This window comes from Trachypithecus francoisi, unplaced genomic scaffold (genome assembly GCF_009764315.1).
Source record: "Trachypithecus francoisi isolate TF-2019V2 unplaced genomic scaffold, Tfra_2.0 Contig01705, whole genome shotgun sequence".
Lineage (NCBI taxonomy): Eukaryota > Metazoa > Chordata > Mammalia > Primates > Cercopithecidae > Trachypithecus > Trachypithecus francoisi.
Window position 1 is genome coordinate 1056400 of NW_022681450.1, and position 121896 is coordinate 1178295.

At 49.5% G+C, this 121896-nt stretch overlaps 6 protein-coding genes across 40 annotated transcripts; 3 read left to right on the forward strand and 3 right to left on the reverse strand.

The window, feature by feature from the left end:
* Window positions 1-44612: 44612 nt before the first annotated feature.
* On the reverse strand, window positions 44613-46494 carry ERICH4 (glutamate rich 4). The gene is made up of 2 exons (XM_033198845.1): window positions 46061-46494; window positions 44613-45374 (listed from the first exon to the last, which is right to left on the reverse strand). Exons 1-2 carry the CDS (start codon window positions 46232-46234, stop codon window positions 45156-45158), a joined length of 393 nt encoding a protein of 130 aa, XP_033054736.1. The 5' UTR covers window positions 46235-46494; the 3' UTR covers window positions 44613-45155.
* Window positions 46495-50732: 4238 nt separating this feature from the next.
* DMAC2 (distal membrane arm assembly complex 2) lies at window positions 50733-60495 on the forward strand. Of its 16 annotated transcripts, none has more exons than XM_033198705.1 (7): window positions 50733-50807; window positions 52587-52780; window positions 55778-55858; window positions 58256-58401; window positions 58495-58657; window positions 59077-59827; window positions 60147-60495. In XM_033198705.1, exons 1-6 carry the CDS (start codon window positions 50790-50792, stop codon window positions 59252-59254), a joined length of 780 nt encoding a protein of 259 aa, XP_033054596.1. In that variant the 5' UTR covers window positions 50733-50789; the 3' UTR covers window positions 59255-59827; window positions 60147-60495. The 16 variants fall into 16 exon arrangements, with proteins under 16 accessions (XP_033054596.1, XP_033054605.1, XP_033054631.1 ...); XM_033198714.1 differs by having other exon boundaries at window positions 58256-58392; XM_033198687.1 differs by lacking the exon at window positions 50733-50807 and adding an exon at window positions 50824-51203 and having other exon boundaries at window positions 59077-59309; window positions 60135-60495.
* Window positions 60496-63367: 2872 nt separating this feature from the next.
* On the forward strand, window positions 63368-66454 carry B3GNT8 (UDP-GlcNAc:betaGal beta-1,3-N-acetylglucosaminyltransferase 8). Its single transcript, XM_033198553.1, has 2 exons — window positions 63368-64520; window positions 64991-66454. The coding sequence occupies exon 2, from the start codon at window positions 65022-65024 to the stop codon at window positions 66213-66215; it is 1194 nt and encodes a 397-aa protein (XP_033054444.1). The 5' UTR covers window positions 63368-64520; window positions 64991-65021; the 3' UTR covers window positions 66216-66454.
* Window positions 66455-66802: 348 nt separating this feature from the next.
* On the reverse strand, window positions 66803-97883 carry BCKDHA (branched chain keto acid dehydrogenase E1 subunit alpha). 3 transcript variants are annotated; one of them, XM_033198525.1, is made up of 9 exons: window positions 97415-97883; window positions 83764-83943; window positions 83571-83657; window positions 77854-77962; window positions 72770-72931; window positions 69447-69653; window positions 69058-69199; window positions 68659-68830; window positions 66806-67371 (listed from the first exon to the last, which is right to left on the reverse strand). In XM_033198525.1, exons 1-9 carry the CDS (start codon window positions 97520-97522, stop codon window positions 67201-67203), a joined length of 1338 nt encoding a protein of 445 aa, XP_033054416.1. In that variant the 5' UTR covers window positions 97523-97883; the 3' UTR covers window positions 66806-67200. The 3 variants fall into 3 exon arrangements, with proteins under 3 accessions (XP_033054426.1, XP_033054433.1, XP_033054416.1); XM_033198535.1 differs by lacking the exon at window positions 72770-72931 and having other exon boundaries at window positions 66803-67371; XM_033198542.1 differs by lacking the exons at window positions 83571-83657; window positions 83764-83943 and having other exon boundaries at window positions 66803-67371; window positions 97415-97550.
* On the forward strand, window positions 97881-110498 carry EXOSC5 (exosome component 5). Of its 3 annotated transcripts, none has more exons than XM_033198818.1 (6): window positions 97881-98167; window positions 102967-103080; window positions 104621-104742; window positions 106677-106817; window positions 109324-109413; window positions 110171-110498. In XM_033198818.1, the coding sequence occupies exons 1-6, from the start codon at window positions 97945-97947 to the stop codon at window positions 110261-110263; spliced, it is 783 nt and encodes a 260-aa protein (XP_033054709.1). In that variant the 5' UTR covers window positions 97881-97944; the 3' UTR covers window positions 110264-110498. The 3 variants fall into 3 exon arrangements, with proteins under 3 accessions (XP_033054709.1, XP_033054716.1, XP_033054725.1); XM_033198834.1 differs by lacking the exons at window positions 109324-109413; window positions 110171-110498 and adding exons at window positions 107700-107770; window positions 108086-109022 and having other exon boundaries at window positions 97929-98167; XM_033198825.1 differs by lacking the exon at window positions 102967-103080 and having other exon boundaries at window positions 97921-98167.
* A 1574-nt stretch (window positions 110499-112072) lies between these two features.
* TMEM91 (transmembrane protein 91) lies at window positions 112073-121612 on the reverse strand. 16 transcript variants are annotated; one of them, XR_004434159.1, is made up of 5 exons: window positions 119013-119647; window positions 113866-114015; window positions 113200-113271; window positions 112783-112958; window positions 112073-112399 (listed from the first exon to the last, which is right to left on the reverse strand). XR_004434159.1 is itself a non-coding variant. In XM_033198645.1 (5 exons), exons 2-5 carry the CDS (start codon window positions 119220-119222, stop codon window positions 112935-112937), a joined length of 456 nt encoding a protein of 151 aa, XP_033054536.1. In that variant the 5' UTR covers window positions 119223-119251; window positions 120984-121365; the 3' UTR covers window positions 112750-112934. The 16 variants fall into 16 exon arrangements, 13 of the variants coding, with proteins under 13 accessions (XP_033054469.1, XP_033054455.1, XP_033054461.1 ...); XR_004434161.1 differs by having other exon boundaries at window positions 112783-112946; window positions 119013-119646; XM_033198645.1 differs by lacking the exon at window positions 112073-112399 and adding an exon at window positions 120984-121365 and having other exon boundaries at window positions 112750-112958; window positions 119013-119251.
* Window positions 121613-121896: the final 284 nt, after the last annotated feature.

Genomic DNA, 121896 nt, shown 5'->3' on the forward strand with positions numbered 1-121896 from the left:
GGGACACCTCCATGGGGTCTGGGGGGCTGAGGATGAGGAGCTGGACTGGGTCTAGGGAAGGAGGAGGTTTCAGAGGGTGAAATTCAGTAAGTAAATTCTGGGGGTGTTTGAGAACTTCCTCCCTCAGAAGGAGAAGATTCAGGGAGGAATAAGGACAAACCGTGGGTGCCTTGAGGGGCATTTACTAATTTGAGAGGACTCTATCAGGAAGCAGAGTGACAATGGCCTCCTTGAGGACTGAGACCCCTGAATAAATGAGGCCCAGATCCAGTCCATGGGGGATGAGACCTTCAAGGGACATATTTTGGTTGGGACAGAGGAAAAGTGCAGCTCTGCAGCTGTAGAGGAAGCCCTGGCAGTGTGAAAGCGGCCTTGGAAGGGCCCTGTGCACTGTGAATGCTTCTGAGCCCCCATCCCCTGTCCCCGCCTCTTTTTCTGGATTTTTCGGGCTCCGCCATCTCCGCCATCTTCTGAGCACTCCACGCTGCCACCTTCACGTTTCTCTACTGGCCTCCAAGTACTCCAAAATCTTTCGGATCTGTGCCCCTACCCCTGTTTTTAGCATGTTTGGGGACTCCAGGTCCCTGAAGGTTTCTGGCCTGAAATCCACCTCCCCAGCCTCATGGATTCTGCTCTAGAGACCCCCCACTCCGCAGGGTTCCCAGGCCCCGAGGGACAAAAAAGTGATCTGTGCACTTCAGGGCTCCACATTCGGCAAGGCCTTTCAAGCCCTCAGGGTCCCCTCCTCAGTTTTCTTCACATTTCTGGGCTGTAGTCACTCCATAAATGCCGGGATCTGATCCCCACCCCAGTGATTTTTTTTAGTTCCATGAGTGATGCTGACTGAATAGTCATCCTAAGAGTGATGAGAGCTTTTGAATTTGCGGCAAGTTTTAGAGTAGTGTGAGTGGCTTGAGATCGCGAAATTGGGGCTAGCGTTGGATGTGAGGTTAGGCTGGTGGAAAAATGTGCCCAGAACCAAAGGAGTGTGGCTCACTGCGTGTGGTTAGGATCAGAACAGAATTGCACGGATGTATAGCTTTGGGGTAAAGAATAACATGGTTCAGAAGTGCATGTGTTAGTCTGTTCACGCATCGCTATAGTTACCTGAGACTGGGTAATTATTTATAAAAACTCAGGTTTAATTGGCTCATGGTTCCACAGGCTGTACAAAAATCATGATGCTGGCCATCACCTCAACTTCTGGGGAGGCATCAGAAAACTTAGAGTAATGGCAAAAAGTACAAGGGAATCAGGCTCATCTTCCATGGCCTGAGCTGGAGAAAGTGGTAGGAAAGGTGCTACACACTTTCAAACAACCAGATATTTTTAGAACTCTATCGCCAGGCAGCACCTACAGTATGGTGCTAAATTATTCATGAAATATCCACCCCCATGATCCTCTCAATTCTCACCAGTCCAACCAGCCCCACCTCCACCATTGGGGATTACAGTTTCACATGAGGTGTGACTGGGGACACAGATCCTAACTCGATCAGTGGCATCCTGGATTGCCTTCTATATCTTCTAGTATAGAAGAAGAACCAGGAGCTGACTATGATCCTTAAGACTACCCACAATGGCCAGGCAGGGTGGCTCATGCCTATAATTCCAGCACTTTGGGAATCCAAAGTGGGTGGATCACCTGAGGTCAGGAGTTTGAGACCAGCCTGGCCAACATAGTGAAACCCTGTCTCTACTAAAAATCCAAAAAAAAAAAAAAAAAAAAAAGACAACTGTTGTACCAGATGCCTGTAATCACAACTACTCCGGAGACTGAGGCAGGAGAATCACTTGAACTTGGGAGGTGGAGGTGGCAGTGAGCCCCAATCGCACTACTAAACTCCAGCATGGGCAATAATACCAAAACATCATCTAAAAAAAAAAAAAAAAAAACTGCCTATGACCAGTGAGAGGGACACCAGCATGGCTGAGATGCAAGTGCTGGACATTCTTCATAGGTCAGAGCTTAAAGCAGGCCACGCTGTTACAGAGATGGGCTCCATTCATAGCGCCGAAGTGGTGAGAAGATGTGGGAATGGCAGAGGCCAGCACTTTGCCATCAATGCAAGGTGGGTATAAGAAGCTGGCACCAGTGCTAGAGTGCATCGGGGAGGACTGCTTTGCAATATCTAGCACTTACCTCTTAGAATATGTTTCATTAGGGACAACAGATACAAATGGCAGACAACTATGTCCCTTCACTAACAGGAAATAGAAGTCATCAAGATGAACAGAAAGCAGATGTCAGCAGCCCTCATATAAAGTCATCATACTTCATCCAGTTAAAACCTGAGACCGTTCTCACACAAGAAGGCCTAACTCAAAGAGACTGGGTTCTCATGAGGCAGGTTCATGCAAAACCAAGGGAAGCTTACAACTTTGGGATTCTCCAGTTTCCCTTGGAAAAGACCTACAATCATTTGCTTAAGTAAATGAGCACTGGACAAAGGTGAGTATTGTTATCTTTCAGAAGCTCTTGGCCATGAAGGTCTTGTTGGCATAAACCCATGGTTTGGAAACATCACCATGACCCCTGTTAGAGTAATGGCCTAGGGCGATGGTCAGGAAACTGATGTATTCCTTGCCAACTTCTGCCTCTAAGTGAGTGCACTCTGTTCATGAACCTCTCTCCTCTATAGTTATGTTCCCAGGATCTCATGTACAATCAGGAGTCATAGACTTAGAAAAGGCAAAAATACAGTGTTTCTGTGGCCTGTGAGATATGACTTATAATTCTAGGAAAAAAACAATTGCAGATGGGAAGCCTAAATCTGTCAATGCTCACCCAAGACAATATAATCAATAAAAATCAGTATCAACTCCCAAGGCAAATTATTTCCTGTATATAGATGGCAGAGATGATCACCACCATCAAAAACTCAAGGACCAGTGCTGTTGGTCTGGTCATCTCTTTCATGGAATTCACCAGTCTGGTATCTTCAAAATCCAGAAGGATGATGGCAGATGACAGGAAACTAATGCGAACACCATCAGTTGTACCTCCACTGTAGCAGCAGTAATGGATGTTATCTCTTCATTATAATATCCAGGGAGAGGGAGAGGATGATATTATTCCCAATACTCTAAACACCCTGAGTGTACAGCCTCTGTGATATTTTTTATAATATCTGGGAGGGGGAGAATTGTATTACTCCTAATATCTCAGGGGACGTGCCCCTCTGTGATAATGTTCCTAATACACAGGAGAGGAGATGATATTACTCTTAATATCACAGGGAGTGTACACCCCACTGTAATATTGTTTATAATATCCGGGGAGGGGGAAAGAATGATATTACTCCCAGTATCACAGAGTGCACACCAACCTGTGATATTATTTGTAATATCCGTAAGGGGAAGAATAATATTACTCTCAATGTCACAGGAAGTGTACACCCTTCTGTGATATTGCTCAAAAGATCCAGTTATGGAGAGGATGATATTACTCTCAATATCTTAAACACCCTGTATGTAAACCCTCTGGGATGTTCCTCATAATATCCAGAGGGAGAGAGGATGATATTACTCCCAATATCGCATGAGGTGTACACCCTTCCTGTTATATTGTTTCTGATATCTAGGAAGGGAGAGGATGATATTACTTCCAATATCACAGGGGATTTACACCCCACCTGTGATGTTGTTCCTAATATCCTGGATGGGAGAGGATGATATTACTCCTAGTGTCACAGGGGATGTACACCTTCCCTGTAATATTGTTCGTAATATCTAGAAAAGGAGAGGATAATATTATTTTCAACATCACAGTAGGTGTACATCTTCCTTGTTACATTGTGGCTAATATCTAGGGAAAAAGATGATATTACTACCACTATTGCAGAAGGTGTACACCTGCCCCCGTGATATTGTTCCTAATATCCAGAAAAGGAGAGAATGATATTACTCCCAATATTGCAAGGGGTGTACATTCACCCTGTGATATTGTTCCTAATATCCAGGAAGAAACAGAATGATATTACCTTTAATATCAAAGGGAACGTCTCCCGCCCGTGATATTGTTTCTAATATCCAGGAAATGGAAGGATGATATTACTCCCAATATCGCAGGGGTTGTACACCCTCCTCTTGTGATATTGTTCCTAACATCCGGGGGAGGTGAAATAGTATTATTCCCAGTATCACAGGAGGTGTACACAACTCATGATATTGTTCCTAATTCCCATGGGGGAAAGGATGATATTACTCTCAATATATCAGGGGGATGTACACCCTCCCTGTGATATTGTTCCTAATATCCAGGGTGGGAGAGGATGATATTACTCCCAAAATCACAAAGGGCATACACCCCTCTTGTGATGTTGTTCCTAATATCCAGGGGGAAGCGGATAATATTACTCCCAATATCACAGGGGATTTACACCCCCCTTGTGATATTGTTCCTAATATCCAGGAAATGAAATGATGATATTACTGTGAATATTCCAGGGGGTGTCCTCCCTTCTGTGATATTGTTCCTAATATCCAGGTTGGGGAGATGATGATATTTCTCCAAATATCGCAAGGGGTGTACACCAACCCTATGATATTGTTCCTAATGCCCATGGGGGGAGAGGATGATATTACTCCCAGTATCAAAGGGGGTGTACACCACCTTTGTGATATTGTTCCTAATATCCATGAAAAAAGAGGATGATATTACTTTCAATATCGCAGGGGATGTACACGCTTCCTGTTATGTGGCTCCTAATATTCAGGGGAAAAGAGGATGATATTACTCCCAATTTCAAATGGTATGTACACCCACCCTGTGATTTTTTTTTTTTTTTGAGACGGAGTCTTGATCTGTCACCCAGGCTGGAGTTCAATGGCACAATCTCGGCTCACTGCAGCCTTTGCCTCCCAGGTTCGCGCAATTCTCCTGCCTCACCCTCTGGAGTAGATGGGATTACAAGCCCCTGTCACCACGCCCGGCTAATTTTTGTATTTTTAGTAGAGACACGGTTTCACCATGTTGGTCGGGCTGGTCTTGAATTTCTGACTTCAAATAATCCACCCGCCTCGGCCTCCCAAAGTCCTGGGATTACAGGCATAACTTTCCCTGTGATATTCTTCCTAATATTCCGGAAAAAAGAGGATGATATTACTCCCAATATCGCAGGAGGTGTACACTCCCCCTGTGATATTGTTCCTAATATTCAGAGGGGGAGAGGATGATATTATTTTCTGTATCACAGAAGTTGTACACCTCCCCCGTGATGTTTTTCCTAATACCCAGTGGGGGAGAGATTATTAGTCGCAAAATCACAGAAGGTGGAAACCCCCATTTGATATTGTTCCTAATATTGGGGGGTGGGGAGAGAATGATATTACTCCTAGTATCGCAGGGCATGTACACCCCCACTGGGATATCATTCCTAATATCCAGAACGGGAGGGAATGATATTACTCCTAATATCACAAAGGGTGTACACCCCTGCTGTGATATCGTAAATATTCTGTGTGTACACCCCCCTGTGTTATGGTTTGTAATATCCAGGGGGGAGAGGGTGATATTTACCCCCATATTGCGGGGGATGTACACCCTTCTGTGATATGGTTCGTTATATCCAGGGAAGAAAAAGGTAATATTGCTCCCCATACTGCAGACAGCATACACCCCCATGTAATATGGTTTGTAATATCCAGGAGTGGAGAGGATGATATTGCTCCTTATATTAAGGAAGGTGTACACCTTATTGTTATACGGTTTGAAATATCCAGGGGAGGAGAAAGTGATATTGCTCCCTATATCACAGAGGGTGTAAACCCCCTGTGATGTGATTGGTAATATCCAGGAAAGAAAAGGGTGAAATTGCTCCCAATATCGCGGGGGGTATACTCCCTTCTTTGATATGGCTCATAATATCCAAGAGGGGAGACGGTGATATAGCTTGCCCTATCGGGGAGGGTGTTCACCCTCCTGTGATATTTTTTGTAATATCCAGGGAAAGAGAGGATTATATTACTCCCAATATCAAAGAAGGTTTACACCATTCTGTGATATTGTTCATAATATCCAGGGAAGGAGAAGATGATATTACTACCAATATCGCAGGGAGTGTAGAACTCCTGTGATATTTTTTGTAATATCCAGGAAAGGAGAGGATGATATTACTCTAATATTGCAGAAGGTTTACACCCCTATGTGATATTGTTCATAATAACCAAGGAAAAAGAGAATGATATTACTCCCTATATCACAAAGGGTGTATAACCATTTGTGATATTGTTCATAATATCCAGGGGAAGAGAGGATAATATTACTCCCAATATCGCAAGGGGTGAAAACTCCCCTGTGACATTGTTCATAATATTTAGGGAAAGAGAGGGTGATACTATTCCAAATATCACAGTGGGTGTACACCCCCCTATGATATTGTTCCTAATATCCAGAAGGGGAGAGGATGATATTATTACCAATATCGCAGAAGGTGTACACCGTCCTCTGATATTCTTCGTAATATCCAGATGGGGAGAGGATGATATTACTCCTAATATGGCAGGGGGTGTACACCCCCTTATTTTATTGTTTGTAATATTCAGGGGAAGGGACGATTATATTATTCCCAATATCGCAGGTTGTGTACATCACTCTGTGATGCTGTTCATAATATCCAGGGGAGAAGAGGAAGTGTACACCCCCCCGGTGATATTGTTTGTAATATCAAAAAATATTTTGATATTACAGGAGTAGAGAGGATGATATTACTCCCAATATTGCAGGGGGTGTACACCTTTTTGTGATATTGTCGTAATATTAAGAAGAGGAGAGGATGATGATACTACCAATATCACAAAAACTGTACAATCCCTGTGATATTGTTCGTAATATCCAGAAGAAGAGAGGATATTACCCTCAATCTCACAGAAGATATACACCACCCTGTGATATGGTTCATAATATCCTAGGGGAAAGAGGATGACATAACTCTCAATATCGCAGTTCCCTCTGGCATTGTTCATAATATTCAGAGGGGAAAAGGATAATATTACTTTCAATATCACAGGCGGTGTACACATTCCTGTGATATTATTTATAATATCCAGAGTGAGAGAAAATATTGCTCCCAATATCACAGGAGGTGTACACTCCCCCGTGACATTGTTTGTAATATCCAGGGAGGGGAGAGGATACTATTACTCCCAATATCTCAGGGGATGTATACCCCCCTTTGATATTGTTCCTAATATTCAGAAGAGGAGAGGATGATATTACTTCCAAAATCGCAGGGGGTGTACACTCCCTCTGTAATATTGTTTCTAATATTCATGAGTGGAAAGAAAGATATTACTCCCAATATTACAGGGGGTGTATACCACACTGTGATATTGTTCACAATATTCGGGAAGGGAGAGAATGATATTACTCCCAATATCAAAGTAGGCCTACATCACCCTATGATATTGATCATAATATCCAGAAGTAAAGACGATAACATTACTTCTACGATCACAGGGGATGTACACCTTTGAATATTGTTCATAATATTAAGGGGGGGAGGGGATGACATCTCTCCCAATACTGCAAAGTGTGTACACCACCTGTGACATAGTTCCAAATACCCAGAGGAAAAAAAGGATGTTATTACTCTTAATATCTCAGGGAGTGTACACCCTCCTGTGATATTGTTTGTAACATCCAGAAGAAAGAGGCTGATGTTACTCTTAATATCGCATGGGGTGTATGTCCCCCCGGATATTATTCATAATATCTGGGGGGAAGTGGATGATATTAATTTCAATATTGCAGGGAATGTACACCCCCTTGTAATATTGTTTGTGATATTCAGAATGGGAGAGGATGATATTACTTGCAATATCAGAGTGGGTGTACATTGTTCATAATATTTAGGGAGAGGGTGGAGTATACACCCCACTGTGATATTGTTCGTAATATCCGGGAAAGGAGAAAATGACATTCCTCCCAATATGGCAGGGGGTGTACACCACCTATCATATTGTTCAAAATATCCAGGAGGAATCCCAGCTACTCGGGAGGCTGAGGCAGGAGAACGGCGTAAACCCGGGAGGCGGAGCTTGCAGTGAGCTGAGATCCGGCCACTGCACTCCAGCCTGGGCGACAGAGCGAGACTCCGTCTCAAAAAAAAAAAAAAAAAAAAATCCAGGAGGGGAGAGAATATGTCTCCAAGTATCACAAGGGGTGTACACCCCGCTGTAATATTGTTCCTAATATCCAGGGGGTAAGAAGATAATATTACTCCCAATATTGCAGGGCATGTACACTCCCCTCATGATATTGTTCTTAAAACTCACGGGAAGAAAGAATATTACTCCTAATATCACAGGGGGTGCACATCCACCCTGTGACATTGTTGCCAATATCCAGCAATGGAGAGGATGATATTACTCCCAATATTGCAGGGGGTGTACACCTCACTGGGATATTGTTTCCAATATCAAGGAGGAAAAAGGATGATATTACTCCCAATGTTGCAGGGTGTGTACATCCCCTTTGTGATATTGTTCCTAATACCCAGGAGAGAAGAGGGTGACATTCCTTCCAAAATTGAAGGGGGTGTACACACCCATTGAGATATTGTCTCTAATATCCAGACCGAAAGAGGATGATACTATTTCCAATATTGCAAGGGGGTACACCCCCTCTGTGATATTGTTTCTAATATCCAGGAGGAGAAAGAAAAATGTTAATCCCAATATCACAGAGGGTGTACATTCGCCCTGTAATATTGTTCCTAAAGTTCAGGAAGTGAGAGGATGATACTATTTCCAGTATCACAGGGCATGTACACCCCCTTGTGATATTGTTCCTAATATCCAGGAAAAGAGAGGATCATATTACTGTCAACATTGCAAGGCGAATTCACTGGTTCTGTGATATTGTTTCTGATATCCAGGGGAGAAAATGGTATTACTTCCAATATTCCAGTGGGTGTACACCCGTTCTATGATATTATTTCTAATATCCGGAGGAGAGAGGATGATACTACTGTCAGTATCACAGAGGATCTACAGATTCCCTGTGACATTGTTTCTAATATTCAGAGGGAGAGAGGGGTATATTACTCCCGGTATTGCAGGGGGTGTACACTCCCCCTGTGAAGTTGTTCCTAATATCCAGGGGTTGAGAGAATGATATTACTCCCAATATCACAGGCGGTGTAACCCCTGTGTGATATTGTTCCTAACATCCAGAGGAAAAGATGATGATGTTATTTTCAATATCACAGGGGTTTACACATCACTGTGATATTGTTTCTAATATCCAGGGGAGGAGAGGATGATATTATTGTTAATATCACAGGAGGTGTACCCCACCCTGTGATATTGTTCCTAATATCCAGGGTGGAAGAGGATAATATTACTTCCAATATCGCAAAGGGTGTATAACCTTCCTGAGATACTGGTACTAACATTCAGGGAGGGAGAGGATGATATTACTTTCAATATCACAGGGGGTGTACACACTCTCTGTGATATTGTTCCTAATATCCAGTGGAAGAGAGGATGATATAACTTTCAATATCACAGGGGTGTACAATCCCGCAGTGACATTGTTCTTAATATCCAGTGAGGGTTATGATAATACTATTTTCAATATTACTGCATATGTACAGCCTCCCAGTGATATTGTTTCTAATATCCAGGAGGGGAGAAAATAATATTACTCCCAATATCTTAGAAGATGTACACCCTCCCCATAATATTGTTTCTAATACCCAGGGGTTAGAGGATGATTTTACTTTCAATATCACAGAGGGAGTAAACCTTCCCGGTGATATTGTTTTTAATATTTAAAAGGAGAGAAGATAAAATTACTCCCAATATACAGGGGGTGTACACCTCCCTCTGATATTCTTTTTAATATCCAGACAGAAAGAGGATGATATTTACTTTCAATATTGCACGGGATGTATAAATCCCCTGTGTTATTGTTCTGAATATACATGTGGGGAGAGTATGATATTACTCCAAATATCGCAGGTGGTTTACATTCCCCCTGTGATACTGTTTCTAACATCCAGGGAGGGAGAGGATATTAGTCTTAATATTGCAGGGGGTGTACCCATGCCTATGATATTGTTCCTAATATCCATAGGGGGAGAGGATGATATTACTCAGAATATGGCAGGGAGTGTACACACGCCCTGTGATGTGGTTCCTAATATACAGCAGAGAAGGGGATAATATTACTCTCAATATTGCAGGGGGTGTACAACCCCCTATGATATTGTTCCTAATATACAGAAGGGGACAGTATTATATTGTTCCTAATATCGCAGGAGGTGTACAATGCCCTGTGATATTGTTCCTAATATCCAGGGCGGGAGAGGATGATATTACCCCCAGTATCGCAGGGGGTGTGCACTTTAATATATTGTTGCTATGATGGGGGGGAGAAATGACATTAGTCCTGATATAGCAGGGTGTGCACACCGCCCCTCCGTGATATTGTTCCTAATATCAAGGGGGAGAGAGGAGGATATTACTCCCAGTATCACAAGGGATGTACATCCTCCATGTGATATTGTTCGTAATATTCAGGATGAGAGAGGATGACATTACTCTCAATATCACAGAAAGTGTACACTCACTCTGTGATATTCTTCATAATATCCAGGGAAGGAGACGATTATATGACTTTCAATATCGCTGAGAGTGTACATCCCTTTTGTGATATTGTTTCTAATATCCAGGAAGGGAGAAGATTATATTACTCCCAGTATTGCAGGCAGTGTACACCTTTTTTGAGATATTGTTCCTAATATCCAGAAAGGGAAAGGATGTTATTACTCCCAATATTGCAGGTGGTGGGCACCCCCCTGTGATATTGTTCCTTATATCAAAGAAAAGAAAGACTATTACTCACAATATCGAAGAGAGTATACACCCGTCCTGTGATACTGTATTTAATATTCATGGGGAAAGAGGATGATGTTACTCCCAATATCGCAGGGGGTTTACACCCACACTGTGATATTGTTCCTAAAATCCAGTGGAGGAGAAAATGATATTGTTCCCAATATTGCAGGGTGTATGCACCCCCCATTATATTGTTCCTAATATCCAGCGGTGGAGAGGATATTACTTTCAATATCACAGGGAGTGTATACCCGCCTGTGACATTTTTCTAATATCAAGTAAGGGAAAGGATGACATTACTCCATTACTCCCAATATGGCAGGAGGTGTACACGCCCTGTGATATTGTTCCTAATATCCAGGGAGGGAGAGGATGATATTACTTTCAACACTGCAGAGGCTGTACACCCTCTGTGATCTTGTTCTTAATATTTAGGTTGGAAGAAAATGATATTAGTCCAAATATCACAGAAGGTGTACACACTTCCAATAATATTGTTCTTAATATCCAGGGGGAGAGGGTGATGTTACTCCCAAAATCTCTGGGGGTGTACACCTCCTTGTGATATTTTTCCTAATATCCAGGGAAGGAAACGATGATATTACTGTAAATATTCCAGGGCGTGTACACCTTCCTAATATCCTAATATTGTTCCTAATATCCAGGGGTGGGAGAGGATTATATTACACCCAATATCGCAGTGGGTGTACACCTCTCCTGTGATATTGTTTCTAATATCCAAGCGAGGAGAAAATAATGTCAATACTACAGAGGGTGTACACCTTCCCCATGATATTGCTCCTAAAATTCAGAAGGAAAGAAGATGATATAACTTTCAATATCGCAGAGGTTGTACACAACCCCTGTGATATTTCTCCTAATACCCAGGAAGAAAGAGGATGATGTTACTCCCATTATAGCAGACGGTATACACCTCCCTGTAATATTGTTTCTAATATCAAGGCTGGGAGAGGATGATATCACTCCCAGTATCACAGGGGGTGTACACCACACCCCGTGATATTGTTACTAATATCCAGGGGGAAGAAGATAATATTATTTTCAATATTGCAAGGGCTGTACACCCCCTGTGATATTGTTGTCAATATTTAGGTTGGGAGAAAATGATATTAGTCCAAATATCGCAGAGAGGGTACACATTTCTGATAATATTGTTCTTAATATCCAGGGGGAAGAGGATATTACATCCAATACCTCAGGAGTGTATTCTCCCCTTGTGATATTGTTCCTAACATCCAGGGAAGAAAATGATTATGTTACTGTGAATATTCCAGGGGGTGTACATCCCCTTTGTAATATTGTTCCTCATATCCAGAATGTGGAAAGGATGATATTACTCCCAATATCGCAGGGGGTGCACGCTGCCCCTGTGATATTGTTTTTAATATCCAGGAGGGGAGAAGATGACATTAATCTCAATACGGCAGGGGGTGAACACTCCCTGGGATATTGCACTTAATAGTTAGGTTGGGAGAAAGTGATATTAGTCTCAATATCGCAGGGGATGTGCCCTCCCCTTGGTGATATTGCTTTTAATATCAAGGAGGGAGAAAATGGCATTACTCCCAATATCACAGGAGGTGTACACCCCTCCTGTGATATTGTTCCTAATATCCAGGCTGGGAGAATGTAATATTACTCCCAATATCTCCCAAGGTGTACACTCCTCCTGTGATATGTTTCCTAATATCCATGGGGGGAGAGGATTATATTACTCCCAATATCGCAGGGGGTGTACATCCATCCTGTGATATTGTTCCTAGTATCAAAAAGGGAAGAGGATGATACTATTCCCAATGTCACAGGGGGGTGTACACCACTCTTGTGATATTGTTCCTAATATCCAGGGAAGAAAATGATGATATTATTGTGAATATTACAGGGGGTGTACACACCCCCTGTGATATTGTTTTTAATATACAGGATGGGAGAGGATGATGTTACTCCCAATATCACAGAAGGTGTACACCCCACTGTGATATTATTCTTAATATTTTGGTGGGGAGAAAATGATAGTAGTCTCCATATCACAAGAGGTGTACACTCCTCAGGTGATATTGTTTTTAAAATCAAGGGGGGGAGGGGATAATATTACTTTCAACATCACAGGGGGGTGTACACCCCTCCTATGATATTGTTCCTTATATCCAGGTGAGGGGAAAATAATATTACTCCCAATATCGCAGGGGGTGTACACACCCCCTGTGATATTGTTCCTAATATTCAGGGGGAAAGATGATAATATTACTTTCAATATCATAGGGTTTGTACACCTTTCCTGTGATATAGTTTTTAATATTCAGAGGGAAAGAGCATGATATTACTCCCATTGTAGCAAGGGGTGTACACCCCCCCTGTGATACTGTTCCTAATATCCAGAAGTGGTGAGGATGACATTACTCCCAATATAGCAGGGAGTATGCACCCCACCTATGATATTGTTTCCAATATCCAGGGGAAAAGAGTATGATATTATGCCCAATGTCGCAGAGGGTGTATACTTTTCCTGTGATATTGTTTCTAATATTCAGGCAGGGAGAAGGTGATATTACTCTCAATACCACAGAAATTGTACACTCCAGCAGTGATATTCTTCATAATAATCGGGGAAAAAGAGGATGATATTACTACTAATATTGCAGGGGGGTTACACTTCCTCTATGGTAGTGTTCCTAATATCCAGGAAGAAAGAGGATGATATTAATCCCATTAACCAGAAAGTGTACACCCACCCTGTCATGTTCCTAATATCCAGCAGGAAAGAGGATGATATTACTCTCAATATCGGAGAGGGTGTACACTCCCCCTTGATATTGGTTCTAATATCCAGGGGAGTGGGAAACGATGATATTACTCCCAATATCACAGGGTATGTACACCACCCTGATATTGTTCCTAATATCCAAAGGAAATATGAAAATATTACTCCCAATATCTCAGGGTGTGTACATCTCTCCTGTGATATTATTCCTAACATCCACAGGAAGAGAGAATATTACTCTCAATATCGCAGTGGGTGTACACCTCCCTGTGATATTGTTCCTGATATTCATGGTGGGGAGGATGATATCACTCTCAATGTTGCAGGAAGTGTACACATCTCTTGTTATGTTTTTCTTAATATCCAGGAGGGGAGAGGATGATATTACTCCCAATATCGCAGGGTATGTCCACCCCCCCTTTTATATTGTTCCTAATACCCAGTGGAAAAGAGGATGACATTACTCCCAATATCGCAGAAGATGTACAATGCCCCTGTAATATTGTTCCTAATATTTTGGGGAAAGAGAGGATGATATAACTTACAATATCGCAGGGGGTGTACACCACCCCTGTGCTATTGTTCCTAATATCCTTGATAGGAGAGGATGATATTACTCCCGATATCTCAGGGGGTGCATATTCCCCCTGTTATATTGTTTTTAATATCCAGGGGAAGAGAGTGTGATATTACACCCAATATCACAGGGTGCGTATACTCTCTCTGAGATATTGTCCTTTTTTTTTTTTTTTTTTTTTGAGACAGAGTCTTGCTCTGTTGCCCAGGCTGGAGTGCAGTGGCCGGATCTCAGCTCACTGCAAGCTCCGCCTCCCGGGTTTATGCCGTTCTCCTGTCTCAGCCTCCTGAGTAGCTGGGACTACAGGTGCATGCTACTACACCTGGCTAATTTTCTGGATATTAGGACACAATCACAAGGGTGTACATTCTTTGCTATATTGAGAGATTGGGGTGTACACCCTTTGCGATATTGAAAGTAATATCATCTCTCCCCCTCTGGATATTTGGAACAATATTACAGGGGAGGTGCACCCCACGACGATATTAAGAGTAATATTATCCTCTCCCTTCCTGGATATTAGGAAAAATATCACAAGGGGGTGTACACCCTCCTGAGATATTAGAAGTAATATTATCCTCTTCATCCCTTCATATTAGGAGCAATATCTTGGGGAAGGGTGTAAAGTCCCTGCGATATTGAGAGTAATATCATTCTTTTTCCACCTATGTATTGGGAACAATATCACAGGGAGTGTGCACACCCCTTGTGGTATTGCAAGTAATATCGTCCTCTCCCAACCTGGATATCAAAAACAATATTACAGAGGGATGTACATGCCCTGCCATATTGGGAGTAATATCATCCTTCCCCCTTCCCACCCCGAATATTAGGAACAATATTACAGAGGGAGTGTACGCCCACTACGATATTAAGAGTAATATTGGCCAGGAGCAGTGACTCACGCTTGTAATCCTAGCACTTTGGGAGGCCGAGGCTGACTGATTGCCTGAGCTCAGGAGTTCAAGACCAGCCTGGGTGACACGGTGAAACCCCATCACTACTAAAATATGAAAAATTAGCCGGTCATGGCGGCATGCGCCTGTAATCCCAGCTACTCAGGAGGCTGAGGCAGGAGAATTGCTTGAACCTGGGAGACTGGAGGCTGTAGTGAGCTGAGATCGCACCAGTGTACTCCAGCCTGGGAAACAGAGTGAGACTCCATGTTTAAATATATATATATATTTACATGACAATATTACAGGGGTAGTGTACACCCATTATCATATTAAAAGTAATATTATCCTCTCCCTTTCTGGATATTAGGAACAATATCACAGAGGGACTATACACCCCCTGTGATATTGGGAGTAAAATCATCCTTCTTCTGGTTATTAGGAACAATATCACGGGGGGGTGTACACCTTCTGCGATATTGGGAGTAATATCATTCCATCCCCCTCTGCATATTAAAAACAATACTACATGGGCGGTGTACACCTTCTGCAATATTGGGAATAATATCACCCTCTCCCCCTGTGAATATCAGGACCAATATTACAGGGCCAGTGTACACCCCCTGTGATTCTGGGAATGATATCATCTCCCCCATTAATATTGGGAAAAATATTACAGGGGCGTTTTACATCCCCTGCAATATTTGAAGTAATATCATCGTCTCTCCCCTTAAATATTAGGAACGATATCACAAGGCAGTGTACACCCTTTGCAATATTTGGAGTAACATCATCCTCTCCCCCTTGTATATTAGGAACAATATTATATAGGGGGTGTACACTCATGCGATATTGGGAGTAATATCATTTTCATCCACCCTGGATATTTAACACACTATTACAGGGGGGTGTATGACCCCTGCAATATTGGGAGTGATATAATCGTCTCTTCTTCTGTATATTAAGAACTATATCACAGGCGGGGTGTACACCCTGTTTGGAAAAGCTGTGTTTGGAGAAGCTGAGGCAGGGCTTCCATCTCTGACATAATATAAAAAAGTCTTGGAACATGTCTGGGGTCCAGGGTCTAAAACCCCTTGTGGTCTTTGGAACACCAAGCTCTGTGCTAAAGGGTGGAAGGCTACCCTGATGCACCAAAATCTAAACCCAGGGCATAAAACCACTTGTGGTTTGGATAGAATCCAGGGCTCATGGCTCTGGAATAGCCTTACTGGCTCCTTGCTCCTTGCTCTCCCAGGATTGATTGTATCTTGAGTTGAAAGAACCTGCTCTCTAGGCCGGGCGCGGTGGCTCAAGCCTGTAATCCCAGCACTTTGGGAGGCCGAGACGGGCGGATCACGAGGTCAGGAGATTGAGACCATCCTGGCTAACACGGTGAAACCCTGTCTCTACTAAAAAATACAAAAATCTAGCCGGGCGAGATGGTGGGCGCCTGTAGTCCCAGCTACTTGGGAGGCTGAGGCAGGAGAATGGTGTAAACCCAGGAGGCGGAGCTTGCAGTGAGCTGAGATCTGGCCAGTGCACTCCAGCCCGGGGAACAGAGCGAGACTCTGTCTCAAAAAAAAAAAAAAAAAAAAAACCTGGAAAAAAAAAAAAAAACCTGCTCTCCATTATCTCCTGTGCAGAACATATGCTAAACTGTCACAACTGTCAATCATGTGCTTAATGCAAGGTGCCCTTTTGACCTCAACCTTCTCACCACCTGTTTCTTTGTTTGATCACCAACAAATAGTCTGGGCTTCCAGAGCTCAGAGCCTTTGCAGTCTCCACACTCGCGATGGCCCTCTGGACCCGCTTTCCCTCCCAAACTTTTGTCATTCCTTTAACTTCACTAGACTTCATCACCCCCACGACCTGTTGTTGGGTCCGATCACCCCAACATTCCTGACACCCAACGTGGGGCGACAAAGACCCCAGTGAAGGAACGCTACAGTGTGTGAAAGCGGAGGACACATTGTTAAAGGACACCCATGGATGACTAAAAGAAGTTCAGCAGGAAAGCTGAGCACTCAGAAGAACCAGGGTGACGATGGGACAAAGTGAAAGCAGTCTGCTTATTTAAATTTCTTTAGGCATTTATTACTAAGGGGGAGTCAAAGTTAGTACTCAGAATTTGTTATCACTCTTTAGCACAGCAAAGCAGTTTTCCCTTGGTTCCCAGAACAAGGGACTATGGAGTTGGATGAATGGGACAGAATTGGCAGAGATTTTTTTAAAAGGTGTATAAAGATGGAGCAAAAATTTCAGTTTCCATTTGGTCAGTGTGGGTGCTAATAAAGGCAGCTCTTGAGCCATTTCAAACAGATGATGAAGCAGATTCAGATGAGGAAGAAGATTCTACAGATTCTGAATGTGAGGAACAGAAACCGGAGGAAATAAAAGAAAGAGAAACGGAAAAAAGTATGTTTTATTAGCCCGTCGGCTCCACCTGCTGAATTAAGTGAATGGCCACCTCCTCTCTCTCTCTTTAATGGGCAAGAAAATGAATTAGCTGAAAAACTTACCTCTCCTGTAGTTACAACATTAAAACCTGGAGCAATTGGTGGTGCTATACAAAATTATATTCAAAAGGCTAGAGTCGAGGGAGACCTTGAAGCATGGCAATTTCCAGTTATAGGACAACCTCTTTTGGGAAATGTGAAGAGGGGCCTGCCTCTGGCCCCTAAACAAACCGAGGCATATCTGGCACAGCCAATGCCCTTACAAATGTACAACAATTGTCCCCTGCCACAGCACTGCTACCGTAGACCTCTGCAGCACAATTTCCATCTCCTTACTTCCTGTGGAGCCACCAAAAAAGGTACCTACAGGAGTTAGGGGACCCTTACCCTCAGGAACAGATGGTCTATTACTTGGAATGTGTAGTCTAAACTTGAAAGGTGTCACTGTGCGTATGGGAATAATTGACTCTGATTATACCAGAGAAATTCAATTAGTTATTAGTTCCTCAGTGACATGGTCTGCCTCCCCAGGAGAAAGAATTGCTCAGTTGTTGCTGTTACCTTACATAAAACTAGGAAGCAGCACAGTGAAAAGAACAGAAGGCTTTGGTATTACTAATCCAGCAGGAAAGGCTGTATATTGGGTTAATCAAGTGTCTGACAAAAGACCTGTTTGCACAGTAACTGTTCAAGGAAAAGACTCTGAAGGACTGGAGCTGATGTCTCTATTATTGCCATATATCAATGGCCCTGGCACTGGCCTAAGCAAAAGGCATCCATTGGTATTGTTGGAGTAGGAGCTGCTTCGGAAATTTTTCAAAAGTTCCTTGATTTCACCATGTCGAGGGCTGGATGACCAGCAAGGGACAATCTGACCTATTACACCTATTCCTGTCAATTTATGGGGTAGAGACTTATTGCAACAATGAGGTGCCCACCAAATATCTGAAGATCTATCATGAGCCACAGCATCTAGTGGACCCACTTGTACAGTGCAAATTGAAGGTTTAAGAAGCCTTGTTTTGCTTTCTCTGTGCCTTCTGTTAGAAGGGACCTGTTTTTCATTATCAGTGGAAAGTTTTACCTCATGATAAGTAGCCAAAGAGTAACTCAGAAGCTGAGCTAACAAATGTTTCAGCAATGGCATGCCTCCTGGCTACAACCACTAAAGTTTTTGCTTCTGTTTCACTAGATTTACTAACGTGGGGCCGAGGGTATGCTTGTGTTTTTGCAGGAGATGAATGAACCGTGTGGGTGAAACCCCCATAACATGGGGACAGATCAAGAAAACTGCACAGGAAGCTGAGAAACTGCTGGAGCGCCAGGGTTTTACCTATAGATGCTTAACAGACCAGGGCTTTCTAACTGAGCTCCTCTCCACCCTGAACACAAGAGACCCTAATAGTTAGGCAGGAGTATCATTGCCCCATTCAGCTTGAAGAAGTTACAGAAGACAGACCTTCATCCTTCTGCAACCTCTAGGATTAAGCGTCCTCTTTTAAAGGGAAAGGAGAGATATGTGAGAAGCATTCAAACCAGAACAACTCCATTTTGAATAAGAGCTAAGTAGAGATAAAATAAGTAGAGATAAGTAACTAGAGCTGAATAAGTAGAGCTAAGTGAGCTAAGTAAGTGGACTAAGGAAGTAGAGCTAGAGATAAATAGAGATAGAGATAAACAGGGATAGATGAATACTAGCAATATAAGGTCAGTGCCCTGAAGAGGTACTGATCAGTGTCCTAAAGAGCTTCAAAGGCAAAGACTAGCAATATAAGGTCAGTGCCCTAAAGAGGTACTGGTCAGTGACCTAAAGAGGTGCAAAAGTAGAGACTAGCAAAGACTAGCAGAGATTTGCAGGGACAGACAGGAACATTCTGAATTATGGAAATTAGCTATGGCTCAAAGTCCAATCAAAATCTGAGAGGGCAAATACAAAAGGAATAGAGGGGAGGGAGGTAAGGATGAAAATGCTCTTTCTTATCTCTCCAACAGGAACTTTTGGATTCAAAGTTGTGCTAGCAACAGGAAATGTTACTCTTGATATAAATACATACTTTATTACATGCCCCGAATGTCACCTGTTTACCTGCATTAATTCAACCTTTGATAAAAATCAAACTATCTTGATAATTAAAGACAGGGAAGGAGTTTGAATCCCTGTATCTCTAAATGGACAATGGACAATGGAAGACATCACCATCTATGTATATTATAACTGAGATCCTTAAAAGACTCTTATCCCATTCCAATAGATTTATAGTTGAAGGCCATTGGATGCTCTACATTTGTGGATTTTGTTCTGGTGGTTGTGTGCTTGTGCTGTCCCCTTTCAGTCTGCGAATGCGGAAGCCACCTCTGAAGAGGAAGCCGCCGCCAAGAACAAGCAATGATAGCTGTGGTGGTTTTACAAAAAAGAAAATGGGGACATGTTGGGAAAAGCTGAGTGTTGGGAGAAGCTGAGGCAGGGCTTGTATGTCTGTTATAATGTAAGAGTCTTGGAACATGTCCAGGGTTCAGGGTCTAAAACCCCCTGTAGCCTTTGGAACACCAAGCTCTGTGCTAAAGGGTGGAAGGCTACCCTGATACACCATAACCTAAGCCCAGGGCATAAAACCCCTTGTGGCTTGGATAGAATCCAGGGCTCATGGCTCTGGAATAGTCTTGCTGGCTCCTTGCTCCTTGCTCTCCTAGGATCGATTGTATCTTGAGTTAAAAGAACCTGCTCTCCAGTATCTCACGTGCAGAGCATATGCTAAATTGTTACAGCTGTCAATTATGTGCTTAATGCAACGTGCCCTTTTGACCCCCACCTTCTCACCACCTGTTTCTTTGTTTGATCATGAATAAATAGCCTGGGCTTCCAGAGCTCAGGGCCTTCACAGCCTCCACACTCGTGATGGCCCCCTGGACCTACTTTCCCTCCCAAACTGTCTTTTCTCATTCCTTTGACTCCGCCAGACTTCCGTCACCCCCACGACCTGGTGTTGGGTCTGATCACCCCCACACACACCCTGCAATATTGGGAGTAATATCATTCTCTCCCCCCCCGAATATTAGGAATAATATCACAGGGGTGGTGTACACCCTCTGCAAAACGGAGTAATATCATTCTTTCCCCCCTCAATACTAAAAACAGTATCACAAGGGGGTGTACACCCTGTGCGATATTTGGGTTATTGCCATCCTCTTTTCCCCTGGATATTAGGAACAATATCACAGAGTGGGTGTACACTCTCTGTGATACTGAAAGCTGTATCATCCTCTTCTCCCCTGGATATTATGAACAATATCACATGGGAGTATACACCCCCTGCAATATTGTGAGTAATATCCATCCTCTCCTCCTCTGAATATTAGGAACAATATCACAGAAAGGGTGTACACCCCCTGTGATACTGGGAATAATATCCTCTTCCCTTCTGGATATTAGAAACAATATCACATTGACAGTGTACATCCCCTGCAATATTGGAAGTAATATCATCCTTTTTCCCTCTGGATATTAGGAACAAGATCATGGCAGGGGGGTGTATGCCCCTTCGATATTGGGATTCATATCATTTATTCCTCCCCTGAATATTAGGAACACTATCATATGAAGGGTGTACACCCCCTGTGATATTGGGAGTGATATCATCCTTTCCTCCCCTGGATATTAGCAACAATATCAAAGGGGGGTTGTACACTCCCTGGGATATCGAGAGTAATACCACACTTTCCCCCTATGAACAATATCACAGGAAGGGTGTACACCCTCTGAGATATTGGGAGTAATATCATCCTCTCCAGCCTCTGTATATTAGGAATAATATCACAGAGGTAGTGTACACCCCCTGTGATATTGGGGGTAATATCATCCTCTCCACCCCTGGACATTAGGAACTATATTACGGGGGGGGGTGTAAACCCCCTGCGAGTAATATCATTGTGAGTAGTATCATTTTCTTTTCTTTTTTTTTTTGAGATGGAGTCTCGCTCTGTCTCCCAGACTAGAGTGCAGTGGCCTGATCTTGGCTCACTGCAACCTCCACCTCCCAAGCTCAGGAGATTCTCCTGCCTCAGCCTCCTTAGTAGCTGGGACTACAGGTTCATGCCGCCAGGTCCGGCTAATTTTTTGTATTTTTAGTACAAACGGGATTTTGTTATGTTAGCCAGGATGGTCTCGATCTCCTGACCTCATGATCCACCTGCCTCAGCCTCCCAAAGTGCTGGGATTACAGGCATGAGCTACTGCATCCCGCGAGTAGTATCATTTATTTTCTACCCCCCGGATATTAGAAACAATATCAGAGGGGGGTGTACAGCTCCTGTGACATTGGGAGTAATATTATCTTCTCTTCCCCTGGATGTTAGGAACAATATCACAGGGTGTGTACACCCCCTACGATATTGAAAGTAATATCATCATCTCCTTCATTGGAAATTAGGAACAATATCACAGGGGGTGTCTAAACCTTCTGCAATATTGGTAGTAATATCCTCTCCCCCGCTGGATATTAAAAACAATATCACAGGAAAGCTGTACATCTGCTGTGGTATGGAGAATAATATCATCCATCCTCTCTTCCCTTGGATATTATGAACAATATCACAGAAGAATGTACACCCCTTGCAATATTGGGAGTAATATCATCCTCTCCCCTACTGGATATTAGAAAAACAGCACAGATGTGCACACCCCCTATGACTTTGGGAGTAATATCATCCAATTCCTTCTGGATATTAGGAACAATATCACAGGGTGGGGGGTGTAGGCCCCCTGCTATATCGGGAATAACATCATCCTCTTCTCCCGTGGATATTAGAAACAATATCACATGGGCTGTGTAGACCCTCTGTGATACTGGGAGTAATATAATCATCTTCCCACCTGGATATTAGGAACAATATCATAATGGGGGTGTATACCCTTTGCGACATTGGGAGTAGTATCATCCTCTCCCCCCCAGATATTAGGAACAATATTATGGGGGTGGTGTACATCCACTCTGATATTAAGAGTAATCGGCCGGGCGTGGTGGCTCACACCTGTAATCCTAGCACCTGGGGAGGCTGAGGTAGGCAGATTGCCTGAGCTCAGGAGTTTGAGACCAGCCTGGGCAACATCGTGAAACCCTGTCTCTACTAAAATACAAAAAATTAGCCGGTCATGGCGACGTGCGCTTGTAATCCCAGCTACTCAGGAGGCTGAGGCAGGAGAATTGCTTGAACCTGGGAGACGGAAGTTGCAGTGAAGCGAGATCATGCCACTGCACTTCAGCCTGGGAAACAAAGCGAGACTCTGTCTCTTAAAATATAAAAAATTATTTAAAAAAAAAAAAAAGGCTGGGCACGGTGGCTCACGCCTGTAATCCTAGCACTTTGGGAGGCCAAGGCGAGCGGATCATGAGGTCAGAAGATCGAGACCATCCTGGCTAACACGGTGAAATGCCATCTCTATTAAAAATACAAAAAATTGGCCGGGCGCGGTGGCTCAAGCCTGTAATCCCAGCACTTTGGGAGGCCGAGACGGGCGGATCACAAGGTCAGGAGATCGAGACCATCCTGGCTAACACGGTGAAACCCCGTCTCTACCAAAAAATACAAAAAAACTAGCCGGGCGCGGTCGCAGGCGCCTGTAGTCCCAGCTACTTGGGAGGCTGAGGCAGGAGAATGGCATGAACCCGGGAGGCGGTGCTTGCAGTGAGCTGAGATCTGGCCAGTGCACTCCAGCTTGGGTGACAGAGCGAGACTCCGTCTCAAAAAAAAAAAAATACAAAAAATTAACTGGGCGTTGTGGTGGGCACCTGTAGTCCCAGCTACTCAGGAGGCTGAGGCAGGAGAATGGCGTGAACCTGTGAGGTGGAGGTTGCAGTGAGCCAAGACTGTGCCACTGCTCTCCAGACAGGGCCACACAGCAAGACTCTGTCTCAAAAAAAAAAAGAAAAGAGTAATATAATCTTCTCCCTTTCTGGATATTAGGAACGATATCACAGGAGGAGTATAGTACACCCCCTGGGATATTGGGAGTAGTATCATCCTCTTCACCCCTGGATATTAGGAACAACATCACAGGGGGTGTACACTCCCTGCAATATTGGGAGTAATATCATCCTTCTCCTTCTGGTTATTAGGAACAATATCAAGGGGGGGGTGTACACGTTCTGCGATATTGGGAGCAATATTATCTCATCCCCCTCTGGATATTAGAAACAATACCGCATGTATACACCCCCTGTGATATTGGGATAATATCATTATCTCCCCCCATGAATATTAGGAACAATATTATAGCGGTGTTGTACACCCCCTGCGATATTGGAAGTAATATCGTTTCCCCCCCCTAAATATTAGGAACAATATCACAAGGGGGTGTACACCCTTTGTGATATTTGGAGTAATATCAACCCCCCTGGATATTAGGAACAATATTACAAAGGGGGTGTACACTCCCTGCAATATTGGGAGTAATATCATCTTCACCCACCCTGGATATTTAACACACTATTACGGAGCGGGGGAGGTTGTACACCCCCAGCAATATTGGGAATAATATCATTCACTCCCCCCTCCTGAATATTAGGAATAATATCACAGGGATGGTGTACACCACCTGAGATATTGGGAGTAATATCATCCTCTTCCCCCTAGATATTGAAAACAATATCACAGCAGGGTTTACACTCCTACGATATTGGTAGCAATATCATCCTCTCTTCCACCTGATTCTCTGTAGGACATGCACAGGGACTTTGTGAGAACAACAAAGAAAGCCAAGAGGTGAGAACACAAATGTCTGCCTTTAGGAGGATGCCCAGGCTGGTGCTGGGGCTGGCAGCCTAGGAAGGCCATTTGGGTTGACAGCAGCCAGGATCTGTGTGTCCAGTAGAGGGCGACCCTTCACACTGCTGGCTTTGGAAAGACTCCTTCCATTTTACAAAAGTGTAATTAAAACAAGGCTGCCGTTAGGGGTTGCTAAGGTGATGAGCTCTCGCCTCTTCTGGCTTGTGGAGGCTATGACATTCCTTGTCTCATGCCCACATATCGCATTGCCCTTTCTCCCCAAATTCAGGCTCACATCACCTTCTTGTGAACTTAATCTCTCTCTGCCTCCCCTCTTATAAAGACACTTGTAGGCCAGGCGCAGTGGCTCATGCCTGTAATCTCAACACTTTGGGAGGCTGAGGCGGGTAGATCACCTGAGGTCAGGAGTTCAAGACCAGCCTGGCCAACATGGTGAAACCCCATCTCTACTAAAAATACAAAAAATGTAGCTAGATGTGGTGGCAGACGCCTGTAATCCCAGCTACTCAGGAGCCTGAGGCAAGAGAATCACTTGAACCCAGGAGGCAGAGGTTGCAGTGAGCCGAGATGCACCATTGCACTCTAGCCTGGGCAACAAAAGCGAAACTCCATCTCAAAAAATAAATAAATAAATAAATATTTTATAAAAGGACATTTGTGATTCCATTAGGGTCTAGCCAGATAATCCAGGAGAACCTCCCAACCCTGAGATATTTAACCTAGCCAGGCATGGTGTTGCAATCCCAGCACTTTGGGAGGCTGAGCTGGGAAGATCTACTGAGTTCAGTTCAAGATCAGCCTGGGCAACATGGTGATACCCTGTCTCTACTAAAAATACAAAAATTAGCCAGGCATGGTGGCATGAACCTGTAGTCCCAGCTACTCAGGGGGCTGAGGCACAAGAATCGCTTGAACCCGGAAGGTAGAGGTTGCGAGTGGAAATCACCCCACTGCACTCCAACCTGAGCAACAGAGCCAGACTCCATCTCAAAAAACAAAACAAAACCAAAAAAAGGTATTTAACCTTATCACATATGTGAAAGCCCTTTTGTCATAGAAAGTCACTTTCACAGGTCACAAGCTATAATTCCATTTATGTGGGGGCCCTTATTCAGCCCACCGCACAACAGAAACTTCAGAATACTCAGTCTTCATACACAGAAGCATTTGTATAAAAGCCTCCATTTCCTGCCCTGCATACTAGAGCATGGTAAAGTCTTTTCCTCTTAGTCATACCTCCTGCTGCCCCGGAAGTAGATGGGGTTCCTTGCCTCTCCCCAGCTCTGACGTCTGACATTGGTGCCATTTTACCACATCGTACACTCATCGACAGGCCACTGTCAATGTTTACTGTCAGATCGACGTAAATCCCACGTGACTTCTCTTCACGGGTTAATCATAACGTAACTTGGTGTGAAACCAACAGAACCGCTTATTATGTTTTCCATGGATTCATGTATGTCATATATAAAGAACAGGATCATGGAAAGTTTAGCAGAGTTGGGAGCTGATTATTTCACCCAAGAGATAGGAAAATTGCTAGAAGATAAATTAATGGCATATGGAATGATCAAGGCAACTATCTTAAGGCTGATGTTTATGTTTCCAGTCAAGAAGATACTGGTATGTGTACTAAGGAAAACAGCTTCATTGACATGCAACCTGTTGTACATGAGAAAGCATTCTAAAGATGACATACATTTCTTCAAAAAGATTATGGGACACCAACCAAAACAAGTAAGTGTTGCTTAATTTCTATTTATAAATCTAGGATGATCTCTGCATTATAGTAGGGAAATCTTAAAAAACAACATCACATACTAATGGTAAAAAGATGATGCGACATGAAAAAGTAACAGCATGAATACGTCCAATTGCTATTTGTGAATTGAAAAACTAAATTTTAAAACAATTAGCAGATTGTGAATGCATCACTAATGATAAATTCTGTATTTTTTTTTTTTTTTCTGAGACAGAGTCTTGCTCTGTCACCCAGGCTGGAATGCAGTGGCACAATCTCAGCTCACGGCAACCTCTACCTCCCAGGTTCAATCAATTCTCCTACCTCAGCCTCCTGAGTAGCTGAGACTACAGTCATACACCAACAGGCCTGGCTAATTTTTGTATTTTTAGTAGAAACAGGGTTTCACCATATTGTTCAGGCTGGTCTCAAACTCCCGACGTCTGGTGATCCACCCATCTCGGCCTCCCAAAGTGCTGGGATTACAGGCATGAGCCACCGTGCCCAGCCAAATTCTGCAATTCATACCCATCTTTCTGAGACTACATTAAAGTTTTTCTTCCTGAATTGACGATGTTTCTGTGGTCTTACATATCACCGCAGAGCAATTTACATCTATGACTATTACTTTCATCTCACTAACTCCTCCTCCAGTCAAAAAAAAAAAAAAAAAATTGTCTTTAAGCTATGGAAATGAAGTGTTGCTTAGCTGGAGTGATGTTATGTTGTGTTTCTGGGGTGACTTCCTGCTCATGTTGGGGTGAGACTGTGGGCTGTGGGCTGTGGGCTGTGTGCTGAGGAGGAAGTCTCTCAATCTGGAGAGAACCCATTGTTGGGGAGACCTCCACGGGGCTGAGGGGCCATGAGCCTGCCTGGGTTTAGAGCACAGGATTCTGGGGTTGAATCCTAGGAATATTTAAGAACTTCTCGCCTCAGGAGGGGAATATCCCTGGAGAATAAAGACAAACTCTGGGTGTCTTGAGGGGCATATCCTAATTTGAGAGGAATCAAACCAAGGATGGAGTAGCTATGGCCTCCTTAAAGACTGAGGTTGGGGAATAAACAGGATTCACAATGAGTTCATTGAGGAAGAAGCCATGAAGGGACAATTTTTGGTTGGGACAGAGGAAAGCTGAAGCTCTGCAGCTGGGGAGAAAGCCCTGGCAGGGAGAAAGTGACGCTGGAGGGGTCCTGCACACTCTGAGATGCTGGAACTTCTAACCCACTCCAGCACACCCATTTTCTGCAACCTTCTGCATTCTGAGCATTTGAACCCTCATTCCTCACTCCCCTTTTCTTGATTCTTCTGGGCAGCGCATACTCCAAGGTCTTCCAGGCCCTCAATTCCCGACCCCCGCTTCTGCAGTCATGGGGGACTCCAGGCACTGCAAGAATTTGAGTGGGAGCCTTGTTGCCTCTGATTGATTTATTGGATTTTTGGAGCTCCCCACTGTCAAAGTTTAGGGTCCTGGATGCCCGTCCTCCCAAACCTGTCCTTTCCATTCTTGGGGCTAAGCCCTCTCCCACACCTCCTATGCCGTCAGGGCCCTGGATTCCCTCCTCCTTCCCGTCCCCATGCCCAGGCTCCTATTTAGCCTCTTGCTGGGATGTGGTATTTTCATGAACCACCAACTCACTTGGAGTCCTACTAAGGGGCAAGCAGGACTGAAGGAGGTCTTAGAGAGTGATAGTGGAGATTTTGTTTTTCCACAGCACCCCTTATCCACCCCCACGATGCTGCCACGGCCCCACCCAGACCCCTTTTTCAGAGCAAACTGCCCAAATCGCTCCCAGGTCATTGTCGGACAAAGGAAAAGACCAGCCTTCACTTTGGAAACCTCTTTCCCCCATGTCTAATTCCCACCCACGTCGCCCTGCATCTTCCTCCCTTCCCCCAACCCGATGTTCATAACCTTCCTCTGCTCAGACACCACCTCCCACCCTCCTGCTCTCGAACTCCCTTCCTCTTTTGCAGGTTTCCTGCCTTCAGCTCCACTGCTGCCTCTGCAATATATGCGTGCCCTCCACTTCCTCCTCATTCTCACAATATTCTGCCCCTGTGGGATTCTAACCTCCCTCTCCACTGTGTGCCAGCTCATCCGCTGTCCCTGATCTAACCCTTAGATGCTTGAGCCCCAAGATATTTCTGTCTAGAAATCTATGAGCCTGGCTCCCTAAAAAGACAGACAGGGCCGGGCATGGTGATGCACACTTGGAAGGTCGAGGTCAAAGAATCACTTGAGCCCTGGAGGTCAAGGCTGTGATTGTGCCACTGCACTTCAGTCTGGGCAACAGAATAAAACCTTGTCTCAAAAAAAATTTTTTTTAATAAATAAAAATTTTAAAAATAAAGCTCCAGGCCTTCTTCCCATGGCTCTGAGTAGGCTTACAGGGGCCCTCCTTAAAGCCACTTCCTTCTCAGCTGGACCTGGGGAATCCTCCTTTCCCTTAATGAACTCATTTTCACAGGCACTGTGCTCCAGAGCTCTTACTGTCTCCAATCTCCCCTCTGCCCAGCACCCTTTCTCTCCTTGCCCCCACTCTCCACCTCTAACTTGCCACATCCCAGAGACTCTTTGCAGGCTAAAGCAACTCCATCTTGGGTGCTGACCCACCATGTTCACTTTTTTTTTTTTTTTTTGAGACAGAGTCTCACTCTGTTACCCAAACTGGAGTGCAGGGGTGTGATCTCAGCTCACTGCAACCTCTGCCTAACAAGTTCAAGTGTTTCTTCTGCCGCAGCTTCCTGAGTAGCTGGGACTACAGGCACACATCACCACACCCAGCTAAATTTTTTTGTTCTTGTATTTTTAGTAGAGATGGGGTTTCACCATATTAGCCAGGCTGCTCTCGAACTCCTGACCTCATGATCCGCCTGCCTCAGCCTCCCAAAGTGCTGGCATTACAGGCATGAGCCACTGCGCCCAGCCAAGAAGAGGATGCTCTATAGATTTCCCCCACAAGAGATGGCCTTGCAGGGCCATTCCAAAATATGTCAAAGAAATACATTTGGGGATAAAATACTTAGGGCATGTTATCTATTATGTGATGCCATACCAGAGTCAGGTTGGAGTCAGTTATCTTATTGCTACAAAGAGTCTGTTCCGTCAGTCTTGGGATCTCTATTATTCCTTCTTATTTCTTGAGACAAAGGTCTCACTCTGTCACCCAGTCTGGAGTGCAGTGGTGCAATGTCCATTCACTGAAACCTCTGCCTCCTCTGTTCAGGCGATTCTCGTGCCTCAGCCCCCTGAGTAGCTGGGATTACATGTGTGCGCCACCATACCCAGCTAATTTTTGTATTTTTAGTAGAGACAGGGTTTTGCCATGTTGGCCAGGCTGGTCTTGAACTCCTGGCCTCATGTCATCTGCCCACCTCGGCCTCCCAAAGTGCTGGGATTGCAAATGTGAACTACTGTGCCCAGCCAGGAGCTCTGTTTTAATGTTAATGCTGGTCACTTGTGCCTGAACTCCAAAGGGAAGAAATATAATGAGGTGTGTCTGACCTCCTCCCTTCTCATCATGACCTGAATTCGTTTTTCAGGTTTAGGTGGGATCCCCTTGGACAAGAGGGGCTCTATTCGGTTGGTTGGGGGGCTTAGAATTTTACTTTTTGTTTACAATATTTCTCCTGAAAGAGTTAGGGGCTCACAAGGAATTTCCTTGTGAACAACTTATGAGGAAAGCCATCTGGGAAGATATGTGGCCTTCTGTCACTGGGGTATTCTGCTTGACCCCAATGATAAGGCAATGACACAGGGTTGTGAAATTACAGCTATGTGTTTGAGGGGGAAAGGAAAGCAGTATTATGGGACTACGTTCTCAAACTTCACTTGCCCTTAGCCATAGTGAGTTTGGGGCCGGGAGATTCTGTTTTCTTTCACAATGAATAGATACAATTAAATGTATAGAAAGCAAAAAAATAAAAAGATGGGGAATGAGGAAACTCTGATTCCTGGGTGGCCACGTAGTTACCCATGGCACAGAGCTGCAGTTACTGAAGGCAAAGTTTGCAGTGGAATTTAGAAATGGATCCAAATCTTGGAGGAGTCAGTTTACTGGATGCCTAAGAAAACACAAACAAAATAAGAAAAAAGGGTCATATTCAATCCTTATTGTTACCTATCATAGCTAAAGTAAAATTAAAACAGAGTGCTGGCTTCAATCTTGAAGCTACACTAAGCTTAGATTTCAGTGAATGTAAGTCTCAGCCACTAACTCAGAGCCACCTCCCAAGAATGAAATCATGTAGTGACAATAGAAAGTACTTCTGAGAATTGTGGTTACCAAAAACCTAGTAACTGTGGGGGAGGAGCAAAACAAAGTAGAGAAACCAGAGGGTACAGTCTGAAGGAGACTGCTATCATCAGCTTCCAGAGGAGCCTTTACTAAAATGGATGATGAGAGTAACGATGAGAGTAAGTAACTGGGGAGCAGGACTTTTGGTTTCCTTTTCTCTTTTTTTTTTTTTTTGTTCTTTTTTTTTTTGTTTTTTTTTTTTGAGCGGAAGTGTCACTCTTGTCGCCCAGGCTGGAGTGTAATGGCGAGATCTCGCCTCACTGCAACCTCCACCTCCCGGGTTCAAACAATTCTCCTGCCTCAGCCTCCCAAGTAGCTGGGACTATGAGCGCACAACACCACGCCCGGCTAATTTTTGTATTTTTAATATTTTCTGGTGGGGGTCCAGGTTTCTGAAAACAACTCAGAGACATATGTTAAGATGTTATCTTTCTTTAGTTTTCGTAGGAAACCAAATACATTAGGACTCTAATTTCCTTGGCTGTTGTTTTAAGCTACCATTACCTTCTTGTTGATCAAGTTGCTCATATACTTCTCAAGGCTAGCTAGATGCCTGGAATTTCCCTTGAAGGAAGTCAAGATTTTCCTTTATCTCCATACTGGCTGATGGGGACCAAGTAAGCCCGTAAGAGGGGTCCCTGCTCCATCTTAAGGAGCTGCTGGACTCTACAAGTGCCTAATAAACAGCTCTCGCCTGACCGACAAAGAGCTGCTTGCTTTCTGCATGGCAATTCCAAAGTGAACAGACAATATCCTGTTTGGAAGACTGCCACTCTGTTAGAAGCAGCATCAGGAAAACCTTTCTTTTGAGCTATTTATAACTAACAACAATTGACCAAGTATACTTTTGTGAGTGAAATTGACCTTTCTCCCGACAAGAATTCTCCAACATTTGGAAACTATTTGTGAGTATTTTCACTTATGGCAATATAATTATTGGCACAAGCTCAATCAGATTCGGTTTTCTTTCGTAACAGGAACCATTGGAGATGCTCGTTACTCTTTGAAGGCTTACAGCGGAATGAATTCAAATACGACTTATTTGAGGAATTGAAGTTGACTTTATGGAGCTGATAAGAATCTTCTTGGAAAAAAAAAAAGACTGGGTATATTTTCTTTATTTATTTATTTATTTATTTATTTTTATTATACTTTAAGTTCTAGGGTACATGTGCATAATGTGCAGGTTTGTTACATATGTATACTTGTGCCTTGTTGGTGTGCTGCACCCATGGCCAAGAGTAAGCAAGGGCAGAGGGCCTGAGGCCAGACATGAGATGAAGTTAGCCATGCTGGACTTCTCTCATATTCATAATCTTTGCAACAGCAATTTCACCTGTATGAACTGGGTGAATTCCCCCATCCTCCTGAGATCCCCACATAACTTGAGGTTCCTGGGCCTGTCAGAAAGTGACATTCTTTACTTTCCTCAACCCAGTCTTTACTCAAGACTGGGTATATTTTCCATACACTTTCCTTTTAAGGTCCCTTATCTGTGGAAAGTAAAGAATGTCACTTTCTGACAGGCCCAGGAACCTCAAGTTATGTGGGGATCTCAGGAAGATGGGGGAATTCACCCAGTTCATACAGGTGAAATTGCTGTTGCAAAGATTATGAATATGAGAGAAGTCCAGCATGGCTGACTTCATCTCATGTCTGGCCTCAGGCCGGCTGCCCTTGCTTACTCTTGGCCATAGGCCAAGCTAGCCGTGGGAGGAATTTAGTTTATAGTTTAACTTTGAAGCAAGGATGATAATACTGTCTCCCTAAAATGAACCCCTTCCTTGCTCAGGGACTGAAACTACCTTTGTAAGACAAATGAAAGCCCACAAGATTAGGATTATGAGAGGGGCCTGAATTATGCTAAAATGCAGGTGTAGCTGACTGATAACCAGTATTGTCCCACAGCTTGCCTTTCTATAATCTCTTGCTCCTCAGGAGTCACATGGCCAGAGGTCCTGAGATTTCTGGTCCTGTGACCCCCACCCAGAGATGGACTTAGTGCATGAGGACCATTTTCCGCACCCCTATGATTTCATCCTCAAACAATCAGCAGCACCCATTCCCTAGCCCCCTGCCTGCCAAACTATCCATAAAAATCCTGGCCCCTGAGTTATTAGGGAGATTGATTAATAATCCCAGCCCTACCCCTTGGATTGCTCTGATTTAATGAAACCTCTACTGCAATACCATGGACTCAGTGAATTGGTTTTGTCTGTGCAATGGGCAAGAAGAACCCGTTGGGTGGTTATACAGGTACTACAAGCACAGTCTGATGGCAAATTATTGGTTTTGCTTCCTGCCCTTGGTGTTTCTAAACATCTAGTCCAAAATTACTCGTGAAATGTCCAGCAAAGCCAATTTTAAAAGAGGCTATATGGCCAATCACTATTCTTTCTGCACATCATTGCAAATAATCAGGTTACGGCTGGGCACGGTGGCTCACGCCTGCAATCCCAGCACTTTGGGAGGCTGAGGCAGGTGGATCACCTGAGATCAAGAGTTTGAGACCAGCCTGGGCAACATGGTAAAACCCTATCTCTACTAAAAATACAAAATTAACCGGGCATGGTGGCATGCACCTGTAATCCCAGCTACTTGGGAGGCTAAGGGAGGAGAATCACTTGAACCTGGGAGGCAGAGATTGCAGCGAGTTGAGATCACACCACTGCACTCCAGCCTGGGCAGTAGAGTGAGACTCTGTCTCAAACAATAATAATGAGACCAAGTATAATGAGATTAAAATTTATTTTGCAAATAAACTGGTCCTACTATAATTTATCTTTTGTAGACATGTGGAAACTGAAGATAAAAAAATTAGGTTTCAGAAGAAAACTCTAGTACACCTGTTATTAGATTCTAGCCCTAAACATTGTTTTTGAGGTTTTTATTATTTACCTGCAATTTGGACTAAATTCTGAATTATTTCCTGACTACAAGTATCCAAAGAATAAATGGGTTTTCATTTTCTTTATGATAGTTTTAGTTGGCTTCTAATGCAACAACAATTTTTATTGTATCCTATGTGCATTCTATTCCTACTGTTCAAATGATTAACGTTATAGATCTTTCATTGTAGTACTTCTGAATTAACCAAAATCACAGTATTCTGAAGATGATTCTACAAAGCCTGCTGTTTTCCACAAAGCCTGCTGATGATTTCTACAAAGCCTGCTGTATTGTTGCTGTGGCCTCTGCTTTAAAAAGTAGAAAACATATTGATGCAACATGTTCACCCCAGCCTCCTCCCTAAAGGCTCAGGGACCATCGCGGAAGAGGAAGGCGCGTGAGATTGTAAGAGCCAAATTAGGGGGATGGAGTGCGGAGGATAAGGACACTTCATCTTGGTTACTTACCTGCCAAATTGACCTCTGATGAAAGCCAGCTCCAGAAATGTGCCTACAGTTTCTACTTTCACCTAAACCCTGCCCTTAGTCAAATCCTTCTCTTCTTCTAAGCAATCAACTTCAATTCCTTATATAACCCACAGTATAAAAGGGCTTTTATACCATTCTCTCCTATTGCATGTAAGCCTTGGGTCTGGGAGGTAACAGTGTGGGATTCACCATCTCATCTCCTTGCCACCCAAACATGCCTGTTCTTCCTTAAGCAATATTAAATTTTTGTACTTCAGGAATTTGATTTGTCAGCCTCTTTCTTCAGATGCTCAGCTTCGTTGGCCTTTGGGAGTAGTTTTGCATAGGCCTGTTCACAACAGGATGTTCTGGGGGGTTTGGGGGTGTTGTTTTGTTTTGTTTTGTGTTTTGTTTAGAGACAGGGTCTCACTCTGTCACCCAGGTTGGAGTGCAGTGGTGCAATCATGGCACACTGTAGCCTCAAACTCCTAGGCTCAGCAATCCTCCCACCTTGGCCTCCCAAAGTTCTGGGATTACAAGCATGAACCACCATGCCCAGCCCTGGTACTTTTCTTTAAAGACATTTACACCGTGTAGGAATTACTGTGGGTGCACTGCTCAGATCCCCTTCCCCAGGATGCTCATTCCTACCTCATAGATGATCTTTCTGCAGAGATTTGACCTCAGCTGAAGGGCAGTCACCTGGTCCAGGTGGTTGCTGTTCAGCTCCTTCCTGAGAACAGCCAACAGCCAGGGACGTGCTAGCACAGAGATCTAAGGGCGACCAAGGTGAGGCCACGTCTGTGCTGTGGTGCATGCTCCAGAGCCTCCCTGGGATCAGACTTGAGGGTCTCCAGCCAGATCTGGTCTTTGGTGCTTTCCTTGAGCTCCCCAGCACACTCCTGCCATGCACCTCTTTTTTCTTTTTCTTTTTCTTTTTTTTTTTTTTTTTTTGAGACAGGGTTTCACTCTTCTTACCCAGGCTGGAATGCAATAGTGCAATCTCAGCTCACCGCAACCTCCGCCTCCCGGGTTCAAGTGATTCTCCTGCCTCAGCCTCCCAAGTAGCTGGGATTACAAGCATGCACCACCACGCCCAGCTAATTTTGTAGTTTTAGTAGAGACGGGGTTTCTCCATGTTGGTCAGGCTGGTCTTGAACTCCTGACCTCAGTTGATCCTCCCGCCTTGGCCTCCCACAGTGTTGGGATTACAGGCATGAGCCACTGTGCCTGGCCCAATGCACATTTTGAATCACCTCCTCATGCTTTGCTTTTAGAGAACATGGTCCCCAACATGTGATGCCAGCAAAGACTCTAGAAAACCAACCATGATCATCACTTCTGGGTTTAGATGACTCCCCCAGCCCCCGCCACAAGATGGCAGTGACCACCTCATCACAGAGGTGCTGAGGGTCTGCAGTGTGCTGATGGTCTGCAGGGCATGTGTCTACTGGGAGGTCACTGATATTTCACCTGGAGTAAACCGAGGTGAGCTACAGATGTTCCATAGGCACATAGTCTCTGTGGTTTTGAATATCGTGGGGGAAATGAAAGTAATAGGAGTGTGGAGTTGAATGGCTACCAACAAGTGCCGCTGATGCATGGAAGAGAGAAAAGGACAGGCTCAGACCTATAGCTCAGCAATTTAAAGTATCTATGAGAGCCGCAAGGGATGTTCATCTCCTGAAGCTAAAGGACAGGTAGAGCTCAGGGCCAGGAACAAGACTTAATCACAAAAAGGCAAAACTTCAAAAAAGGTGGGGAAGGGCTGCACCTCACCCCACCATGGGTAGACAATAAAAGCTTCATATTTAGGACCCTTTCTGACCCAGTCCTATGCATGTCTTTTTCTCTTTCTTCTCTTTCCCTTCTTTCTTTCTTTCCTTTCTTCCTTTCTCTCTTTCTCTCTTTTTTTCTTTCTTTCGAGTTTCACTCTTGTTGCCCAGGCTGGAGTGCAATGGCACGATCTCGGCTCACCACAACCTCTGCTTCCCGGGTTCAAGCGATTCTCCTACCTCAAGCTCCCGAGTAGCTGGGATTACAGTCATGCACCACCATGCCTGGATAATTTTGTATTTTTAGTAGAGACGGCATTTCTCCATGTTGGTCAGGCTGGTCTCGAACTCCTGACCTCAGGTGATCTGCCCACCTCAGCCTCCCAAAGTGCTGGGATTACAGGTGTGAGCCACCGTGCCTGGCCTCCTAGGTATCCCTTTCTATTGCTCATTCTGATTTGCATCCTTTTGCTCTAATAAAACTTTAAAAAATAGGTATAGTACTATCCTGAGTTCTGTGAAACACAGTAGCAGACCATCCACCCTGAGAGGGTCATGGGAACCCCTGAATTTATAGCAAGTTGGTCAGAAATGTGGGTAGCCTGAGATCCTTAAATCTGGGGCTTACATATGATGTGCTCAGTCTTGTGATAGAATTTTTCCATAAAGAACGGACTCCGAGCTGACTCCGGGTAATCTTTACTAGTTAGCATCAGAAGTGAATTGCACTGCAATACAGCAGTGAGGTAAAGGATCCAAAAGTTCAGAGATGGGCATTTTGGAATGTGGCTTTTTATTTTTTTGAGATGGAGTTTCACTCTGTCACCCAGGCTGGAGTGCAGTGGCACCATCTCGGCTCACTGCAACCTCCACCTCCCAGATGCAAGCTATTCTCCTTCCTCAGCCTCCTGGGTAGCTGGGATTACAGGCATGCACCACCACACCCAGTTTTTGTATTTTTGGTAGAGATGAGATTTCACCATATTGGTCAGGCTGGTCTCAAACTCTTAACCCCGAGATCCGCCCACCTCGGCCTCCCAAAGTGCTCAGATTGCAGGTGTGAGCCACCGCGCCCGGCCAGAACGTGCCTTTTACAGAAGAAAATAACCCAGCAGCTGACTAGGATGATGAGGAGGGCTGGTGAGCACTGCAGTAGTGAGAGGGACACGAGCATCACTGAGATGCAAGTAATGGTCATTTTTCATAGGTCAAAGCTCAAAGCAGGGGACAGTTACAGGGCAGGGCTTCATAGTACCAGTGTGATGGAAGTGTCTGGGAGTGGCTGAGGCCAGCACTATGCCATGGGAAGCAAGGTGGGCCTGAGGAGGAGGCAGCAGCAGCAGCCTGCAGCAAGTGGGGCTGCCCTGCAGAGACCTGAGTCATATTATAGAGCACAGTGTCTGTAAGGCCAAGAAATGTGGACAGCCAAGTGTGTCAATTACTAGACATACTCAATAGGAGCAGGAAGGGCAGGGCACGGTGGCTCATGCCTTAATCCCAGCTACTCGGGAGACTGCGGAAGGAGAATCGCTGGAACCCAGGAAGCAGAGATTGCAATCAGCCCAGATCACACCACTGCACTCCAGTCTGTGCGACAGAAGCGAGATTCCATCTCAAAAAAAAGAAAGAAAGAAAAAAGGAAAAAAGAAAAGCCTATGTATACTTCTCAAGAAAATACAAATAATCAAAACCAATATCACATGCCTGGGCACAAATTTCATATATATAACACATTTAAGCATATAAGGGTGATCATCCTCTCATATCTCAATATTTTTTGGTGTTCCATTTTTTTTTAACTAAAAGAAGTTAATGCCAATTATACACTTTTTTTTTTTTTTTTGAGATGGATCTCACTTCTTCACCCAGGGTGGAGTGCAATGGTGTGATCTTGGCTCACTGCAAAGTCTGCCTCCTGGGTTCAAGCAATTATCCTGCTTCAGCCTCCCAAGTAGCTGGGATTACAGGAGTGCGCCACCACACCTAGCTAATTTTTGTATTTTTAGTGGAGACGGGGTTTCACCATATTGGCCAGGCTGGTCTCGAACTCTTGACCTCAAATAATCTGCCTGCCTCAGCCTCTCAAGTTTCTGGGATGGTAGTCGTGAGCCACTGCACCCCGCCTATGTATGATTTTTTTTAATTTATTTTCATAGGTTTTTGGGGAACAGGTGGTATTTTGTTGCATGAGTAATTTCTTTAGTGGCGATTTGTGAGATTTTGGTGCACCCATCACCCAAGAAGTATACACTGAACCCAATTTGTGGTCTTTTATCCCTCACTCCCTTCCCACCCTATCCCCCTGAGTCCCCAAAGTCCATTGTGTCATTATTATGCCTTTGCCTCTTCATAGCTTAGCTCTTGAACCCTTACTTTCTGTTTGGGGGAGAAGACATATCATCTATAAGTAGATACTGTGTAAACATTCCATTGCATGAATATCCCATAACTTATTTATTATTTGTGTTTGGTTATTTGCTGCTATGTAACAACCCCACTCCCAACTAAATGGTGTGACGATGCCATGGTTCTGTGGATCAAAAATTCTGAGAAGTCAAAAGCAAGGAGTTTTGTCTCTGCTCCATGATGCCGGAGCCTCCGCAGGGATGAGGCAAATGGCTCAGGGTAACTGAAAAGCTCAGGGTTGGAACAGCTGGGGATGAGGCCTCTATGTATAAGATGATTCTTCACTCACAGGTCTGAAACTATGGTGGGGACAATCAGAAGGCTCGGCTCAGCTGCGACGGTCGCCTGAGTCCTATACATGACCTCTCCAACGTGGTGATCCTGAAGCAGTTGGGTCTTTTACACAGCAGCTTTTTTTTTTTTTTTTTTTTTGAGATGAAGTCTTGCTCTGTCACCCCCAGGCTGGAGTGCAGTGGCGCGATCTTGGCCCACTACAGCCTCTGCCTACCAGGTTAGGTTCAAACGATCGGTCTGCCTCAGCCTCCCAAGTAGCTGGGATTGCAGGCACACGCCACCAAGCCCAGCTAATTTTTGTATTTTTAGTAGAGACGGGGTTTCACCTTGTTGGCCAGGCTGGTCTTGAACTCTTGATCTCAGGTGATCCGCCCACCTCTGCCTCCCAAAGTGCTGGGATTACAGGCGTGGGCCACTGTGCCTGGCCAAAGCTCACACTTTTTATGATTCAGCCTTAGATATCACATCGGGTCACTTTCCCCACACTTGTTAGTGTTAGAAATCACAAGCCCACCCGTACTCAGGGGACTTGGCACACAGACCCCACTCTCAATGGAAGGGGTGGGAACACCACCATTCTCCTGCTGATGGACATTTGGATAACTTCCTGTTTGAAGCTATTAAGATCGGGCTGTGTGACCGGGCACGGTGGCTCACACCTGTAATCCCAGCACTCTGGGAGGCCGAGGCAGACGCATCACGAGGACAGGAGATCGAGACCATCCTGGCTAACACGATGAACTCCCGTCTCTACTAAAAATGCAAAAAAAAAAGAAAAAAAAGAAAAAAATTAGCTGGGCGTGGTGGCGGGCGCCTGTAGTCCCAGTTACTCGGGAGGCTGAGGCAGGAGAATGGTGGTAACCCGGGAGGCGGAGCTTGCAGTGAGCCGAGATCGCGCCATTGCACTCCAGCCTGGGCGACAGGGCAAGAATCCATCTCAAAAAAAAAAAAAAAAAAAACTGGGCTGCTGTAACTATTCTAGTAGGTGTCTTTGGTGAGCACCTACACGTGTTTCTCTTTAGTATATGCCCAGGAGGGGAACTGCTGGCTCCTAGATACTGTATGTTCAGGGTCACACACACTTCCGCGGAGTTTTCCAAAGCACTTGTACCAGCGCATACTCCCAGCACCTGTGTGACTGCTGCAGCCGTCCCACAGTCTCATCAGTTCAATTGCTGATATTTTCATTTTGGCTTAAGTTATATTTAATAGGAAAATTACCATTGCCTCTGCGCCTCCTTCCTGCCTGTAGGAGTTTCTCACAGCTGTTGCTACAAGTGGTCACAAATTTGTCACTTAAACCCACACGAAACGATGTTCTTGTGGTTTTGGAGTCAGAAGTGTCAACGGACGGTGCTGGCAGGGTTGTCCTGAACTGGAGGCCTCAGGGGAGCATCTGTGCTGCTTCTCCACCTTCTAGAGGCTGCTGCCTCCCTTGCTCCAGCCCCTTCCTGACACCACTCACCCTCTTACTTCTGTTATCACATCCTCCCCTCTTCTCTGTGTTCAGGGCTTCCTCTGTCTCTCTCTTGCAAATACACTTGGGATTCCATTGAGGGTCACCCACATAACCCAGGAGAATTTCCCCACCTCAATATTCTTAACTTCATCCCATCTGCAAAGCCCTTTTGCCATAAAAGTTACCATTCACAGGTTCCAGGGATTGTGACATGGGTAGCTTTAGGAGTGATTATTCAGCCCATAACACTGCCTGTCTCCTGCTCACCAGAACTTGGAGTTTCTGTCTCAACAGGAGCCCCCTGTGTGGGAATAGCCTGTCTCAACGACGCCAGCTATAGGGACCTGCTTCCTCAAAGTCCCGTCCCACTACCCTGTGTACAGTCTGCCTTGGCTGCAGGGGCTGCAGCGGTGTGTCTTGGCGCCACCTTGTGGAGACAGGGCATCACAGCAGGTTGGAGCCCAGTAGAAGCACAACCAAGCCCCATGGGTAATGTTTACAATTTTGTGGCCGGGCGCTGTGGCTCACGCCTGTAATTCCTGCACTTTGGGAGGCCGAGGCGGGTGGATCACAGGAGCACAGGAGTTTAAGACCAGCCTGGCCAACATGGTGAAACCCCTTCTCTACTAAAAAATACAAAAAAATTAGCCGGACATGTGGTGTACGTCTGTAATCCCAGCTACTCGGGAGGCTGAGGCACGAGAATCGCTGCAACCCGGGAGGCAGAGGCTGCAGTGAGCCAAGATCACGCCACTGCACTCTAGCCTGGGCGACAGAGCGAGACTCTGTCTCAAAAAAAAAAAAAAAAGAGAGAAGAGAAAACAACGGCGAATTTGTTTCTGTTTGAGCTGAGATATCCATCTTCTCCTGACTTCGGATATTTGCCCTCCTGGTTATGAAACCTTCAAACTTGAACTGAATACACCACCAACTTTCCCAGTTTCCAGCTTGCAAATGGCAGATGGTGAGACTTCTCAGCTTCCATAATTACATGAGCCAATTTAAATATACAAATTGGGTTCTCCAGAAAAACAGAATAAATTATATAGATACCTAACGTATACGTATATATACCTAAATTATACATATAATTAAATTATACTTTAAATTAAATTATACGTATAATTATATATATAATTTATTCTGTTTTTCTGGAGAACCCTTACTGATACAAATGTTGAGCATCTTTTCATCTGCTTATTGACTTAATAACGTGTATATCTTCTTTGGGGAAATGACTATTCAAGTTCTTTGCCTATTTTGTAACTGAACTATTAATATTTTTCTGTATATTGTTGAGTTGTAAAAGTTCCTTATATATTCTAGATATTAGAGCCTTATCAGATATATTTCTGCAACTATTTTCTCCTAACGTATAGGTTGTCTTTTTCTTTCTTTTCTTTTCTCTTTTTTTTTTTTCATTGAGACAGTCTCACTCTGTCACCCAGGCTGGAGTGCAGTGTGGCATGATCTCGACTCACTGCAGACTCGACCTCCCAGGCTCAAGCAATTCTCCCACTTCAGCCTCCTGAGTAGCTGAGGTTACAGGCACTTGCCATCGCACCCAGCTAATTTTTGTATTTTTTAGTAGAGCCGAGGTTTCGCCATGTTGCCTAGGTTGGTCTTGAACTCCCTGACTCAAAGCGATCTGTCAGCCTCGGTCTCCCTAAGTGCTGGAAGTGTGAGCCACAGTGCCCGGCAATCTATTTTCAATAGTGTTTTTTTGATGTATACACAGGTTTGGAATTTTGATAATGTTCAATTCATCCAATTTTTTTTTTTTTTTTTTTTTTTGGTTCTTTCTACTGGACCACCACTCTTGAGCCCTCTAATCCAACCTCCACTTGGCAGCCAGAGGGAGCTCTCTAAATGTAATTACTGTTTCCCTGCTCCACCTGCTCAAAACCGTGTCACATTTGTGATTTAGAAGAGTATTTCTCAAACCTAATTTGCAAAGAAAGCAGCTGGAACTCTTCTTATGCACAGAATCTGATTTGGTTGGTCTGGCATGGGTCTGGGAGTGAGCACATCTACCAAGCGGCTGCTGGGGTAGCTTGCGCTTTCCACTGATGATCTCAGCAGTGTTTCCTGTCCCACATGCTCCTCCAGAACGTTGTACTCGCCTATGAAAAGGTGGAGTCCATTTCCCCTTCCTTTATTTATTTTTTTGAGATGAAGTTTCACTCTTGTTGCCCAGGCTGGAGTGCAATGGCACTATCTCGGCTCACCGCAACCTCCGCTTCCTGGGTTCAAGCAATTCTCCAGCCTCAGCCTCCTGAGTAGCTGGGATGACCGACATGTGCCACCATGCCCAGCTAATTTTGTATTTTTAGTAGAGATGGGGTTTCTCCATGTTGGTCAGGCTGGTCTCGAACTCCCGACCTCAGGTGATCCGCCTCCCTTGGCCTCCCAAAGTGCTGGGATTACAGGTGTGAGCCACCGCACCCATTTATTTCCCCTTCCTTTGAACCTGATCAGGACTTTGCAATGGCATCAACATGGTGAGAGTGACCCTGCATGGCTTATGAGGCTGGGTTACACAAGGCGATGTGGCTTCTGACTGGCTCCCTCTCAGGATACATGCCCTTGGAACCCATTCTCTAAGCTCCTTGGGAACCCAACCTAGCCCATATGGAGACAAGACAAGAAGAGAAACAGAGGCCCCCTAGCCCTCAGCCAGCATCAGCTGCCAGACAGGAGAGCAAATGCGCCTTCAGCGATTCTAGCTGAAGCCTCAGACCGCGTGGAGCAGAGATGAGCAAAATGCACACTGTCACTGCTTTGAAACAACAATGTTTGGAGGCTGTTTGTTATGTAGCAATAGACAGCTGTAACAATGCTGTTACTGCTGTGTTCCATGAATGACTGCACTTTGAGTAGCAGGGGGCTAGATCACTAGATAACCCCCATGGCTTCTGCATATGCTATTTTTCTACTTTTATATTCTTTTCTTTCCCTTTTTCTTTTTTTTTGAGACAGAGTCTCACTCTGTTGCCCAGGCTGGAGTGTAGTGACACAGTCTTGGTGGACTGCAACCTCCACTTCCCAGGTTCAAGCAATTATTGTGCCTCAGCCTCCTGAGTAGCTGGGACTATAAACATGCACTGCCACACCTGGCTCATTTCTGTATTTTTAGTAGAGACGGGGTTTCGCCATGTTGGCCAGGCTGATCTCAAACTCCTGACCTCAGGTGATCCACCCGCCTTGGCCTCCCAAAGTGCTGGGATATCAGGCGTGAGCCACCACGCCTGGCTCCATTCACTTTCTTTACTTGGCTCATTTTTCCTTGTTGCCTCAGTTCTCCTCTAAGATCACTTTCCTGACGTTTCAGCCTGGGCCTGTTGCCTTCTCTGGGTGCCCTCAGCCTCCTGCGCCTCCGCCATCTCAGCCCTGAGCCTGGGCCTGTTGCCTTCTCTGGGTGCCCTCAGCCTCCTGCGCCTCCGCCATCTCAGCCCTGATCCCTCAGATTATACTTCCTCTGTCCCCACTCTGACCATCTCGGCTGTCCCTGGGTAGGGACGGGTATCTTCTCCCACTGGTCTGGGAGACCCAGTCTGCCTGGTGCAGACTTGGTCACTGCTCAAGCTCAGTTAGTGGGGTGCTGAGGACAGCACTGGTGGGGCTGGCCCCCTTCACCCAAACTCTCACTCTCTTACATGGATTTCACCTCTGTGGCCCAGGCCACGGCTTAGGGCAACTCTGCTTAAACATCAAGTCCATCCTCCATTCTGTTCTTGAATAGGGAGCACCTGTTACACCAGCCTCTCCCTTGTACCCTCTACTCACGTCTTTCTCCCCAAGAGACACAGGACCCTGGCACTTGTGAAGCATGACCCAGACCCTGGGGCCGTGACATCCAACATCCTCATTCCCTATGACTCCTACTGTCTAGATGTAGCTGCCAAGAGACCCCCAGACTCCCCGGGCCTCTGTCTACAGTGCCAAGAGGAGGCGAGAGCGCCGTGCCACTTGCATGCTCTGTGGGGTGCCCTTCTCCCTTCCCTGGCTGCTGGGCGTGACTTCAATGTTCTCCCCAACCCCCAAACACCAGTACTGACACCAGCTGCAGACCTGGCTCAGGTTAGCTAATGAGGACCAGGCTGGGAATGAAGCCTGAACCCCTAAACCCCAGTCCTGCACCCCACCCCAATCCTGGGGTCTCCACTGGACAAAAGGAAGCAGCTTGGTTTTCCGTTGTTGTTTTGAGATAGAGTATCTCTCTGGCTCCCAGATGGGAGTGCAGCGGTGTGATCTTGGCTCACTGCAGTCTCCGCCTTCCGGGTTCAAGCAATGCTCATGTCTCAGCCTCCCCAGTAGCTGGGATTACAGGTGTGCGCCATCACATCCAGCTAATTTTTGTATTTTTAGTAGGGACGGGGTTTCACCATGTTAGCCAGGCTGGTCTCAAACTCCTGACCTCAAGTGATTCCCCAGCCTCGGCCTCCCAAAGTGGAAGCGGCTTATTTTTAAGGAGAAAATTCCCATGGAAAGGAATCAGCACCTCCTCTGTCAACATTTCACTTCTCTGAAAAGACCCGCACTTCCAACTACAAAGTGCTTTGTAAACACAAGAATGAAGCTGGGGGAGGTGGCTCATGCCTGTAATCCCAGCACTTTGGGAAGCTGAGATGGGCAGATCACGAGGTCAGGAGTTTGAGACCAGCCTGACCAATATGCTGAAACCCCGTCTCTACTAAAAACACAAAAATTAGTTAGGTGTGGTGGCGCGTGTCTGTAATCCCAGCTACTCAGGAGGCTGAGGCAGGAGAATGGCTTGAACCCAGAAGGTGGAGGTTGCAATGAGCCGAGATCATGCCACTGCACTGTAGCCTGGGCAACGGAGCGAAACTCCATTTCAAAAAAAAAAAAAAGAATGAGAACACATGGACACAGCGAGGGGAACAGCACACACAACAAAATTTAAAAACAGGTGAAAATAATTTTAGTAATATTTTTACTACTATTGATATATCAAAATATTATTATTTCAACAAATAATCTAAACATGATTGAGATGTCTTGTGTTATTTTCATCATACTAAGCCTTTAATATTTGGTGTGTATTTTACACTCACAGCACATCTCAATTTGGACTCCCCATGTTTCAAGCGCTAAATAGCTCTGTGTGTCCGCTGTCCATCTACCATACTGGACAGCGTTGATCTGAAATCCCATCTGTATGCATCACCATCATATTTGCAGAGACCCCATCTCAGCAGCACAGCTGAGGCTCATCCGCAAAAGCACCTGCAACTTCTCTACAACCTCCCACATCACCTCCAAACACATCCTCATGTCATCTGCCAACACACCCGTAGCTCACAGGCCAATGTCTAAATCTCATTGCAGGCATCTTCAGAGAAAGCACTTACTAAAGGGGTATACTTGATTCCACATCTGATTTGACCTGCAAATCTTCCCTCCCCTTTGCATACATTTGCATCTAATTTGTATGTCAACCTAAATGCACTGGCAGAGCCTCAGATCATCATCTCAAAGTCAGGGGGGTGTGGGGCTGGGAAGGCCTCCAGGTGTTCCTCCTCCTGCTTCCACTGGGGCTCTTGATCCTCCTCCTCTTCCTCGCTACTCTCCTCCTCCTCCTCCAATTTGGTGACCAGTTCCTCCTGCAGCGCCCCCATCTCCAGCCCCAGGCTGCACAGCTGTCCCAGCAGCTGGACATCAACTCGGCGCAGGTTCTCCTGCCGGTAGGAAGGGGACGTCACAGGGATGCCACCCCAGAGAGCAAGGGTCTCGCCAGGACCTGGATGAGAGCAGGTCCCAATTCATGTCCTGGCCATGGTGCCTGGGCAGGGTCCTCACTGTGCCCGTGGATCCTAACTGCCTTCCTGCTTCTCAGAGTGTATCTTGATCTCTAACTCTGTCTCTGTCTTTATCTCTCCATTTCATTGTCCCTGACTTCTCTCTCTGTTTCTCAGTAATATGTCTCCTCCCTCTCTTAGCTATCTCTGTCCCTGTTTCCCTTTGTCTGTCTCTGTCCCCATTTATTTTTTGTCTTTCCATGCCCCTGTCTCTCTGTCTCTGTTTTGCTATTTCTCTGCCCCTGCCTTTGGCTCTCTTTCTCTCGCTCGCCCTGTCTCCGCCCTCCTCAACTTTCTCAAATTCAGTCTGAGTCCCTCTGTCTCTGTTCCTGCTCTCAGTCTCTGCTTCCCAACTCTGTCCCTCTCTTTTGGGATCTCCCTGTCCCACCTCTGTTCCCGTCCCTCACTATATGTCTGTCTTCCTGTGTCTCCACATGCCTCTCATATCTCTGCTTCTGTCTCTCAGATTCTGTCTTTCAATCTCTGGCCCTCTCTATTTTCGTTCATTTCCATTCATTCTCATTTACTCTTTCTGTCTCTCTTTCCCTTCCAAACCTCTCACTCACCAGCTCCTCCCTGATCCACAGCAGACTATTCCAGGCACCTCCAGTGTCTGCCCCTGCAGTCCTGAGAGTCTGACCAGGGATTTCCACTGGGGGGACCTCCCTCAGGGCCTGGGGGGGTGGGCCCAGCTCCAGAGGCACCAGTCCAGCCTGACTCAGCTGCCTCCACAGCTCCATGGTCTCTGTCTGAGCTATGGCTGCCAGGAGCAGGAAGTAGCAAGGTCCAGGGTGGCCCGTTCCCCCGGGGAGCTGTGTGCGTGGTGGAGAGTAAAGGGCAGAGGGAGTGGTATAGGGGTTCCTGGCAAAGGTATCCCAAAGTCCACTCTTCAGAGAAAATCAGCTGGCCTTGTGCTTTTGTTTTTCCTTCTGAAGTCTAACCTCAACTCTGCTCAAAGGGTTCAAACACAGCCTCTTGCAGAGGTCAAACTCTGCCCCTCCCTGCCTATCTCAGGTCTGACCCCTCAGGGGCGCTCAGTGTCTGTAGATGTCTGGCACCCTCTGTCCTTCCACCTGCCCCCCACCACCTCTCCAGCCTCTCCTCAGCCTCCATTTGACCTCTGGCTTCCCCATAGCTTGGTCCTTGCTTGTCCTCTCAGCGCAGGTCATCCCAGGGCTTTCCCACCAGTGTGCCTTTGGGGGCAGGAATGGCTCCGAGGGGCACCAACAGAGCAATCCCTCAGCTGGAGTGCCTATGTCCAGGCTGCTGGCCTAGGGCCGAGCAGCCACTTCTGCTGACCCTGGACTTGCCTATGGGTATATCATCCTTGCTGAGGGTGGGGCTTCTGCTGTGGAAAAGTCTGGGAAGCATTGCAGGCCTCTCTCGGCCTTGAACCCTTCCTTCAGACCCAAGGTGCTAATATACATATATAATGGTAGATCACGAGGTCAGGAGATCTAGACCATCCTGGCAACAGGGTGAAACCCCGTCTCTAGTAAAATACAAAAAATTAGCCAGGCATGCTGGCGCACGCCTGTAGTCCCAGCTACTCTGGAGGCTGAGGCAGCCAAATAGCTTGAACCCGGGAGGCAGAGCTTGCGCAAAGCCGAGATCATGCTACTGCACTCCAGCCTGGCGACAGAGCGAGACTCCATCTCAAAATAAATAAATGAATTAATTAATTAAATTATACATATATTTTTTTTTTTTTGAGATGGAGTCTCACTCTGTCACCCAAGCTGGTGCAATCTTGGCTCACTGCAACCTCTGCCTCCTGGGTTCAAGCGATTCCCCTGCCTCAGCCTCCTGAGCAGATGGGGTTACAGATGCACGCCACCACACCTGGCTAATTTTTGTATGTTTAGTGGAGATGGGGTTTCACCATGTTAGCCAGGCTGGTTTCAAACCCCTGACCTCAGGTGATCTGCCTACCTTGGCCTCCCAAAGTGCTGGGATTACAGGCGTGAGCCACCAGTCCCAGCCAATTTCATGTATATGTCACTGGCTTCCAAATGTTTGGCCTCAGTCCTGATCTCTCCCTTGAGTTCCACACCCTAACTCTGCAGCCCTGACACAGGGCAGGTGAGTCCCCAAATTGGGGCTTAGCCCTGGAGGTTTCTTGGCTCCACTCAGCCAAGAATTCAAGAGCAAGGGAGCAAGCCGTGGAAGAAAGCAGGTTTACTGAAGCGGCTGTGTACAGCAGAAGGACAGCTCCTTGCAGAGTAAGGCTACCCAGAGTAGCAGCACGTGGGCTGTTGGCTGGCAGTATTTATACTCACTTTATACGCAAATTAAGGGGTGGGCTATTCAGAAATCTAGAAAAGGGGTGGTAACTTCTGGGTGTTGCCATGGCATTTGTAAACTGTCATGGCGCTGGTGGGAGTGCCTTAAGCTGATGAGCAGTGAGGGCAACTAGAGGTTGACCTTTATGTCATTTGCTGGTTCCGGACACTTTATTTATTCTATCCCGTCAGGACCAGGAAATAAGTCCTGCCGCTCCTCTACTTCAGCTTCACCAGGGTGTCTCAGATATCTCAACGTGGATGTGGTCAAAACAGAACTCTCAGTTGGGAGCCCCATCATTGGATGCATTTCCTGTTGCTGCTGTAACAAATGACCACAATCTTAAAACAACACAAAGTCACTGTTACAGTTCTGGAGGTCAGAAGTCTAAGGTGGGTGCACAGGGCTGGGTCCCTTCTTGAGTCTCTAGAAGACTGCCTATTTCTTAGTCTCTTCCAGCTTCTGGAAGCCACCTGCCTTCCTTGGCTCTTAGCCCCTTCCTTCATCACCCCAACCTTCTCTATCTATGATCATCACATCTCCTGTTGATTCTGACCCTCCTGTCTCCCTCTGAGAGGCCCCTTGTGATTACATTGGACCTACCCAATTGCCCATGGTAAGGGTAATCTCCCATCTCAAGATTCTTAACTTTGTCGCGTCTTCAAAGTCCCCCTTTTTTTTTTGGAGACAGAGTCTCACTCTGTCACCCAGGCTGGAGTGCAGTGCACAGTCTCAGCTCACTGCAACCTCACTGCAACTTCCACCTCCTAGGTTCAAGCGATCCTGCCACCTCAGCCTCCAGAGTAGCTGGGATTACAGGCATGCACCACCACACCAGGCTAATTTTTGTACTTTTAGTAGAAACTGGGTTTCACCATGTTAGCCAGGCTGGTCTCGAACTCCCGACCTCAGGTGACCCACCTGCCTCGGCCTCCCAAAGTGCTAGGATTACAGGCATGAGCCACCGCGTCCAGCCCCAAGTCCCTTTTACCATAGAAAGTAACATAGTCACAGCATCCAGGGATTCACAGGTATGAGTATCTGGGGGAGAGGGTCCGTTATTCAGCCGCCACACCCACCCTCCTAAACCTGCTGCCCTTTCAGTTTCCTCATGTGCACAGCCATGCCAGTCTGCTTTTAGTTTCTCAATCTATTGGCTTAACCTTCAAAACAGATCCAGGATTTGAACACTTCTCACCATTTCCTCTACCCTATCCCCATTCATCTCTTGCCTAGACTGTTACAGTAGCCTCTTGTACTGGTCCCCTGCGTCCACCCTTGCCCTCTAAGGCAAGGGTCCCCAATCCCTGGCCTGAGGACCAGTACCAGCCCCTGGCCTGTTATGATCTGGGCCACACAGCAAGAGACGAGCAGCAGGTAAGTAAGCATTACCACTTGAGCTCCGCTTCCTGTCAGATCAGCAGTGGCATTAGATTCTCATAGGAGGCAAACCCTACTGTGAACTGTTCGTGTGGGGGATCTAGGTTGCCTGCTCCTTATGAGAATCTAATGCCTGATGATCTCAGGTGGAACAGTTTCACCCCAAAACCATCCCCACCCCACATCCTGCCCCCTGGTCTATGGAAAAATTGTCTTCCACAAAACCAGTCCCTGGTAACAAAATGGTTGGGGACCACTGCTCCAAGGTACATTCTCCACCTGGCAGAGATAATCTTTACAAAATGTAACTCCGATTTTAACACTCCCTTCTTTCCACTGTGAATAGAATAAAACCCTACCAGGCCTGCACCGTCAGCCCCTGCCCACCTCTTAACCCAGTCTCCTATCTCTGTCTACAAGCTGGTTCTCACCTCAAGGCCTCTCTGCCCTAGAGGCTGCCTCTCCCTGCAGCTCTTTTCCCTTAGATCTTTGAATGGCTCTTTCCTTATCATTCACTTCCACTTCAATGTCACCTCTTCAGAGAGGCCTTTGCTGATGGCCCTACACCCCAGTCACTTTTTTTAATCCGCTTATTATCAATATTACCTTGCTGATTCCTTTGTTTCTTATCTATCCTCTCCCATATCCATGCTGTCCCAGCCCAGAATGTTGACTCCCTGAGAGAGGGACTGGGTCTGTCCTACTCACTATGGTAATCTGGGCACCTAGAACAGTGCCTGCTATCATGTGGTAAGTGCTCAGTAAATATTCTTGGAATGAATGAATGAATACTACTATCCACAAGACTTCACAATGGCTCTTCATGCTGCTATCTAGCTTTGAACTCCGAACTGGTCTTGAGATCTCACCTCAGTCTCTAACCTTGAAGTCTAACCTCTTCACCCACTCTTTCTCTTACCTGACCCTAATTTTTAAAAATGACGTGGTCAGCTTTTCGGCCCCCTCATTCCCTGTTTTAAAGAGGTAGTGAGAGGAAGCTGGAAGAACAAGAAAGCTCAGGGAGACTGTAATTGCAGTCAGGAAAGAAAGAGACTCTGCCGGGAAGGACACCCCATCTTCTCCTAGGGAAAGATTGTGGAGTCCTGGTTTTTTGTTTTGTTTTGTTTTTCAACTTTTTGTTTTAAGAGACAGCGTCTGCTGTGTCACCCAGGCTGGAGTGCAGTGGCGCAATCACAGCTCACTGCAACTTCGACCTCCCTGGCTCAAGTATCCTCCCACCTCAGCCTCGTAAGTAGCTGGGACCACAGGCATGCACCATCATGCCCGGCTAATATTTTATTTTTTGTTTCCCTATATTTTTGTGGAGATAAGGGCTCCCCTATGTTGCCCAGGCTGGTCTTGAACTTCTGGCTTCAAGCGATGCTCTCGCCTCAGTCTCCACAAAGTGCTGGGCTCACAGGTGCGTGAGTCAACGCGCCCGACCTGTGTCTGGTTTTGAAGCTCGGGGAGAGGGCGCTGTGAGCAATCCCTAAACCCTAGGAGAGTAAAAAGTGTGTGCACCTTTAAGAGGACGGTTAGAAAACGCGGGGTGTGGCCACAGGAGAATAAGTTCGCCCTGGCCCAGGCTAGTGGGATAAGACCGACCCCTTCCGGTTACGTAATCTTAGCAAGATGGCGGCTCCCTGGCTGGTAAGTGACCGGAGTTCTAGAGCCCTAAATTTTAAGTCCGCTCTGCAGCCTCCGCATTCAAGCCTCTGTTGGCGGCCACGAGAGCAAAGAGCCGTGAGGCAGCGGCTAAGACTGGCAAGCCCCGTACTGGGAGTGCAAACCTGTGGCTATTGGGGCCCAGGAAGGATCTGTGGGGGTCGCAGGCGGAGGAGACGCTTTAGCGAGGCACGGACTTGGCTGAGAGTATCCAGTGGGGATGAGGGAGTGACTTCCGAAGAGCGACGCGACTAACCAATCAGAGGGAGGGATGACACAAAGAGCTAATGGGCAGGCAAGGGTGGGGCCTGTAGGATAAGAGGGCTTGAAAGGGATTGTTTAAGGATGTGGGATTTGGTCCTAGGAGACCGAAGGATAAATGTAAGAAAAGTTCGTGGGAAATTGCCTAATTTTTACAGAAAACTCAAAAGCATGATGGGCGGGGGAACCAAGAGGTCAATTTGGGGGTTCCAAGGGCATGATCTGGGTGAAATTAAGAGGAGAATTTGAGATGTTCTCTCAGAGGATTTAGAAAGAATTGGGTAAAATCAAGGAATGAATTTAGGGAAAATTAAAGAGGTTGGCAGCTTTAAATTTTTAAGGAAAATAAGGGTGTGGGTAAAATTATGGGGAGAATTTGAAAAAAAAATTTTTTGGTTAAAGCAAAGAGAAACTGGGGTAGATTAAGAAGAGACCTTGAAAGCAAAATTGGCCGGGCGCGGTGGCTCAAGCCTGTAATCCCAGCACTTTGGGAGGCCGAGACGGGCGGATCACGAGGTCAGGAGATCGAGACCATCCTGGCTAACACGGTGAAACCCCGTCTCTACTAAAAAAAAAATACAAAAAAAACTAGCCGGGCGAGGTGGCAGGCGCCTGTAGTCCCAGCTACTTGGGAGGCTGAAGCAGGAGAATGGTGTAAGCCCGGGAGGCGGAGCTTGCAGTGAGCTGAGATCTGGCCACTGCACTCCAGCCTGGGCCACAGAGTGAGACTCCGTCTCAAAAAAAAAAAAAAAAGAAAGCAAAATTGAAGCGCGTTTGGGGGCTTCTTCCCTGTGGCCATACCCCTCCACTTTCTTACTCTCCTCTTCAAAGCTCATGCTTTTTTTTACCCTTCTCGGTTCAGGGGTGTCCAATCTTTCGGCTTCCCTGGGCCACGTTGTTCGAAGAAGAATTGTCTTGGGCCACACATAAAATACACTAACCATAACTGATGAGTCAAAAAAAAAAAAAAAATCACACAAAAAAATCCTCCTAATGTTTTAAGAAAGTTTGCATGTTTGTGTTGGACTGCATGCAGGCGGCGGATTGGACAAGCTTGGTTGGGTTTAGGGATTGCTCAGAGCGCGCTCTCCGTGAGGTTTGGAGATACGTTTTTAAGATTATATTTTGGGGAAAGAAGTCATTTGGGAAAACCCCAGGAGAAGAATTGGGTAATTAAGGGGCAAATCTGTGGGAAATTAAGAGGTCAAAGAATGCAGGTTTTGAGTGATAAGGGTTTGGGGGAAAGTTAGAGGAAGAATTTAGGAAAATCAACAGTATATGGCTAGTCAAGGAGAGAATTTAGGGTTGACTAAGGGGAGGAGGAACTTGGAAAAAACATGGGGAAATTTTTGGAATCTCAGACAATTTTGAAGTTTTGAAGGAAGAACTTAGGGTGAGTTGGGAAGCAGAGGGATTGAGGTTCATGGAGCAAGAACTGGGGGCTCCAGCTCTGTGTCTCCCAGGAGGCTCCAGGCTCAGCTCCTTTCCTCTCCCCCTCCCCAGTCCCTGCGCCTGGTGGCCCCCATGTGGAATGGGACCAGGGGCATCCATCGCCTGGGTGGGGCAGTGGTCCCAGAGGGCAATCAGAAGAAGGAAAGGACGATGCTCCAGTTCCTGACCAACCATTTCTACGATGTGGAGGCCCTGAGGGGTTACTTGCTCCAAAGGGAGATGTCCAAGGTGCATATGAAAAATCGGTGAGAATCTCTGGCCTGCAAGACCCTGTGGAGACCCTGGCCCACCAGAGCCCAGGTCCTGTCCTTGCCATTCCCAGGCAGCACTGTGGTTTCCAGTGCCAGCCTTGTCTCTTGCAGCTCCATCTCCAACCTGTACCCTTCTCAAGGACTCCAGCTCACATAGGCAGCTTGCCACCCACCAGCTCTACTCAGAGTCTAACTGGCATCTTAAACCTAACATGGCTAAAACCAAACCCTGATTTCTCCCCAAAAAACATCTGCTCACTCCCAAGCCTTCCCATCCCAGTAAACGCTAGTGCTGCCCACCCAGTTGTTCAGGACAAATTCTTTTTTTTTTTTTTTTTTTTTTGAGACGGAGTCTCACTCTGTCACCCAGGCACGATCTCAGCTCACTGCAAGCTCCGCCTGCCGGGTTCACGCCATTCTCCTGCCTCAGCCTCCCGAGTAGCCGGGACTACAGGCGCCCGCCACCACGCCCGTCTAACTTTTTGTATTTTTAGTAGAGATGGGGTTTCTTTTATTTTTATTTTATTTATTTATTTTTTTTGGAGACGGAGTCTCGCTCTGTCGCCTGGGCTGGAGTGCAGTGGCTGGATCTCAGCTCACTGCAAGCTCCGCCTCCCGGGTTTACGCCATTCTCCTGCCTCAGCCTCCCCAGTAGCTGGGACTACAGGCGCCCACCACCTCGCCCGGCTAGTTTTTTGTGTTTTTATTAGAGATGGGGTTTCACCGTGTTAGCCAGGATGGTCTCGATCTCCTGACCTCATGATCCGCCCGTCTTGGCCTCCCAAAGTGCTGGGATTACAGGCTTGAGCCACTGTGCCCGGCCAAGAGATGGGGTTTCACCATGTTAGCCAGGCTGGTCTCGATCTCCTGACCTTGTGATCCGCTTGCCTTGGCCTCCCAAAGTGCTGGGATTACAGGCCTGAGCCACTGTGCCCGGCCTGTTCAGGCCAAATTCTAAGGAGTCATCCCTAATTCCTCTCTTTGCTTCCCTGCCCTCCACATCCAGACCATCAATAAAATACTAGAATATCTCTAATTTGACCAGTTCTCACTGCCTTCACCATTCATAACCTGATCCAAGTCCCTTTGTTTTATAATTGAATCATTCAATAACTGGTTTTTTTTTTTTTTTTTTTTTTGAGACAGAGTCTCGCTCTGTCGCCCAGGCTGGAGTGCAGTGGCCGGATCTCAGCTCACTGCAAGCTCCGCCTCCCGGGTTTACGCCATTCTCCTGCCTCAGCCTCCCGAGCAGCTGGGACTACAGGCGTCCGCTACCTTGCCTGGCTAGTTTTTTGTGGTTTTTTTTTTTAGTAGAGACGGGGTTTCACCATGTTAGCCAGGATGGTCTCGATCTCCTGACCTCGTGATCCGCCCGTCTCGGCCTCCCAATGCTGGGATTACAGGCTTGAGCCACCGCGCCCGGCCATTCTTCGCCCCCCGCCCCCGCCCCGAGATGGAGTCTTGCTCTGTCTCCCAGGCTGGGGTGCAGTGGCACAATCTAAGCTCACTGCAACCTCTGCCTCCCGAGTTCAAGCAGTTCTCCTGCCTCAGCCTTCCGAGTAGCTGGGATTACAGGCACCTGCCACCAAGCCCGGCTAATTTTTGTATTTTTAGTAGAGACGGGTTTTCGCCATGTTGGCCAGGCTGCTCTCAAACTCCTGACCTCAGGTGATCAGCCTGCCTCGGCCTCCCAAAGTGCTGGGATTACAGGCATGAGCCACCATGCCTGGCCAAAATTTGTTTTGTTTGAGACGGAGTCTCACTGTGTCTCCCATGCTGGAGTGCAGTGGTGTGATCATGGCTCACTGCTACCTTCGCCTCCCGGGTTCAAGCAATCTCCCGCCTCAGCCTCCCAAGTAGGTGGGATTACAGTCACACACCACCATGCCTAATTTTTCTATTTTTAGTAGAGCTGGGGTTTCACCATGTTGGCCAGACTGGTCTCGAGCTCCTGACCTCAGATGATCCACCTGCCTCAGCCTCCCAAAGTGCTGGAATTACAGGTGTGGGCCACAACACCTGGCCTATCCCATACTTTTTTATAATCTACAAAGCAGCTCAAGGAATCTTACCATCACCAGCTCAGAACCTTCAAATGAGAACCAATCTCCAAGGCCTAAAACATAGCCCCTACTGAGCTTTGAAACCCCCTGACCAGGACTCCACTGGCCCCCTGTCAGCATGACATCCCAATTTCTTTTCTTTTTTTCTTTTTCTTTTTTTTTTTTTTTTTTTTTTGAGACTGAGTCTCACTGTGTTGCCCAGGCTGGAGTGCAGTGGCGCAATCTCAGCTCACTGCAAGCTCTGCCTCCCATGTTCACGCCATTCTCCTGCCTCAGCCTTCTGAATAGCTGGGACTACAGGTGCCCGCCACCGCGCCTGGCTAATTTTTTTTGTATTTTTAGTAGAGACGGGGTTTCACCGTGGTCTTGATCTCCCGACCTCGTGATCCTCCCGCCTCGGCCTCCCAAAGTGCTGGGATTACAGGTGTGAGCCACTGCGCCCGGCGACATCCCTATTTCTTATTTATTCAGCCATCCTAATTCGAGTCTTTCCTTTATACTCTGTTCCTTCTCACCACTCAAATCTCTGCTCAAATGTCACCTCCTCCAATTAACACCCAAACTCAGCCTCCACCGTCCCCACCCCTCTGCTCCCCACCCCTCCCAGTCAGCCTCTCTGCTTTATTTGGTCATGGAATTGACATTCTCTGCAATTTGCTCTTATTTCCTGGGTTGTTATCTGTTTCTCCCTGTATAATGGCTTGCATTACTGCACTCATCTCCAGACTGGGCAGGGATGTTATCTGCCTTGGTCACCACTTTGCCCCCAGTGCCCAGCACTTAGAAGGTGGGCAATAAATATTTTCAGCCTCTCTCAGTCTGTCTGCATGCCTGGTTTGCTGGACTCTGCCCCTCTTAACAGCACTGGGGCATCATGAGGGCTGCGGTGCTCCCCAGGCCTCACCCTTAGCTACCCTTTTTTCTGCAGATCCTTCACCTGGCTGGAGGAGCAACATGGTCCATACTGTGCAGGTGCCTTTTTCATCCTGAAGCAAGGAGGCGCAGTCAGGTATGACCGCTAAGGTGTTAGAACGGGCTGGGTGCAGGTGGTGGGGTATCTCTCTAACGTCCAGGCTCTGCAGTCACACAGGCTTCAGAGTCCCCTGGTCTCTGCCGCCTTCTGGCTGTGTGGCTTGGGACTTGTTCCTGAGCTTCACTTTTGTCATGTGTAAAATGGGATGGTGATCATTTCTAACCTACAAGTTTTGCTATAAAGACTGAATGGGGGCCAGGCGTGGTGGCTCACGCCTGTAATCCCAACGCTTTGGGAGGCCAAGGTGGGCGGATCACCTGAGGTCAGGAGTTCGAGAGCAGCCTGGCCAAAATGGCAAAACCCTGTCTCTACTAAAAACACAAAACTTAGGTGGGTGCCTGTAATCCCAGCTACTGGGGAGGCTGAGGTAGGAGAATCGCTTGAACCCAGGAGGTGGAGGTTGCAGTGAGCCGAGATTGCACCACTGCACTCTAGCCTAGGGGACAGGGCAAGACTCCGTCTCAAAAGTATCAAAAAAGAAAAAAAAAAGACTGAACGGAGCTGGGCACAGTGGCTCATGTCTGTAATCCCAGCACTTTGGGAGACCGAGACAGGAAGGTCACTTGAGGCCAGGAGTTTGAGAACAGCCTCAGCAGCTTTGTGACACCCTGTCTCTACAAAAAATATTTTAAATTAGCCAGGTGCAGTGGCACATGCCTGTGGTCCCAACTACTCAGGAGGCCAAGGCAGGAGAATCACTTCAGCCCAGGAGGCTACAGTGAGCTATAGTCACACCACTGAACTCTAGCCTGGGCAACAGAGCGAGACCTTGTCACAAAAAATAATAATAGGCAGGGCACGGTGGCTCACACCTGTAATCCCAGCACTTTGGGAGGCTGAGGCTGGTGAATCATCTGAGGTCAGGAGTTCGAGACCAACCTAGCCAACATGGTGAAATCCTGTCTCTACTAAAAATACAAAATTAGCTTGGCATGGTGGCGCACGCCTCTAATCCCAGCTACTTAGGAGACTGAGGCAGGAGAATCCCTTAGAAGCCAGGAGGCAGAGGTTGCAGTGAGCCGAGATCACGCCACTGCACTCCAGCATGGGCGACAGAGCAAGACTCTGTCTCAAAATAATAATAATAATGGCTGGGCATGGTAGCTCACGCCTGTAGTCCCAAGCACTTTGAGAGGCCAAGGCAGGTACAGCACTTGAGCCAGGAGTTCAAGATCAGCCTTGGCAACATAGTGAAATCCTGTCTCTACCAAAAATATAGAATTACCCAGGCATGGTGGTGCATGCCTGTAATCCCAGCTACCCAGTGAGACCCTGTCAGAGAGAGTGAGAGATTGACTGATTTTGCGATGTAAGAGGCCTAGCAATGCATATGTGCTCAATATATTTTTTTTTTTTTTTTTTGAGACAGAGTTTTGCTCTGTCGCCCAGGCTGGAGTGCAACGGCACAATCTCGGCTCACTGCAACCTCCTGGGTTCAAGCAATTCTCCTGCCTCAGCCTCCCAAGTACCTGGGATTATAGGCACATACCCCCATGCCTGGCTAATTTTTTGTATTTTTGGTAGAGACAGGATTTCACCGTGTTGGCCAGACTGGTCTCCAACCCCTGACCTCAAGTGATCCACCCACCTCGGCCTCCCAAAGTGCTGGGGATTACAGGCGTGAGCCACCAGCAGCACCCGGCCTGTGCTCAATACTGTTTTTCTTTCTTTCCTCCTTCCCCGCCTCCTTTCTCCTTCCCTTTCTCTTTCCTTTGCTTTTTTTCTTTTTCGGAAAAGACAGTTCACATAGACTTCATCTACCCCTCCATCTGGTTTAAGCACTTCCTCTGGCAACTTCCTTAGAAACAGTATACATGTTTGAAAATGTCCCTTAACTTTTGCCCATCTACAAGGATTCTTGCATTTACCTCTTTGCTATTATGTTATCTGTAATCTCGCTGACCCTCAGTTTCTAGGTATGTGAAACTGGCAAAACATTCCTTTTTTTTTTTGTTTTTTCAGACAGCGTCTCCCAGGCTAGAGTACAGTGGCATGATCACAACTCACTACAGCCTCGACCTCCTGGGTTCAAGCAATCCTCCCACCTCAGCCTCCCAAGTAGCTGAGACCACAGGTGCAAGCCACCAAGCCCAGCTAATTTTTGTATTTTTTTGTGGAGACAGGTCTCATTATGTTGCCCAGGTTGGTCTCAAACTCCTGAACTCAAGTGATTCTCCCGCCTCGGCCTCCCAAAGTGCTGGGATTATAGGCGTGAGCCACTGCGCACAGCCAGATGGAGTCTTTTTCTAAGATGGAGTTAGTTATGTCAGGGGTGACCTATACATATTATATAGGGCTGGGGAAGGTTCCGAAGAGGCTGGAGGCCTGGGGCAGGTTCGGCTGCCCTACTGACACTCCCTCTCCTGTTTCCAGGTTTCGAGACAAGGAGTGGATCAGGCCAGATAAGTATGGCCATTTCTCTCCAGAGTTCTGGAATTTCCGGGAAGTGCCTGTCGAGGCTGTGGATGCCAGTGACTGTGAAATCAACTACGAGGGCCTGGACAACCTCCGTGAGTGCGGTGGGGTGGAGATGGGACAGGCCTCTACATTTTCCCTTTGGTGATGGGCTCCAGAAAGGCCCCTGGTGCCATCCTGCCCTCTCCCTACCACAGTCCTCCTGAAGGAGCTCCAGTCCTTGTTGCTGCAGCGCTGCCCCCACGTGGACGACTGGTGTCTCAGCCGCCTCTACCCACTGGCCGACTCGTTGCAGGAGCTCTCGCTGGCCGGTTGTCCCCGCGTCTCCGAACGGGGCCTTGCCTGCCTCCACCACCTCCAGTGAGACCTCAGCTCAGCCTGGGCCCCGTACGCAGGCACCTCTCCCACCTCACACAGATGCAGGAGAGGAAGTGGGGAGGAGCAGTGTTGGGCAGTTCTCATATCCCCCTGCCTCCATCACAAACCTAGAGTTTTTGTGGTAGATGAGCAGTCACAGTGAGTCTCTGGAAGAATTAAATGACTCCTGGTTTTTCTTCCTTTTTGTTTTAGTCAAAACTCTATGATATCGATGCTGTTGCAGAACAACAGGAGCTAGAGTTGCATATTTGCAGTTAACACACCGGGCTTCATGTGCCTGGATAGCTATAAAGATTTTATTTTAGGAAGCTAAGGTTGAAATTTGGGGCAAGTACCTCCCTATACACACACACACACACTGTCCTTATACTGGCTTCCTGTCCTTCTTCCCCCCTTTTCAGGAACCTCCGCAGGCTGGACATCTCGGACCTCCCTGCTGTGTCCAACCCAGGCCTCACTCAGATCTTGGTGGAGGAGATGCTGCCCAATTGCAAGGTTGTGGGGGTCGACTGGGCCGAGGGCCTGAAGTTGGGGCTGGAGGAGCAGCCTCAGGACACAGCCAGCCCTGTCCTTCCCTAGCCTTCAGCCCTGTCCCCACTCGAGTGGCTTCTCAGCGGGCTGCATGGAATGTCTGGTAGCTCACCACACTTCTGGCTTCCATTTGTCTTCACTCAACATGGGGGTGGGGGAATAGTGCTGGCCAATCACAGGGACAGAGCCTGAAGGCCCAGTATTTATTCCTGGCTGCCCTTGGCTAAAAGTCACAGCTCCTGTCACCCTCTCAGACAGCCCTTTCCATGCCCCTCTTCAGGCCTGGGGAGGGAAAGTCTCAGGCTGTCTGTAGCTGCAGAGAGCCACACTCACCTTGTCAAGAGACTCTTCTCAAACTGTCCTTATGTGAGTGCACTGCCATTTCTTGCAGGGACCCTGACTGACACAGGAGCTGCTACTGACACTTTACAGGGATGGTTCTCCCCCGTACAGGGCCTCTCTGTTCACTACAGGATGTGCAGCATCCTTTGTCCCACTCACTAAAGGCCAGCACACCCCAGGCCCCATGGTATTGCTGGTTATGGATTTATTGACTTTATATTCCAAATTCAGCTTTTTTGGTCTGCATTTCTTTAGAAAGGGGATAAGCTGCCGGGCGCGGTGGCTCAAGCCTGTAATCCCAGCACTTTGGGAGGCCGAGACGGGTGGATCACGAGGTCAGGAGATCGAGACCATCCTGGCTAACACAGTGAAACCCTGTCTCTACTAAAAATACAAAAAAACTAGCCGGGCGCGGTGGCGGGCGCCTGTAGTCCCAGCTACTCGGGAGGCTGAGGCAGGAGAATGGCATAAACCCGGGAGGCAGAGCTTGCAGTGAGCTGAGGTCCGGCCACTGTACTCCAGCCTGGGCGAGAGAGCGAGACTCTGTCTCAAAAAAAAAAAAAAAAAAAAAAAAAAAAAAAAAAAGAAAGGGGATAAGCTTTGTCAGTAGAGGGCACCAAACGGGCATTACAGGAGGAAAGGCACCTGCTTCCTGGTTCCTGTTGGTTGTGCTTCCGCCTCTGGACCCCACAGTGCATGTGGCTTCCCCAGCACCCAGCTCCTGAAGCACCAGGCGGTCAGCAGCTGCCCTTGGCACCCTCCAGCCCCCAGAAGTTGCATAGGAGACACAGCACCTCCACTGAGGCACCTCTCTGGGAATAACATTCCCCAGTACCCCAGATGGATTTCCAGTCAATTCAGAAGCATTTTACTAGTGAAGCCCTCATTATTCCAGTTCACTGTTAAAGCCAGTAATTCTCTATATTAAATTTTCCCTGTTCAAGTTACTCTGTGGTTTTTCTCTCCTGACTGCATCTTGATGAATACAGAGTTGATACCTGGAGTATCCCAGGAATAGACTATTAAGATAGGATTCTAGGATTGGTTTGGTTGTGCCTTTGGGCTTGGGCGCAGTGCTGAGCTCTTACTGATGGGAAACCAGATGCCAGAGGCCCACAGCATGCAATGGCATCATAATCCCACAAGCGCCTGTGGTTGACAGAGATGAGGCACGTGCCTTGGGACCCCCTGTGGCTGCTGTGCTCAACAGCTGTGGTAGTTGTGACAATTCTAAAGACCAGGATATTGGATGGATTCTCCAGAGTGCCCGAGTGCCCACAGACAGTGACAAGCGTGGGTCTGCTAACTCAGCTCAAGTCACAGTCTAAGAACTAGACAGCTTCCATGACAGCCCCCAGATTTTTGTTGTTTTTTGTTTTTTTGTTTTTGAGACAGAGTCTCGCTATGTCGCCTAGGCTGAAGTGCAGTAATGCGATCTCTTGGCTCACTGCAACCTCCACCTCCCGGTTTCCAGCAATTCTCCTGCGTTAGCTTCCCAAGTAGCTGGGATTACAGGCGCGCACCACCACACCAAGCCAATTTTTGTATTTTTAGTAGAGACAGCATTTTGCCATGTTGGCCACGCTGTTCTCAAACTCCTGGCCTCAGGTGATCCGCCTGCCTCAGCCTCCCAAAGTGCTGGGATTACAGGTACGAGCCACCATGCCCAGCCCAAAAGTTTTTACTTCTTTGGAATGGGGTCATCTAATTGGACCCAGAGTAAACAGGCAATCTTGAACCCCCAAGTCACTTCAAGCAAGTGACTTATCAGTGTCTGAGGAACCTACCAGCCTTCCTGTGCTTAGAAACCCTGTGATGTGGTCCGGCGCAGTGGCTCACACCTGTAATCCCAGCCCTTCAGGAGGCCAAGGAAGGTGGATCATGAGGTCAGAAGTTCAAAACCAGCCTGGCCAACATAGTAAAACCCCATCTCTACTAAAAATACAAAAAAAATTAGCTGGGCATGGTGGCGGGTGCCTGTAATCCTAGTTACTTGGGAGGCTGAACCCTCCCGAGTAGGAGGATTACTTAAACCCAGGAGGCAGAGAGGTTGCAGTGAGCTGAGATCGCACCACTGCACACCAGCCTGGGCAACAGTGCAAGACTATCTCAAAAAAAAAAAAAAGGCTGCGCGCGGTGGCTCACGCCTGTAATCCCAGCACTTTGAGAGGCTGAGGCGGGCAGATCATGAGGTCAGGAGATCAAGACCATCCTGGCTAACACGATGAAACCCCATCTCTTCTAAAAATACAAAAAAATTAGCCGGGTGTGGTGGCAGGCGCCTGTAGTCCCAGCCACTTGGGAGGCTGAGGCAGGAGAATGGTGTGAATCTGGGAGGCAGAGCTTGAAGTGAGCAGAGATCACACAACTGCACTCCAGCCTGGGTGACAGAGTAAGACTCTGTCTCAAAAAAAAAAAAAAAAGAAGAAACCTTGTGATGACCTCACCAGGGGCAGACACCTTGAAAGTGGTTGTCTATTCTTTTTTTTTTTTTTTTTCTTAATTAGAGGTAAGATCTTACTATGTTGCCCAGGCTGGTCTCAAACTCCTGGGCTCAAGTGATCCTCCCCTCTTGGCCTCCCAGAGTACTGGGATTATAGGGGTGAGCCACTGTCCCACTCGTTTTTTTTTCTCATGGCCAGCTCTTACACAGAAATAACAGATACACCCCATTCTTAAGACTCACCACAAGTGCCCCTTGCTGCCTCTAGACCCATTAATACCTAGGAGTCAAATCAGCTTGCTCCAGGTGGACAGGTGCCAGCTTTTACACAATGAGAATGACAAGGCTTCACAAAAATACAGAGTCAGAAACTTGGGGAATGCATGCAGAAGTGGATTTTAAGGATGTGACACCAATGAGGGTGGATGTAACGCTAGCTCAGGCCAAATTTACTGGCATGAGTGCGCTTTCTAGAGCTTCTGGATTTCATGGGTTACCTTGTGCAGCTGGATGTGGTTCTAATAGCTTGCTTGGGTACCTAACCAGAACTTGGATCCAACAGTGGCCTAAAGTTAATGAGGCAGAGAGACCAGAACTGCCCTAGCGTAAGATGGATGAGGGGAGTCCCAAGGCTTGGGGAGATGGAAGTGTTGGATTGGAATGATCATGTTCCACCAGCATGTCCACTCTCCAACCATGTTCCCCAAGAAGGCACCCCTTACTGGCCAATCCCATGGTAGAGTTAATCATTCTGTATATTGAACTTTCCCTATTCCCATTCCTGTGTGGTTTCTCTCTCCTGATTGGACCCAGACTGAGGCACATGGCAAAGGCAGAAAGGCACCCTCCGAAGCTTCCTAATGCTTCCAGGAAGAGCAGCACCCCCTGCCCCCAGAAGCTAGATGAGCTCAGGGGGCCCGGAGTCCCTCTCTCCCAGCCCCAGGGTAGAGTGAACTTGCAGACTCCCTCGGGAGGTGCTCGGGCTCCTGCCCCCAGCCCCTAGCTGTCATTTCCCACTCCAGCTATTATTCCATTAATATTCACCACTTCCTCCCCACTCTCTTCCTCCAGCTGTTCCCACAGGCTCCATTATTCAAACTTGGGGGGAGGAAATCAGGGCTGGACAGATCAACTGCTGCTGCTGACAGACTGGGTTCCTGCCATGATGGGGACAGGCCTGCCCCAAAACGAGGGTGGAGTGAAGGGGTTAGCCCAGGCTTAGTGGGAGCCCCTTAGTCCCATTGGGAGGTCTTCAGAGAGCTGATGCAGTACCAACAGCAGGGACCTCTGGAGGGCAGGGACGCAAACACAGGCAGACACTCTCTCCTGCCCCAGGGAGCTGGATGTGAGTGTTCCCAGAGTCACAGTGCCCCTGGGGGAGGGGCGGGGCCCGGGGCGGGGCCCAGGGCGAGGCAGGCTCCAGGGCTGGACGTTGGGGGTAAGGTAGGAACGGATTCCCACCCTGCTGGGCAGGCAGCCCGGGTGGAGGAGGTACAGGGGTCAGCTTAGGATGGAGGAGGTACAGGGGGTCAGCTTAGCTCCCGGGGTTCCCTGTGCACCCCACCCTGTCACCCTCTATTGCCCTTGAAGCTCCAGTCTTTTCCTCTCCTGTTCTTCCCCTTGGCTCCCTCTCCGCCACTCCCGGGGTCTGGCTCAGAAGCCTGAGTCCCTCCCCTCTGCCCTCCACCTGCCTCTCTCAACCTCTCTTTCCCCCGTGAGCACCCCACAGGGCTTCCGCAACCCCTTATCTTTCTTGGATCTCCATTTCCCTCCCCCTCTCCCTCCTGGCCACCTTCCCACTTTCCTGTCTTCTCTCTACCCCTCAGCTCTCTCCATCGCCTGTCTCATCCCAGTTCTCCTCTCTCTGCTCCCTGGCCGTCCCTTCCCTCTCCACAATGTCTCTGTCTCTCCTCCTCCTCACCAGCCCCCTTCCCCCCACCTCACCCTGACTGGGCAGCTACAACAAACATCTTTCTCTCTGGCGGGCCTGCCGATCCCTTCCCACTCAGCACATTCACTGCCGCCTCCTGGCCATGGGCGCAGCCGGATGCCAGCCTCTCAGCCTCCCCATCTCTGCCTCAGTGGGACCCTGCCTCACCCTGGTCACTCTGACACTCCCCAGCCAAGGCCAGCCTTCAGTCTCACCCTCCCTGGTACCCCCTCCCTCCCCAGGCCCTGGTTCTCCCCTCCTAGGCCTCGCAACACCCCCGTCTTGTTTCTGTGGCTGCCCCCTGCACCCTTCCCAGCTGTCTTACCAGAAACCAGCCCTAACACGCCAGAGCTCCATCTCTCAGGTCGGCCTCCTGCCCTCTTCCCTCCCTCCCTCCCTCCCTTCTGCCTCAGCCCCGCCCCGGCCCCTGGGGCCCTCCCTGCTCCCGCTCCGCTCCCCTCCCCGCCCCTCTGGACTGGCTGGGCAGGGCTGGGCCTGGCCGGTCGACAACGCAGGGGCTAGGGCAGGCAGATCAGAGGGAGCTGAGGGAGGCCTGACCTGAGGCCAGCACCCGGAGCTGGTGGGAGCCAGACCCAGAGGTAAAAAGGCGTGGGATCCCTGGTTCCCGTCCCTGGTGGGGGGATGTTGCGGGAGGCAGGCTGGGTTTCTAACCCCAGGGAGCTAGGAATCGTGCTCCTGATTTCCTGGTGAGGGCGATAAATGGAGGGAGAGGGAGGAGATAGACGGCAGGGTCCCTTGTCCTGGATGGAGACAGGGAAGAGGTAGACCCTTGGGCTCTTAGGAAGGTGGAAGCATTTGGACGGAGTGGGAAGACCAGGGTGCTGGAATGGGATTGAAATGGGCATTCGTAGGTCTAGGAATAAGGACCAACGGGGTCCCTGGGTCAGGGGAGCTGTTTAGTATCTGGGACTGAGAGAAGCTGTTATGGGGGTTGGCAGGGACTATGGGAGATTGTGAAGCTGTCTGCCTGGGGCCTGGCTGGGCCCTCTCTGGAGGCCCATCCCCACACCCCAATGGCCTCCGTGGCTCCCCTGTGGCTCCCTTGTAGCTCCGCGGCCGCCCCTTCCCTGGGCCAGGTCATGCGCTGCCCCAAGTGCCTTCTCTGCCTGTCAGCACTGCTCACACTCCTGGGCCTCAAAGTGTACATCGAGTGGACATCCGAGTCCCGGCTCAGCAAGGCCTACCCCAGCCCTCGGGGCACCCCGCCAGGCCCCACGCCAGCCAACCCTGAGCCCACCCTACCTGCCAACCTCTCCGCCCGCCTGGGCCAGACTGGCCCGCTGCCCTTCGCTTACTGGAACCAGCAGCAGTGGCGGCTGGGGTCCCTGCCCAGTGGGGACAGCAGTGAAACGGGGGGCTGCCAGGCTTGGGGGGCCGCCGCCGCCGCCGAGATCCCTGACTTCACCTCCTACCCCAAGGACCTCCGCCGCTTCCTGCTGTCAGCAGCCTGCCGGAGTTTCCCACAGTGGCTGCCTGGAGGCGGTGGCGGCCAAGTCTCCAGCTGCTCGGATACTGATGTCCCCTACCTGCTGTTGGCCGTCAAGTCAGAACCAGGGCGCTTTGCAGAACGACAGGCCGTGAGGGAGACGTGGGGCAGTCCAGCTCCAGGGATCCGGCTGCTCTTCCTGCTAGGGTCTCCGGTGGGTGAGGCGGGGCCTGACCTAGACTCACTAGTGGCCTGGGAGAGCCGTCGCTACAGTGACCTGCTGCTCTGGGACTTCCTCGACGTCCCATTCAACCAGACGCTCAAAGACCTGCTGCTGCTGGCCTGGCTGGGCCACCACTGCCCCGCCGTGAGTTTTGTCCTGCGAGCCCAGGATGATGCCTTTGTGTACACCCCTGCCCTGCTGGCTCACCTACGGGCCCTGCCACCTGCCTCGGCCCGAAACCTCTACCTGGGTGAGGTCTTTACACAGGCCATGCCTCTCCGGAAGCCAGGAGGACCCTTTTACGTGCCCGAGTCCTTCTTCGAAGGTGGCTACCCAGCCTATGCAAGCGGGGGTGGCTACGTCATTGCCGGGCGCCTGGCACCCTGGCTGCTGCAGGCAGCAGCCCGTGTGGCACCCTTCCCCATTGAGGACGTCTATACTGGCCTTTGCATCCGAGCCTTGGGCCTGGTGCCCCAGGCCCACCCAGGCTTCCTCACAGCCTGGCCAGCAGACCGCAATGCGGACCACTGCACTTTCCGCAACCTGCTGCTAGTACGGCCCCTGGGCCCTCAGGCCAGCATTCGGCTCTGGAAACAACTGCAAGACCCAAGGCTCCAGTGCTGACTCTCGGTGGGGAGGGTGGAGGTGCTGACCTGGCCCGGGCCCTGGCCTGGGCCTCTGGGGCTTGCCCCTGGCTCAGCCCCTCCTTCCAGGTCTTGATGGGAGGGAGGAGGGCCTAGAAGCTGGACAACTTAAGCCACTCCTTGGCCTCCCCAGCCAGGGGCCTGGGCAGGAAAGATGGGGTGGTGGGCTGTTTTTGCCTACTTTTTGTTTTTGAAAAACATGCACTCCCCAATCTGAGGCCTGGGGTTGTTTTTTCATCTGTGGGGCCCTGGAGTGGTGGGGAGCAGGGCTTGGCCACACCCTGACCATCCTGGACACTCCCCTGCACCCTTACTGGGCAGGGCTAGCTCTGCTGGGCTCCCTGTCACTCTGCTGGACAGCAGGCTTGCCCCATTCTGTGAGAGAGCAGGAGACCATCTCTGGAGGACCACCCCACCCCCATCCTGTCTGCTGGAGCTAACCTTCCAGCTTGCGAAAGCTTCCGGGGGAAGTAGGTATCTCAAGGGCTTTGACCTTATTTATCTAAGGTGGAGAAGCTGGGGGTGGCCTCACATCACCCCCAAACTCCAGGAAACAGAGACCAGAGGTGGTAGAGAGCCAGGCGCAGAGATGCAGTTTATTCGTGACCTCTGCTGGCCACTCGCACCTGCGCAAGTTCCACAGGCTGACCTGCCATGTCCACCCTATGCCCAGAGGGGCTTCTAGTCCTGTACAACCCCCTCACCCAGCCCCTGGGAGAAGGCACCGTAACAGCAAGTGAAAAGGGGGCTGACGGAGCCCCAGCAACTGCTGCAGATACTGTCCCCCGACAATGTAACAGACTGGAGGAGCAGGGGTGAAGAGCGGCAGCCACCCTGGCCGCCAAGTGTTTTAGAGGGAGCTGACTGGGGAAGAGGGTAGTGTGCTGCCAGGTCCCCCTGCTCCCCTTAGAGTGGGGCTACCTCTCAGGGTAGCTGAAGGCGGGTGGGGGTGGGCTGAGCAGGCCTCACTTATCGAAGTGCTCCAGTGGGTAGTGCTCCCCGTAGGTCTGCAGGTGGCGGGCCAGGGACTCCTGCTGCTTGCGGAGCTGGGCGGGCATCTCCTGATACACGTCTGAGAAGAGCAGGTTGGGGTTGGGTTTGGGCTTCCGCTCGGCCTGCTCAAAGGCCTCCATCACCTGTGGGGACATGGGGCAGTGGGCAGGCAGCTGGCCTCCCATGCAGGGCCCTGCCTCCTCCTGCGGGGCCTCGGCAAGGAGTTAACCGCTCCAAGCCTTTGTGTTCCCACCTGGACAATGGAAATGATCATCCTAGCAGAGGTGTAACGAAACACCCCAAATCCCAGCAGGGATCAGGCGCTATGCAAGTGTGTGGATTCATTTAAGGCTTTCAGCAGCCCTAAGAGGTAGGCAGCTGAGCAATGAAGAAACTGAGGCACAGAGAAGGCAGGGACAGGATGCACAGTGCTGCCCTATGCTGGGTGCTGCCCTCACCACTGGGTTGCAAGGCTCCTGGCTCCTAATGACCAGCCAGGGAGGGTGGCACACTGACTCTGGGTAGGGCACGTACACTGCACACGGTTCGCCACCTACTCCTCAAACCAGCTTCTTCTTTTTTTTTTTTTCTTCAAGAGATAGTTTCACTCTGTTGCCCAAGGCTGGAATGCAGTGGCGCCATCTCGGATCACTGCAAGTTCCGCCTCCCGGGTTCAAGCGATTCTCCTGCTTCACCTTCCCAAGTAGCTGGGACTACAGGCATGCACCACCACGCCTGGCTAATTTTTTTTTTTTTTTTTTTTTTTTGAGATGGAGTCTCACTGTTGTTGCCCAGGTTGGAGTGCAATGGTACGATCTCAGCTAACTGCAACCTCTGCCTCCCAGGTTCAAGCAATTCTCCTGCCTCGGCCTCCCGAGTAGCTGGGATTACAGGCACCCGCCACCATGCCCGGCTCATTTTTGTATTTTTATTAGAGACGCGGTTTCACCATCTTGGCCAGGCTGGTCTCAAACTCCTGGCCTCAGGTGATCTGTCCGCCTTGGCCTCCCAAAGTGCTGAGATTACACGCATGAGCCACCGTGCCCAGCCCTAATTTTTGTATTTTTAGTAGAGACAGGGTTTGACCATGTTGGCCAGGCTGTTCTCGAGCTCCTGACCTCAAGTGATCTGCCACCTCGGCCTCCCAAAGTGCTGGGATTACAGGCGTGAGCTACCATGCCCAGCCTCAAACCAGTTTCTGAAATGGGCACCACCAGCATCCCCCTTCAAAGACAAGGAAGTGGAGGGCAACGTGCCAAGGACACAGAGCTAGGACACAACGTGGCCCCAACAGCCTGGCTCCACAGGCCACATCTGAGACATCACTGGGGTTATCCCTGAGCCTCCCAGTTTGGTGTCCCGCAAATCCTACCCGAGCTCTGCAGGCCACAGCAGCCCCCAGCACACCCTCCCGGGCGGGGTGCCCTCACCTTCTTGCGGGACTGCTTCCTCCAGGCCTTCTCCTGCTCCTCATCCCACCAGCCTTGGCTTAGTAGGTAGTGCCGCAGCCGGGAGATGGGGTGGTCCTGCTTGTCCCAGTAATTGACCTCGTCCACCGAGCGGTACGCCGAACTGTCGTCACTGGTGCTGTGGTGCCCGATCCTGCATAGGGGCAAAGGGCCCCAGGTCAGTGTGGGGCTCCCTGGAGTGGGGGTCAGGAGGGAGGATGGGGGAGGGACTAGGGAAGGAGGAGTGGAAACGGAATAAAGGCAAGGTGGAAATGCAACATCAGGTGATAAGGCCATGTTTTGGAGACAATGATCGATATGAGGAAGATGCTACAGTGGCTGTCAGCGCTGTGGGGGTGCTGATGGGGGAGCGGCGGGTACCTGTAGGTCATGGCCTCAATGAGGAAGGGCTGGTTCTCTGCCACAGCCCGCCGTCGGGCCTCCTTTGTGGCATTGTACACAGCAAACACATCATTACCATCCACGCGGACTGACATGATGCCATACCCGGGGCCTCGTGCCGCTGTGGGGACACAGAGAAGGCGGGTCAGGCCAGGGCTGAGATGAGGAACATGCACGAGGCCAAGGGGACGAGCAGGGAGAGGACAGAGAGAGCAAGGCTGAGTGCTCAGGACCTCGACTCCTGTGGCTGACCAAGTGCCAGACATGACAGGACACAGGAAGGACCAGGAAGGAGGGCAGGGGTGGCGGGATAGGGGAGGGAAGGAGAGGATCCCGGCGGGGTGGGGAGCAGCCAGTAGAGCCCATACCGATGCCATCGCCGCGATACTGCTCGGAGGTGGGCGTGGAGATGGCGTAGCCATTGTTCCGGCAGAAGAAGATGATGGGGCACTCAAGTGTGGCCGCGAAGTTGAAGCCGGCGTGGGCATCCCCCTCGCTGGCCGCCCCCTCACCAAAGTAACAGATGACGACCCTGTTGGCATTGGCCCGCTTGGCTGCATAGGCTGCCCCCACCGCTGCAGGGGATGAGAGGGTGGTGAGCAGGGGCGAAGCCTTACACGCACTCACTCACACTCATTCACACTCACACAACCCAGGGCTCTGAGGCTCAGGCCAGCGGTCACCAGGCTTCAAGGGGAAAGAAAACACCTGAGCTCCTGATGCCCCCAGCATCTGCCCATCCAGGTCTCCTCCCGCTCAGCTGAGAGCAGCTCCACCCTTCCAACTGCTCAGGCTGAAGACTCCAGCATCATCTCCAAGCCAAACCTCCCACCATTCCCCACATCTGCTCCACCTTCAGAACCTGACCCCTCTGACCTCCTCCTCAGCATCACCCTGGTCAAGCCCAAGTTACCGAGCAGCCTCCTTACTAGCCCGTCACACACTGCCCAATCTGTTACCCACAGGGAGCCCTGCGGATTCTATGAAGAGGTGAGCCAGGCCAAGGAGGAGCAGACTCCTCCCCACCCATGGCTCCTGTCCCAGTATAAGTAGAAGTCAACATCCCTGGCCGGGCACGGTGGCTCAAGCCTGTAATCCCAGCACTTTGGGAGGCCGAGACGGGCGGATCACGAGGTCAGGAGATCGAGACCATCCTGACTAACACGGTGAAACCCCGTCTCTACTAAAAAATACAAAAAACTAGCTGGGCGAGGTGGCGGGCGCCTGTAGTCCCAGCTACTCCAGAGGCTGAGGCAAGAGAATGGCGTGAACCCGGGAAGCAGAGCTTGCAGTGAGCTGAGATCCGGCCACAGCACTCCAGCCTGGGCATCAGAGCCAGACTCCGTCTCAAAAAAAAAAAAAAAAAAAAGAAGTCAACATCCCTGCAAAAGGCAAAGGCCTTGAGGCCCCACCCAACCTACACCATCTGCACCCCTCCCACCACCTCTGGACTTTATCTCCAACCACCCCACACCTGCTCACCCCATACCCGCTCACTCCACACCTGCCCCTCTGGGCTCCTCCCTGCTCCTCAAACACACCAGGCTCACACCTGCCTCATGACACCACACAGCTCCCTCCCTCACTTCCTCTGGTCCATACTTCAGTGTCACTCTAGTGACGGCCCCCAGCTACTCCCACAGTGTACCACACCCCACTGGCTTGGCTGCTCCCTACAGGACCCCCACCCTCATATACTCCAGGCATTCCCTCTCCATCTTTGTTACTGTCCATCTCCCCCACCACGATGGCAGCACCAGGAAGGCTGTTTGCGTTGCTTTTGTTCCCTGTACTTGGAGTGGCACTGGCACACAGCAGGAACTTCTTACATTTGAAGCGACTTAGCAGGGACCCAGAGGGAAGGTTAGGGGCAGGTCCCAGCCTTATGGAAACCCTATTACCTTTAGTTCAAATGCCCCCTAAATGCCCCCTCGTCTGAGAAAGCTTCCCTGCCCACGTCCCAGCTAAGAGGCTCAAACGGCTTCTTGTTTCCCAACAGAAGAACACTATGAGCTAAGGGGTGTGGAGCCTTCTACTGTGCCGGGCACAGTGCTGAGGCCTGGAGAGACACAAACTCATACATCTCAGCTGCCCTAGGGCAAAGAAGCCAGAGCCTAGACCAACCCTAGATCAGGCTACAGGCCCTAGAGGGCAGGAAGGGGCTCCGATTCCTTGTTCTCCACACTATGAGGGTGCAGGCCTGGCACCTGGTGGGTTTGCTTCCCAAACAAGCCTCTTATAAGGGAAGGGGCTTCAGCGCACCTACAGCAAGCTTTGGGGAAGCTTGCTTGACTCTAAGGACTGAGGCAGACAAAGGTCAGGGCCAAGAACCCAGGCTCTGGAGGTACACAGTCCATGACTTGAGTCCCTGCTCCTCTCCCTCTCTGCCATATGACCGTTAGCGAGTGACTTCCCTCTTTGACTTCAATTTCCTTTTTTTTTTTTTTTTTTGAGACAGGATCTCACTTTGGCTAGAGTGCAATGGCACAATCTCAGCTCACTGCAACCTCTGCCTCCCAGGTTCAAGCAATCCTCCTGCTTCAGCCTCCCAAGTAGCTAGGATCACAGGTGTGCGTCACCACACCAAGCTAGTTTGTGTATGTTTAGTAGGGACAGGGCTTTGCCATGTTGGCCAGGCTTCCTGCACTTTTTTTTCCCACTCGCTTGCTCTCTCTCATACACACAAAACATGGGCCTCCTGCTCTTGAAAACAGGAACAAGAGCAAATAATAACCTCTGTCCCCATGGCCACATTGAGGGTCCTATTAGACGATGAATGTGAAGCACTGGCACAGTGGAACCTGGTGCACATGTTGGCTGTGTTTGTGAGCAGATAAATGCAGTGGGCATGTGGTTGGGAAATCCAGAGTGTGGTTGCACAGGCTTCAGGCCCCTGAATGGGGTGGGGATAGCAACAGAGCCCTCTTTTGAAGGGTCCCAGACAAGAGGTGCATTCCAAGTCTGGAACACAGGCCGGGTGCAGTGGCTCACATCTGTAATCCCAGCACTTTGACAGGCCAAGGCAGGCAGGTCACTTGAGCTCAGGTGCAAGACCAGCCTGGCCAACACGGTGAAACCTTATCTCTACAAAAAATACAAAAAATTAGCCAGGTGCAGTGGCATATGCCCATAATCCCAGCTACTCAGGAGGTTAAGGCAGGAGAATCACTTGAGCCTGGGAGGTGGAGGTTACAGTGAGCCGAGATCACACCATTGCACTCCAACCTGGCTGATGAGAGTGAAACCCTGTCTCAGACAAAAAAAAAAAGTGGGCTGGGCACAGTGAATCATGCATGTAATCCTAGCACTAGCTGAGGCAGGTGTTTGAGACCAGCCCAGCCAATACGGTGAAACCCTGTCTCTATTAAAAATACAAAACTTAGCTGGGCGTGGTGGTGCACACCTATAGTCTCAGCTACTTGGGAGGCTGAAGCAGAAGAATTGCTTGAACCCGGGAGAAGGCGGATGCAGTGAGCTGCAATCGCACCACTGCACTCTAGCCTGGGCAACAGAGCAAGACTCCATCTCAAAAAAGAAAAAAATAATAATAAGAAGTCTGAAGCACAGACCAGGGCTCTGGTGGTGTCACCAACCCAGAATTGCACCCAGAAGGGAGGCAGAAGAGCTGAGGCCTGGATAGGGGTGTGACACTGGTCTGCATGTGTGCAAGGTCCAGGGCATGCATCCTCACCCTGAGGGATCTGTGTGGCCAATGGAGAGGAGATAGTGACGAAGTGGCGTTCTTTGCAGCCATAGTGGACAGGCATCTGGCGCCCCTTGCCCAAGTCACTGATGTTGCCATAACACTGGGCCATGAATAGTTCCAGGGGGTAGTCGCGATACATCAGCACACCTAGGAGGGGAAGAGGCAATGGTTAGCTGAGTGGGCAGTGCAGGGGGTCAGATCGGCCCTGTGGGTGACCCGCAGCATGCCAGTAGACAGATAGGAAAGCTCAGGCTTGTTTTTAAGAGGGAGACTGATGTTCAGACTGACTGACTGCCCAGCAAGGCCAATCTGATTTTTCAAAAGAAAGCAGAAATCCAGCCTTTTTCTTTCTTCCTCTTAGTGAGACACTGTCTGGTCTTTAAGTGCTTTCAACTAATTCAATTACCTTTAAGAAATATTCTAACCATAAATCATCACTATGGCCAGTCATGGTGGCTCATGCCTGTAATCCCAGCACTTTGGGAGACTGACGTTGAAGGATCACTTGAGCCCAGGGGTTGGAGACCAGCCTGGGCAACATAGTGAGGCCTTGCTTCTACAAAAAAAAAAAAAAAATCAAAACATTAGCCAGGCGTGGTGATGTGCGCCTGTGGTTCCAGCTACTTGGGAGGCTGAGACAGAGGACTGCTTCAGTCCAGAAGTTCAAGGCTACAGGCAGCTGAGATTGTGCCACTGCACTCCAATCTGGGCTACAAAGCAAGACCCTGTCTCGAAAAAAAAAAAAGAAAAACATCATCATTATGAACCAAATAACAGCACAGACCACTAATTTACAACTTCTGGACTACAGAAGAAGTACTCTAACCCACGTATGGCAGTAAAACCCTTTCTTCAAACAAAACCTCTGGTGAACACCCACCTCCCCATCAAAGGGAACCGCTCCAGGTGAAGGCGGCTCTTCCTCCTGAGTTAGAAGACAGAGGGGGTTTGTGATTGCCCTCGGACAAGCTCTTTGCCCCACCTGGATAGTGGGACAATCTTCACATCCACACCTGAGGGGCAGCACTGTGGATCAATGCTGCAAGCACTCAAAAGACCAGGAACATTATTCAGAGGGAGCTCTCTAGTACAGTGCTTTCCAAACCCTTTCTTTACTGCAGAACCCAGGCTTTAGATACAAATGTAATGGTGATCACATTACACACAGCAGTTACTTTTTTTTTTTTTTTGAGACAGAGTCTGGCTCGGCCACCCAGGCTGGAGTGCAGTGGTGCAACCTGAGCTCACTGCAACCTCCGCCTTCTAGTTCAAGCAGTTCTTGTGCCTCAGCCTCCCAAATAGCTGGGATTCCAGGTGTGCACCACTACACCTGGCTTTTTTTTTTTTCTTTTTTTTTTTTTTGAGTTTTGTTCTTGTTGCCCAGAATACAATGGTGCATTGGCTCACTGCAACCTCTGCCTCCCGGGTTCAAGCGATTCTCCTGCCACAGCCTCCTGAGTAGCTGAGATTACAGGCATGTGCCACCATATCCAGCTAATTTTTGTATTTTCAGTAGAGATGGGGTTTCTCCATGTTGGTCAGGCTGGTCGCAAACTCCCAACCTCAGGTGATCCACCCGCCTCAGCCTCCCAAAGTGCTGCAATTACAGACATGGGCCACGGCGCCTGGCTCATTTGTTAATATTTTAGTTAGAGTTGAGGGTGATTAGCATTACTTCAACATTCAACTTTCATACAGGTTTATTGGTATTTTCTGACACATGCTTTTGAATGGACATAACACAAATCCACATAACATGTGGCTATGGTGCATATGTAACAGATGGAAACAAGAGTTGCTCTGGTTAAAGAGGGAAAGAAAGGCCTTGTAGAGGGCCAAAGAAGGTCCAAGGCACTGATACAGGATCTTGGAATCAGGCTTTTCACAGAATGTGGTACTGGGTCCACCCACATGAGAAGGACTGGGTAGGGATGGGGAAGGTACTAAAAGTACAAACTTGCCAGGTGCAGTGGCTCATGCCTGTAATCCCAGCACTTTGGAAGGGTGAGGCAGGTGGATCGCTTGAGCTCAGGAGTTTGAGACTAGCCTGGGCAACACGGCGAAACCCCATCTCTACCAAAAATAAATAAAAAAAAAACAATTAGCCAGGTGTGGTGGTGTGCACCTGTGGTCCCAGCTATTCAGGAGGCTAAGGTGGGAGGATCACTTGATCCTAAGAGGCAGAGGTTGCATGAGCCGAGATCATGCCACTGCACTTCAACCTGGATGACAGAGTGAGACCCCGTCTCGAAGAAAAAGAAAATACAGACTCACAGGCTGATTTGCACCAGGAAACTCCAGGTCCAGTGGGAACTGCTGCTCTTGCTTGACACCTGCCACCTCTTTTCTTGTTGGTCTCAGAGACAGGATCTCACTCTGTCACCCAAACTGGAGTTCGGTGGTGGAAACATAGATCACTGCAGGTGTAGTCCCACCACGCTTGGCTAATTTTTTAATTTTTCAGCGATGGGGGTCTCACCATGTTGCCCAGGCTGGTATCAAACTCCTGGGCTCAAGCAATCCTCCCACCTCGGCATCCCAAAGTGCTGGGATTACAGGCGTGAGCCACCGCACCTGGCACCTGCTTCCTCTTAACACTCCTTTTCACTGGGTGCCACTCCCTGCCAGTGCCACCGCTGACACTCCACATATAGCCCTGGGAGGACAGCGAAGGGTGGGAAACAGCGACAGCTATGTCTGGGTCAGACAGCCATGCAAGGACTCGGCTCCACTCCTTAGGAGAACATGGCCTGAGCCCATGACCTCACCTCTGTTGACTCAGGTTCTTACCTGGCTTTTAGAGTTGACGGTAATGCCTGCCTCTCCTGCCTCACATGGATGGGGGAGGTGCCTCAACGAGGCAACACCATCAGGGCCTGCCCTAACTTCACCCAGTGTGCCCTTGCTCTGCAGTGTGGTGAGAGGAAATGACAATCTCTGAAGCTAAAGAGCACTTATAACAGCACCTTGGCTGGCTGGGCGTGGTGGCTAACACCTGTAATCCCCAGCACTTTGGAAGGCCAAGGCAAATGAATCACTCGAGGTTAGGAGTTTGAAACCAGCCTGACCAACGTGGTAAAACCTCGTCTCTACTGAAAATACAAAAATTAGCCAGGCATGGTGGTGCATGCCTGTAATTCCAGCTACTCGGGGGGCTGAGGCAGAAGAATCACCTGAACCTGGGAGACAAGAGGCTGCAGTGAGCCAAGACTGCACCATCGCACTCCAGCCTGGGTGACAGAGTGAGACTCCACCTCAAAAAAAAAAAAAACCCGCCGGGCGCGGTGGCTCACGCCTGTAATCCCAGCACTTTGGGAGGCCAAGCAGGGCGGATCACAAGGTCAGGAGATTGAGACCATCCTGGCTAACACAGTGAAACCCCATCTCTACTAAAAATACAAAAAAGTTAGCCAGGTGTGGTGGCGGGCACCTGTAGTCCCAGCTACTCGGGAGGCTGAGGCAGGAGAATGGCGTGAACCCAGGAGGCAGAGCTTGCAGTGAGCCGAGATCACGCCACTGCACTCGAGCCTGGGCGACAGAGTGAGACTCCATCTCAAAAAAAAAATAAATAAAAATAAAGGAGAAGAAAAAAAGAACAGCACTCTGGTGTCAAGAGCCCAGGGAAGTGCTACCTATCATGATGAAGACCACTCTTCTCACTTCACAGATAACAGACAGCATCACCAAGGCAAGTGGCCTGCCAAGTGAGGCCTAGAGTGGGTCTGACTCAACTCCTTAGCCTACACCATGCTGCCTCTGCATGAGTCCCATTTGCAGCTGCCCAGACACTTCTGCTGACCCTCAGTGCTGGACAGTCACTCTCTCCCGTGTGGAGAGCTCAGGGGCTCCCATGATTCCCATGAGGCTTGCTCGGTCCTGCCTGGTGCCCTCACAAAAAAGACCCCTTCAGCAAAAACAGGTGCAGTGCTCAGCAGAGCTGGCGGGGCCCCAGCTTACTCCTGGCGTCTGGAAATCTCATTTTCCACATGGATGACACTCAACCTGACAAACATCACAGGGCGTTTGCCCTCCTAGAGCATGTGGGGCCAGGGGCCTGGTCCAGCTGTGAGCAGTAGACAGTCCAGGAGCAGGCTGCAAGTCATGCTGGTCCATAGGGGCTCTGGACAGCCACGTGGTCTGGCCCGGCTGAAGGGCTGTCCCAGGGTGAGGCCCCAATCATGACACCAACCCCTGCCCCTGAGCGCTCACTCCGTGCTGAGGGCACTGTGCCATCTTCCCCAAGACTCCCCTCAACAGCTGTCTTGGGAAGGGCTACCATCCCCCTTACGAATGAGGAAACAGAGGCACAGGGCAGTTAAGCAACTTGCCCCAGGCTGTGTGCAGCGTCTAAGACAAAGGGTAAGATGTGCCTTCCTGGCCTTATCAGTGCTCGCTGACACTCAGAGGGTAATCCCCTTGCAGGGCCCCACACCAACAAGCTCCCTGGAACACCCCACTCACTGCTCCCTGGGCTCACTCCTTCGCTCCCAGGCACTCATTCCTGCTCAATGATTTTCTTCATTCCTGGTCTTTGACCCTTCCTTCCTTTCATTCATCCGGGCCTGCTGGCCCCCTCTGATCTTGCACCGCACTCAGGTCTGTCAAGGTTCTTCCACCTGCTCCTGCTCCCTGAAGGATACAGCACCTGAGGAGGGGCCAGAGGATCCCTGCACCAGGCAGACAGGGTCTCCAGCACAGACCACACCCACAGCGAGTGCCGACCTCACTGCATCCTCCCAGCGACGCTTGGATGCAGGTACCATCATAATCCCTCTTCTGGAGATTAGAAAACTGAGGCTCAGAGAAGGGAAGTAATGTGCCCGAAACCTGACAACTGGTAACAAAGGGTTAAGAGCACAGACCCTGAGCCACTACACTTCCCAGCCTTCAGAGTGGGAAGACCACCCCCTCCAGAGTCCTGACCCTGGCTTGTCTCTTTCTTGCTTGGAAAGCTCTTCTTCCAGCTCCTTAGACCTTCCTGGCACTGTGCTGCTCCTGGAAGAACACTCAGAAAGACTAAATTGTACACCTCAATGGAGACCACAGGGCCAAACCACGGACAGACGTACCTGCCTCCCGGTACTGGCCAAACACCAGGTCTGTGTTGTCCAGGGCGGCGGCACTCCCCACGTGCGTGCCCTCCTCGCCATAGTTGGTCATGTAGAAGGAGATCCGGCCCTGGGGGTGGAGGGGGGACCGGGGGCCCACACTTGGTTATGCTGGGCAATGACAGAGAGCCATCCAAACCCTACCCAGCTTCTGACACCTCCATGAATTTGCAGTCTGCCTGAAGGCCAGTCCTGGGCCAGGCCATGCTAGGGTTCCTGCCTTTATGGAGATGCTTCCAGACTGCTTAGAACTGCCAGAGGGATCGAGTTGCTGTGATAGGAGCCCAAAGGAAGCACCTTTTCCACCACGGAAGGGCATCAGCAAGGACCACTGAACAAAGATGGGGTAGGTGGAGGGTTCCAGGCAGAGGGAATGATAGACCATGAGGACCGAAGGGCTGGGATGTATAGTGGTAGGGGTGGGGAAAGATGAGGGAGAGGAAGGTGGCACCCAGATAACAAAGGGAACGATACATTGATTTTACTCTGAGAATAGTGGTAACCTGCCAACAGGTCTTCTCAAGGGAGCAATGTGGTCAGACCTGTGTTTTAGAATTGCTCTCAGGCTGCAGTGAGGGAAATGGATGGAGCCATCAAGGCTGACTGCAGCAAGCCAGGAGAGAGGGGACAGAAGCCCAGCTTGGTAGCAGGGGGAGGTGGGAGAGGAGCAGGTGGATGTGTCTGAGGAAGCTGAGTTGGCTGTGCTAGGGGGCAGCAGACCCTGTCAGCTGGCCACATCAGTGCCCAGCTTCCTTCTCCCAAATCCCCTATCCTGAGCCTCAAAGACATGCGCTCAGGTTACCGGCCTCCCTTGTAGCCAGAGGTGGCCGTGCGACAGACTTTTAGCCAGAGATTTCGGTGGAAGTCTGCTTTTGCTTTCTGGATAGAAGAGACCACTGCTGCTGGTGCCAGCCCCATCCACTCCCAACTTCTTCTTGCCTTGCAGACAGCCAAGAAGCCTGGACATGCAGCAGCCATGCTGAGAACACAAGGCCACAAGCAGAGCACGAAGACCAACTCACCAGCAACAGTGAAGCAGAGAGAGGATGCGGCTGGGTCCCAGAGTGTGCTGCTGAGCAGCGGAGCAGTTCCTAAGGAAGTATCTACAGACAGGCTAGGCGTGGTGGCTCAAGCCTGTAATCCTAGTACTTTAGGAGGCCATGGCAGGTGGATCACTTGAGGTCAGGAGTTCAAGACTAGCCTGGCCAATATGGTGAAACCCCATCTCTACTAAAAATACAAAAATTACTTGGGTGTGTTGATGGGCGCCTGTAATCCCAGCTATTTGGGGGGCTGAGGCAGGAGAATCTCTTGAACCTGGGAGGTGGAGGTTGCAGTGAGCCGAGATTGTGCCACTGCACTCCAGCCTGGGTGAAAGAGGGAGATTCTGTCTCTAAATAAATAAATAAAAATAACATAAAAGAAAAGAAGTATCTATAGCTTGGTGCAGTAGCTCATACCTATAATCCTAGCATTTTGGGAGGCCGAGGCGGGCGGATCACCTGAGGTTGGGAGTTTGAGACCAGCCTGGCCAACATGGAGAAACCCCATCTCCACTAAAAATACAAAATTAGCCAGGTGTGCTGGGGCATGTCTGTAATCCCAGCTACTCAGGAGGCTGAGACAGGAGACTCGCTTGAACCAGGGAGGCAGTGAGCTGAGATTGTGCCACTGCACTCCAGCCTGGGCAACAAGAGCAAAACTCCGTCTCGAAAAAAAAAAAAAAAAAAGAAATATCTACAGAAGGAATGAGAGGGAAGAAAGGGATAGCAAGGGGAAGGGAGGAGATGGGGATGAGATGAGGTTTCTGGTGTGGCGAGCGGTTGGATGGTGGTGCCCTTCACTGAGAAACGGACTAGGTGAGGGAAAGGAGCACGCCTGGGAGGAAGATGTCGAGGTCAAGTTCAGACAGGATTAGTTTGCTGTGGGACAACCAGGGCGAGAAGCCAAGCAGGGCTCTGACAAGCAGTCTGGCCAGGGCTCTGAGCAGCCCTGGCATACGGATGGACATGAGATCACACAGAGCCATGTGTAAAGCGCAACAAACACAACCTGGACAGCACCTTAGGGACACGCCGGGGTCAGTGCACCTCATGGCTTGGCAGTGCCCTCCTCCATGTGTTCCCAGGCCTGGCTTTCCTGTTGCTGTGGGGGAAACTGATGAATGTGTGCTTTCTTCCAAGTGGGGAGCCAATTAAAAGTTAATGCACATTCCAGTGCCAAGTGAGTGGGCGGCGCTGAGTACTGAGGGCCTGGCAGGACTGCCCAGGTTAGCGTGGGGAGGAGCCTGCGACCAGCCCCTTGAGCATCAGGACTTGGGGCTACTGGCAGAGGCTCCTGATTGCCTTCCCAGTATCCTATTCTCCTCCTCTGTTAACAGAGGTCTCAATCTCCCGCAGGCAGCAACTGCCTGGACTAAAGGATTAGTAATACATTTCTCAGTCTCCCCTGCAGCTAGGAGTGGCCCATGAAATGTATGCAGATGTTACTAGGTGGGACTACCCAGAAAGTTCTAAAAGGTGGGGGTGTGTAATAACCGGGATGTGCCATGTCTGGCCTTCCACCTTCCCTCTACTTCCTGCCTAGAATGAGATGTGACGGAGAGAGCTTCAGCAACCATTCTGGCTCATGAGAGGACCTCAGAGAAGGTAGAAGCCAATGCTATGAGTGGCAGATCTAAGCAATGAAAGAAAACTGGGTATCCAATGACATCATGGTGCCACCAGACCTGCCACCTGTTTCCAGATTTTTTTTTTTTTTTTTTTTTTTTTTTGAGACGAAGGCTCACTCTTTAGCCCAGGCCAGAATACAGTGGCATGATCTTGGCTCACTGCAACCTCTGCCTCCCAGGCTTAAGTGATTCTCCCACCTCAGCCTCCTGAGTAGCTGGGACTACAGGCATGCATCACCACACCCGCCTACTTTATGTGTTTTTAGTAGAGATGGGGTTTTGCCATGTTGGCCAGGCTGATGTCAAACTCCTGACCTCAGGTGATCCGCCCACCTTGGCCTCCCAAAATGCTGGGATTACTATGAGCCACTGGGCCCGGCCTAGGTTTCTTTCATTCAAAAGAAGAAATTACTCGTCTGTATAGGCTACCGCTTTTGTTTTTATTTGTTAGGGTTTGGGGTTTTATGTGTGTGTGTGTGTTTTTGTTTTGTTTTGTTTTTGTTTTGTTTTGTTTTGTTTTTGGAGTGGGAAAGAGGTCTGTAACTCACAGCTGAACATAGTCGTAACAGAAGCAGGCCACACGGTGACGAGTGTGGTGACCTTACTGAGAGCTTCCTCTGTGTCAGCCAATAGGCACGAACCCTACTTGCTGTGTCTCACAGAATTTCTACCCCTGCCCTTTAGGGTGGTTCTATCGTTAGCCTCATTCTTTAAAACAATGAGGAAACTGAGGCAAAGACAAGAAAAATCACCTGTCCAAAGTCACAGCTGTGACTGGACCCAAGCCCACTGGACTCCAAAGCCCGTGTGTGCAACTCACAGTGGGGCAGGAGGGAGCCTATGCGTGCACGGGTGGTGTGGCCTGGCACTGAGGCTGTGGAGAGAGGAGCAGAGAGCACCAAGCCACAGGAGAACAGGCAGGCAGGGTGGCCAGGAAGGGCTGGACTTGCTCCTATGGGCGCTGGATGCCCAGGGAGGTTTCTGGGCAGGGTGAAGACACTACCCTAACTCGGCGAACCCATGCATAGGATTCCTGTGAATGAGAAAGTCTGGGAGTGGGCTGCCTGCCTGAATCCAAGCAGTGTCCACAACAGGGTCACCTGGGCACTTGACACAAATGCAAATTCCCAAGCCTGGGAGAGGTCCTGACCCCACGAGAGTGGCGGACATCCAAGGGCCTGCCTGCCCAACAAGCTTCCCACTTTTCCCAGAGGAACCCCCAGCCCCGCCCTCCATCTCTGTGGCCTGGGAGATGGACTCTACTCCTCTTCTCCCTCAGTTCCTGGGGGGGCACATAGCCTGGGCTTGGCCAATCAGTCACAGTTATTGGTTCATGACAGGGTCTATGACCAAAGCTTGGCCAATGAGTGCCAGCTCTGGGCCTTGTACTGAACTGTCAAAGACGATTCTCTTTCCACTGCTAAGTGGAAAGGCTAATAATTGCAAGATGGACAGGGTCATCATAAATAAGAAGAAGCTAATATTAAGTGATAGCTAAATGCCAGTTTTGCTGTTCCTAAGGCCATTACATATGCCACCATCAACCCTCATGCCAAACTCATGAGGCAGGTGCAGATAAGAAAACCGAAGCACTGGCTGGGCGCAATGGTACTTTGGGAAGTGCCAAGGTGGGAGGCTCACTTGAGCCCAGGAGTTCAAGACCAGCCTGGGCAACAAAGCAAGATCCCATCTCTACAAAAAATTAAAAACATTAGCCAGGGATGGTGGTCCATGCCTATAGTTTCAGCTGTTAGGGAGGCCAAGGCAGGAGGATCGCTTGAGACCAAGAGGTCACGGCTATAGTGAGCTACAAGTGCACCACCACACAACAGTCTGGGAGACAGAGTAAGACCCCGTAAAAACTAATAAAATAAAATGAAATAAATAAAATAAACTAGGCCGGGTGCAGTGGCTTATGCCTGTAATCCCAGTACTTTGGAAGGCTGAGGCAGGCAGATCACCTGAGGTCAGGAGTTTTGAGGCCAGCCTGGCCAACATGGCAAAACCCCATCTCTACTAAAAATACAAAAATTAGCCGGGTGTGGTGGTGGGTGCCAGCTACTCAAGAGGCTGAGGCGGGAGAATGGCTTCAACCCAGGAGGCAGGGGTTGCAGTGAGCCAAGCTCATGCCACTGCACTCCAGCCTGGGCAACACAGCTAGACTCTGTCTCAAAAAATAAAATAAAATAAATAAAAATAAACAAAATAAAATAAAATAAATAAAATAAGAAATAAATACAATTTAAAAAATAAATAAAATAAAATAGAAAACTGAAGCACTGAAGTTTTAAACAACTTTTCCAAGACCACAGAGCTAGAAAGGGGCAGAACTAGGACTGCAGTCTTGCAGACTTGCTTCAGAGCCTATACCCTACACCCTTTCTCTCTGCCTACCTACTCTGCATGAGCCAGGAGCTGCCAGAGCCTACCACCACCTGAAGAGGAAGAAAGCCAAGGCAAAGGAGAACAGAGCAAGAGAAGGTCTAATGACAGCTTTTGAGCCCCCTGGATCCAGCTGTGCCCCAAAAGAGGACCCTCTGGATGTATGGTAATTGGAGTCAATAACTTCCCTCTTTGTTGACACTGGCTTGACTGGATCCTTGTCCCCTGATACTAGGATTTATCAGGGGATCATAACACATTCCACATGAGCCTAGGGTGGTCCCCTGGAGCACTCCAGGAAGCACTGGGGACACACCCTGTTTCTCAGGACCGTGTGTTTCCAAGAGGAGGGGCTGTCAGGCCTTCTCCCTGCCCTCTCCTCACACAGGCAAGCCCCCAGCCAGGCACACAGTAGGTGTTTTTTAGTGATCAGGTCCATCCTTCTGCCCTAGGGCAGGACTGCTCTCACACTTTTCCTCCAGAGTCCTGAGAGAACGCTCAGAACTCTATGAAACTCCCCCCCAAAAAAGAATCTCTCCTCCTTGAGAGTCATCCTTTGGCCCAAACACAGGTAGGGGACCTCAGGTCATTCCAGCCCCCTGTCCCCAGGCCTGTCCCCACGCACCTGCCGCTGAGACTCATAGAGGATGCGGTCCATGGTGTTAAGCAGTGTCATGCTCTTGTAGAGCTTCAGCACCTTCTCCTTTGGCAGCTGCGGGTGGAGGCACAGACAGACGTGGGGCGGTTGGGACCAGAGAGGAGACAGGCAAGGGGCCTGGGCATGGGGGGCATGGGAAGTGGGGAAGGTCGCCTCTCACGTGGGGGTCCTCGCTGGGGTTGATGATCTGGCCTTGCCGGTCCATGACACGGTAGATGGGGATTCCAGAGATAACATTGGGCTGGATGAATTCCAACTTGTCTATAAACTCAGCCGAGGCCCCTGGGAACTGGGGCTTGTCATCCAGAGATGAGAACTGCTGCTGCTGCCTGTGTGGGTGCTGGGGGAGAGAGCAAAGGAGACCACCTACATCAGAAGCAGCACCCAGGTTCAGCTGGCTCAACCCTGGCGGCAGGCAGGCGGCATAGTGGTTGAGCACATGGCCCCAGTGAACTCTGGGGCCTGACTCACAGGGTCTGAGGCCCAACTCCAATACTTTCTCACTGCGACACCGTGGGTAACTGACTAACTGACTACAACTTCTGTGTCTCAGTTTCCCCATCTGAAAAACTGGGATGAAAACAGTAACACATCCCATAGAACTGTTGTGAGATTAAATGACTCAATAAAGTGACTGGAAAGTCAAGAACTGGTACATATTACTATTCTCATTACCATAGGCCCAAACTCTTCATACTGGCAGCTATTTCTAGTCTCATTATCAAAGGCCCAAACTCTTCATCCTGGCATTCAAGGCCTCCCCATTCTGGCCACAGATGCCCTCTCCTGTCTCTCTCCCACTGTGATGACAGACACACACGCCCACTGCAGGATGCCCTCTAGGCATCCAGACAGGCTCTCTTCTGACCCCTATACCATACACCAGCGAAGCTACTCAGGACAGAGCTTAAGTCTTTGAGCTCTTAAGAGTCAGACTGCCTAGGTTCAAATCCCTTACTGGCTTTGGGAGGCCGAGGCAGGTGAATCACTTGAGGTCAGGAGTTCGAGATCAACGTGGCCAACATGGCGAAACCCTGTACCCACTAAAAATAGAAAAAGTAGCCGGATGTGGTGGCACATGCCTGTAGTCCCAGCTACTCAGGAGGCCGAGGCAGGCAAATCACTTGAGGTCAGGAGTTCGAGATCAACGTGGCCAACATGGCGAAACCCTGTACCCACTAAAAATAGAAAAATTAGCCAGATGTGGTGGCACATGCCTGTAGTCCCAGCTACTCAGGAGGCTGAGGCAGGAGAATCACTTGAACCGGGAGGCGGGGGGTTGCAGTGAGCCGAGATTGCGCCACAGCACTCGAGTCTGATGATAGTGAGACTCCATCTCAAAAAAAAAAAAAATCCCTTAGTGGGTGATACGGCAAAGTAACTTCCCTTTTCATGTGTCCTCTTCCTTGTCTATAAAAATTGAGAATCCCTCGTGGAAATGAGAGGCTTAAACAAGATCATGTGAATAAAATGTTCAGCAAAGTATCTGTAAGCCACGTAACAAATGCTCAAAACAATCTTAGCTATTCTCATTTCTCCCTCTCATCTCTGCTTGCTTCATGAGAAGGTCTCTTTCCCTATTGCCTGGCAAACTGCTACACATGCTTCAGTGTCCACTTTACTCTGGTCCCAGCTCCCTCTGCGAGCCCAGACTGACTCATTCAACAAATATTGAAGCACCTGACATGTTCCAAGCCGTGTGCTGGGTTCTGGGGACCTAAGAGAGGCAAGATATCTGTCCTTGCTGCCTAGCAGGGAGGGCGGATGCTGAACCAGTAACGATGACAGTGGTTCATATTATCCTACAGCAGAAGAGATGGAAGGTAAGGCTTCCCTGGGGAAGTGATGTTAGAGCTGAAACGTGAGGGATAACCAGGAGGCAGCGAAAGCGCATTCCAGGCAAGGGGATCAGAACATGCAAAAGACAAAAGTGGCCAGGCACAGTGGCTCACGCCTGTAACCCCAATACTTCAGGAGGTCGAGACCAGCCTGGTCAACATGGTGAAACCCCACGTCTACCAACAATACAAAAATTAGCTGGGCAGGCTTGCGCACACCTGTAATCCCAACTACTCAAGAGGTTGAGGCAGGAGAATCACTTGAATCTGGGAGGCAGAGGTTGCAGTAAGCCCAGATCGCACCACCACATCCCAGCCTGGGCAACAGAGACCCTGTGACATACACAAAAAAAGACAAAAGACGAGGAATAGTGTATCCTTCATGGAAGACAGAAGGAGCTCAGGGCCTGGCAAGGTGGCTCACATCTGTAATCCCAACACTTTGGGCTCAAGGATTACTTGAGCCCAGGAGTTCAAGACAGGCCTGAAATCATATCTCTACAAAAAAATTTTAAAAATTATCCAGGCATGGTAACATACACCTGTAGTTCCAGCTGCTTGGAAGGCTGAGGTGGAAGACTCGCTTGAGCCCAGGAGGTGGAGGCTGCAGTAAGCCTTGATCACACCACTGCACTCCAGCCTGGGCAACAGAGCAAGATGCTGTCTCAAACAAAAGAAAAGTTCAGAGGGGCTGGAGGAGTCCTGCAAGGACATCACACCTCCTCAGGTCAGATGAGGAGTGGCTGAGAAAGTCCAGGGGACCTGTGAGAAGCCTATAAATGCTCAAAGGGGTATGAACTCACTGGGACTCTTAGTTCTGGAGCTAGGCAGCCTAGAACTTGCCAAGGCGTTGCAACAGCTCCCCCTTATGAAGCACCTGTTGTAAACCAGCTAAGCCTGGCACGCGCAAGACTACTGACTCCCCGGGGAATTTGTGAGGGGGATTATCTACCATTGCCCTTGAATAGATGAGGAAATGGAGGCCTGGGGAGGTAAAATAACCTGTACCAGACCACAAATTTGAAAAAAAAAAAAAATTGGGCTGGGCACAGTGGCTTACACCTGTAATCCCAGCACTTTGGAAGGCCAAGGCAGGAGGATCACATGAGCTCAGGAGTTTGAGACCTCCCTAGGCAACAGTGAGAAACCTGGTCTCTACAAAAAAAATACAAACATTAGAAAGGTGTGGTGACACACACCTGTGGTCCCAGCTACTTGGGAGGCTGAGGCAGGAGGACTGCTTGAACCTGGAAGGATGAGGCTGTAGTGAGCTGAGACTGTGCCACTGCACTCCAGCCTGGGGGACAAAGTGAGACCCTGTCTCAAAAAAAAAAAAAAAAAATTAACCTGGGCTTCTATCCTGGGCAATGCTGAGATTCAGGCTCATAGACGTCCATGCTCCTCACCCCAACTACCCCTGCAGCCTGATTTTCAAATATCTGCAACTTTTCTTCCCACTACTCCCAGGATTCCTCCGAGGTCAGTAATGGTGGCTTCACTTCCCACGGACATTAAAGAAGGGCGGGGTTTACCACGAGCTGGATCTCACACATGGGTGCTCAAATGTGTTCCTCCATCTTCCTTTAACTGCAGTGAACAGTTCCAGCGGGGTAGCATGTTCAGTGTGTGTGTTTATTTGCATTTGTAGTTGTGAGGAAATTACACTCCCAATGGCAGGGCAGATTCAGGCCTGGCAATGTCACCGTAGGCCTCCCCTTGTGAGGAGGAAGCAGCTGGCCTCTTGCAGCACAGCGCTTCCCCCTTCTGAGTACCCAGCACACCCAGCCACTGACTTAGAAGATTCTTTTGTTTCGTGTCTCTCTCCCACACACACCACAATCCCAAGAAGGCAGAGACAGCGTCCAGGTTGCCTTCACAGCAGGCACTCAAGAGGGAATTCCTGAGTGAATGCATGAATGGGCGGTTAAGTTCCCTGGCTCTGGAGTTCAACTGCCCTGGGTTCCAATTTCTTAGCTCATCGTGTGGATCTCTGCAAAAACACTTCATCTCTCTGAATTTCCTCATCTATAAGAAGGCTGCAGAACCGATCTGGGATGTATTACATACTCAAAACTTGGTAAGAGAGAGAAAAACAAAACCTAGGAAGGTGAGAAGTGGGAGAAAGGGAAGTGACTACACTTTATGAGGATGGGGAAAAGAGGAGCTGGGAAGAACTAATTGCACCTTAAAGTGGATTTTAAAATCAAACTGTGGCAATGTGCAGTGGCTCATGCCTGTAATCCCAGTACTTTGGGAGGCTGAGGTAGGAGGATCACTTAAGGCCAGGGGTTCGAGACCAGCCTAGGCAAAACCCCTGTCTCTGAAAAATTGTAAAATCAGCCAGGAAGGCTGGGCACGGTGGCTCACACCTATAATCCCAGTACCTTGGGAGGCCACGGAGGGCGGATGACCTGAGGTCAGGAGGTCGAGACCAGCCTGGCCAACGTGGTGAAACCCTGTCTCTACTAAAAATACAAACAACAGCCATGCATGATGGTAGGTGCCTGTAATCCCAGCTACATGGGAGGCTGAGGCAGGAGAATGGCTTGAACCTGAGAGGCAGAGGTTACAGTGATCCGAGATGGCGCCATTGCACTCCAGCCTGGGTGACAAGAGTAAGACTCTATCTAAAAATAAATAAATAAATAAATAAATAAATAAATAAATAAATAAATAATAAATAAATAAAATAAAATTAGCTGGAAATGGTGGCATGTATGTGTAGTCCAGATACTGGAGTTGCAGGAGCCTGAGGTGAGAGGATAGCTTGAGCCCAGAAGGTCAAGGCTGCAGTGAGCCATGACTGCACCAGTGCACTCCAGCCTGGGCAACAAAGTGATACCCTGTCTCAGAGAACAATCAAACCAAACTATGGCACCAGCAGATACTCCAGAGACGGAGACTGAGGCACAGGGGAGATGGCATGCTGATGGAAGAGGACCGAAGGCTGAAGTCTTCAGACGGGCACTAAGAGGGGAGGCGAGAGTCTGATAACAAACCAGGGTGTCAGGGCAGGACTGTCAGCCTCTAGAGGCTGGACAGCTATCTTCATGGCACCCCAGTGTGCTCCATATACTGGAGCTGGGCCTTGGCTGTACCCTCCTCCCCTTTTTGCTGGGCTGGTGGAGATGACGGTAGTCGCCAGCCCCAGGGTTGCTGCACCAATTCAGTGAGGTATGCAAAGGGCTCCGCACCGCCCTGGTCCTGAGGAAATGCTCCATAATGGGAGTGGGTGGTCAGATGCCTGCAGAGGAAGGATGCGACTCCACCCATCCATTCTTCTAGTTTTTGGTAGGGGATGGGGGTAGTCTGTCCTGGTGGCCCAGTGATTTACAATGGCAGAGGCTGTACAGATTTACACAAAGCTTCATGCCATGTCCTCTCCCACCACATGCAGGAAAGCACAACCTGCCCGCCCTGGATGGTCTGGTCTGCCCAGGAAGTACTGGGGTGGCCCTGGTGGAGTCATTTGAAGGCACCATGGCTAAGCGCATGGACTCTTAACTGAGCAGACCACTGCCTGATTGTGTGACTTACGCTCCCTGAGCCAAGAGCAGTGGCAGACGCCTGTAATTCTAGCTACTGTGGAGGCTGAGGCAAGAGGATCACTTGAGTCCAGGAGTTCGAGGCCAGCCCGGGAAACATAGTGAGACCTCATCTCTACAAAACAATTAAATAAATAAATAAATAAATAAAATTTAAGGCCGGGTGTGGTGGTTCACGCTTGTAATACCAGCACTTTGGGAGGCCAAGGGGGAGTGGATCGCTTGAGCCCAGGAGTTCAAGACCAGCCTGGATTAACACGGCAAGACCCCATCCCTACGAAAAATTAGCTGGGCATGGTGGTGCACACCTGCACTCCCCAACTACTCAAGGGGCTGAGGTGGGAGGATCCCTGAAGCCCAAGAGGCTGCAGTGAGCCAAGATCACGCCACTGCACTCCAGCCTGGGTGACAAGGTAAGACCTGTCTCAAGGAAAAAAAAAAGAAAACTGTTTTTAAAGAAAAACTCCCACAGCCTCAGTTTCCTCCTGTGTACACTGAGGGTGGTATAAGTACTTACCTCACAGGTTGTCGTGAGGATTAACTGAGGTGACCTGTGTGGACTGCTCAGCCCAGTGCCTGGCACATAACGAGTGTTTCATAAACACGAGTAGCAAATAAGTATTTCTCATGATTGTTCTTGTTAAACAGATACTGAACATTTGCTCCAAATCATGCCCTGAACTGAGGGCTGGAGACAGGGAGGGATGAATGACAAACACTGAACACACAAGTTACAATCAAGAGGTGATCTTACTCACATTGCTTCAGCTGAGTAGCCTAAAAAAATAAATAAGTGTCAAGTTGACAGATAAGCCAAATGAAAATAAAGAAATAATATGGCTGGACGCAGTGGCTAACGCCTTTAATCCCAGCACTTTGGGAGGCTGAGGCAGGTGGATCACTTAAGATCAGGAGTTCATGACCAGCCTATCAGGCTGATCACGATGGTGAAACCCTATCTCTACTAAAAATACAAAAATTAGCCAGGTGTGGTGGCATGCACCTGTAGTCCCAGCTACTCAGGAGGCTGAGGCAGGAAAATCGCTTGGGCCTGGGAGGTGGAGGTTGCAGTGAGCCCAGATCGCGCCACTGCACTCCAGCCTGGGTGACAGAGTGAGACTCCATCTCAAATAAATAAATAAATAATGAAATTTTGGCCAGGCACAGTGGCTCACGCTAATTTCAATACTTTGGGAGGCCAGGGCAGGCAGTTCACTTGAAGCCAGGAGTTCAAGATCAGCCTGGTCAACATGGCAAAACCCTATCTCTACTAAAAACACAAAAATTAGCCAGGCATGGTGATGCATGTCTGTAGTCCCAGCTACTCGGGAGACTGAGGCACGAGAATCGCTTGAGCTGAGGAGGCAGAGGATGCAGTGAGCCAAGATCGCCCCACTGCACTCCAGCCTGGTTGACAACAGAGCAAGACTCTGTCTCAAAACAATAACAGCAGCAGCAAATAAATAAGTAAATACATACATACACACAAAAATTTAAAATTAAAAAAAAATGGGAGATTTCAGAGGAGGCAAGACGTATAGTGGTTACCCATGTGGGAGGTAGGATGAGGGCCTCCAGGGCTAAACTGCCGGTGCTTGAATCGGGTTCTGTCTCTTTCCAGTCATGTGGCCTTGGACAGGAGCCAGTCTCTGTGGACCTGCGTGCCCTCATGGAGATGGCATCCACCTCACAGGCTGGTGGAGACGTGGGGAAAGTACCTGCCGCAGCTCTGGCAGGAATGCTCACCAGCTAGCATCAGAGAGTACCCCTCCAGGAAGCACCAGCATCAGATGGCACACCAGGGAAAGCTTCCTAGAGAAGGGCGGGTTGAGCCGAGGGGTCACAACATTTCAGTCCTAGGCAACAACAAAGGCTCCAAGGCAAGAGAAGAAAGCCTGGCAGCCTGCGACCCTGAAGACTGGCATGGCTGCTATGGGTCAATCAGAGAATAACTACATGCCAAGGTGCCACTCAAAGCACTTTATTTATACCTATGTGCTCACTGAACCCAGAAGGTATCCAGGCAGGGCAGGTACTGTTATCACAACTCCATCAAAGACAGGTGGTAGGTGAGGCTCCGAAGGGCTAAGCGACTTGTTCAGGTCCAGTGCATGCAAGGCTTTGTGGATGGTGCCAGTTAACTCCAAATCCTCCGTATCGAGGGTAGCTAAGGCCATCCAAACCCACTCTCTCCAGAGCTCAAAGGCACTCTGCCCTAAAACAGAGTAAAGAGTTGAGCCCCCCTTCCCAGGATATCTCATGAGAAGGGAAAGGCGTGCAGATTAGGCAGGTGGCACTGTCCCTGTTTCACAGAGACCTGGTGTTTGGGGTCTGGAACGCTTCCCTGAGGAAGTGTCATGTCAGCCATCATCTGAAGGACCTCATACCTACAAAGGCCTCCAGGCGGGAGGAGGCACATTCAAGGAAGGGAAAGATGGCCAGGGGGACTGAAGTGGAAAGAGGGAAAGACAAGAAAAATCACCTGCCTGGCCACATGTGGTGGCTCACACCTGTAACCCCAGCACTTTGGGAGGCCAAGGCGGGTGGATCAGTTGAGGTCAGGAGTTCGAGACCAGCCTGGCCAACATGGCGAAACCGTGTCTCTATTATTATTATTATTTTTTTTTTTTTTGAGACGGAGTCTCGCTCTGTTGCCCAGGCTGGAATGCAGTGGCCGGATCTCAGCTCACTGCAAGCTCCGCCTCCCGGGTTTACGCCATTCTCCTGCCTCAGCCTCCGGGTAGCTGGGACTACAGGCGCCCACCACCGCGCCCGGCTAGTTTTTTGTATTTTTTTAGTAGAGACGGGGTTTCACCGTGTTAGCCAGGATGGTCTCGATCTCCTGACCTCGTGATCCGCCAGTCTCGGCCTCCCAAAGTGCTGGGATTACAGGCTTGAGCCACCACGCCCGGCCTGTCTCTATTAAAAATATAAAACTTAGCCGACAAGGTGGCATATACCTGTAGTCCCAGCTACTCAAGAGGCTGAGGCAGGACAATCACTTGAACCCAGGAGGCAGATGTTGCAGTGAACAGAAATTATGCCACTGCACTCAGTCTGGGTGACAGAGCAAGACTCCGTCTCAAAAAAATATAAAATAAAATAAGCCAATACTGGACTAAGAAGGATGCTGCAAGACTTGAATCTAAGCTCCATCCTTTCTCCTCCTGGCAGCCTGGTACCATGAAAAGAAACTGGGCTTTGGAGTCCAGAGCTCCAAGTTCAGACCTCACCTCTGAGCCTCAGTCTCTCCACCTGTAATAAGAGAGTACTACCAATAAAACCTTGCACTATTGGCGTATTAAATATAATAAAAAATTAGGGTTGGCATTGTAAAGCATACAGCACTTCAAGATGTGAAAAAGGAGACCAGGTTTCTTAACACACTACCAAGTAAGAGATGGACCCATACACTTAGAAGACCATAATGACCATCTCCATTCATCCCACAATACACACTGATATGGTTTGGCTGTGTCCCCACTCAAATCTCATCTTGAATTATAGCCCCCATAATTCCCACATGTTGTGGGAGGGAGCCACTGGGAGGTAACTGAATCATGGGGGTGGATCTTTCTTTTTATTTTTTTTGGTGGGGGGGGACAGAGTCTCACTCTGTCGCCCAGGCTGGAGTGCAGTGGCCGGATCTCAGGTCACTGCAAGCTCCGCCTCCCGGGTTTATGCCATTCTCCTGCCTCAGCCTCCTGAGTAGCTGGGACTACAGGCGCCCGCCACCTTGCCCGGCTAGTTTTTTTATTTTTTAGTAGAGACAGGGTTTCACTGTGTTAGCCAGGATGGTCTCGATCTCCCGACCTTGTGATCTGCCCGTCTCGGCCTCCCAAAGTGCTGGGATTACAGGCTTGAGCCACCAAGCCCAGCGGGGGTGGATCTTTCATGTGCTGTTCTTGTGATAGCGAATAAGTCTCACAAGATCTGATGGTTTTATAAACGGGAGTTCCCCTGCAAACACTCTGTCTGCCTGCCACCATGTAAGATGTGACTTTGCTCCTCATTCGCCTTCCACCATGTTTGTGAGGCTTCCCCAGCCATGTGGAACTGTGAGTCCATTAAACCTCTTTTTCTTTATAACTTACCCAGTCTTGGGCGTGTTTTTATTAGCAGCCTGAGAACGGACTAATAACACATTGAGTACCTACCACTTTGAGATACTGCACAGGGCACTGGAACCCCCAGATAGGCTGCCCCTGAAGAGCTGGGTCACAGAAATAAAGTCACTGATAATTAGCACAGACCGAGCTCCAGGTGCTTCCTGACTTCCAACAGGGTAGGGACTCTACTCACCCAACTAGCCAGGGTCAGAGAGGTGAAATGACTTAGCCAAGCCCAGGCCTGGGGTGGTGGCTGAGAAACTGACTCACGATTCCTTGACAATCTGAGTTTCCTTCCTCCTCCTTTCCCTGAGCACTAAAACATCTGCTACGATAACAGAGACAGGAAGGGAGGTGAAAATCAGGCAAACACATCTGCAGGGCAGCATGGTATTCAATGAAGGAGTGGGCAGAGGAGGGGCAAGAAGTCAGGGACAAGTAAAGCAGCCTCACCTCTCCTTCTAATCCGACCTTCCTCAGTGAACCCAGTAATTCAATCCAATCTGTCCACAACTATACAGCCTCTCAACCTTTTCCTATTTCTTCATCTCCACCTGGAAAAAACTGCATGATCTTAGCCAGGCGTGGTGGCTCACACCTGTAATTCCAGCACTCTGGGAGGCCGAGATGGGTGGATCACCTGAGGTCGGGACCAGCCTGACTAACATGGAGAAACCACATCTCTACTAAAAATACAAAATTAGCCAGGCATAGTGGTGCTTGCCTGTAATCCTAGCTACTCGGGAGGATGAGGCAGGAGAATCGCTTGAACCCAGGAAGAGGAGGTTGTAGTGCGCCAAGACTCTGCCATTGCACTCCAGTCTAGGTAACAAGAGCAAAACTCCATCGCAAAAAAACAAAAAACAAAACAAAAAACCCTGCACCATCTAATATGGCAGCCACCAACCCCTTGGGCTATTAATTTTATTTTTGAGACAGAGGGCTGCTCTGTCACCTAGGCTAGGGAATAGTGGTGCGATCTCAGCTCACTGCAACCTCCACCTCCCAGGTTCAAGCAATTCTTCTGCCTTGGCCTACCAAGTAGCTGGGATTACAGGCACACGCCACCACACCCGGCTAATTTTTTTGTGTTTTTAGTAGAGACAGGGTTTCACCATGTTGACCAGGCTGGTCTCGAACTCCTGACCTCATGCAACCTGCCCACCTTGACCTCTCAAAATGTTGGGATTACAGGCGTGAACCACCACCCCCAGTCCACTTGTGGCTACTAAAACTCATAATTGAATAATATGCCCAGACAAGGTGGCTCACGCTTGTCACCCTGCATTTTGGGAGGCTGAGGCAGGAAGATCGCCTGAGTCCAGGAGTTCGAGATCAGCCTGGACAACATGGCAAAACTCCATCTCTACAAAGATTTAAAACTTAGCCAGGCGCGGGTGGGCGCGATGGCTCATGCCTGTAATCCCAGCACTTTGGGAGGCCAAGGCAGGCGGATCACCTGAGGTCAGGAGTTCAAGATCAGCCTGGTCAACATGGTGAAACTCCATCCCTACTAAAAATACAAAAATTAACTGGGTACAGTGGTGCACGCCAGTAGTCCCAGCTACTCGGGAGGCTGAGGCAAGAGAATCACTTGAACCTGGGAGGTGGAGGTTGCAGTGAGCCAAGATCGTGCCAATGCACTCTAGCCTGGGCAACAGAGCAAGATTCCATCTCAAAAAAAAAAAAAAAAATTTAAAAACTGCCAGGCGTGGTAGCACATGCCTGTGGTCCCAGCTACTTAGGAGGCTGAGGTGGGGGGATTGCTTGAGCCCAGAAGGTTGAGACTGCAGTGAGCCATGATCATACCACTGCACTCACTCCAGTCTGGGCAACAGAGTGAGACCTTGTCTCAAAAAAAAGAAAGAAAAGGCTGGGTGCAGTGGCTCATGCCTTTCAAGGCCAAGACAGGCGGATCACTTGAGGCCAGAAGTTCGAGATCAGCCTGGACAACATAGTGAAACCCCGTCTCTACCAAAAATACAAAAATTAGCCAGGCGTGATAGGGCACGCCTGTAATCCCAGCTACTAGGGAGGCTGAGGCAGGAGAACTGCTTGAACCCGGTGGGCAGAGGTTGCAGTAAGCCAAGATCACATCACTGCACTCCAGCCTGGGCGAGAGAGCGAAACTCTGTCTCAAAAAAAAGAAAAAGAAAAGAGAGAAAGAGGTACAGAAAGAAAGCGAGAAAAGAGAAGAGACGAGATGAGACGAGACAAGACAGGAAGAGAAAAAGGAGAGGGGAGGGGAGGAGGAGAGGAGAAGAGGAGAGGAAAGAAAGAAGAGAGAAAGAACAGGTGGGAGAAATAAAGGGGAAAAAACAATAACTCTAAGATAATACAAATTTAAAGATATATAAAAAAAAGTAAAAGTAGGGACTTCTTCCCTCCCCATTCCCCCACCACAAATGAAGGAGGGGAAGCAAGAGGAAAGGTAATCAGGAGATTGAGACAGGAGAGAAAGATTTAATCAGCTTTAAATGACCTTTCCCTAGCCTGCCCCAGTCCTGCCCACCTCCCGCCCCAGTTGCCCAGCCAATGGGCTCCTGGGACTGAGATCAGCTGTGGAGGATACGAACTGCTCCAAAAAAAAAAAAAAAAAACAGTGAAAAGGTCTCCAGCCCAAAGGCAGGAGACTGCCCTACCCACATCTTGCTCCTGCAGCCCTTCTGCATTTACCTGTTTCAAGTGACTCCATTCCTAGATACCTACTTCTTCCTACTCCTGGCCCATCCTCTTCACCCTCCTCCCGTTTGTCCCCCTACCCAGAGCTTCTTTCCACAGATTCCATCTTCTCCTCCTTATGGATTGGGGATCAGAGGATCAGACTCAACCTCACAAGATCATTTAAGATTTTTTTCCACAGGGCCTCACCAATCCAGGCCTTCCCAAGGTCACCCCTTTCTTCTCCCCATCTCCAACGTTAGTTTCTGTCCTTTCCCTCCACCCTCACTATCAACAATGACCAATATTCCTATTGCCCTTATGATGTGCCAGGTCCAGTCCTTAGCATTTTACATATTAATTGTTCGCAGTCCTATGAGGTGGCCACTGTTAATATTTTAGAGAGGGAAATTAGGTCCATAGACCCAGAGAGGTGCAGTCCGTTGCCCAATACACAAGTGGAAAGTGGCAGAGCAAGGACATGAATCCACTCATGTAACCACTGCTCTCCTATCTGTCAAATGTAGTTCAAAGCTCTTCTGCAACCCCTTGCCTCTCCCCCTCTAAAGAGAGGCCTCCACCTAGGTTTTCTGCAGTATAATTTTGACAGTATCCACCTGAAGGGATTGTGACCCTTTTGACAAGAAACAAAGCCTTCTCAAGTGTTTCTAAGAAATGTGGGCCAAGTGCCCTGTCTGTACCTCTCTCCCTCCTTTTTTCCCCTCATTAACTCAACAAATATTAATCATCTCCTCTGTATAGTGTCCAGAACACACGAATTCCCTGTCTTGATATTCGATCAGGAGACACAGGAACCAAACAAAATTTTTACACAATTCATTTTAAAATCAGAATTGTGGCAAAGGAGCAAAGAAATACAAGGCCCTATGCAGCCTGCGACAAGGGGACCTGCTCTCTTTTTCCTTCTTCTTGAAGAGGGATCTTTGCCCAGAAGAAAGTCTCTCCTTTATAAAGCCAGTTTCATTCTCCAAACCCTGAGGGAAAAGGTCTCGCGGTCTTCCCCTGTCCCTCCAAGGAACCTCCCCTGAATATGAGTGGTAGTTAATAAGGAACCCCCGGCCGGGCGCGGTGGCTCACGCCTGTAATTCCAGCACTTTGGGAAGCCGAGGCGGGCGGATCACGAGGTCAGGAGATCGAGACCATCCTGGCTAACATAGTGAAACCCCGTCTCTACTAAAAATGCAAAAAAAAATTAGCCGGGCGTGGCGGCGGGCTCCTGTAGTCCCAGCTACTCGGGGGGCTGAGGCAGGTGAACGGCGTGAACCCGGGAGGCGGAGCCTGCAGTGAGCCGAGATCGCGCCATTGTACTCCAGCGTGGGCGACTGAGCGAGACTCCGCCTCAAAAAATAAATAAATAAATAAGGAACCCCCATCCCTCTCTTCAAGTCATCTCCCTCCCTCAGGGCCCACAAAGAAGTTGCAAACGGGTTTTGTCCTCTCCTGAAGAAGTGGAAGTTCTTTTCTCCTCCTAAGGAAGTGGTAGATCTTCCCTTCGGTGTCTTCTCCAAGGGGTCTCCCACTCTTTTTCCCTTCTGTGACAGCCCTTCCTTCATATCCTTCAGAGACCCCACACTCTGAAGATAGCCTTTACATCCCTAATCCCCTTTGGGAAAACCCCCTGGGGCCCAGGTACTCACAGATCTAGCCAGTCCCCGAGCCCCAGGCCGCCACAGCAGCAAGACGGCAGCCTGGCTCAGGCCTCGGTTTGGCCGCCAGACCCTCCCTGCGGCGATCGCTACCGCCATCTTGGCTAACAACCACTCAGCGGTCCGGCACTCACGTAGGCTAGATTCGGGGCTGCCCCTTTATGTGCCTGACGCAAACTCCAGCACCATCTGACAAGAAAATCACCTTCTTCCCATTCTGTGGTAGAGAGAATGCACAGAGATTTGGAGAAGAAAATCTATCTACCCAAAATTTTCCCCAATTGCCTCATTGTAGTTACTCCTGTAACAGGCAAAGAAGAGGGCAACCTGACCACGGCTTCAGGGATTTAGGGCCCGGGGGCCCAGAGTAAAACAGGTCACTGCCAAGGCCTGCCTCCTGTTCTCAACTGTCCAATGGCGTTGCCAGAGTTAGGAGGTGGGACTGGGCGGAGCCAGATTGTTGGTAAACGCTAAGCCACGTGCGGACGCCAAGACGGACGGCCGAGCCCAGCGCGTGCGCAATGGTTACGCGAAGTGTTCGCAGCGCGCGCTGCCGGGCGGAAGTGATAATCGCAGCCACACGTGGAGTCGGCGCGATGGAGGAGGAGATGCATACTGACGCCAAAATCCGCGCTGAAATTGGAACAGGGTGCAGCCCTCGGGGTCCCGGCTGCAGCCTCCGGCACTTTGCCTGCGAACAGAACCTGCTGTCGCGGCCAGATGGCTCTGCTTCCTTCCTGCAAGGTAAGAATTTACCCAGGTCTTTTGGAGAGGGACTACCATGTACCGTGCAACGGAGTGCCCATCTTCCCACGATACCAGCTGGTAAATGTCACTACTGCGTTGATGCATGATTTCTTGTCCGATTGAATACTACTACATACGCAGGGATACATACATCTCTCCCTCACGACTAGAAAGGAGAAGATGGCTCCATCTTTGTAAATATGTCTGAGAATGACAGGCGGGGCAGACCGACCCGCAAGAATTGATATTTCAGAATAGGGAAAATCACCTCACCAGGGTAAATATCGCCGTTAACTAGCTTCCTCCTCCTCACCCCTGCCCCCGCCCGCCCCACACACACACCCGCTAGGTCCTTGCATCCCGGACTAACGCAAACCTGTCAATTTGCATACTCTGGACTGTGGCGGATCTTTCACCCACGTAAATACTCCTCAAATTGAAGATAATGTCACTGCCCTGGGTTGAAAAATACATCCCCACTGCTACCTCACTGCATCTCTCCACAGGAGTAAATATCCCTAAGATTAGGGCAAGTCTTACCTATAGGGCAAATATCCCCTTCCTCTAGCTAAATAACTCTCAGAACTAGATTAACTCCAAGAATATTCCTCTTTAACGTTTGAGACAGGAGGCTGGGCGCGGGGGCTCACGCTTGTAATCCCCACACTTTGGGAGGCCAAGGCGGGTGGATCACCTGAGGTCAGAAGTTCGAGACCAGCCTGGCCAACATGGCGAAACCCCGACTCTACTAAAAATACGAAAATTGGCCAGGCATGGTGGGCGCCTGTAATCCCAGCTACTCGGGAGGCTGAGGCAGGAGAATCGCTTGAACCCGGGAGGCAGAAGTTGCAGTGAGCCAAGATTGTGCCATTGTACTCCAGCGTGAGCGACAAAACAAGACTCTGTCTCAAAAAAAAAAAAAAATTTGAGACAGGGTCTCACGATGTTGCCCAGGTTGGTCTTGAACTCCTGGACTCAAGCAGTCCTCCTCTCAAAGTGCTCATATAGGTATCAGCCACCACACCCAGCCCCAATACATTTTAACAAAATCTGGCTGCTGTGTTGATTGTGGGGAGTATGGGAGAAAACAGGGAGGTGATGGTGGCTCCAGCCAGAACAGGAGTAGTGGAGGTGATGAGATTCTGGATGTAGTTTGAAAGTAAAACGGACAAAACTTACGTATAGTTTGGTTTGAGTGCGAGGAAAAAGAGTCAGGCATAACTAAGGTTTCTGCTCAGATCTGTACAAGTCTGGAAATCAGGAGAGACCCAAGCTGGACATAGGCAATTTGGAACTCTCTGGCTGTATATATGGTATTTCAGCCTATTGACTGAACGAAGTGAGTATAGATGGAAAAGAGTACCCAGGACCAAGCCCTAGGCCTTCCAACTTGAGCAGTCAGGGACTTGTGACAAGCAAGCCAAAGGAGACTCAGAAGGAACGCCTAGAGACTTAGGGGGAAACCGGGAGAGGGTGGTGACCTGTGGCCAAGAGAAGAACGTGTCTGAGATGTGAGGGCTGACAGCTGTTTCAGCCTTACTGACAGCTGGGTCAATGGAGGGTTGATCATTTGGAGGTCAGTGGTGACGATGTTGAACTGCCGCAATGGAGTGGTGGGGTCACAGAAAAGGAATAATAGACAGCTGTTCAGGAGTTTTGCTGTAAGAGGATCAGATAAGTGGGGCAAGAATTGACGATGGTTGTGGGGTCAACAGGGAAGAGAATTGCTGGAGCCACGTCTTGAAGAAGGTGAGAGGGGAGGGACTCTTGTGCTCAGGCGAAACACAGGCAGTTCATCTGGAGCCAGAGGCGAGTTCTATTTTGGTTTCTCCAGTCCTCAGGGCAGTTTTTCCTGGAACTAAGCACACCTTCCGTGTAAGGGCAAATTGGGCATCCCAGGAAATACCGCCTTAACCAGGGACCTTCCCGGACCCTCCCTCAGGCTTAGCACTTATGCTGAATTGAGATACCTAAAGTTTCTTCGAACCTAAGAATTAAGAAGGGGCCGGGCGCAGTTGCTCACACTGGTCATCCAAGCACTTTGGGAGGCTGATGAGGGTAGATCACCTGAGGTCAGTAGTTCTTTTTTTTTTTTTTTTGACACAGAGTCTCGCCCTGTCACCCAGGCTGGAGTGCAGTGAAGCGATCGCGGCTCACTGCAACCTCCAACTCCCGGGTTCCAGCGATTCTTCTGCCTCAGCCTCCCGAGTAGCCAGGACCACAGGGGCGTGCCCCCACGCCCAGCTAATTTTTGTAGTTTTTAGTAGAAACAGGGTTTCACCACATTGGCCAGGCTGATCTTGAACTCCTGACCTTGTGATCCACCCGCCTCGGCCTCCCAAATTGCTGGGATTACAGGCATGAGCCACCTCACCCAGTCGAGGTCAGGAGTTCTGAGACTGGCCAACATGGTGAAAACCCGTCTCTACTAAAAATACAAAAATTAGTCAGACGAGGTGGCACGCACCTGTAATCTCAGCTACTCTGGAGGTTGAGGCACAAGAATCACTTGAGCCTGGGAGACAGAGGTTGCAGTAAGCTGAGATTGCGCAATTGCACTCCAGCCTCCTGAGTGACAGAGGGAAACTTTGTCTCAAAAAAGAAAATAGGTCGGCGGTGGCTTACGCCTGTAATCCCAGCACTTTGGGAGGCCGAGGCAGGAGGATCACGAGGTCAGGAGATTGAGACCATCCTGGCCAACACGGTGAAACCCCATCTCTACTAAAAATACAAAAAAATTAGCTGGGCGTGGTGGTGGGCGCCTGTAGTCCCAGCTACTCGGGAGGCTGAGGCAGGAGAATGGCGTGAACCCAGGAGGTGGAGCTTGCAGTGAGCTGAGATCGCGCCACTGCACTCCAGCCTGGGCAACAGAGCGAGACTCTGTCTCAAAAAAAAAAAGAAGAAGAAGAAAATAGAGACAGGAGTCTTGCTATGTTGCTCAGGCAGGTCTCAAACTCCTGGCCTCAAGCAGTCCTCCCACCTGGGCCTCCAGAGTGCTGGGATTACAGGTGTGAGGCACCATGTCTGGCCTCAAATGTTTTGTTTTTTTCTTTTTTTTTTTTTTTTTTGAGACGGAGTCTCGCTGTTATCGTCCAGGCTGGAGTGCAATGGTGCCATCTAGGCTCACTGCAATCTCTGCCTCCCCGGTTCCAGCAATTCTGCTTCGGCCTCCCGAGTAGCTGAGATTACAGGCACCCACCCACCATGCCCAGCCAATTTTTGTATTTTTAGTAGAGATGGGGTTCCACCATGTTGGCCAGGATGGTCTCAAACTCCTGACCTCAGGTGATCCACCCACCTCAGCCTCCCAAAGTGCTGAGATTACAGCAGACAGTACTAGAAGCCAGGCTTTTTATTTCTTAGATCTTACCTCCTGTACCCCGTTCATAGCTTCTGGGGAAATAAGCAGGAATCAGGATTCATTTCAGATATTACTCCTTTCTCAGGTGTCCAGACTGGTGCAGAATTTGGGGGCCAGTGCCTAAGGGAAGAGCTGGGCTGGGGAAGCTTTGGAAAGAGAAGTTGAGAGCAGCTGCAGTAAGAGGGAGGATGGTTAGCTTTCAGGAAGAACTTCCCGTTAAAAGTTACTAATACAAGCCGGGCATGGTGACTCAAGCCTGTAATCCCAGCACTTTGGGAGGCTGAGACAGGCGGATCACGAGGTCAGGAGATCGAGACCATCCTGGCTAACCCGGTGAAACCCCGTCTCTACTAAAAAATACAAAAAAAAACTAGCCAGGCGTGGTGGCGGCGCCTGTAGTCCCAGCTACTCGGGAGGATGAGGCAGGAGAATGGCGTGAACCCGGGAGGCGGAGCTTGCAGTGAGCTGAGATCCGGCCACTGCACTCCAGCCTGGGCAACAGAGCGAGACTCTATCTCAAAAAAAAAAAGTTACTAATACTGGCCGGGCACAGTGGCTTACGTCTGTAATCCCAGCACTTTGGGAGGCTGAGGCGGGCAGATCACGAGGTCAGGAGTTCGAGACCAGCCTGACTAACATGGTGAAACCCAGTCTCTGCTAAAAATAAAAAAATTAACCGGGCATGGTGGCACGAACCTGTAATCCCAGCTACTCAGTAGGCTGAAGCAGGAGAACTGCTTGAACCCGGGAGGCGGAGGTTGCAGTGAGCCGAGATTACACCACTGTACTCCAGCCTGGGCGACAGAGCGAGACTCTGTCTCAAAAAAAAAAAAAAGAAAGTTACTAATATCAGGGCTAGGCATGGTAGCTCACGCCTGTAATCCTAGCACCTTGGGATTACTGTTGCCCAGGAGTTCGCAGCCTGCCTGAGCAACATGGCAAAATCCCCTCTTTACTAAAAATACAAAAATTAGCCAGGCATGGTGGCACGTGCCTGGAGTTCCAGCTACTTGGGAGGCTGAGGCAGGAGGATCACTTGAGCCCAGAAGGTTGAGGCTGCAATTAGCCGTGATGGCACCACTGCACTCCAGCCTGGGCAATGAGAGTGTGACCCTGCCTGAATGCCTGAACGGATGAATGTTAATAATATCAGCTAAAGTCTGTTGCGCACTCAGCATGAGCCCTGCAGTGTTCTAAGTATTCTCTTTGAATTGTGTCCTTTGATCCTCACAAGACGCTAGTGGGGAACGACTGCTATTTTCCCCACATTACAAATGACGATACACAGGCAGAGAAATGAAGTGAGTGCTCAATCACTGCCAACAAATGGCGGTGGTGACATGGGGAGCCCTGGCCATCAGGCTCAGTGCCACGAATGGGGCCCCAGGAGCAGGAAAGCTGTGAGTGAGGCGCTCCCGCCCTGCTGTCTTCTCAGGTGACACTTCTGTCCTGGCGGGTGTGTACGGACCGGCCGAGGTGAAGGTCAGCAAAGAGATCTTTAACAAGGCCACACTCGAAGTGATCCTGAGGCCGAAGATCGGGCTGCCTGGTAATTGGACCCTGCTGAACCTCTGAATAGTGCCCAGTTTGTCATAACCACCCCCCAGCTCCTCCCTACCAGCTGCCCCGAGTCTCCACTCCCCGCTTTGGTCTCCACTCAGCTGTTTCTGTCTTTAACTCTGCCCCGTATCTCATCTTCTGTTGCTTCTTTCTCTGCCTCTAATTTCTCCCTCCCTCTTTCTCCCTCTCTCTGCCTCCACTCTCATTCGTTCCATTAACCTGTTTTTCTTTTCATTTATTTATTATTTATTTATTTATTATTTATTTATATTGAGACGGTGTCTCACTCTGTCACCCAGGCTGGAGTGCAGTGGTGTGATCTTGGCCAACCGCAACCTCTGCCTCCCAGGTTCAAGCAATTCCCCTGCCTCAGCCTCTCGAATATCTGGGATTACCGGTGCACGCCACCATGACCACTAATTTTTTGTATTTTTTAAGTAGAGATGGGGTTTCACCATGTTGGCTAGGATGGTCTTGATCTCCTGACCTCGTGATCTGCCCACCTTGGCCTCCCAAAGTGCTGGGATTACAGGCATGGGCCACTGTGCTTAGCCTTTTTAAAAATTTTTTAATTTTATATATATATATATATTTTTTTTTTTTTTTTTTTTTTGAGACGGAGTCTGGCTCTGTCACCCAGGCTGGAGTGCAGTGGCCCGGTCTCAGCTCACTGCAAGCTCCGCCTCCCGGGTTCCCGCCATTCTGTTGCCTCAGCCTTCCGAGTAGCTGGGACTACAGGCGCCCGCCACCTTGCCCGGCTAGTTTTTTGTATTTTTTTAGTAGAGACGGGGTTTCACCGTGTTAGCCAGGATGGTTTCGATCTCCTGACCTCGTGATCCACCCGTCTCGGCCTCTCAAAGTGCTGGGATTACAGGCTTGAGCCACCGCGCCCGGCCTAATTTTATATTTTTAAGACGGAGTCTTGCTCTGTTGCCGAGGCTGGAGTGCAGTGGCTTGATCTCAGCTCACTGCAACCTCCGCCTCCCAGGATCAAGCAATTCTCCTGTCTCAGGCTCCCAAGTAGCTGGAATTACAGGCGTGAGCCATCACACCCAGCTAATTTTTGTATTTTTAGTAGAGACAGCGTTTCACCATGTTGGTGAGGCTGGTGTCAAACTCCTGACCTCAAGTGATCCACCCGCCTCATCCTCCCAAAGTGTTGAGATTACAGGCGTGAGCCACTGTGCCTGGCCCATTAACCTGTTTTTCCACCCTTTTACCCTCATATCCTTCAGTCCCCACTGGCTGGGCCTACTAGGGTGGGAGTGGGTGTGGGTAGCAGCATAGACATGGAACTCCCAGGTCTTCTTCCCCTGGATGGTTCCTTTGGTGGATGCTGGAGGTAGCAGGGGTCAGTGGACAGCAGTCAGGCCTTGCCTTCTTCCTACTGGAAGCTTCCATCATCCCAGGTACCTGCACCATCCCAGGCTGAGACTGTGGGCCCTTTCCAGGGGTTTGGGTGGGGCGTATGGAGGAAGGTGAGTCACATGAAGGGGAAGACCCTGATAGCCGCTCTTCAATTTCTCCAGGTGTTGCAGAGAAGAGCCGGGAGCGGCTGATCAGGAACACGTGCGAGGCGGTGGTCCTGGGCACATTGCACCCCCGCACCTCCATCACTGTGGTGCTGCAGGTTGTCAGCGATGCTGGCTCTGTATCCTTTCTCCCAGGCCGCCTCCTCCAGGAAGTCTCCTGATTGCCTCCCTTCTGGTGGCTATATATATGCTCTCTGCTAGCCAGAAAGACTTCAAACACTTAACAGGTGCCAGCTCAGTGAAGAAGGAGAGCAAACAGCCTGGGTGCTTACTTATGTGCCAGGCACTGTTCTGTGTGCCTTACACACATTAACTCATTTAATATAGCACATGCCCTTAATGATCCCCATGGAAGTGGCAGAGCCAAGATTTAGACCCAGACCATCTAGTTCTAGAGCCCAAGGACCCTGGCAAATGAGTGTTCTTATGTTCGCATGTTTCAGGTGACAAAACTGAGGCCCAGAAAGGGGAAGGGGCTTGCCCAAGGTCACACAGCTTGGAAGTGTGGAAGGCCACACAGGAGGGACTCAAGCCCAGGCCCATCTGACTCCAGAGCCTGTGCCAATCTCCTTTGTTTTTTTTTGGTTTTTTTCTTTGTTTTTCAGACAGGCTCACTCTGTCGCTCAGGGTGGAGGCAGTGGTGCAGTGTCAGCTTACTGCAACCTCTACTTCCCAGGCTCAAGCGATTCCCATGCTTTAGCCTCCTGAGTAGCTGGAGTTACAGGTACCTGCCATCACACCAGGCTAATTTTTGTATTTTTAGTAGAGACAGGGTTTTGCCATGTTGGCCAGCCTGGTCTTGAACTCCTGACCTCAAGTTATCAGCCCACCTTGGCCTCCCAAAGTGCTGGGATTACGGGCATGAGCTACTGTGCCCGGCCGGCAATCACTTCTACTCGGCACCTCAGTGGATTTTAGGCCCTCAGTGCTTGGGGCGCCCTGAGCAGACAGCAGCTGAGTCAGGAGCTTGGCCTTGAAAGATCTCCCTGTCTGAGGTGAGGGAGGTTGAGGTTGAGGACCAGAATTAGGCACTGTAGAAGGCTTTACTGGAACATGGCCCTGAACTGGACAGACATTTTATGATAGGCAGAGAGAGAAAATATTGTGACCCCATTTTACAGAAGGGGAAAGTAAAGCCCAGAGGAAGTGGTGGAGGATCAGCAGCAGAGCTGGAACCGGTTGACTCTAAAGCTGTGGCCTTTGTGTGGCCTGCTCTGCCTGGAGAAGACACACATGAGAAAACTGAGGCAGAGCCAACTGACTCCCAACCTGTGCTGTCTTTCCACTGTGAGCTCCCTGCAGGCAGCAGCGCGATGGCTCTTCCTCCATTGCCCTGCCAGCTCTGTCACCGCTGAGTGGCTGCTACCCAAGTTTTGAGCCTGGCTTTGCCAGTGCCTCCCCCATGTGACTTTGGAAGGTTTCTTCCCTTCTCTGACCCTACTTGCCAACAAGTGTGTGGTACGTACTTCAGTACATACCTGTTGAATACTATATTCCCCGTCTAACAGATGAGGAGATTGAGACTCTAAGTCATTTGTTCAAGGTCACACAGCTGAGAGAGCAAAACTGGGTCTGGAACCCAGGGTTACTTGATCCTCGGACCACTTTTAAGCACTCTGCCATACTGCCCTTCTGTGACCGATTAGTGATGTCTGCCACAGGCATCAGCCTGGTGGAGGGAGGCATGGATCTGCTCCGCTGGCCAGGCCTACAGTAGAAACTTCTTAGGCTGGGCGCGGTGGCTCACGCCTGTAATCCCAGCACTTTGGGAGCCCGAGGCAGGTGGATCACCTGAGGTCAGGAGTTTGAGACCAGCCTGGCCAACATGGTGATACACCCTCTCTACTAAGAATACAAAGATTAGCCAGGTGTGGTGGTACATGCCTGTAATCCCAGCTACTCAGGGGGTTGAGGCAGGAGAATCGCTTGAACCCGGGAGGTGGAGATTGCAGTGAGCTGAGATCACGCCATCGCACTGCAGCCTGGGCAACGAGCAAAACTCCGTCTCCAAAAAAAAAAAAAAAGAAACTTAACCATTGCCTGTGGTGCTCAGCTCCTGGCCTGTTGTCTGAATGCTGCCTGCATGGCATTGGTGGATGCAGGTGTGCCCATGCGGGCTCTCTTCTGTGGGGTCACCTGTGCCCTAGACTCTGATGGGACTCTCGTGCTGGATCCTACATCCAAGCAAGAAAAGGTAGGTGTGAAGATCAGGGTGGCTGAAGGGCAGAGGCCAGACAGCTCCCCCTCCCTTCCTCCAGGCCTCACTTCTCGCAGACAATAGGCTCATGCCACCTCAATCCCACTTAGCAAGGGCTGCTCTTATCATCATGGTTCATTTAGCAGCAAGTGCTAGAAACCCAGCTCAAACTTGCTTAATTAGAAAGGAAATGTGGGGCTGGGTGCGGTGGCTCACACCTGTAATCCCAGCACTTTGGGAGGCCGAGGTGGGCAGATCATCTGAGGTCAGGAGTTCAAGACCAGCCTGACCAACATGGAGAAACCCCATCTCTACTAAAAATACAAAATTAGCCAGGTGTGGTGGTGCATGCCTGTAATCTCAGCTACTCAGGAGTCTGAGGCAGGAGAATCACCTGAATCTGGGAGGTGGAGGTTGTGGTGAGCCGAGATCACGCCATTACATTCCGACCTGGGCAACAAGAGTGAAACTCCATCTCAAAATATAAATAAATAAACCAGAAAGGAAATGTATGGCCGGGTGTGGTGGCTTACACCTGTAATCCCAGCATTTTGGGAGTCCGAGGCGGGCAGATCACCTGAGGCCAGGAGTTCGAGACCAGCCTGGCCAATATGGCGAAACCCCGTCTCTACTAAAAATACAAAGGTTGCCTGGGCGTGGTGGCACATGCCTGTAATCCCAGCTTCTCGGGAGGCTGAGGCATGAGAATCACTTGAACCCAAAGGGTGGAGGTTGCAGTGAGCTGAGATCGTGCCATTTCACTCCATCCTGGGTGAAAGAGTGAAACTCCATCTCAAAAAAAAAAATAAAACCAGGACTTTAAACAGCATCAGGATGTCCTTGCTTCACTTCTCATCCCTGCCTTTCTCTCCACGTCAGCTTCATTCTCTCAGCCAGCATCTCTCCTGAGGCTGGGACTGACCCCTTAAGCTCCATTTCCATCTTAAGAGGCTCAAAAGCAGGCCGGGCGCAGTGGCTCAAGCCTGTAATCCCAGCACTTTGGGAGGCCGAGATGGGCAGATCACGAGGTCAGGAGATCGAGACCATCCTGGCTAACACGGTGAAACCCCGTCTCTACTAAAAATACAAAAACTAGCCGGGCGAGGTGGCAGGCGCCTGTAGTCCCAGCTACTAGGGAGGCTGAGGCAGGAGAATGGCGTAAACCCAGGAGGCGGAGCTTGCAGTGAGCTGAGATCTGGCCACTGCACTCCAGTCCGGGCGACAGAGCGAGACTCCTCCTCAAAAAAAAAAAAAAAAAAAAAGAGGCTCAAAAGCAAACAAGAAGACAAGAGAGCTTTCCTCGTCGGCTCAGGTGCAGTGTCCTAAGCTCAGGTTATTCTGAGTTTTCTGCCCAGTGCTATAATGGTCCCCTCCAGTCAAGAAGACAGAAACCACTTGGAGGGTTTCAGATGGAGGGAGTTAAATGCAGGGACTTTGTAACAACAGTGTTGGAGGAGCTAGAGGAGGAAAAAGGAACCAGGAGTGACACCCAAAGATGAGAAACCCCTCCCAGACCTGGGCTGAACCTGCGAGCCAGCTCCTGCTCTGTCATGTTGGAGACATCATCTCAATTGGCTCTGCATGCACATAGCATGTCCTGCCTCTGCCCTGGCCACTGAGGTCCAGAACCCACCCCACCTCCGTGGCTGTCACACAGCCACAGCCATCAGCACCTGCTATTGTCAGTGAGGACCAGGGTGCTGCTCTTCTTCCATTCTCCCACCTCATTACTGCTGGAAACTAGCTGGTAAGGGAGTCTGGGACATACAGCTTGCTGGCTTCCGGCCCCTCTGAGGCAGAGCATGGAAGGATGACTGGGAGGCGGAGAGGCACCAGATAAGTGAGTGGCACTGTGGCTAGCCCCTTGGGGCAGGAATACTAAGCTTGGAAGCCCCTGTCAGAACCACGTGGTTGGAATAAGGGGCATGGAGTACAGTTCTACAAAGGAAAGGCAGAGGGCTATACCCGGGGAAGTAGGGAAGGAGTGGTGTAGACAAAAAATGACTGCGCTTCATGCTTGATAGGTGAGCACCTGGCTGTGGAAAGGGAGGGGCCTGGAGGCCAAGGGTCCGGAGTCCCTTCAGTGGGACTGGCTGCAGGTGTGTGGTGGGAAGCGGGGTGTTGAGACAGGGTCTCACTGTCGCCCATGCTAGAGTGTAGTACGATCACAGCTCACTGAAGCTTCAAGCTCCTGGGCTTAAGCAGTCCTCCCACCTCTGCCTCCTGAGTAGCTGGGAACTCAGGCATGCACCCCCATGTCCAGCTACTTTTTTTTTGTTTTCTTTCTTCTGTTTTTTTTTTTTTTTTTTTTTTTTAGAGATGGGGTCTTCCTCTTTTGCCCATACTGGTCTTGAATTCCTGGCCTCAGTCAGTGTCCTGCCTCGGCCTCCCAAAGTGCTGAGAGTATTGTCATGAGCCACTGTGCCTGGCCAAAGGACTGGCTGAGATTTTATCTGAGGGGAAGGTCCTAGGTCCCCCACCACCTTCTACCCCTTGTACCTAGGAGGCCCGGGCAGTCCTGACCTTTGCCCTGGACAGCGTGGAACGGAAGCTGCTGATGTCCAGCACCAAGGGGCTCTACTCGGACTCTGAGGTACCAGCATGGGGATGAGGGGAAAAGCCAGAACCTTCCCTCCCACTGATATACGGTCTTGTCCCAACTCTACCCTGGATTCTGAGAGGCTTCAGGAGAGCCTCTTACATTTCTTCTTGTAAAAAAGAGGGAGTTTTCAAACTTCATGGTCCCAGAAACCTTTGCGAAAATGTTTAAGGGAAGCCCAATTTATGAGACAGGCAAAAAGAGGATGAGCTCTGTTTGAAGTCAGAAGAGGGCATGTGATGGTCCCCCAGCTCCCAGCTCAGAGTGGTGAACCACGGAAATTCCGGGTCTCAGGCTAAGGGACAGAGCCTAGAAACTCTTGGACCAGACTGTCTGCAAAAGCATGTCCAACCTGGACCTCAGGAATCTAGGAATACATGGCAGTGAAGACTGGGAGTCTCTTGATTCCATGGCTCTTAGATTATTTGGGCTCAAGGGGCCCATGGCTGTAAAATCCCCTTCTGTGCACTCTCCAATTCCATAGCTCTGCAAAGCTGGGGCCTCCAAGGTGTGAGGATACCTGATTGGTCTGAATCCTGTTGCTGTCAGAATCTGATCTTGAAGCCCTTCGCCCTTTTCCTGATCTCTAAAAAACAGCTCATTAAATGGGAAATAATCCCTCACCACCTGCCTCACTTGGGGGCAGGGGAGTGATGGGAGGTTAAAGGAGTCAGCAGAAACTCCTGGGTCAACTAAGTCACGTGTGCATGCAGGGCTCAGCCCCCAGCACTGACCGGTCTCTCCCGCGCAGCTCCAGCAGTGCCTGGCTGCGGCCCAGGCCGCTTCGCAACACGTCTTCCGCTTCTACCGGGAATCGCTGCAGAGGCGTTACTCCAAAAGCTGAGGCAAGCTGGGGCAGAGGGCCGCTCCCACTGCCTCCACCCACTCACCCCCTATAGCCTGAAGCAAACCAGCGGCCCAGCCTTGCCTCTCTGTCCTATGGGCTCCTGTGAGCCTGCAGCTCTGTAACCACAGGGCTCCTGTGGGGAGGCCTTGGCCTGTGACAGCCCCAGCAAGGATAACATTCAGAGGAGCTCACATTTATGGAATAGATAAGTCAATAAATTAATTCACTTTAACAAATGTCTGTTGAGTACCCATTGTGTGCAGGCCCTGCTAGTGAGATCCCAGAGGAGCAGGGAGGTAAACTGGAATTTGTCAGATGGTAGTAAATCTATAAAAAAGTAAACAGCAGGAAATAGGAGTTTGGGAGAGTCCCTTTATGGAGGGCAAATTCAGTACATCAGGCATCAGTGCCTTCACAGAGCAGGGCACCCTGAAGGAAGAAAGGGCATGAGCTCTTGGATAACGTGGGGAAGGACCCCCCAGGGACTGGGGACCAGCTTGGTGAACAGGGTGGCCAGAGCCAGTGAGCAAGAGCAGGAGAGCAGATGGGGCTGCGGGGAACAGGCAAGCATGCAGGTGGGGCCTTGTAAGCCATGGGGAGGAATCTCACCCACCAACCCTGTGAGATGGGGCTGTTATAGTCTCTGTCTTGTTTTGTTTTGTTTTGAGACGGAATCCCTTTCTGTTGCCCAGGCTGGAGTGCAGTGGGGTGATCTCGGCTCACTGCAACCTCCGCAAGTGATTCTCCTGCCTCAGCCTCCTGAGTAGCTGGGACTACAGGCGCACGCCACCACACCCAGCTCATTTTTGTATTTTTAGTAGAGACAGGGTTTCTCCATGTTGGTCAGGCTGGTCTCTAACTCCCAACCTCAGGTGATCTGCCCACCTCTGCCTCCCAAAGTGCTGAGATGACAGGCATGAGCCATCGCGCCCTGCCTAATTTTTGTATTTTTAGCAGAGACGTGGTTTCACCATGTTTGCCAGGCTGGTCTCGAAATCCCGACCTCAGGTGATTTGCCTGCCTCGGCTGCCCAAAGTGCTGGGGATTACAGACGTGAACCACTCTGCCCAGCCTAATTTTTGTATTTTTAGGAGAGATAGGGCTAAACCCTGCCTGGAGTTGGAGGCAGTCCCATTCAAACCAAATGGCCTGCAATAGGGAAATGGATGCATCCTTAAGGAAACATGGAAGTGTTGGCACCTGGACAGGGAAGACACATCTGCCACAAGCATTTAGCAGAGGCACATAGGAAGTGCTCACTGAGCACACTAAGAGGGGCTAGATATTATCAAGCAATAAAGGCCAGGCTCGGTGGCTCACGCCTGTAATCCCAGCACTTTGGGAGGCTGAAGTTGGTGGATCACCTGAGGTCAGGAGTTGGAGCCCCCAACCTGACCAACATGGTGAAAACTCATCTCTACTAAAAATACAAAAATCAGCCAGGTGCGGTGGTGCGTGCCTGTAATCCCAGCTACTCAGGAGGCTGAGGCAGCAGAATCGCTTAAACCCGGAAGGCGGAGGTTGCAGTGAGCTGAGATTGCGCCATTACACTCCAGCCTGGCGACAGAGCAAGACTCCGTCTCAAAAAAATAAAAAATACAAAAAATTAGCCAGGCATTGTGGCACACGCCTGTGGTCCCAGCTCCTTGGGAGGCTGAGGAGGGAGGATCACTTGAACCTGGAAGGTTGAGGCTGCAGTCAGCCAAGATCGTGCCACTGCATTCCAGTCTGGGTGACAGAGGGAGATCCTGTCTCAAAAAAAAGAAAAGAAAAAAAAACCTCAGAGGGAGACAGCAACAGCAGTCATTTCCATATATGATGCCTTTAATCCTCACTACAGCCTGAGGTGTGCAGAAAGTCCCATTTTGCAGAGGAGAAAAAATGAGGCTTCAAGAGAAGTCACTTGGGCCAAGCTTACACAGCTAACAGGTAGAGGAGTAAGGACTTGGAACTCAGCTCTCTCCAGTTCTCTGCTAACCACCAATATTGGAATGAGAACATCCTGCTGTTTAGAAACTGGCAGGCATGGTCGCTCATGCCTGTAATCTCAGCTCTTTGGGAGGCCAAGGCGGGAGGATCAGTTGAGCCCAGGAGTTTCAGACCAGCCTGGGCAATGTAGCGATGATGCCTTGTCTTTACAAAAAAAAAAATTTTTTTTAATCAGCTGGGTGTGGTGGCAGGTGCCTGTAGTCCTGGCTACTTGAGAGGCTCCTGGGCTCAATCAGGAAGATTGCTTGAGCCCAGGAGTTCAAGGCTGCAGTGAGCCATGATTGTGCCACAGCACTCCAGCCTGGACAACAGGGAGACCATCTCTCAAAAAAAAAAAAAAAAAAAGACCTTCTTCCCCTTTTCCAGCTCAGGTCTCAGGGAGCAAGTACCCTGGGGATGCCCACCACAGCCCGTCACCCTGACCAGTCAGTCCCCTGTTGGTCTCAAGCACCCCCAACCCCTTCCATCCTCCCACACACATGAACAGACTCTGGTTTGCTGCAAGAGTGTCTGGTGTTTAATCTCACGTTGCTGCCGCCTGATGAGCGGTGGCCAGGAAGGGGAGGGGTTCCAGTCCAGCTCGCTCCCGCTTCTAGATGCTCCTGCCGCTGCCGCAGCCTCATCCACCAGGATTCTCCACTCTCTGCCCACAGATTTGCTGGGCTGCCGGCCTCAGGGTTCACAGTGAGGGCTGTAGGGGCAACTAGGGCGGGTCTCGGGAGGCAAGGTAGGCCGCCAGGGTCACCAGGGCAGCCGCATACGTGCACACGCCCAGCCCGACGGCGAGGACCCCCAGCAGGAAGGCACGGCGGGAGGCGGCCCCTGCCCCCTGGATGTCCCCCTTGGCCCAAGCCTTGTTGGTCTGTAGAGGCAGTGGGCAGCAGTGACCCAGGCATCCCCTCAGTCCCAGACCCTTCCCCTGGTCTCTCCCCCACCCAACATACCCATTCATTCATGCATGCATGTATTCCAAAAGCAGATACGTAGCACCTACTATAGGTCAGGCACTGGGGATGCTGAGTGATTAATAAAAACATTAAAATGGTATACGCCACTGTTCTAACTCATTTGATTCTCACATTGACCCAGAGGTAGCAATTATTCCCACTTTACAGATGAGGAAAGTGAGGCACAGGGAAGTTAAGTGACTTGCCCAAAATCTTGCAGAGATCTGGGCACCGTGGCTCACGCCCGTAATCCCAGCACTTTGGTGGGCCAAGGTGGGAGGATCACTTGAGGTCAGGAGTTCGAGACCAGCATGGCCAACATGGTGAAACCCCGTCTCTACTAAAAATTCAAAAATTAGCCGGGCATGGTGGCGCGTGTCTGTAATCCCAGCTATTCAGGAGGCTGAGGCAAGAGAATCACCTGAACCCAGGAGGCGGAGGTTGCAGTGAGCCGAGATTGCACCACTGTACTCCAGCCTGGGCAATAAAGTGAGACTCTATATATACTGCAGAGAGTAGCAGACTCAGGATTTGAGTTAAGGTTCTTAACTAACACTCTGGGCTGCCCTCCGCCTTCCCGCCTCAGGTATATGGCTCTTTGTTTTTGTGGGGCATTTTTCTCTTTTATGCCCAGTCCCCTCCAAGTCCCACACACAGACTGACCTTCTGGGCTAGACAGAAGGCAGCGATGCCCACAGGCCAGAAACAGCACAGCATGGAGAAGACAGCCAAGCCGAGGTGGTCGTGGGGTAGAAATGGTGAAAGACGGCTGCCGTCATCCCAGTCCGAGTCACTGTCACTGGATGACATGTCCTATGGGCCGGAAAGTGCCCAGGTGGGCATCTCCATCCACCTTTCCTGCCCCATTGCTCTGCTCTCCATAGCCCTCAAAGGCCAATACCTGCCCCCAGGGCTTCCCCAGAGATACAAAGAGAAAAAAAAATGTTCAGAGATGGGCTTTTGGTGTTTGTTTGAGGCAGAGTTTTGCTCTGTCACCCAGGCTGGAGTACAATGGCACAGTCTCAGCTCACTGCCTCCCAGATCCAAATGATTCTCCTGCCTCAGCTTCCAGAGTAGCTGGGATTACAGGCACGCGCCATCATGCCTGGCTAATTTTGTATTTTCAGTAGAGACAGTGTTTCACCATGTTGGCCAGGATGGTCTTGAACTCCTGACCTCAGGTGATCCACCCATCTCGGCCTCCCAGAGTGCTGGGATTACAGGCGTGAGCCACCACACCTGGCCAGAGATGGACTTTTGACATTTGTATCCTGGAGCCCTTTGAAGGGAAGCTATGGACCAGGTCTCCAGAGAAGAGCCCCAACTACACCCAGAGTTTTCAGTTCATTTTCAAGGGGTTCACGGATCCAATCATGGATGCTACAATTGTTTATAATGTCTGAGTGAAAAGCCGCTGAATGGCCGGGCACAGTGGCTCATGCCTGTAATCCCAGCACTTTGGGAGACCAAGGTGTGTGGATCACCTGAGGTCGGGAGTTGGAGACCAGCCTGGCCAACCTGGTGAAACCTCGTCTCTACTAAAAATAAAAAAATTAGCCGGGCATAGTGGGGTGCCCCTGTAATCCCAGCTACTCAGGAGGCTGAGGCAGAAGAATCACTTGAACCCAGGAGGTAGAGGTTGCCGTGAGCCGAGATGGAGCCACTGCACTCCCGCATGGGTGACAGAGTAAGACTCTGTCTCAAAAAGAAAAGCCCCTGAACGGGGACAAACGCCAATGAAACAAGGAACCTGCAAAAAGATGGAGATTATTGGCCGGGCACAGTGGCTCACACCTGTCATCCCAACACTTAAGGAGGCCAAGGCGGGAGGATCATTTGAAGCCAGAAGTTTGAGACCAGCCTGGGCAATATAGCAAGACCCCATCTCTACAAAAAACTTTAAAAATTAGCTAGGCATGGGCCAAGTGCGGTAGCTCACACCTGTAATCCCAGCACTTTGGGAGGCCAAGGATGGCAAATCGTGAGGTCAGGAGATCAAGACCATCCTGGCTAACACAGTGAAACCCCACCTCGCCGGGCGCGGTGGCTCAAGCCTGTAATCCCAGCACTTTGGGAGGCGGAGACGGGTGGATCACGAGGTCAGGAGATCGAGACCATCCTGGCTAACACGGTGAAACCCCATCTCTACTAAAAATACAAAAAACTAGCCGGGCGAGGTGGCGGGCGCCTGTAGTCCCAGCTACTCCGGAGGCTGAGGCAGGAGAATGGCGTGAACCCGGGAGGCGGAGCTTGCAGTGAGCTGAGATCTGGCCACTGCACTCCAGCCCAGGCGACAGAGCAAGACTCCGTCTCAAAAAAAAAAAAAAAGAAACCCCACCTCTACTAAAAATACAAAAAATTCGCCAGGTGTGGTGGCACGCACCTGTAGTCCCAGCTACTCAGGAGGCTGAAGCAGAAGAATGGCATGAACCCGGCAGGCAGAGCTTGCAATGAGCCGAGATTGCACTACTGCACTCCAGCCTGGGCAACAGAGTGAGACTCTATCTCAAAAAAAAAAAAAATTAGCTAGGCATGGTGTCTTGTGCCTATAGTCTCAGCTACTTGGGAAGCTGAGGCAGGAGGATGGCTTGAGCCCAGAAGTTTGAGACTCCAGTGAGCTATGATCACGTCTGCCCTCCAGCCTGAGCAATGGAGCAAGACCCTGTCTCTAATAAATAAATAAAAGATTGAGATTATAAAATGCTCCAATGGCCTAAATGATTAGGGCAAACCTGCCTGCTGAAAACTATTGTAGAGTCTAGATTTTTAAACTTTTTTTTTTTTTTTGAGACGGGAGTCTCGCTCTGTTGCCCAGGCTGGAGTGCAGTGCCTCGATCTCCGCTCACTGCAACCTCTACCTCCCAGGTTCAAGTGATTCTCCTGCCTCAGCCTCCTGAGTAGCTGGGATTACAGGTGTGCACACACCTGGCTAATTTTTGTATTTTTTTATTTAGTAGAGACTGGGTTTCACCGTGTTGGCCAGGCTGGTTTTAAACTCCTGACCTCGTGATCCGCCCGCCTCAGCCTCTCAAAGTGCTGGGATTACAGGCGTGAGCCACCGAGCCCGGCCTAATTTTTGTATTTTTAGTAGAGATGGGCTTTCACTACATTGGTCAGGCTGGTCTTGAACTCCTGACCTCAAGCAATTCATTTGTCTTGGCCTCCCAAAGTATTGGGATTACAGGCATGAGCCACAGCGCCTGGCCCCACATGCTTTTATTACCATGTGACTTTGATATCCCTCCCATCAAGGGATGAGTTCTGTGTCCCCTCCCCTTGAATTTGAGCAGACTCGTGACTCACTTGTAATTAATAGAATATGGTGGAAGGCTGGGCGCGGTGGCTCACGCTTGTAATCCCAGCACTTTGGGAGGCCGAGGCGGGTGGATCACGAGGTCAGGAGATCGAGACCATCCTGGCTAACACAGTGAAACCCCGTCTTTACTAAAAATACAAAAAAATTGGCTGGGAGTGGTGGCGGGCGCCTGTAGTCCCAGCTACTTGGGAGGCTGAGGCAGGAGAATGGTGTGAACTCGGGAGGCGGAGCTTGCAGTGAGCCAAGTTTGCGCCACTGCACTCCAGCCTGGGCGACAGAGCGAGACTCCATCTCAAAAAAAAAAAAAAAAAAAAAAAAAAATATGGTGGAAGTCATGCAAAATCAGAAAAGGTGAGGCAGCTTCTGCTTTGCTGCAACATTCATGCTGCAGGCTGGAGGTACATAAGCAGCCTGATGCCCTGAAGCTGTTATGCTGTAAGGAATCCCAAAGCAGCTTATATGGAGGGACCACATATGGAAGCTCTAAGACTCGGCTGGGCACAGTGGCTCACGCCCGTAATCCGGCACTTTGGGAGGCTGAGGTGGATGGATCACCTGAGGTCAGGAGTTTGAGACCAACCTGAGCAACACAGTGAAACCCCTGTGTCTCTACTAAAAATACAAAATTAGCTGGGCATGGTGACACAAGCCTGTAATCCCAGCTACTCGGGAGGCTGAGGCAGGGGAATTCGCTTGAACCCAGGAGGCGGAGGTTGCAGTGAGCTGAAATTGCACCATTGCACTCCAACCTGGGCAACAAGGGCAAAACTCCATCTCGAAAAAAAAAAAAAAAGGAAGCCCTAAGACACCATGAAGAAAGAGAAAAGTACCCAGCCAGCTCCTGACTGTTCTAGTTCCACCCACCAGCTGAATGCAACCTCATGAAAGACCCAGAGGCGGTGCAGCACACCAACATGGCATAAGTATACATATGTAACAAACCTGCACGTTATGCACATGTACCCTAGAACTTAAAGTATAATAAAAAAAATAAATAAATAAAATAAAAATATGGCTAACACACACACACACAAAAAAGACCCAGAGGCAGAACCATGCAACTGAGTCCCAAATTCCTGACCAACAGAAACCATAAGAGTTCATCGTGATTGTCGCCTGCCTGCCTTGCTTCTCTTCCTTCTCTCTCCTTCCTTCCTTCCTTCCCTTCTTTCCTTCTTTCCTTCCTTCCTTCCTTTCTTTCTCCTTCCTTCCTTCCCTTCTTTCCTTCTTTCTTTCCTTCCTTCCTTTCTCCTTCCTTCCTTCCCTTCTTTCCTTCTTTCTTTCCTTCCTTCCTTTCCTTCTTTCTTTCCTTCCTTCCTTTCCTTCTTTCCTTTCCTTCTTTCCTTCATTCCTTCTTCCTTCTTTCTCTCTCTCTTTCTCTGTTTTCTTTCTCTCCTTCCTCCCTCCCTCCCTTTCTCTTTCTCTCTCTCTCTCCCTCTCTCCCTCTCTTTCTCTTTCTTTCTGTCTGTCTCGCTCTGTTGCCCAGGCTGGAGTAAGGTGGTATGGTCATAGCTCATTGCAGCCTCTACCTCCTGGGCTCAAGTGATCCTCCCACCTCAGTCTCCCAAGTAGCTGAGACTACAGGAACACGCCCCCATACCTGGTTAATTTTTTTTTTTTAACGGGGTCTTGCTAATTTTCAGAGGACAAAATGAAAAATTAAATAAAAATAAAAATGGAGTCTCGCTATGTTGCCCAGGCTAGTCTAGAACTCCTGGGCCCAAGCAGTCCTCCTGCCTCGCCTTCCCAAAGTGCTGGGATTACCAGTGTGAACCATTGTGCCTGGCCTCAAATGAGAAATTATAAAAAGTGACATTAACTTTTTAAAAAAAGGGAAGGCTGGGCATGGTGGCTCACACCTCTAATCCCAGCACTTTGGGAGGCCACAGCAGGCAGATTGCTTGAGCTCAGGAGTTTGAGACCAGCCTGGGCAACATGGCAAAACCTCTGCTCTACAAAAAATACCAAAAAATTAGCCAGGCATGGTGGCACATGCCTGTGGTCCCAGCTACTCAGGAGGCTGAGGTGGGAGGATTGCTTGAGCCCAGGAGGTCAAGGTGGCAGTAAACTATGATCGCTCCACTGCACTCCAGCCTGGGCAGCAGAGCGAGACCCTCTCTCTCTCTCTCTCTCTCTCTCACACACACACACACACACACACACAAAGAGAGAGAGAGAGCAGGGTGGACAAAAGCCGGAGGTGCATGCACTCTGAAGACACCAAACAGCAGAGTCAGAGATCAGAGGGAAGACAAAGCCAAAAGCCAGGCAACAAAGATGAGAGAGAAATCTGGAGAGAAAAAGGTAAAGAAACCAGGAGAGACATAAAACAAGAAGAACCGTAACTGGAAATCTCAGACGCCCACACACAGCTGGGAAGTGAGACTCCAGGCCTAAGGCAGATCAGCACAGCTGTCAGCCTGCCAGATGCTGGCCGTAGTGGGGCTCACCCCAGCCCCCTCCCGTGCCTTCCACTAAGGTCTGCTGTTCCTACCTCAACATCAGGGGGCCTTGGTTCCCCCAGGCCAGCGCTGACAGAGGGAAGAGGCGGTGACAGGAACTGCAAACCCTTCAGGGACTCGGCAAAGGCTAGCTCTCTTAAGGCGGACCCCAGCTCATGCCTGCCAGGCTTCTGGGCAGGGGTCTCACATTCTGTGCTCTCCAGCAGAGGCTGTTGAAGCTCACGAAGACTAGGACTGTCCATGGCTTTGGGAAAACTCCAAGAGGGGTTTCCTAGGGGTAGGGGGAAGAAAAAGACAAGTTGTAAAAGTCTCACTTCACTCAACTTCTGACCCCTTGCTTTAGAGAGACCCAGGCAGAGACTAGTGAGTGCAGTGGTCCTCAGACCCATTTTGCAGATAGGGAAACTGAGACCCAGAGAGAAAAAAAGATTGGCCTCAGGTTACAAAGAGAACTTAGGACATTCAATTGTGGGCATTTCTCTCTTTTTTTTTTTTCTTTTCTTTTTTTTTTTTTTTTTTTTTTGAGACAAAGTCTCGATCTGTTGCCCAGGCAGATCCACCCACCACTGCAGATCCGCTAGAGTGCAGTGGTGCAATCTCAGCTCACTGCAGCCTCTGCCTCACGGGTTCAAGCCATTCTCCTGCCTCAGCCTCCCAAGTAGCTAGGATTACAGGCACCCACCACCATGCCCGCCTAATTTTTTTTTTTTTTTTTTTTTTTTTTTGAGACGGAGTCTCGCTCTGCCGCCCAGGCTGGAGTGCAGTGGCCGGGTCTCAGCTCACTGCAAGCTCCGCCTCCTGGGTTTACGCCATTCTCCTGCCTCAGCCTCCCAAGCAGCTGGGACTACAGGCGCCCGCCATGTCGCCCGGCTAGTTTTTTGTATTTTTTAGTAGAGACAGGGTTTCACCATGTTAGCCAGGATGGTCTCGATCTCCTGACCTCGTGATCCGCCCGTCTCGGCCTCCCAAAGTGCTGGGATTACAGGCTTGAGCCACCGCGCCCGGCCATTTTTTTTTTTTAATTATTATTATTTTTAGTAGAGACAGGGTTTCACTGTGTTAGCCAGGCTGGTCTCGAACTCCTGACCTTAGGGGATCCACCAGCCTCGGCCTCCCAAAGTGCTGGGATTACAGGCATAAGCCACTGCACCCAACCAAATTCTGGGCATTTCTCTCAGGCAAAAGCCACGTACCCATCACACTTATCCCAATAAGTTGCACCTGTTGAACCATGCCTTACACACTTACCTGCCCCATGAACACCCCCAACACCCATCCCAGGTTCATACCCTGTGACCACCTGACTGGGTCCATGCACCCCTCCCAGTCACACACACACCCATACCCTGCCCCCAGTGCTGCCTGCAACTTCACTCTAGTCTACATTCCCCCTCCTCTGTCCCCTAGACCTGCCCCCCGAAGTCCCCTGCCACACAGCCCCATCTAGGCAAGCCCAGCCTCCACCTTCACACATTCATCTCCCAAAGGACTCCTTGTATATTTGCCCCAAACGTCAGCATCCCTTTCAGGCCTCCAACCTTCTTACACATTTATCCCAATTGACTCCATGCACAGCCCTACTCCCCACTGCATCACAAACCACAGACACCTGTGCACACACACGCACCCTGGCACTCTCCCCTATTCTCATGACCTCTCGCATGCCTGCCTCACTCATCAGGCCCAGGCACCCCTGCCCTACTCCACCCACACACCCATGACTCCACACAACTCCCACACACGCACCAGCTCTCCAGAATCCTTGGCACACCTCGCCCCATAAACACCCTCAACCCCAGCACACATACATGTACACACGCAACACAACCAGAAAGAATATTCTTCTTGTCCTACCATCCCCCTGGGAGGTCCCCAAGCCTCCTGCCCACTCATTACAAACCTTGACTGAGCCGATTTCCTCGCCAAAGCTTTGCCTTCTCCTCCCCAACGCCAGGACCCAGGGGAGGGACTGTGACCCCCACCCACCTACACCCCTCGCTCACCGCTCACGATCACAGGCCGGGGGCCTCCTGAACCCCCGCAATGACACCCGCCCAGACCCTGCCACCAAGGGTCCGAGGGGCGCGGGGACCTAGCGCTTTCCTCTTCGCGGGTCTCGGCGCCCCGGGCCCGCTGCGCGCGGGGGCGGGGACGGGGCGGGGCGACGGCCTCCCAGGCTCTGTCCCTCCTCGGCGTCCGGCGAGGGGGCCCTGAAAGCCGACTTCAGCGTCCAGGAGCGGGTTCCTACGACTCCCGGGGCCTGGGAGCAGGCGGGAATCTTCGTAGAACGATAGCCCCTTCTTCGTGAGTCCAGGCCCAAGCTCTGCCGGAGGAGAGGGCACCCCTGATTCTCCAGGGCCTTCCTGGCTTGGCCCCGCCTCCCTTCCCCTTTGCGCAATAATAGCCAATAATAATAACAGCAACAAAGACAGTGCGCCCTGTTCTAAGTGCTTTGCAAATAAACTTAGATACACATGTATTCCTCAGCAAAACCCTAAGAGGCATAATTGTTTATTGTCCGTTTCACGCGGGAGTAAACTGCAAGCCGAGGTTAGGTAAATTGCCTAAGGGCATATCATTGGTTCATTGAGGGCAGACTGTACCCAAGCCCTGTGTTAAACGCTTTACATTCATCATCGCATTCATTCCTCCTCTCAGTAGCTCCGGGGGTGGTGGTGGTGGTGGTGGTGGTGGTGGTTGTCGCTGCTATTTTACTTTGGGGTTTTTGTTTGTTTTGTTTTGTTTTTGAGACGGAGTCTTGCTCTGTCCCCAGGCTAGAGTGCAGTGGCATGATCTCGGCTCACCGCGACCTCCGATTCCCGGGTTCAAGTGATTCTCCTGCCTCAGCCTCCCGAGTAGCTGGGAGTACAGGGGCAAGGCACCACGCCCAGCTAATTTTTGTATTTTTAGTAGAGA

Excerpts from the sequence above, each read along its gene's own strand:
- ERICH4 (XM_033198845.1), bottom strand. The coding sequence starts at position 46,234 with ATGGAGCTGTGGAGGCAGCTGAGTCAGGCTGGACTGGTGCCTCTGGAG. Across the intron at positions 45,375-46,060 it reads TGTGGATCAGGGAGGAGCTG|GAGAACCTGCGCCGAGTTGA; the intron begins GTGAGTGAGAGG and ends TCCTACCGGCAG.
- DMAC2 (XM_033198687.1), top strand. The coding sequence starts at position 51,168 with ATGTGGGATTTGGTCCTAGGAGACCGAAGGATAAAT. Across the intron at positions 52,781-55,777 it reads AAGGTGCATATGAAAAATCG|ATCCTTCACCTGGCTGGAGG; the intron begins GTGAGAATCTCT and ends TTTTTTCTGCAG. Across the intron at positions 55,859-58,255 it reads AAGCAAGGAGGCGCAGTCAG|GTTTCGAGACAAGGAGTGGA; the intron begins GTATGACCGCTA and ends TCCTGTTTCCAG.
- TMEM91 (XM_033198564.1), bottom strand. The coding sequence starts at position 119,369 with ATGGGTCTGAGGACCACTGCACTCACTAGTCTCTGCCTGGGTCTCTCT. Across the intron at positions 114,016-119,012 it reads CAAGGCCCCCTGATGTTGAG|GACATGTCATCCAGTGACAG; the intron begins GTAGGAACAGCA and ends TCCGGCCCATAG. Across the intron at positions 113,272-113,865 it reads CCTTCTGTCTAGCCCAGAAG|CATCCCCAGTGCCTGACCTA; the intron begins GTCAGTCTGTGT and ends TTAATCACTCAG.
- EXOSC5 (XM_033198818.1), top strand. The coding sequence starts at position 97,945 with ATGGTTACGCGAAGTGTTCGCAGCGCGCGCTGCCGGGCGGAAGTGATA. Across the intron at positions 103,081-104,620 it reads GCCGAAGATCGGGCTGCCTG|GTGTTGCAGAGAAGAGCCGG; the intron begins GTAATTGGACCC and ends CAATTTCTCCAG. Across the intron at positions 106,818-109,323 it reads CTACATCCAAGCAAGAAAAG|GAGGCCCGGGCAGTCCTGAC; the intron begins GTAGGTGTGAAG and ends CCTTGTACCTAG.
- B3GNT8 (XM_033198553.1), top strand. The coding sequence starts at position 65,022 with ATGCGCTGCCCCAAGTGCCTTCTCTGCCTGTCAGCACTGCTCACACTC.
- BCKDHA (XM_033198525.1), bottom strand. The coding sequence starts at position 97,522 with ATGGCGGTAGCGATCGCCGCAGGGAGGGTCTGGCGGCCAAACCGAGGC. Across the intron at positions 69,654-72,769 it reads GGCCACACAGATCCCTCAGG|CGGTGGGGGCAGCCTATGCA; the intron begins GTGAGGATGCAT and ends CATCCCCTGCAG. Across the intron at positions 68,831-69,057 it reads ATTGAGGCCATGACCTACAG|GATCGGGCACCACAGCACCA; the intron begins GTACCCGCCGCT and ends GCCCCTATGCAG.